At 52.1% G+C, this 107347-nt stretch overlaps 2 protein-coding genes and 1 pseudogene across 2 annotated transcripts; all 3 read right to left on the minus strand.

The window, feature by feature from the left end:
- Positions 1-3668: 3668 nt before the first annotated feature.
- MYO1F (myosin IF) lies at positions 3669-40463 on the minus strand. Its single transcript, XM_068979583.1, has 28 exons — positions 40352-40463; positions 30597-30734; positions 30043-30132; positions 29863-29957; positions 29411-29498; positions 29200-29289; positions 27075-27206; positions 26778-26912; positions 26383-26515; positions 25960-26156; positions 24189-24269; positions 24023-24109; positions 22950-23036; positions 22304-22471; positions 20602-20687; positions 17988-18069; positions 16349-16455; positions 15763-15861; positions 15442-15586; positions 8442-8556; positions 8173-8342; positions 7387-7532; positions 6926-7072; positions 6585-6733; positions 5601-5684; positions 4807-5002; positions 4557-4726; positions 3669-4050 (listed from the first exon to the last, which is right to left on the minus strand). Exons 1-28 carry the CDS (start codon positions 40352-40354, stop codon positions 3974-3976), a joined length of 3297 nt encoding a protein of 1098 aa, XP_068835684.1. The 5' UTR covers positions 40355-40463; the 3' UTR covers positions 3669-3973.
- LOC138086707 (small nucleolar RNA SNORA70) lies at positions 25272-25374 on the minus strand (annotated as a pseudogene).
- Positions 40464-43096: 2633 nt separating the features above from the next.
- ADAMTS10 (ADAM metallopeptidase with thrombospondin type 1 motif 10) lies at positions 43097-62040 on the minus strand. The gene is made up of 25 exons (XM_068979655.1): positions 62016-62040; positions 60430-60615; positions 59871-60217; positions 59102-59258; positions 57599-57816; positions 56086-56169; positions 55830-55975; positions 55377-55420; positions 55120-55225; positions 54884-55030; positions 54573-54714; positions 50213-50320; positions 49731-49876; positions 49574-49637; positions 48783-48885; positions 48433-48566; positions 48213-48336; positions 47179-47259; positions 46929-47092; positions 46691-46817; positions 46464-46593; positions 45949-46153; positions 45529-45705; positions 45275-45434; positions 43097-43287 (listed from the first exon to the last, which is right to left on the minus strand). The coding sequence occupies exons 2-25, from the start codon at positions 60515-60517 to the stop codon at positions 43178-43180; spliced, it is 3312 nt and encodes a 1103-aa protein (XP_068835756.1). The 5' UTR covers positions 60518-60615; positions 62016-62040; the 3' UTR covers positions 43097-43177.
- Between the last annotated feature and the right edge of the window lie 45307 nt (positions 62041-107347).

A 107347-nucleotide genomic window follows, 5' to 3' on the forward strand; every position in this document is an offset into this window, starting at 1 on the left:
AAGGGGGATAAACAGCAGTTCTCAGTTTTGAGAAGGTCATGTTTAGAGGGCTGCCTCTTTGGAGGGAAATTGCCGCGGACGTCAACATTTTCAATGCACTTCGTCCGGAAATTGGAATGGATCTGTTGAGATAGCCAAGGGCGGGAAACAAGTTCACTTTCCGTCCTCAGGACACCCGGAACGTGTGTAGGCTGAAGATGGAGTGGTGTGTGTTTTCAGGATAGGTGGAGAGCCCTGGCGTGAAATGAGTCACCTATCCAACTTACGTTCTTTGAGTGCCTAGTTTGTGCTAGGGTCTGGGGATCCAACAGTGCTGCTCTCAGGGGGCACTCGCTTTTTAAAATGGGGAAACAGATAATGAATCAACAAATGCGGGAAATGATCTTATGGTTATATTAAGTGCCGTAAAGGAAAAAGGGCTTCCCAGGTGGCGCTAGTGGTAAAGAACCCACCTGTCAACGCTGGAGATGTAAGAGACAGTGGTTCGATCCCCGGGCCAGGAAGATCCCCTGGAGGAGGAAATGACAACCCACTCCAGTATTCTTGCTGGGGAGAATCCCATGGACAGGGGAGCCTAGCAGGCTACAGTCCATGGGGTTGCAAAGAGTCAGTGGTGACTGAGTGGCTGAGCACAATAAAGGGGGGAGAAAAGCCCAGAAGGATGTGATGGTCACGGGCCAGGGAAGTTTCTCTGTGAGACGACTTCTGAGCTGTTGCGTGATTGTCAGGAGGCAGTTATTCAGTGGAAGTTCAGGAGGCCACATCGCTGTGGGAAGAATGAATAGCTGGTTCAAGTGGCCTGAGTTGGGGAGGAACAAGCTTATCTTTTACAAGAAACAATGAAGTGATCAGCTTACTGCTGCAGCCAGGTGGAGGCAGGGAGTGAAGATCAGAACGTAGACATGGTTCAAGAAAGGTCATTCAGGGACCTAGTGAACTGTGGAAAGAGAGATGTGTGGTCTCTATTCTAGCTGATGAATTTTTAGCAGGGGGAGGAACACCATCTGATTGCTGGGTGTCCTTTGGAGGATGTATCATTGTTGGGACAGTAAAGTGGATCTTTGACCTAAGATCTCTGGAATACATTATTTAAGCATTTGAGAGTTCTAGCAAGTATCGGGGAAGACAGTGGCACCCCACCCGAGTACTCTTGCCTGGAAAATCCAATGGACGGAGGAGCCTGGTGGGCTGCAGTCCATGGGGTCGCTAAGAGTCGGACACGACTGAGCGACTTCCCTTTCACTTTTCACTTTCATGCATTGGAGAAGGAAATGGCAACCCACTCCAGTATTCTTGCCTGGAGAATCCCAGGGATGGGGGAGCCCGGTGGGCTGCTGTCTCTGGGGTCGCACAGAGTCGGACACGACTGAAGCGACTTAGCAGCAGCAGCAGGCAAGTATTGGCTTTATATACAATGTATTTCCATCTATGTACATAAGATGTGCACGTGAGTGCTTAGTGGCTCAGTCATGTCCAGCTCTTTGCAACCCCATGGACTGTAGCCCGCCAGACGACTCTGACCGTGGAATTTTGCAGGCAAGGATGCTAGAGGGGGTTGCCATTTTCTACTCCGTTAATATGTACCTATCTGCTTTTATATGCCAAGAATATCTTTGGGAGGAGACATCAACAAACTGGGGTGGAGGGGGAACGGGCAGGAATTTTGCAGTGAGAGGGAAGACAGATTTTTCACACTTTGGGGCTGTCTGAATTAAAAAAAATTTTTTTTCTTTTTGATTATCATTAATATGGTTAAAAACTTATTAAAAAATCCTTTTTAGGAAGGGTGGAGGTGTGTGTGCATGTGGGTGTGTGCAGGGGAGGTTGGTGCAATCTGGGGAAGGGTGGAGTGAGGTCTCAGAAAGGACAAAGAACCAAGAAAGGGAGAGGAGGGGCCGATTTAAGACTTCGTAACAGAGTCAACAGGATGTTGCTGAATAGGCGGGGCTAAAATGACTGAAGTTTGCAGTCTGAAGATGCTATAACCTAGATATGAGATTGGAGAAGGAAATGGCAACCCACTCCAGTGTTCTTGCCTGGAGAATCCCAGGGACGGGGGAGCCTGGTGGGCTGCCGTCTATGGGGTCGCACAGAGTCGGACACGACTGAAGTGACTTAGCAGCAGCAGCAGCAGCAGCAGATATGAGATGCTGTCTGCTAGATGTCAAAACTACTCTCCTCTTCATCCCCAGTGAATAGCCCTACTTCCTGCAAAAGTGGTGATGGCTATTGCAGTGGGGCCTCAGGGATATACTCCTTATTGGGAAGAAGGGCAGCCTGCATGGTGAGTTCTAAGGCAGAGAAAGGAGACAGAAGCCTTCATTCCCCTTCAACACCAGGAAACGCCCAGCTGATGGTGTTGTGGCTCACACAGTCCTCCCGCAGTCTGTCCCCCAATCTAAGTGTTGCTGAGAGACATGCACAGTGGTAGCCGGGCAGTGGAGGGGCAAAAATCATAGATGGAGGGAACCAGGGACATTCAAGAGATTGTGAAGTGTGAAAGCAAAAGTCACTCAGTCGTGTCTGACTCTCTGCGACGCCGTGGACTATATAGCCCATCAGCCTCCTCTGTCCATGGGATTTTCTAGGCAATAATACTGGAATGGGTTGCCATTCCCTTCTATAGGGGATCTTCCTGACCCAGGGATCAAACCTGGATCTCCTGCATTGCAAACAGATTCTTTACTGTCTGAGCCACCAGGGAAGCCCCCAATTCAAGAGACAGGTTAAATGTTTGTGTAATGATTGACTAATAACAGGGCTGTTGAGGCATAGTTGCACAACTGGGATTTTTTTTTTTCTCCAGCCACACTCAGTGTTCCAGGTAGGTGTGGATCCTGAAGAAGGCTCTTCTGGCCAGTTTTTCTTCGATACCTATCTCCCATCCTCCAGGTGGGTAGGTGTCTTCCATCTGGATTCCTTCCATCACAGCGTAGATCACTCTATGTAGTATTTGCCATCAAGGTCTGCTGACCCTTTCATCCTTCTTGGCTTCTCCAGCAACGCCTACACTCTCTCTCTGCACCCCTGTCCCCTGCTGTAGCCCCTGTCCCTTCTCTGGCTCAGTCCTGACCTCACTTATCTGGTTCCATCTCTCCCAGACGGACTGCCCTTTGTGGGGCTGAGCACAGAGTGGGTATTCATTTAGAAAGTCAAAATCCTTAGGCTCAGATCCAAGGATTCACCTGCATGTGTGGGGAGGTTTGAAAGGCTCAGACCCAGCACTGGTTTTAGGACAGCTGGAAGGGGTGGACAGGGATGACTCTGAGTGGATTATCGGGGGACATATGGGACCTGCCTCCTTCCTCAGGGTCCCAGCTGGGTTTGGTATTGGGGAGATGTGTAGATTCAAAAGCTGACAGAGCCCACCAGAACATTTTCTGCAGGAGAGCTGGCATGTAGCTTCTGAAAGCCAGCAAGTGAGACAAGCTCAAGCTTTGTGAGGGATGGGAGTGTATCCAAGTTCAAGACTTGGCTCTGGAATCTTGGGTGAGTGACTAAACCTCCCTGGGCCTCCATTTTTCCATCTGTAAAATGGGGTTGTTTGCTGATCCTACCTCACAAGGTTATGAAAAGGCAGTCCTTGTTGGTGCTCAGTAAATTAATTCATATTCTCACTCGGCAAACATTTATTGCCTCGTTTATGAGAGGAGGGAAGTCAAGCTTGTCAAGGTCCTCCCAGATGTGCTTGGCTCTTTGCCCCGGGACACAGCTCATATCCTACTCACAAGGCAGCTGTGAGGTAGGTCGTGTTAGCCCTGTTTTACACAGGAGGGAACAGGTATGACTTGTGGGAGGCCAGGGTCCAGGGTGGGGGGACAGGAGCTCCAGTGGTGACCCCAGGGCCTGGGTTAGGCTGGGCTGGAGGTCACAGAACTGGACCTTCTGGCCAATGCAGCCGAGGGAAACGAGACCCATGTTGCAGGATCCAGGTGGGCAGGTGGGAGGACAGGGTCCCAGGCCCCCGCCCCACTCAGATCTTCTCCACATAGTTTCCAGGAAAGAGGCCCTCCTGGCCATGCAGCCGGCCTTTCCACCAGCCTGACGAATCTGTGGGAGAGGAGAAGATATGATCCCATGCCCAGCTTGCCCCAGAAAAAGCCTTCATGCTGGCTCTGTGTGGGCAGACTGTCTTCTCTAAGACAGAAAGGGATGGAGCTGCGTGTGCGTTTGCCTTGCCCTTGGCTCACACTTTCATTTTCTAGACCATCCACTGGTGCTATTCCCTCATCCTTCTTAGATAGGTCCCTCCCCATGATCCCCATGGGGGGCCCAGAAATAACTCCTAAGATGTTCCCCCACCCACCTGCAGAGGGTGCTGTTGAAGCTCCTCTAGGTGCAACCCAGGGTCAAAGTAGGAGGTGGCCTGGGCCATCCAGACAAGGCCCATTTCCAACTCACAAGGTAGGTCTGTTATTGGCCCTAGTGCTTAACAGGTGGGAAAAATGAGGCTGGGGTATTGGGTGTGATGCAGTGAGGCCAGGTTCCCAGGGTTGCTTAGGAGGTGACCTCCAGACCTTGGAGGTGTCCTTCTGTTTCTGCCCTGGCACACACACCTTCCATAAGGATCTCGATGACCTCGTTCACATTGAAGCTCAGCTCATCCACGTCTTGACCGACATACTGGTACAGTGCCCGGCACCTGGGGCCATGCGTCCGTGGCTGGGGCTTAGGTCGGCCTACACCAGGCACAGGTCGCTGTCCCACACTGCGCTTCCTCTGCATGCTGTGGGCACATGAGGGCACTTGTCACAGCCCCAGACACTCTCCATCCCATTCCTGGGGCTGCCCTCCCACACTACCTACCCAGCCACGCCCTGGTCAGGCACATTGAGGAATTCTGTGTTGTGCTCCGAGGGGGGCCGTGCCCGTGGGCGTCTGCTGGCCCCCAAGGCTGAGGACGGAGGGCCCCGTGGTGGCCTCTGGGATCCCCCTCCAGATGTGATCTCCATGGGCAAGGGGCCCCTTCTGGCAGAGGGAGGCACCCCATTGCGGTCCAGGCCTGCAGCAAGAATAAGGATGGGAGCATTTGTCAGGGTGATGCTAGCAGGATTTGAGAAGGACTTAGCTCCAAGTTCCCTGAGGGAAGAGGCAGCTACTGTCAACCCTGTATGATAAGGACTGGCCTGGAGAAAGAGACCCTGGGGTAAGGAAGGCATACATAGATTGAGACTGCCAGGGGTAAGATTTTCCCCCACCTACTTCTGTAGGAGGGCTTTTATGGGTGGGTCTTAGAGGCTGAATAGGAGTTCATATGGAATAGGAGTTTGAGAGACAGGCAGAGCAAACAGCTCAAGCAAACGCCTGGAGGGAAGACAAAATTTGGTAAATTGGCAAAGTAAGATGCAGCCTGCATGACAGGAGTTTAAGATGGGAGGAGAAAAGAGGTCAGTGGTTAGCTGGGTCAGAATCTGAAGGGTTTTTGAATACCAAACTAAGCTTAGCCTTTATTCTATGGGAGATTGGGAGCTATAGAGAGTTCTGGACAAAAAAGAAGAGAGTGGTCCACTGTTTGTAAGATCTCGTTGACAGGAGGTCTGTCTTAGGCCTTGGAGCCCACAAGAGGCAAGGAAGACATTTAGTAGCAGGTGTCTCTTCACCTCTGGGGGGCCCGGGAGCTGCCCGGGTAGCAGTCTGGCCTGGCCTTCTAGATTTTCCCTGGGCCATCCCCTTCCGTGTAGGCTCTGAAAAGGAAAGGGTAAAAGATATAGGGATTGAGTGTGATTCTTGGCCCCACCCCCAAGTCCGGTTTACTCCGGGCCCCGCCCCCTAACTCACTGGCTCTCTCATCAGGACAGAGCCCGTTAGTTACTGGAATACTGATTGAGTGAGTGAAAGTCGCTCAGTCGTGTCCGACTCTTTGCGGGCCCGAGAAGGCAATGGCACCCCACTCCAGTACTCTTGCCTGGCAAATCCCATGGGCGGAGGAGCCTGGTAGGCTGCAGTCCATGGGGTCGCTAGGAGTCGGACACGACTGACCGACTTCACTTTCACTTTTCACTTTCATGCATTGGAGAGGGAAATGGCAACCCACTCCAGTATTCTTGCCTGGAGAATCCCAGGGACGGGGGAGGCTGGTGGGCTGCCGTCTCTGGGGTCGCACAGAGTCGGACACGACTGAAGAGACTTAGCAGCAGCGGCAGACTATACAGTTCATGGAATTCTCCAGGCCAGAATACTGGAGTGGGTAGCCTTTCTCTTCTCCAGGGGATCTTCCCAACCCAGGGATCGAACTGAGGTCTCCCTCATTGCAGGATTCTTTACCAGCTGAGCCATCAGGGAAGCCCCAGTAATTGGCCCCGCCTCTCCAGGACCCACCCCTCATTGGCTTTTGGGCCCGCCCTCTCCAAAGATCTTCCCATTCAGCAACTGACACACGTGTCTACTCTATGGCCACGCCCCTCCATATTTCACTCACTTATTGGTCACCTCTCTAGCCCTGCCTTCTTCGCGGCCTCTTCTATTACCCACTCTTGACCTCCCTCACTGGCCCCGCCCCACGGTCTTGATTGGTCCGTCTCTGATCCCACCCCATACAGGGCCAGCCTCCTGTGCGCCAATCTCCTGGTTCTGCGCAGACTCACTGGAACTTTTGGGCAGTCCGTCACCCACGCTGACTGTGAGGGCCTTGCCGCTAGCCTTGAGCACCGCCACGTCGCCGGAACCACGCGAGAAAGTGACGCTTCGGGTGCCACCTCCGCCCCAGCCCTCCTTCTTCACCCGGAACTGTAGTCTGTGAGGAGAGGAGGAAGCTGTGGTTGTCCCCACCCGCCAAGCAGGGGTCACCTTCTCATCCCATCCTTGCGGACCCGGGCTGAGATGGGAGGGGGCAAGGCAAGGGCGCGTTTCGGTCAGTCTGTGAGGCGGGGGAGGGGGCGCTGTGCCAAGCCAAGCCCGAGGGTGGTACGGGAGGTGGGGGTCGTACGTGTCGCTGAAGGTGAGAGCCAGGGGCCTCCGCACCGCCTCCTCGAAGCGCTTGCACAGGAGGCTGACGAACTCAGTCTTGAAGATGCTTTCCAGGAAACTGTCGGCCGCGTCTTCTTGGAGGATGAAGAAGTCATCCTGCCGCGTGCTGGGGGAGGGGCGGGAGGAAAAGCAGGTGAGGCTGGCAGAAGGGCTGATATTTGCGATGCAACAGGGGAGGGGCAAATGGGTGGCACAGGTGGGGGCAAACGGGAGAGGTGGCAAGGAGCTGGAAAAGGTGGTAATAGAGAAGTCAGGGGAGGGGACCGGTGCTGTTGGCAAATGACCATGAATGCGAGGGCAAGTGAAGGTGACAGATAGGACCAAGAGAAAGTTGCAGGTATAGAAGGTAACATGTTCAGGGTGACAGATGGGGTGACAGGAGGGCAGCTGATGATGAAGGGTGCTAGTAGGGGGCCTCACCTGAGAGAAACTCCCCGGAGCGCCTGGATCTCCAGCTTCTTCTTCAGGACTTCACGCACCTGGCCCTTCTCAGGCCCCTTCTTCACCTTCTCCCGCCCAATCACATACACGCACTTGGGTGTCAGGATCAAGTCCCTCTTGATGGGCTATGAGGATGCAAGACCAGAGAGGCTGGTGCCAGGAGCCCTGGGCATGGGCAGCCTGGCCTCAGGGCATCAGCCCAGGCAGAGGGGTAGTGCCGGCAGGTCAGGTGAAGGACAGGTCAGGGGAGGGTCCCTCTACATGAAAGTATATGAGTGGCTACTTTTTATAAGAAACAGGAGGTTAAATAAGGTTATGCTGGCTAGAAAGGAGTGTGTGGACAATGAACAGGTACAGGATAGGTGAAGGTATGTTTGCTGGGCATGGGTGTCCAGGCCTGATGAGAGTTTACCTGTATATAGGTATATCTGTGCTAGGTGAAGGTGTGTTTAATTGAGAGGCCTGTCTAGACTGCGTGAGAGGATACTGAATGGATAGGTATGTCTTGGATAAGTGAAGGTGGTCCTGTGGTCAGAGCTTCTGAACAAGGTAAGCTTGCAGTTCTGGACAGATGTGTCTGACTTGGTGAGGATATATGTGATGGACAAGTGTGTCTGGGCTATATACGAGGATATATCTGATGGACAGCCGTACCTACATTAGTTGAGCCTATATCCATGGGCAGATGTGTTTGGGCAAGGTGCAGGAGTACCTCTGGTGGGGCATGGGCAGGGTCCCAGACATGGCCGCCTGCTAGTGCCTCACCTTGAAGCGTCGGTCATACTTGTTGACTGAGTCAGCAAAGTCCACACGCTCTCTCTTGCCTAGGAACTGACGCAGCTCCGGCCGCTCCTCTAGCCCCAGGTAGTCCCCAACAAAGTTCCTATTGATGCTGTTGCGTCTCCGCTCCTTCTTGTTCAGCAGGATGTTGGAAGCTGTGGGGGCACAGGGTCGAGGGTGGGGACAGAGGTCATGGTTTGGCTCCCCCAAGCCAATCCGTCCTCAGCCCCAGCTTCCCACCTGCAGCCTCTCACCTTCCTCCCGCATCTCTTCATACTTCCGGACTGCCACATGACGCCGCCAGGCCTTCTGGATGGTGCGGGCAAAGCCATCGAACTTGCGCTCTCGCATCTCTTCTAGAAGGAAGAGCTGGACAGGAAGGAGGGCTGGTGGGTCCTGGCATCTCCCAGAGGAGCACAGTTTCCAGTTTCCTCTGAGTTTCCACCCCACCCATGTGCTTTTGCTGACAGGCACCTGCACACATGCTTTTACATTATGGACAAAAAATTTTGTCTTCTTCCAAATGATCAGACCCAGGAATCCCTCCCAATATGTAGCATAACTTCTGCATTAAATTACAACTGTAGATTTGTCTTGCTGGGTTTAAATCTCAGCTCTGCCACTTACCACCTATGTGGTCTTGCAAGAAATGTTATAACATCATGACTTTTCACCCTTATTAAACTATGGCCTACCATCTGTGGGAGGTCCATATCCGTTTCAGAGATGTTAGAAATGTGAACCAATGTGCATCTTGGAAAACCAATAAAAGTACTGTAAATATGAAAATTGGACAGACAGGCCTGTTGATGTGACTAGTGACCATGTGGTTGTACAGTATACAACCTGCACACCCATCCATAGCAGCCCCTGAAAAGAAGCTTTGATAGAAAAGCAGAGAAAATTTGAATTTTAAGAGTCTCCACCCAGAAGGGATATAGAGATTAAATTATTAGAGCAAGTCACCTGGAATAATAACCAGTGACTATATCAGGGAAGGAACCTATGGGATAAAATATTACAAATCTACAGTAATATAATTAAAAGATGCTTGCTCCTTGAAGGAAAGCTATGACAAATCTAGACAGCATATTAAAAAGCAGAGACATCACTTTGCTGACAAAGGCCTATATAGTCACAGCTATGGTTTTTCCCATAGTCATGTATGGATGTGAGAATTGGACCATAAAGAAGGCTTAGTGCTGGAGAATTGATGCTTTCAAATTATGGTGCTGGAGAAGATTCTTGAGGATCCCTTGGACAGCAAAGAGATCAAGCCAGTCAATCCTAAAGGAAATGAACCCTGAATATTCACTGGAAGTACTGATGCTGAAGCTCAACCTCCAATACTCTGGCCACCTGCTGCAAAGTGTCATTGGAAAAGACCCTGATGCTGGGAAAGACTGAAGGCAAAAGGAGAAGGTGGCGGCAGAGGATGAGATGGTTAGATAGCATCACTGCCTCAATCCACATGAATTTGAGCAAACTCTGGGAGATAGTGGAGGACAGGGGAGCCTGGCATGCTGTAGTCCATGGGGTTGCAAAGAGTAAGACATTGAACAACAATAACAACAGTAGTTAAAAAAAAAAAGGAGTGTTGATCAAAGAATAGAACCACCTTGGACCACGACAGATGGCTGGAAAACACTGTAGTTCAAATGGAAATTTAGTGACAAAAAGGACAGCACAGTCAACCAGTGACGACGGGAAAATAATTGAAAATTAAGTTGGGCTTTATTTAGAAAAAAATAATTAGCACTTCAGCCAGAGGGTTTTCTCAAATACACAAATATCACATTACTGATGAAAACCTGCCATTTTGATGACAATGATAGCTAATGTCTCCTAGAAACCCCAGACTTTCCTGGCAGGACTAAAAGAATTCTGCCGGTACTTGGTTCAAGCTCACTTTAAAAATACATATCTTGGAGGGCTTGTAGATCTGTGAGTGTGGAGTATTTCCTGCCATGTCAGTAAACAAGGATTTCAGTTATCAGTGATTCTGGCCATCCAAATGTGAATACCTGAGCCCTAAGGGCACTCAGGAAGGCGAATACCTGTGTGACCTGAGAGTCATCAGGTTGTAGCCATTCCCTACAGTGAGCACTGAGGGACTCTGGATATGAAAGCACTGGATATTGATCCCAGATAGCTGAGATGCATATGAAAGGAGTGATTTCGGTGAGCCCAGACTCTGGCATCTTCCCATACATAGAAAAGCGCTAAATTCCTTCACCGGTGTCTGGTTTTCTTTAATTCACAAAATAACTTCTGATGTTCAGACTACCTGCCCTTTGTTGCAAACTTCTATGTAACCTGACCCCTCCCCCTAACTCCTTGGAGCAGTTCTCTCGGGGTCACTTGAGATTCTGTCCCCCAGGCTTAAGTCCTAAAAATTCCCACCAAACAAAACATAACTCTCAACTTTTCGGCTGTGACTATTAAGTCAACAGTGTTTATAACTGATCATAAAAAGTGGGTCTTCTTTCTCACCAAAGAGAAAAAACAACATCATCTCAGGCCGACAGGTTGCAGGCGATTGAGGGGTATTTTGTTGTTCAGTCGCTAAGTCCTGTCTGATGCTTTGTGACCCCATGGACTGCAGCACACCAGGCTCCTCTGTCCTCCACTGTCTCCCAGAAAGTGCTCAAATTCATGCCTATCTAAGCATCTCATCCTCTGTCGTCCCCTCTTCCTCCTGCCCTCAATCTTTTCCAGCATCAGGGTCTTTTCCAAGGAGTGGTATTTACATATTCTTTTGTTTCTCAGACCAGTACTCTGTGGATCCAGGAGTTTGTGTGCAAATCTTGTGTAAGTAATGCCTGTATAGGGTGTCTGGAGGGCACATACATGCATTCTGTGGTTTGCTGAGGGAATGGCAGTCTGAGTGAAGGGAGACCAGCCATGCAGAACTAGGGGCAGACCAGTCAACCAGGACAAGTGTCTTCCAACCTTGTTATTTCTGCCCAGGGGAGAGGGTTTGGTTTCAGCTTGGGAAATCTTTCTTTCTCCACAGTATTAAAGGCATCTCTTTTCATGCTGCTAAGGGCAGGGGTGGGTGTGCTCAAGGTGGATGACACATACACCCCAGATCTGAGCTTGACCTGGTGTAGTGCATTGAATAGCGTTCTCCCCGAACTTATGTGCACTTGGCGGGAACTTGTGAATGTGACTTTATGTGGAAAGAGGGTCTTTGCAGAGGTAATCAAGTTAACATGCAGCAGCAACAGCAGACTGGAGTAGGGTGAATCTAAAATCCAATCTAACTGGTGTTCTTATAAGAAGGAGGGACTTCCCTGGTGGTCCAGTGGTTAAGAATCCACGCTTCCAATGCAAGGGATGTGGGTTTGATCCCTGGCCAGGGATTATGATCCCACATGCTCCATAGTGTGTCAAAAAATAAAAAAGAGAGAAATTTGGACCCAGATACACAGAGAAGAAGGCCATGTGATGCCAGAGGCAGAGACTATACACCAACAATATAAGTATGATATATCTGTATACCAAGGAATGGCGAGGATTGCTGACAACCACCAGAATTTAGGGAGAAGCAAAGAAAGATTCTTCCCTGGCACTTTCACAGGGCTCACAGTCCTTGATTTTGGATTTCTAGCTTCCAGAAATGGGCTTCCCAAGTGGCTCAAAGGTAAAGAATCTGCCTGCAATGCAGAAGACTTGGCTTTGATCCCTGGGTTGGGAAGATCCCCTGGAGGAGGAAATGGCAACCCACTCCGGTATTTTTGCCTGGAGAATCCCATGGACAGAGGAGCCTGGTGGGCTACAGTCCATGGGGTCACAAAGAGTTGGACATGACTGAGCATAAGCACAAGCCTCCAGAAAGGTGAGAAAATAAATTTTTACTAGGTTTAAGCCAGCCAGTTTGTGGTACTCTCTTACAGCATCCCTGGGAAGCTTGGGATAATTTTGAATTCATGATTACAAGAAACAAGACCCAACTCTAAATAAGCTCATCTGTAGTTGGGAAAGCTCCAACTCCATTAATTAACTTAATTCTTTGATCAATTTTTGAAAAACCACAGTTAAACTGTTTCCATTTTACTAAAATTATTTTCATTAGGATTAGTTTTCTTTCTTTTTTTTTTCTGTGCAAATTTTTAGTCTGTTTTTTTTCCTTATGAGACTTTCCCACCAGGGGCCTCCCCAGTGGTCCAGTGGTTAAGAGTCTACCTGCCAGTGCAGGGGGTGTGGGTTTGATCCCTGGTTGGAGAACTAGGATCCGACATGCTGCAGCGTGGGGCCAAAAATTAAATAAACTAAAGTTTAAAAACTTTCCCACCAAGCTTTTACCTTTATGAGCTTCATTATTTCCAGCTAGTTCACCTTTCCCTCCTCAAAATGTGCAGAGCGCAATTTTGGTCAAAATTTGATTTTACCTTCTGTTGTCTTAGCCAGTGCTAGCATTCTTTTCATACTGCAGCCATGAAGTTAAAAGACACTTGCTCCTTGGAAGAAAAGCTATGACAAACCTAGACAGCATATTAAAAATCAGAGATATTACTTTGCTGCAAAAGTCCATATAGTCAAGGCTATGGTTCTTCCAGGAGTCATGTACGGATGTGAGAGTTGGACCATAAAGAAGGCTGAGCACTAAAGAACTTTTGAACTGTGGTGTTGGAGAAGACTCTTGAGAGTCTCTTGGACAGCAAGGAGATCCAACCAGTCAATCCTAAAGGAAATCAGTCCTGGGTGTTCATTGGAAAGACTGATGTTGAAGCTGAAACTCCAATACTTTGGCCATCTGATGGGAAGACCTGACTCATTGGAAACAGCCCTGATGCTGGGAAAGATTGAAGGCAGGAGGAGAAGGGGATGCCAAAGGATGAGATAGTTGGATGGCATCACTGATTCTATGGACATGAGTCTGACCAAACAAACTCTGGGAGTTGGTGATGGACAAGGAGGCCTGGTGTGCTGCAGTTCATGGGGTCACAAAGAATTGGATGCAACTGAACTGAACTGAGCATTCTTTTGTCTTTCTGTGTGTGTGTGTCAATTTTTATCTTTTCCTTTCAGAGTCATGTATTCCAATTTGCCTGTAACCAGCAAGATGGATTCTCTTTCTCTCTCTCACCCTCTCATTTTCCTCTTTTTTTCTAGCCCTCCCTCTCTCTTCCCTTTCTTATGTGTTAACACTTAAATTCTTCCAAGTGCAGTTTTAGCCTCAGACAGTTTTGGTTTGTACTGTTTACTGGAGTGGGTAGCCATTCCCTTCGACCCAGGGATCAAAGCCAGGTCTCACTGCTTTGTAGGCAGATTCCTTACCATCTGAGCCACCAGAGCAGCCCAAGTTTCTATCACTAACAATATCTATTTTGAATGTGATTCTACACTGTTTTTATTCTTTGGAGCAAAGTACATCCATAGTGAAAAGCTCTAGGAGGAAGATGCCAACATATCCGGGGGATGAGGAATCTGGACCTTCCACGAAAGACTGTTTTTGTAGCTATGGAATCTCTAGAGCCTCCACCCCACTGTGTTATATTCTTGCTTTGCTGAGAGAACAGTTACTTGTAAGTTACAGTAACATTAAGGGAATCATGCAGACAATCCCCTGGTTGTATTCATAAAGTCCTTGAGAGGCTATGGAGCAGGTGACATGATTATGCACGTGATGGGCACCCAGCTGGGCCTGGCCCATACCCCCAGCACACCTTGCCCCTGTGCTCCAGCTTCTCTGGAGCCTAAGATTCCTTTGGAAGTCTGGTGAACCAGCCCAGTTCACTGAGATGGGGATCCCTCTGTGTACTTTCCAGTCCTCGCACCAAAGCAGGTGGCCAGACAGGCCCTTAGGGGCTTCTTCACCTTGCTTCTTTTTGTTATTCTTGTCACTGTTGCTTTTTAAAAAACTTGCCCCCTCCCAGCTTTATTGAGCTATAACTGACATACAGCACTGTGTAAGTTTACAGTGTACACATATATGTTGATCTGATATACATATTATGTTGCAAAATGATTACCACTATAGGTTAGCTAACCCTTCTGTCCTGTCACATAATTACCATGTCTTTCCTGTGGCAAGACAATTGAAGATCTACTCCCTAAGCAAATTTCCAGTATTTAATGAGCTGTGCTTAGTCACTCAGTCATGTCCGGCTCTGCAATGCCATGGACTTATAGCCTGCCTGGCTCCTCTGTCGCTGGGGATTCTCCAGGCAAGAATACTGGAGTGGGTTGCTATGACCTCTTCCAGGGGATCTTCCCAATCCAGGGATCAAACCTAGGTCTCACACTGCAGGCAGATTCTTTACCATCTGAGCCATCCGGGAAGCCCCCTGTATATAATACAGCCAGCCTTAATCACCACACTGCCCTGTACGTTAGATCCCTAGAACTTAACTGTCATTGTTGCTTTTGCTCTTGAAAGTAGAGGCAGCATAAAGTTTGGGGTGCTTCCAGCCTTTGATAAAAGGCTAGAAACTGATGACAGTGTGCTAGAAGGATTATTTCTATATTGGAGGGTGTGAAATGAGGTTTGTTTTATAACAAGAAAATTGCCACTTTGGGACTTCCCTGGCAGGCCAGTGGTTAAGAATCTGCACTTCCATTGCAGGGTGCATGGGTTCGATCCCTGATCAGGGCACTAAGATTCTGCATGCTGTGCAGCGTAGCCAAAGAATACATAAAAATAAACTAAGAAAATTGCCACTTCGACCTGAATCTCTGGTCCAGGTACTCATGAATGAAGGAATGAAATAAGAAAAGAGAGAGAAAACAGGACAAGAGGAAGGAAGGCAAAGGAAGGAATGAAGATGATAGAAGGGGATGGAGGAAAGGACAAAGAAAGGAAAGGACAAAAAGACATTCTGGTCCCTTCCAAGGGGCTATCACCGCAGGTGGATATGTGTTTCTCCAGCAGCTTCCTGGCCCCAAGGACCCTCTAGCTAATTTTTTTTCTTTTTCTTTTTTTTTTTGCCATGCCCAATGGCATGAAGGATCCTAGTTACTCCACTAGGGATCAAACCTGCACCCGCTGCATTGGAAACTCAGCGTCTTAACCACTGAACCACCAGGGAAGTCCCACTAATTTAGTTTTCCTGAGCACTGTGCCTCGGACTTCCCACTTTGTTTAATTCTCACGTTGATCCTGCAGGGTGACTAGGACTCTCCGCAATTTCCAAATGGAGAAACCGAGGCTTGAGGGTGGCGGGGAGGAAACGTGCCCACGGCCATCCAGGCGCCTGAAGAACAGGACCATGCAAGTGATGCTGGTGTCTGTCTCCCCCACACACTTACGGACTCAGGGTTCTTAACGAAGACCTTGGTGCTCCCCATCTGGTACTGGTCCGGCTCCATGTTGACTGCCCGCAGCAAGTGCTGGACCCCTTGACGCTCATCCCCGCGCCAATACGGCCACGTCTCGGGGGTCAGAATGGCGTACCTGAAGCCAGGGCGGGGGAGGGTCTGAGCGGCTGGTGGGGCTGCGGGGGGTGGGGGTGGGGGGGTGGGCGGAGCGGCGCGTGGTGGGTGGGGCGACTGGAGAGGGCAGGGGCGGGGCAGTGGTGGGGGCGGGGCGCGGCCGGCGGGAGGTGGGTGAGTGTGGCAGGGATGCCTTACCTCTGCAGGAATTTGGCGAACTGGCGGCGGTAGGCGAAGCCCGCGCGTCGCACCCTGATGTTCTCCTTCAGGCCCAGGTACTCCACCTGGTGCTTGACCCTGGGGAGAGGGCAGCCTGAGTCCCCTGGTGGCGGCCTCACCGCTTCGGGGCTGTCTGGATTCATGCTGGGAGCAGTTTAGGGGGTGAGTTCTGAGGTCTAGGGAGGGGGTTCAGTGCTGGTCCAGGGGTCCACTTTGGAGTTAGTTCTGTCACTGGGGGCCTGGGTTCTAGGGGGAGGGGTCGGTGTTTGCTGCGTGGTCAGTTTTAGGAACAATTCTAGGGGTGGGTCCTGGGGTCTGGGGAATGAGGGGGACTGTATTATTAGTTCCACGGACAGTCTGGGATCCTCCCTGGGGACCTCGGTCAGTGCTAGGTGTAACCCCGGGGCCCTGAGGGGTTTTGCGCTGGTCCTAGGGGTTAGCCTGGATCAGACCTGTGATGGATTCCTTGACCCTGGGTGGCGGGGGAGGTTTGCGAGGGAGGGTCAGTCTCGGGGACAGGGAGTGTGGACTGGCTGAGATGGGGCGGGGCGGGGGGCGGCGTCACCTGTTCTCCTCCCAGTCGCGGGGCCTCTTGGTCTCATTGGGCTTGATGCACCGGATGTAGTGGGGCGTGCATCTCTTCAGCGTGGACACCAAGTCATTCGCTTGTTTCTAAGGTGGGGAGAGAAGATGGGGATGGGGGGCACGGATGGGACCCTCTGACCCCTCTCTCTTCCCATTCTGAATACAGCCCCAAGAGACCCAGACACGCTGCATGGGAACGTGGGCGTGGCACCTGATGGACTCAGGCATCCCTGGTCCCCATGTGGCTCTGTTAGCACGTACCACATGGGGTTCATATCCTGTGTGTGTACCTGATCCTTGAACCCCAAACCAGGAGCTCTCATGTCTGCCGCACCCTCTGCTTAGCCAGGTGCAGAGTAAGTGCTCGGCGAAGGTTTGTTGATGGAATAGCTGAGCACGTGGGAGCACACATTTCCTGGTTATTTCTGCCTGTCCTTTGGGGCACAGATGTTTTAAAAGCAGAGAATCACACGTGTGTGCCTGAGAGGTAGTCCTGCAGAGAAGACTAGAAAGGACATCGTTCCAAGGGGGAAGACTGGAGGATTGGTAGAAGAAACCCTGGCGTGGATCACAGTTCTGGTGTGCGATCCGGGTCAGTGACTGCACCTCTCTGAGCCTTGGCCTCCCATCTGCCAGGTGGGACTAATCTCCTGTCTGTAAAGTGTCTCGTGTTTGCTGCCAGCACTGAGAAGTGCCCAATATACTGTTATTAAAATATTATTATGATGGTACACCCGTGTTCATAAAAGCACTCTTCACAATAGCCAAAAGGCAAAAACAGCCCAAGTGTCCATCAGTGGAGGAATGGATGAGAAAATATCCATTACATCCACGGTATATTATTCAGCCTTAAAAAAGGAGGAAATTCTGACACATGCATGAACCTTGAAGATATTATGCTCAGTGAAACAAACCAGCCACATAAGTGTCCAATTCCACTTATAGGAAGTCCCCAGAAGAGTTACACCCATAGAGACAGAAAGCAGGAATGCAGGTGCCAGGGGCTGGGGAAGAGGATGGGGAGTTAGTGATTAATGGGGACAAAGTTTCAGTTTGGGAAGGGGAGAAAGTTCTGGAGATCGATGGTGGGGATGTTTGCACAACAATGTGAATGTCCTTCATGCCGCTGAGATGTACACTTAAAAATGGTTAAGGCTCAGATGGTAAAGAATCCTCCTGACAATGTAGGAGGTGTGTGTTCAATCCCTGGGTCAGGAAGACCGCCTGGAGAAGGGAATGGTGACCCACTCCAGTATTCTTGCCTGGAGAAGAACCCCATGGACAGGGGAGCCTGGCTGGTGACAGTCCATGGGATCCCAAAGAATTGAACACAACTGAGCGACTAACACTTTCACTTTATGTATATTTTACCATAATGAAGAAGAAAGTGACAAATGACCAAAAGACCAAAAAAAAAAAAAAAATCATTAGGATGATGGCTCATGTCTGGATTTAGGGGGTTAGGAGGACATTAAGGAAGCTGGTCCAAGCTCCCCAACCCCAGGACTGGAAGAAGCCCTTGTTGAATAGAAGATGCCAGAGGGAGGGGCAGAGGCTCTGCGATGGGGAGAGATGGACATAGGAACGACAGAACTGGACCTTTCCCTCCCCGTGCCCACCTTGATCTTGGAACCGGCGGTGCTGGGGCGGCCCTTCTTTTCCACATCCAGCTTCTCGGGAAAAAGCATCCGGAGGAAGGCCCTGGGAGGGGGGAAGAGAAGGAGTTTGGAGGTGCAGGTGAACCTTGGGTGCCCTCCTGGAGGTGGGGCTGTTGAGCTGTCTGGGACCCAGAGATCATGCTGTACCTGTGTGGTTCTCCCTGAAGGTTGGTGGGTGTGATGATGAGAACCAGAGGGTGGGTTTCATCCTCTTGGTTCCTTGATTTATTTGTACTGTTACTTTTTCCTCCTTGACTGTGCATGACTTGGGTAGCAAGTAAAAGGAAACAGTTCGACTAACTGATGTGGCATCTCTGGCACCACAGGTAGGTCCCCTTGGAGGGAGGCTTGCACACGCGTGCAGGGAAATACAGACAAGGACCTTGCTGCTGCAGCCCCGTGGGTGATAGCCACAGATGGGCACAACCTCAGTGTCCATCAACACGGGATTGGTTAAGTTCACTTTGGTGAACCTGAGCAGAACCCTTGAGGGGAACTTCCCAAAGACAGTCAATTTCTCCTCCTTCCCATGTCTCCCGCCTATTTTCTGTTGGAAAGCTTTAGCCTCCTAGGCCTTCTCTGAAATCCGAAGGCAAATTTAAGCAGAAAGGTGAGAAAATACAGAAACAAAGGAACGCAGTCAAGCAGGACAAAATAATGATAGTTTAGCTGTAAAAGAAAGTTAAAGACTTTCAATTCTTCCTCAGTGGGTGTAGAGGGCTTCCTTGGTGGCTCATCGGTAAAGAATCCTCCTGCCAGTGCAGGAGATGAGGGTTCAAGGGTTCAATCTCTGGAATGGGAAGATTCCCTGGAGAGAAAAAAATGACAACCCACTCCAATATTCTTGCCTGGGAAATCCTATGGACAGAGGAGGCTCAGGGGTTACAGTTCCATGGGGCCGCAAAAAGTTGGACACAACTTGGCAACTAACAACAAAGGGCTATAGATAATATCCTGAGCCATATCCTTAAGCTGTTTTGCAGATACTAAAACCCCTGACAGGTAGGAGTTAAATAAATTCTGACCACCAGCGTGTAGACCCCAGACCAGCTGGAACCAGGCTGATGATTAAGATTCCTAAAACATCACCCTGTTACCTCACCATCAACTGATCAGAAAATTGTGAAAGGATCACACCCTGTGACCCTTTCTCTCACACTGTCTGTAAAGATCCTTCCCTGAAAGCCCTCGGGGAGTTTGGGGTCTTTTGAGTAGAGCGACCTGTTCTTGCTTGGACCTACAATTAATGCTGTACTTTCCATCACCGCCTCCTAGCGTTGGGAGGTTGACTTTGCAGTGAGTCAGGTGGGCAGGCCTGAGTTTGGTTTGGCAACATTGTTATGTTCATTGTTACATTCCTCTTTGATGAGATCTCCCATCGCTATAATCTAGAATGAGTGGACTGCTTAGTAGATGCAGACTATGTCTTTGCACACATGCGTGCTCAGTCATGTCCAGCTCTTTGCGACCCTATGGACCAGGCTCCTCTGTCCATGGGATTCTCCAGGCAAGAATACTGGAGCGGGTTGCCATTTCCTCCTTCAGGGGATCTTCTCCCCCCCACCCCCCGACCCAGGGATCGAACCCCTGCATCTCCTGCATTGCAGGCGGGTTCCTTTACTGCTGGAGCCACTAGGGAAGCCCACACAAGTGATAGGAATGGGGATTTGACTGCAGTTTTGCATGAGGGATCTTTGTGGGTAATGCACATGTTTCAAATTGGATTGTGGTGACGGCTGTACAATTCTGTACATTTATTAAAAATCATTTATAAAAATGGATGCATTTAATGGTATGCAATTTATATCTGAATCGGGCCATTTAAAAATAAGTATACGTGTAGATTCAGTTTTATTGCATGTGGAATAATATTGGACAGTGTTGCTCTAAATCAGTGGTTCCTAAACTCGAATGTACACATGGCTCCTGGGATCTTGTTAAAATGCAGACTCTGAGTCATTCAGTTTACTGTGGAGCCTGAGATTCTCTTTGTATCAGAAGATGCTCATGTTACCATTCTAGAAACCACAATATCAGCACTTTACGAACCACTGTCTTAGAACATTCACCCTGTGCTATATTCCATTTGCTTTCAAATTGTGGTGCTGGAGAAGTCTCCTGAGAGTTCCTTGGACTGCAAAGAGATAAACCAGTCAATCCTAAAGAAAATCAACCCTAAGCATTCACTAGAAGGACTGATCCTGAAGCTGAAGCTGTAATACTTCGGCCACTTGATGCAAAGAGCTGACTCATTGGAAGATACCCTGATGCTGGGAAAGATTGAGGGCAGGAGAAGGGGGTGGCAGAGGATGAGATGGGTGGATAGCACCGACTCAATGGACGTGGATTTGAACAAACTCCAGAAGACAGTGAATGACAGCCTGGCATGCTGCAGTTCATGGGGTCATGAAGAATCGGAAGTGACTGAGCCACTGAACAATAAAATTCACAAGAAACAGGTGCCCCCACAAACTCTATGGAGTGATGGGAGCTCTGGGGAAGGTGAGGTGGTCCCTGGGCCTCCCCCATCCCCACGGGGAGTTGCCCAGAGACCTCCACGCCTGAGACCACTCACTGCTCACTGGTCTGCATCAACTCTATGAGGTCAGAGAAGAGGACATCACGATTCCTCTCGCAGAAGCCGCTGACGTCATAGGAGACCTGGAGGAAGGTGGCATGGGGGGTAGTGAGAATCTAAGTGACGGATGGGGGGGTCCCATGGGGGCCCGCTCTGGGGTGAGATAACTGGGCAATATCTATGGTTCATATTAGGCAGTCGGGAGCAGCATGGACCTGATTGGGGGGGGGGGGAGCCTGGAGGTCTCATGCTTAAGGTGAGATTGGAGGGTTAGGACTGCAGTCTGGGTCAGAGGGGAGAGAAGATGGAGGGTTACAGTCCAGACCTGGGGAGGAAGCTGCAGGCTGGATCAGAGGAAGGAGGAGGTGACAGTTATAGCCCAGCTTGGGGAGTGAGGGGCTGTAATCTGGGTAGGGGGGAGCAGTCCCTGGGTGTCTGCTAATTAATTTGGAATCAAAAGGTCACATTGAGCCTCTGTGTTCTGGTTGATTGGGGGCCTGGGGGATTGTGTCAGGAGGGTTATAGCACTGGCTGGAGTTTGGTGGGTGGGTGCGTGGGAGGGGGGTTCAGCCTGGCTTGTAGACTGGGTCTGCCATCCAAGGTGCAGGCTCCCTGTAGTTCTGGTCAGGCTACTCTCAGGATGAGGAGCACGGAGCCCCAGCCCACTTTAGGAATGGTGGGCTGCAGCACAGTCAGGGAACCACTGGGGCTGTTTACTGCCCATGATAAGGTTAAAGAGAGAGTGTGCAGTCTTGTAAACTGGGGAGGGGGACCTTGGCCAGGGTGGGAGGACAGTGGGTTTCTGAAACTTTGGGTGGGGTCTGTCTGTAGGGGGTGTGTCTGAGGTGGTAGGTTGCAGCATGATCCAGGGGTCTCCAAGTTGGGATCAGAAGAAGGGCGGCCATGTTCTGGGTCAGGGGGACACTGGGGCTTATAATTCAGGTTAGGGCTTAGGGGGCTCTGCTGCCTAATTTGGGGTTGATGGGAGGGAGTTTGTGTCCTGTAAGGTGTGTGGGGGGTGCTTAGTCATTTTGGACTGTAGCCCACTAAGCTCCTCTGTCCGTGGGAATCTCCAGGCAATACTAGAGTGGGTTGCCATCCCCTTCTCCAGGGTATCTTCTCGATCCGCGGATGAAACCCACATCTCTCCCAATGATAGGCAGATTCTTTATCACTGAGCCATCCAAGAAGTCTATAAGGGGCAGGTGTCGCTGTCCTGTTAGTTGGGAGCGCTGTGGCCTTGATGGGGGAGTGGACAGTGGGTTTACCAGCCCTGCTGAAAGGCCATGATAGTGGGGGCGCTAGGCCAATTCCTGGGGGTCAGTGGGAGGGGGGATCGGTAGGGGGAAGGCTCGAGAAGGGGATCAGTGTTCTTTAGCACTGGCTGGTGTCTGGGTAGATTCCTTCTGTTGGAAGATTGGGAGGCTGCAGCGGGAAGAAGCCTCTGGAGGTGTGTGTGGGGGTGTCTCAGGGGCGAGGTCTGACGGGCGGGGTCCGAGGGACAGCGTCTGAGGAGTGGGGGCGGAGCCCGAGGGAGTGGGATCTGATGGGCGGGGTTGGGTCTTAGCGGGAGGAGACCGAGGGGAGGAGTCTGAGGGTCGGGGCCAGGTCTGAGGAGGCGTGGCCGAGGGGCGAGGTCTGATGGGTGGGGTCGGGTCTGAGGGGCAGGGGGGTCCGAGGGACGCGGGGCGGGGCGCACCTTGCCCGCGTAGTGGTGGATGACAAAGCCCGCGCTCCAGCTGTTGAAGTGCTCATGGTTGCCCACGGCTGCCTGCAACTTCTGCAGCAGCGTCTGGTCGGCGCCGCCGCCCGTGGCGTGCATGGTGGCGCATACGTCGTCCAGGACGCTCATGATGCCTGGGGGGTTCTGTGGGGTGAGGAGGTGGGGAAGGGCTCAGCACGGACTGGCCCCAAACACTTGCCGCTCCTAGGAGGGAGCGGAAGTGATGGGAAGCTCCGATGTGTGGGGATGCTGTGGAAGCTCTCTGGTACAGGATGGGGTGGGGAACCCCGTAAGGGATCCGGGCCTCTATCCTTTCCCCAGATGGAGATGAAAGGGGCCCTGTCAACTTTGACCCCTCTCTCCCCCGCAGCCTGCCTTGGGGGCGATGTTTGTGGAGTGAATAAGTGACAGGTGAGCAGAGTGAATGGACGTGGTGGCTGATGGGTATGTCCGTGGGCCTCTATCTGCCTAAGGAGGAGCGTGGGTTAGAAGGGTCTATAGGGGCCCAGAACCTCCAGGGTTCTTCCAGCTCTTCCAAGCCCAGCTCAGGGGCACAGTGATTTCCCAAGCCCAGTTCTGACTGGGGCCCAGCGAGAACCCCCAAATCTGGCTCAGCCCTCACCAGCTTGTTTTCGATGAGGTCACAGACGATTTTGTTGTTGAAGTACTGGATGGGGGTCCAGCGGATACCCTCCTGTACGTACTCCTCCTGGGGGTGGCAAAGAGGGCAGGGATGGGACCGGGCATCTGGGCAAAGATGTGAGTGTTTCTAGAATGTTAGCTTCACAAGCATGGGTGGAGGAAGTGTGACAGATGTCCCTCCCATAACTTGTCCTTCCAGTCTCATCACTTAGGACGGTCTCCAATAACAAATCTCATTTCCTGGAGGTCAGACCTTCCCCCTGGGGTCCCAGAATTGAGCCCCAGTTGCCTGAAGTGTGATCTTTTCGTGAATACATCCCATTTGGCTCTTAAAAAAAGAATCCCTTTCAGAGCCTGAAAGCCAGCCAGCGGTTAAGACTCTGCTCTTCCACTGCAGGGCATATGGGTTCAATCCCCAGTGGGAGTCTAAGATCTCAGATGCAGTGTCGGGTAGCCAAAAAAAAAAAAAATAAAAAATTAAAAAAATCCCTTTGTCGCTTCTTCGATCATCTCCTGGTATTTGCCCTGAATCCTAGTCTCAAGCTCTGCCTCTGCAGGATGGGTAGAATGAAAATGGCAGGATTTTGTCCATCCCATTCACGGGGGGCTTCTCAGCACTGCAAACAGTGCCTGCTACACAGCAGGTGCTGCTCAGTTGTGTCCGACTCTTTGCAACCCCATGGACTGTAGCCAGCCAGGCTTCTCTGTCCATGGGATTCTGCAGGCAAGAATCCTGGAGTGGGTAGTCATGCTCTCCTCCAGGGGATCTTCCTGACCCTGGCATCGAACCCATGTCTCCTGTATTGGCAGGCAGATTCTTTACCGTCTGAGCCACCAGGAAGCCCATTGAAGGTTTGAACAAAGAGGCAATGCTCCAGCCCTCATCAGAGCTTTAGAGGTAGAAAACCTCCTGTGAAGAAGGAGCTTGGACATGTCAGTAGAAGGAAGTGCCCATGTGGGGCTGGGGTGTCCCTGGTTGCTTGGCAACCTTCATGGTCCCACACCTCCTCCCCAGTGACCCCTGGCCCTGGCCAGTTGTCTTCCCCTGCCCACCTGTTCAGCCTTCAGAGTGAGTTCAATAAAGATCTGCTGCAGTTTCTCGTTTACAAAGTTGATGCAGAACTGCTCAAAGCCGTTTTTCTGCCAAGGGAGGAAAAGCGTGCCTCACTCAGTGGGCTGATGCTGGAGGCTCCCCTCCCACTGGGCCACAGGGTCATACCTGGAATATCTCAAAGCCGTAGATGTCAAGCACACCGATACTGTACTCCTCCTGGGGCTTCTGCATGGCACGGTTGATGGCCTGTGATGCACAGGGACACTAGGTGAGTGGCTACACAGGCCTGCCACTCTCTTGAAATGCGCTTGTCCCCTCCCACCAGTGTGTCTCCAGCCTTCCCCATCGCTGTGCCTGCCCTCACCCCTGTTCATCATTCCTACAAGAAACCAGGTGTTAGGACATTAGGGTTCCTGCCTTGGGAGCTGGCTCTGCCCCTTAACCACTTTGCACCTCTATTTGCTCATCTTTAAAATGGGTTCACAGTAGCATCTCTCTTAGAGGGCTTTTCTTAAGAATTAAATAAATCAGTGCATGAAGAACAGAACCATAGCTGGCATGCATTAATTGATATGGAGTGTTGGCTACTACAGTCACAATCCTTTTTTCTTTTTTTGACAGGAAAGTGGAATTTATTGGTGTGCATGAGTAAAGAGCGGACTTCCCAGGTGGCGCTAGAATCTGCCTATCAGTGCAAGAGACAGGTTTGATCCCTGTGTTGGGAAGACCTCCTGGAGGAGGAACTGGCAACTCACTCCAGTATTCTTGCCTGGAGAATCCCGTGAACAGAGGAGCCTGGTGGGCTACAGTCCATAGCGTTGCAAAGAGTCAGGCATGACTGAGGTGACTTAGCACGCCCGAGTCAGGAGCGGACAGTGCCCAGGCTCTCATGAGCACAGGGCCCACCATTTGTCCAGGGGGCAGTGATTAGGGCTGTATTTGATCCCGCAGCCATCTGGAATGAGCCGCTTTTCTGCCACCATGTTTCCAAATTCATCCGAATTAAACTTAGTAAATCCTCACTTCTAGGAGATATGGATCTTCTGGCAGCCAGAGAACTTGAACTTGGCCCTGTGGAGGGCCTCAAACATATGCTCCTTATTCTGCAGCTTGGTGTGGATGGACATCATGACTTGGGCAGGGTGGACCCTGGCCACCGGGCCCTGGGGCTGTCCAAAGGCACCTCACACACCTGTCTAGAGCCTAGACTGGGGGGCAGCATGTCCATCATGAATGTCCCCTGGAAAGGACTGTCTCCAAGATCCCTTAGGCAACAGGCCACCTACTCTACCAAGGAGGCTGCTGTTTGCAATTATTGCACGTTTAGTCACCGTTCTTGACCTTGACACATCCTGTTCTCATCTACCATCACCTGGTCCATCACTTTGTCCTTCTGACAGCCGTGCTCATGGCTCTCTCTAAGGCACCCACCCCTCTCCATTCCAGCAGCCCCCATCTTGATCCAGGCCTGGAAATTTCCAGTAGCCCCCTCCTGCTTGGGCTCCATGTAACAGCCAAAGTGAAAGTGAAAGTATTAGCCGCTCAGTCGTGTCCAGCTCTTTGTGGCCCCATAGACTGTAGCCCATCAGGCTCCTCTGTCCATGGGATTCTCTAGGCAAGAATACTGGAGTGCGTTGCCATTCCCTTCTCCAGGGGGTCTTTCCTACCCAGGGATTGAACCCAAATCTCATTCCTTTGCAGGCAGATTCTTTACTGTCTGAGCCACTAGGGAAGCCTATAGATCAGTTTTTAAGGAAGACCTTAAATCTCCCATCAAATCATCTCCTGCCCTGTGTGGTACCTCCCAAAGCTGGGCATTAGCAAGGTCATGACACTCAAGACGCTCCCCCTCCCTCTCTTGGCTGGTCCAAGTCCTGGGCCTGGTGCTGCCTCAGAGCCCCTCTCCCCCTGTCCCTGTCCTCAGAGCCCCACTTGCCTCCACGAGGAAGTCAAAGAGACGGGAGTAGAGCCCCTTGGCCAGAGCATCGCGCGTGTAGGCTGCCTGCTCCACGTTCAGGGTCACGTCGATGGACTCGCTGCGCCCGCCCCAGCGGCTGTCCATCTTGCGGCTGGTCAGTTTCTCCTGCAGCCGCCCGCTGTCAATGCCCAGGAGGTAGGCGGGGAAGGCCAGGACTGCCAGGTGGTGGGGTGGGGAGAAAGGGAGCAGCCGGTCGGGTTCTTGGGCCTCACACGGAGGCTCCCATCTCTCCCCATTTTTGCCTGGTGACATCGATCTTGTCCACTTAGGTCCTCAGCTTCTGGGGGCCACAACTGGGAGGAAGCAGTTCACACACACACACACACACACACACACACACACACATGCCTCCACCACACCCTCCGCAGCACCCACACTCACGGTCTGCGCTCTCCACCCGGGCATAATTCCCGTCTTCACAGAAGCTGATGTTTCCCAAATGCAAGATGCCCGCCACGAGCTGCAGGACCAGCTCTTGGACGTTGGCTGGGATCCCGATGACTTGCATGGCGCTCTGTAGGCACATGGGGCACAGAGCCTGTGGTGCAAAGCTCGACCTCCAGCCATCCCGCGGATTAGGCTTCAGTGACCACAACACACATATTCGGGGCAGGGGGGGTGGGGGCGGGGGGACGGTCAGGACACCTGGACCCCTCTCCTGGCTTTTTTTTTTTTGCTGTGTGACCTTGGGCAAGTCCCTGTCCCTTTCCGGGCCTTGGTTTCCCAATTTGTAACACAAGAAGGTTTCCTGGGGCTGAAGTGGCAACGGTGCTCACCAGAGTCTCACTGAAGTCGCTCCGGTCATCGGTGCCGTCCACCTTGTAGGTGTCTGACTGGTTGAGGTAGCAGTAGTAGTCAGGAGTCATGAGCCCTAGGTTCTGCCGCTGCTCCTGCGAGGCCCCTTCCAGCAGCTGGAGGGCGGGTGAAGCTCATTCACATGGTGGCGGATGGGTGCAGCCCTCGTAATTCCCGGGTCCTTGCCGCCACGGGTTCCCAAACACCGGCCCTCCCGTGGTATCCCCCCTGGGCTCCGGTGAGGCTCCCTCCCAGCCCCATGGCCACCTTCCTTGCACCTGATAGTAGATGTGGAAGTTCCTCTCGCTTTCATTCTGCATGACCACGCGGGATTTCTCCAGCAGGAAGTTGGAGATCTTGCCCCCATCCGGCTCCCCGCCTCGGCTGAACTGGATCTCAAAGTACTTGCCCTGAACCCAAGAAAGCCACATCAGTCCCCGCCCAGGGTCCCAGGGCTGCAGGTGAGGAAGGACGGGGGATGGGTCTTATGAGCCTTCTTCCCCAAGTGACCTCAAGTAGCTCTTCTCTCCCCAACTTCCACTTACTGTTCTTCTCACCAGCTCCTTCCCTCCAGCCTTTGCCTAAAATGGGTCCTGGGCCAGGAATACCTTTTCCTCCTTCCCTGATGATTCAAGCCCTAACCTGGGGCCTCTAGCCCTGTTGCCATTCCCTTCTGCAGGGAATCTTACCAACCCAAGAATCGAACCCGAGTCTCCTGCATTGCAGGTGGATTCTTTACCGTCTGAGCCAAAACTATATAAAATAAGGGGCTTCCCAGGTAGCACCAGTGGTAAAGAATCTGCCTGCCAATGCAGGAGACATAGGTACCTCGGGTTCGACCCCTGGCCCGATCCAGGGGATTGGAAAGATCCGCTGGAGAAGGAAGTGGCAACCCACTCCAGTATTCTTGCCTGGGAAATCCCACGGACAGAGGAGCCTGGCAAGCTACAGTCCATGGGGTTGCAAAAGAGTTGGACACCACTGAGCACAACAGCAGCAACAGAATAAAATAAAATAAAATAGAATTACATGTTCTTGTGGTTCATCCATGTTTTGCTGTATATTAGTAGTCCGAAAACACAGACTGTGTGATTCTATTTATATGAAATTCTAAAACTGCTGAAACTAATCTATGGTGCAAAAAAAAAAAAAATTAGAGTGACTTCTTCTTGGGTAAGGTAGAAGTAGAGGTTAATTAGAAAGAGACAAGAGGAGACTTTCTGCAGAGATGGTGATATTCTGTATACCGATAGGAGTGTTGTTTGCATGGGCGTATGCACTCGTCTAAATTAATGAATAGTCCCCTTTAGATTTACATATTTTGGTGTATGCAAATTTAACTTTAAAAGAAATGGAAGAGCTGCAAATTTATATTGGACTGATTAGTCGTCTGCATGCTTAAGTGTCTGAAGGAAAGGTATGATGTTATAGTTTACAGTGCATAAAAAAAGTGGATCGATGTAATATTATTAAGCAAGAATAGTAAAATATTAATGGTAGAATCTAGGAGATGAGCATACAAGTGTTTACTGTAGTGTTTAGCTTTTCCAGGTATATGAAAAATTTTAAAATAAAATGTTGGAGAAAATACTTCAAATATAATTACATGAAAATATATTAGAAAATAAAATATAATTAATATTATAGATAATAATATCCAGGGGCAAAAAATCTCATTAGTGTCAGAATTCATTAAGCCATTTCCATGTTCAAGCATTTACTGAAATTATTGAAGTCTATGAAAGTGAAAGTGTTAGTCACTCAGTCACGTCCAACTCTTTGCGACCCCACAGACTGTAGCGCACTAGGCTCCTCTGTCCATGGGATTCTCTAGGCAAGAATACTGGAGTGGGTTGCCATTCCCTCCTCCAGGGAATCTTTCCGATGCAGGGATCAAACTTGGATTTCCTGAAGTGCAGGGAGTTTCTTTACCATCTGAGCCACCACACCATCCTATTCCAACAGAGGAGACCCACAAGGTTATATTGTTTTTTTTTTTCTTTTGTCCAAGCCACACATCCAAACAGTGACAGAAAATGATGACAAACCCAAATCCATTTACCTATTCTGTCTTTCAATAGGCTCAGCATAGCCCCTAACACAAAGAAGGACTCCAAGAAGCATTTGATGAAAGAAAGAATGAATGAGGGAATAAATGGGACCTGAAATGAAAATAGGAACAGACATAGCCTAGTTGCAGCCAGGGGAGGAGTATTCAAGAATGGTACATGAACATGTCTTCGTCTCCACAGAGCTGCTGATGGGGGACTTTTTTTCCAGAGGGATCATGAACAGGAAGCCAGTCTCCTATTGAGGAGCAGGTATTTCCTGTACTCTTGAGCATATATGTAAAGGAAAGAGGCAGAGACAGAGACAAACACTGTCGAGGCCACAGAGACTCACAAAGCGACTGGAATTATTGTTGCGCACTGTCTTGGCATTGCCAAAGGCTTCCAGCAGTGGGTTTGATTGAAGGATGATATCTTTCACGTGCTGGGGAAAGACGCAGGTGGGGGCGGGAAGAGGTCAGACTGTGGTGGGGTGTGGGCGTTTGGAGGTGAGCAGATGAAATTCCATGTGGGGACACCCAGCCCCTCTTCCTGTTTTGCCTTACCTGGACCTTCTCGCCTCCACCCGACACCTTGGAGATGTAGCCCATGATATATTTGGCCGCCACTGTCTTCCCAGCTCCACTCTCTCCACTGAGGATGCGTGAGGAAAAGGATGATGAGTGATCAGGGGTGGAGGAAGTGCCCTTTCCAGCTGGGGCTCTGATCGTTCATTCATTGACGCCTATTGGGTGCCAAGCAATAGCCCAGGCTGTTGGGGATACCATGGTGAGCAAGATGGATCTAAATCTCCTGACACTTAGATGGAACAGGTGGGCAATAACAGGATGAATGCACAAAATACCTCACGGATCAGAGGGTGAGAGGCTGAGTGGGGCTGGGGGTGGAGAGGGACAGCGAGGCTCTGTCTGGATCAGGAATTCCAGTTAAAGCTCCCTGGGGTGGTGATGCTGTTTGAGGGGCCCTGGGGAGGAGGGTCTGGGCTCCCACTCTGTACCTGATAATGACACACTGGTTCTCACAATCTATAAGCATGTTCCGGTACATATTGTCGGTGAGGGCATAGATGTGTGGGGGATTCTCATACTGGGCCTGGTGGGAGAGAGCAGGGCTCAGCCTCGGTCTCAGGTCGGGGGGAGGCCTTGGGGCTGTGGCTCCCACCCGGCCCCCGCCTCACCGCGCCCTGGTAGAGGTCGATCTCGCGGTCTGTGAAGTAGGGCATCTGCTTGAAGGGGTTTACGGAGATGAGCACCGAGCCAATGTAGGTCTAGGGTGGAGACGGTTAAGGGCCATGCAGCGTCCTGGCAAGCTGTGTCCCTCAAGGGGCTCTGTCCCCTCCTCCTGCTCCCCTGGGGCCTCCAAGAGCCCTGTGGCTTGGAGGAAGAGATGGAGATACTCCAGGCGTCTTAGGAAAAAACTGAGCTGGATCCAGATTGAGGGGAACAGAGGGTGCTGTGCCTGAGTTACCCCCGAGCAGAGGGAGCCGTGAGAGCCACAGCCACCCCCAACTGGAGCCCCGCTGCTACTCCGCGGTCCCCTTGCGCTAACGCCCTGTGCTCTTGCTGCCCATCCCCACTCTGTTCCTGTGCTCAGGCATGTGTGTCCCTCCCGTGCTACAGCCTCTTTCATCCTCCCCTGCCCTCATCCACCCACCATCCCTCCATCCGCTGGTCAGTCATCCTCCTGTCCCTGAGTCCTGCATCTGCCCACCCCGCCCACGGCCCAGGGTACGAAGATGTAGTCATCCATGAAGCGCTTGCGGAGGTTGCTCACGATGGCGTCCTCGGTGATCTGGGGTAGAAGCACCATGTCGTCCACGCCGCTCTGCTTCACATTGTGGCTCTGCCAGTGGAAGCGCTCCTTGCTGCCCTGGGGGTGGCGGCGGTGGGGTGGCGGTGAGACCCTGCACGGGGCGTGGTGGGGGCTGGTGCCCGAGCACTCCTCCCCTTCCCACCTGGCTCACCTACATCATCAGCTGCTGATGCTGTCCCCTTGCCCACCTGCCACCTCCCTCCCTCCTTCCCTATCTCAGGGACGACAGAAGAGGGAGACAAGGTCTACTCCCAAAAGAGGAGGACAGACAGAATGACAGCTGGGATGTGTCCCTCAGCCCTCTCTCTTTTGGTACCAGCATCCCTCCACTTTGTATCCTGTTGCCATGGAGCAGAGGGTGATGCCTGGTCCAGGGGGGCAGAGTGTGCTTGGGGATCTCGCAACTGTGGGAGGGGAGGAGGGGATCAGGGAAGGCTTGATGGGGGAGCTCACCCACCCTCTCTCTCACATCCCCAGCCCATCTCTCCCTCCGTTGGCCCAGGCTGAGTTCCTGACTTCTCCCTGGCATTTGACCCAAGACGCTTGCTCCTTGGAAGAAAAGCTATGATGAACAGTGTATTGAAAAGCAGAGACATCACTTTGCTGCCAAAGTTCCATATAGCCAAAGCTATGGTTTTTCCAATAGTCATGTATGGATGTGAGAGTTGGACCATAAAGAAGGGTGAGTCCTGAAGAATTGATGCTTTTGAACTGTGGTGCTGGAGAAGACGCTTGAGAATCCTTTGGACAGCAAGGAGATCAAACTAGTCAATCCTAAAAGATATCGACCCTGAATATTCATTGGAAGGACTGATGCTGAAGCTGAAGCTTCAACACTTTGGCCACTTGACGTGAAGAGCTGACTCATTGGAAAAGACTCTGATCTGAGAAAGACTGAAAGCAAAAGGAGAAGGGGGCAGCAGAGGATGAGATGGTTGGATGGCATCATCAACTCAATGGATATGAGTTTGAACAAACTCTGGGGATAGTGAAGGACAGGAAAGCCTGGCGAGCTGCAGTCCATGGGGTCGCAAAGAAATCGGCCACGACTGAGCGACTGAACAACGTTTTCACCTCCAGATGACCTTCTTCCCCCCACTTGCTTCCTCCTAGCTTGGGGTCCTCCTGGCCCATCCCCCTGAGATTCTCTCAGTCACCACGTGTCTGTGATCTCTGCCTCAGTGCCCTGCTACGACCTTGGTCCTCAGCTCCCCCAGCCTTCCCACCACGTCTGCCGTGGTCTCCATCCTTAGAGAGCCAGTTCTGGCACGTTCCAAGCTCCCACTTTCCCTTTTAATTCTCTCCCTCAGCTTTTCATCAGCTGACACCTTCCGTAGGCCCCAAGGAGGAGACTCAGACACAGGTTCCCCATTTAAACTCCTCCTCCAGGAAGCCTGCCAGGAATGCTCTCTCAGCCCAGCTGAGCTCATCCAGCACCTTAAACACTTCAGCACACTGGCTCTCGCAGGCCCTCTCTGCCTCCGTTCAATATACCCTGTCATGGAGGGACTGGCGCACAGAGTGGTGGCGACCTGGAGCTCTCGTGGCTGGTAACTCATGCTCAGACAAGGTATCCCTCCTGCAGGAATCCCCGCACATGCCCCAGACCTGGAGCTCCTGGAGGACAGGGATCTGGACTGAGTCCTTTCTCAGCCCCTGCAGGGAGCGCCTGGCAAGGGACAATGGCAAAGAAAGAAACCCAGCTTCAGAGGAAGCCCCCAAGAGCAAAAATGGATATGTGATAAGACGCTTCAGTCATGTCCTACTTTTTGCAACTCTATGGACTGTAGCTCACCAGGTGCTCTGTCCATGGGACTCTCCAGACAAGAATATTGAAGCGGGTTCCCATGCCCTCCTCCAGGGGATCTTACTGACCCAGGGATCGAACCCACAGTCCTTATGTCCCTTGTATTGACAGGCAGGTTCTTTACCACTAGCACCACTTGGGAAGCTCAAGAGCAAAGATACTGGGAACCAAAGTCAGGTCTTCAAAGATGACCAGGACTTGCCAGGGGAATGGAGATGGTGTGCTGGGCCCATCTGGGAAGGGATTGAGGCAGAGATCAAGCGGGAGGGTCAGCATGGGCAACTCCAGGAGAGAGATAGATGAGAAGCCAGTCTCTCCCCAGTGCCTGGAGCACTGGGGAGCCATAGAAGGTTCCTGAGCAGGGGAGGTGCTAGCTCAGATTTTGGTCATGCTGACAGTCCCTGAGGTTGGGGGGCAGGAGGGATTCATGGAAGAATATCCAGAGACATGAAATGAGCCTAGTTTTGGGTGTGGGTTAGATCTGGGTTCTGATCCTGGCTGTGTGACTTAACATTGCTCTTAGCCTCAGTGACTTCATCTGTAAAATGGGAGAAGCAGCCTTATCAGCCAGGGTTGATAAGAGAGATTAACTGCTTCGGGGGAACAAAGTGGGGTAGGAGGAGGGTTCCTGGAAGAGGGACACTTGACAGAATTAACATTCACCAAGCATCTATGACATGCACGATACTGGAGGCAGGTGTTGCCAATTTTTAAAAAAAACTTATTTTGCATTGGGGTATAGCTAATTAACAAACAATGTTGTGATAGTTTTAGGTGAACAGTGAAGGGACTCAGCCATGCAAAGTGTCACCCATATTATTGGCAATCGTCATAGCTCAGTGTGGTAAAGTCTGGGAAGGAGATTGGGGCCTGAGAGGGATTTGACCCTTGACTAAGGATGCAGCTAACGTGGTTCCAAGGATGTGGGGTTCAAATCTAGGGTCATCTGACAGCAAAGGCCAGGTTTTTGCATCTACTTTCGTGAGTGGCTGGGCTCCAGAGAGCTTTGGGGATGGTATGTGAAAGCTGAGAAGGGTTTTAATCAAGTACAGGGAGAAAAGGTTCATCAGACAGTGAACTGCCAGGGCAAATGCAGAGGTGTGACTGAAGCAGGAAGAGAAAGCAGAGGAGGGATGTTTCGGGGAGGGTAGGGGGAAGGAAGGGGCAGGGCTGGAGCCCCTGAGACTGCTTCTAGCCTGATTACTGAGAGTGAGATTTTCTTTCTTTTTTAAAAAAGAACACTATTTATTATTCTTACTGCTATTTAATTAATTTATTGGCTGTGTCATGCAGATTTGCAACCCTGGTTCCCTGACTAGGGATTTAACCCACGCCCCCTGCACTGAAAGTGCAGTCTTAACCACTGGACCGCCAGGGAAGTCCCAAGTGTGAATTTTTCCGACGGCAATTATGGCCCCATCTCTCTGCCAGTGGCTTCCCATCACCGCCATCCCCATGCAGCCACTCCGCAGAGATTTCTTGAGCACCTAATCTGCACCAGTAACCTAGAGTTCAGGAAGAACTCTTTCAGTTCCTCACTACCTTGCCTCTGAGTCTTTGCAGATGTTGAGCCCTCTGCCCAGAACATCCTTCCTGCCTGGTTAATAATGCCACTCTAGGGACTTTCCTACCAGTCCAGTGGTTAATAACCCACCAACCAATGCGGGGGACACGGATTCAATCCCTGGTCTGGGAAGATCCCACATGCTGCGGAGCAACTCAGCCTATGCGCCACAACTCCTGAGTCTGCTTGCTGCAACTACCGAAGCCTGTGTGCCCAGAGCCTGTGCTTTGCAACAAGAGAAGCCCCCACAATGAGAAGGCCTTCTATCTCAACTAGTGAGTAGCCCCCGCTCGTGGCAACTGGAGGAAGCCCACAAGCAACAACAAACACCCAGCGTAGCCATAAATAGATAAATTAATTAATTTAAGAAAAAGAAAGAAGCATCCAGTGTTTAGAAGCTTACGTTGCTCGTGAGGTTAATGTGTCCTACTTGGGGTGGGGGGGTGGGGCTGTCTCGCTGACTGAGACACACCTGTGTTGAGGTGTGAGCACCTGGCCACTCCAGTGAGAGTCCTTGGGCCAGTGGCCTGAGCACTTCCGTCTTTCCGTGCACAGTTTATTCTAAATGACTCTCTCCCGGCCTTGCAGGGGACCGCATTCAATGTTTCTGAAAGATGGAAGTTAGTGTTTTTTTGCTGCATGTGAATTTCATTTCAGTGTTTCAAGGGGGCCTGCTAAGATGTTTGGTACAAGAAGGGGGAGCTGGGTGTGATGGGCTTCCCAGGTGGCTCAGTGGTAAAGAATCTGCCTGCCGGTACAGGAAACGTGGGTTCTCTCCCTGGGTTGGGAAGATCCCCTGGAGAAGGAGATGGCAACTCACTTCAGTATTCTTGCCTGGAAAACCCCATGAACAGAGGAGCCTGATGGGCTACAGTCCATGAGGTCACAAAGAGATGGACAAAACAGCGACTGAGCAATAACGACAACTGAGTGTGACGCTCTGAGAGCCCTGGGATACAGCAGGAAGGGTAGGTGGGGGAGGACGAGGTTTCGGAAACAGCAGCGTGGAGGGGTTAGCAGCCATGCCCACGGCAGAGGCTGAGTTTGGAGGCAGCCAGGACCTGGGGTGGCCGGTTAGGAGAAGCAGGGAGCTGTCAACTGGACCCCCAGCTGCTAAAGAACTTCACGCTCACTGGAGGCTCAGAGGGTCCCCCATGGAGACACCTCAGGGTCAGGAGTCACCTTGGGAGGTCAGGAGGTATAGACAGGGAGAGAGGACTGCTTCTGGACAGTCTGGCCAAGAAGGGGAAGAGGGAAAGAGGCTTTGTGGAGAAGGAGGGGTCAGGGGAGTGTATTTTCTGTTTTTAAAATAAGGAGACCAGCTGGTGTGTTGGTGAGAAGAGCCGATGAAATTTTAAATACAGGGGATGAAGTGGTGTCATTCAGGGGCCTGCTGGGGCTGCCCTTTCCCTGTGTTGGGGTGGGGAGGTTGGGTGGGCGAACTAGAAGTGGATTCTCTCTCTGAAGACCTCAAAGGGTGGGGCGTGGGTGGTAACTATGGTAACCGGGAACAACAATAGGTAACAAAAGTTCACGCCCCACTGGCACTTATTTTGTGTCAGACTCTGGTCTAAGCTTTTTTCGTGAATTATCTCATCGCATCCTCTGGGCACACATCTGGGTCATTGCTCTGATTAGATCCATTTTGCAAGAGAGAAAACTACGGCCCAAAGAGAGAGGTTAGGTGTCCTCCCTAAGGTCACACAGCAGAAAGGGAAGCCAAGTCTGCGTCGGGAATGGCCAGGGTTGGTGCTCTAGGTCAGATGAGGATGGGGAGGAGACACACATGGTCCTGTCCAGGGTTTCCTCTTTGGGGTCATCCTGATCTCCATGCTCTTGGGACCCCCTCGGGCTCAGCTGAGACTCCAGGCCACTTCCTTTCTCTGAGGTCAGAGGCCCGGAGGCCGGCTGTGTCTGGCTGGCTCTCCTGGCCTCAAGAACTTGGTTCCTCTTCCTGTCCCTCCCTTCTTTCCCTACCCAGTGGAATGGGCCTTTGCCTCTAGCAGCCTCTCCTTCTGTGTCCAGCCCCAGGAAGCCTGGACTCCAGGATCCAGCTGAGTTCTACACGATCACACAAAAAACCCATGAGTTGTTTGTGGCGGAGAGAGAGGTTTTGCTCAAGAGGGTATAGTGTGAGGGAGGAGAGTCAAAATTTTGGCAAGGGATGAACTGGGTGTGAGGCCTGGCTTGACACTTGGCTATGGAACCCCAGGGAGGCCACTTCACATCTCCAAGCCTCAGTTGCCGCATCTATAGAACAGGTGCCATAATAAATCTCCTCTGTGGGCTTGCTGGGGAAAATAAACAAGCCAGTGCTGAGAAAAGATCCACTGGGTTGCCTCAGGAAATGGCAGCCAGTGTCCCCAAGAGCATTTAGTGAAAGCGGTCAGTGTTTGACAATACAGAGGAACTGGTCAACCTACACTTGTTGAATAAATGAATGAAGTATCTTTGTGATAAGACTGCCTCCTATCCTGTGTCATTGGTGTCCATCTCTCTGTGTCCCCCAAGTCTCCGAAGGTCAGGCTGAAGCTGTTTGTTCCTCCCTTGGGGGTGAGGGTGTAACAGAGAGCTTGTGGTCACAGTTGACCACAAGTCAGATATGACTCAACAGGCTGGAGTTCTTGTGAAAGATAGTCAGGGGCGCGAGGTGACTGGGATGGAAGGAGAACATAGTTTCTCACTTCAGCTCTTCAGAGAGGCTTCCCCCCCATCAACTTACAGCAAAGGCATGGGGTTGCAGCTTCCCTGGTGCCAAAGAAGGGAGAACCAAGGGCTGGGGCATTGGAGCCCTGTAGTGAAAACACTTTCTGAACTCTTACTGTGCATGGAGGTCTGTGGGGACCAGGCCTAGACTCTGCTCCTGAGTAGCTCAGAAGCGAGTTGTCCAGGGGAGACTGTGATCCCAATCAGACTGCACAAAGAAGAACTGAAGCAATCAGAGAGGGCTTCCTGTAGGAGGCTGAGGCAATCAGAGCAGGCTTCCTGTAGGAGATAGACCTTGAAACATGAATGTTTCAGATTGTTGTAAGTGGTGGCAGCGGGAGCGATGGGCCAGAAGGCCTTGGGTGTGTGTGGCACACCAGCATTCTAGTTGCTTGAATTAAAAACTAGACTATAGGAGTCAGCCCACACCCCCAGGTGGCCTCTCAGTTGGAAGGAGGAGGAAGAGGTTGTTGATCAAGGTGGCTGTTCACAGTGTGACCTTGGGGATCACTGGTTGAAATCCTCTACTATCTTGGGTGGTCCGGCCGCTAGCCGAACCTTCCTGCCTCTGTTTTCTCATTGGGCAAATCGGAATATTGAGGACTATGGGCCTCGTGGGCAGCCGTGCAGATTCAACGAGGCGAAGCTTGTCAAGAGGAAACACTAGCCTCTCTCCCCATCGCCAGTGGCAGCAGCAGCAGCAGCAGCCTTAAGCTGGCCAGTCCCACAGGCTCGGGACACAGGGCCAGGAGGAAGGTCTGGAGGAGCGGGCTTTTGCAATCTGCACCAACTGCTCTGGCCTCCCTGCTCCTGGGTGGTGATGAGCAGAGCCCCACACTGGAGAGAACAACGAAACAGCCACTTCCTTCCTTGCCGGGGTCCTGCGTGCTGTGGTTGCCAGCCGGTGGTGAGGTGAAGCTGCTGCAGCAGTGGCTGCTGGAGCCGCCCTCAGCCCCTGGCCCCACCCTGGCCCCCTGATGTGCCCTTGGAGCCTGGGTCCTGCTCTATGGGGCTCTGGGGCCACACCCTGTATCTCTACCCCATGCAAACAACATTCTCACCCCCAATGGCTCTCAGGTCTCCCCCTCCCTTGGGAGGGGTGTCTCAGGCTTCTTCGGCCCTAACCAGAGGCCATTCTCCAACATCCGGGGATCCTTGTCCTTCTAGAATCCTTTTCCTTCACCCTCTCTTGGCCTCCAGCCTTTTCTGTCCATCCCCGTGACTGCTGCCCCTGGATCAAGCAGCCACATTACTGGTCTCCCAGCTTCATATCTGTACTTTCAAAACAACCACCATTATCCTCACATCACCACCATTATCAGCTGAGGACAACCAATTGCTGCCTTTACCTGCCCCTGAGCTGAAGTCGAACTGAAACTGCTGATAACCTTAATGCCAGCTAATATCAAACAGAAGAACGAAAGATTCCTCCACCTACTTCCCTACCATCACTCACCACCATCAGCACTCATTACCACTGGCATCAACAACCTATAACAACCAGTCACCATCGACAACCACAATCACAAAAGTAGCTGTCAACAACCACATGTAACCTACCACCGCTGAAGCAGTCGTTGTTGTCTAGTCACTAAATCGTCACTAGTGGTCACAGACTCTTCTGCGACTCTGTCGACTGTAGCCCGCCAGGCTCCTCTGTAAACGGGATTTTCCAGGCAAGAATACTGGAGTGGGTTGCTATTTCCTTCTCCAGGGGATCTCCCTGACCCAGGGATCAAACGCAGTGTTTTGTGTTGGCAGACAGATTCTTTACCTCTGAGCCACCTAGGAAGTTCAGCATTCAATCACACCCCTTTCCAAACCAACATTGCATCACCACCAGTCCCAAGACAGTCACCCAAATCATCAGTCAATGACCAACAGCAAACGAACGTCACTGTCACCACCCAACTTCAAACGCTGGCCAACGGCCATTATTCTAGAGATCAACCCTCCAGGGGAAAACAAGCAGCCACCAGCCATCAATATTCAACACTAGCTGGCACCGAAAGCAGCCATCACAGCCACCACCACACCACCACCATGGGACAATGGACAGCAACGACCGCCGTCATGAACAATGACATCAACAACCCAGTCCTACAGGAACCAAGAGTGAAGCCACATCCATCCATCACCATGGCTAACTCCCACCATGAGTGTATGGAGCACATTATGTGCTCTGTGCAGCACTTGATGAACATCATTTCACTGAATCTTTCAACACGCTTTCTGGCATCCAGCACTCCTCCAGGAAGATGTCAGCACCTCTAGACAGAGGTATTAATCTCATGGATAAATCCCACTTTTTTTTTTTTAAATTCATGATCCTCTTGAGTGAGTTTCTCCCTTCCCAGACCCAGTTGGCCAAGCAAATCATTGACTCAGCATTTCACATGGTTTCCTTGGGAGGGGTTGCTTTTCTCTCAAATAGCAAATTATTTCCTGTGTTTCTTTGATCAAGGAGTCTTCCTGGCCTGGTTCCGTCTTGGAAGGGCTTCCGTCTCAAGCCCAGAGCTCTAGCTGATGGTTTGCTTACAGATTAACCAGAGGGGTCCGTGGCCCGTGATGCCCCATTTATCACTGGCTTTCTGAAATAGGGTGATCTCAAAATCCCTGCCTCCACATTGCGGCAACTGCCAGGAACCCTGCAGTTGTCACTCTTAGCTCTGTGACTGTCCCCAGCCACACGCCCTCATGGACAGGTTGACAAAAAATGAAAGCTGAAGTGGCTTGCAGAGCCATGGAACTTGGGCTGCGGGGGACGGAGGTGTGACATTTATAGCCAGCCAAGTCTCCTCCTTATGCGTGTGACATGATGCTCCTGGATCTAGACCGAGGACCATGACCATCTCTACAACCTTATCACCACCATCATCAGACCTCAGTCTCACCAGGTGGTGATGCTTCTGGGTGCAGTGTTTTTTCCCTGCCACCCTCCAGCAGAAGGGACCCGTGGTGGGGTAGACAGGTTTCATCTCACCTACTCCCGCTTCTGTGATGACTACTGCCAAACCACCCTGTCATCCACATTGGGATGCCAGCATGCCACCATCATGGCAACCCACCACCCTTTTGACCCAGCTTTCTCTCCCAACTGTGGTGGACTCAGAGAGGCTGAATCCCAAGACCCTCTGAAGGTTCCAATGGAGAGGATCGCCCAAACACCTTCCACATCCTGAAAGACTTTCAAATATGACATGCATGGGAACTGAGGCCCACAGAGGGGGAAGTGACTGGCCCAAGGCCACACAGGGAGATGAGGCACCAAACTCGACTAGGAACTGGGTTCCCCACGCCCCAGGAAAGGGGTTTGTCCCTGCACCTGCAGGCACTGTGTGAGCCTTCGAAACCACTTTCTGTCCTCCAGTTACTGCTCCATCCTTGGTGCCCCATCCCCACTCTGGCATCTTGTCCACCATCCAATGGGAGCTTGGTGCCCGGTGTAGGATGCTTGGAACACCTGAGCTGTACTGCAGAATCCCAAAGGGTCTGGTGTGCCCATTCCCATGGTCCCACCTTCTGGTGGTGGCCTCTAGTCACTTCCATCTGACTGGTGACCCCGACTGCTGCACTTCAGGGCCCACCCTGACTTACCATGGTGGGGGCTGGTGTCTGGGTCCCTGGGGAGGTGCCTGGAGGGGTCGTGGGAGGGGTGCAGGCTCAGGAAGCTCCTGGGGGCGGCTCGGGCATGGCCCTGCTCCTGCTCCTCCGGCAGACTCCCGGCCCTAGTTCCTCTTACAACAGCCCCCTTCTCACTTCCTTTGGCGGGAGGGGCCCGCTGCTACCGGGGAGGGAAGCTGAGCCTGGGGGCGGGGAGAGCGCCCAGACGGGCCCGAGGGAGCTGCTGGTCTGGGGCCCAGAGCCCGAGGGGAGAGGTTAAGGATGGAAGGCAGCAGCTGCCAGACCCCAGGAAACCGCGTCTCCAACTCTCTCGCGGCCCCCCGCCCCGTCTCCCCCGGGACGCGGCTGCAGCAGGCGGGACAAGGATCAGCTGGCTGCGGACTGATTGCTCTGTCCTGGGCTGCTCAGGAGTCTTACAGACCTACTTGAGATGCGTATCTGCTCTGGGCATCCCGGGGCAAACTCTCACTTCCGAAGCTGCTTCCGCTGGTCCTTCTTCCAGGAGAGACCTTGGAAATCAGGTGCGTTTCTGCCAGGGAGAGAGCAGGGGAAGTGGAGGGTCCCGAGAGCCAGGGGCATTTGGAAGGTCCCAGACTTTGGATGTTACGTCTAGAATTAATGACTGCTCCCCCCGCCCGCCCCGCCGCCCCAGCTCTCTTCATTTTCTCATCCTAAAACGGCGGCGGTGGGGCTGGGGATCCTGCCGGGGGCGCCTGGCGCGCACATAAGTATTATTTGCTCGGTCGTGTCTGACTCTTTGTGACCCCATGGACTGTAGCCTGCCAGGCTTCTCTGTCCATGGGATTTCCGAGGCAAGAATACTGGAGTGGGTTGCCATGCCCGCCTCCACGGGATCTTCCCAACGCAGGGATCGAACCCGGGCCTCCAGCATTGCCGTCAGGTTCTTGACCGTCTGAGCCACCAGGGAAGCACATGACATCCATCAAATGTTGGCCCATCTCTTGATGTTTGGGAGACCAGTAGGCCATGTGCTGCTTTCCTTCTGACATTTGAGGAAATGGCATTTCCGAGAGGCTGTCGTCTGCCACACAGTGGGGAAGTGGCGGAGGCAGAAACCTACCCTGGGAGAGCCTGGCAGGAAGGCCTGCACACCCGGGTATCCCCGCGCTCCAGGCGACACACCGCATCCTGCGCGGAGACTGGAGTGCCGCGGCGCCTCCTAGTGGCCACATCTGGGAGGCAGCCTGTTTCTCAACCGACGGGCTTGGTGCCTGCAAACCTCAGCAATGTCTCCAGGGCACTAGAAGTGAAGTCAGGACGACACCCTCGCCCCCTACCTTGTTGAGGGCGTCAGAGGAAGCTTCTGGGAGGAGGCGACTGTTTCTGCTGAGACTGCGAAGTGAGCTGGAGTTAACCAGGTGAAGGAGGAAGGGGAGGGTACACCTGGCAGAGGAAAGCAGCTCTAGCAAAGGCCCTAAGATGGAAAGATTGGTGGGGACTCAGGAAATTTCAGGGGTCCAGGGCTGCTGGAGATAGCAGAGTGACAGGGAGTGTGATGGCTGGGGTAACGGGTGCCAGATTGCGTTGCTTTGGGAGTCTCTGTGAGAAGCTGTATTAAAAAAAAAAAAAGATTATTTTAGGTTCTGTTGGGTCTTCCTTGGTGCACCCTGCTTCCTCTAGTTGCGGCGAGTGGGGGCTACTCTTCTTTACTGTGTGTGGGCTTATCATTGCGGTAGCTTCTCTTGCAGAGTATGGGGCTGGTCCGCTTCTGTAGTTGCAGCACGCAGACTCTAGCCCGGGCTCAGGAATTGTGGTGCATGGGGTTAGTTGGCCCATGGGCATATGGAATCTTCCCGGACCAGGCATCTAACCTGTGTCTGCTGCATTGGCAGGCGGATGCTCAACCACTGGACCACCGAGGAAGTACAAGGAGCAACTGTATTTTTGACCTAAAGTTACTGGGCTCTAGTCTGTGTTGGTACAAGTCCCCTTTGAGCTGTTGGGGGCGACCTGTGAGGGGGTGTGGCCGCTTCCAGGGTGGGGGGTTAGCTGAATGGGACCCCCCCACCCCCAGCGCGTGCGCGTGCGCGCGCGCAGACACACACAAACACAGCCAGGCACGGAAATCTACACAAGACAGAACTTTATTGATGGAGGGCTTCCTGGTGAGGGGGTGTGTGGGCCCCAGGGCAGGGCCTGTAGCACCATCATGGGGGTAGCCTGGATGACGGGGTCCCCCTGGGGCAGGCAAGGCAGAGAATGGGGTGGGTCTTCCCAGCTCTGCCTCCCCCCCGCTAGCTGGTCTGGTCGGGGGCAGGGTGTCAGGGAGGTGGTGCTAATCCCCTCCCCCATAGCGGACATAGATTCCCCCCCCCCCCCCCCCCCAGCTCAGAGTGGAGGGGCAGGGCAGTGCTGCAGGGGGCAGGGCACCGGCTGACCCCCTCCCCACCCCCACTCTTCACAGTACGTATTCCGATCAAAGGCGGGTGTTGTGTAGGGGGAGCTCCCTAAAGGTGGGTGGCAAGAGTTCTAGGGAGAGCAACTGTTCCCAACTCAAGCTTACCCTGGAGGTGGGGGTCTCTCTGTGAACTGGGAGGTGCGCAGAGGAGGGGCCGTGGGCGTGGCCAGCCCCTCTCCATTCCCTTACCGCCCCCCCCACCCCCCCGCCCCTAGTCAGGAGCCCTGCAGGAGTTCCCAATAAATAACTTCCAGCTCCATCTCACCATTCACTCCCAGTTCCTGCCCCCTCGGGCTCCTTCAGGCTGGTCAGCTGCAGGCCTGGTTCCCCCCACCCCCAGCCCGCGCACTCCAGGGCTCGCTCCGAAGGCCGAGCGCCCTCTAGCGGCCCTGGCAGGTTTTGCAGCACATCTGGCGGAAGTAGGCTCTGCTGCAGAACTGAAATTTCAGCACCAGGGGGCAGTAGGCGACCTTGTTCACATCCTTGCACTCTGAAAGGGGCGGGAGAAGAGGAAGGGGAGGGGAATCTGGTGTCAGCGCCGCCCCCCTCCCCCGTAGTGGGACCAATGGCTGCACATCGCTTCCTAGCTTCTCTGTGCCTTGGCTTCTCAGCTCTCAAAGTGGGGCTTCTAACAGTAACCATGTCACTACGCTCTTTGTAGAATTTTGAAAGAGGGTGAAGGTCTGGGGCTTGGACACCGTGTTAAAATCACGAGAAAAGTGTTCCTTTTCCAATTACCCGTTTGGCGTATATAACCCTTGGGGACCTTGAACTCCAGTGTGGTCCTTCCTCTCAGGGTATATATGTGTATTCTGTGTTCAAGGATAGCTGACGGTCTGTTCCTGACAATGGACCAGGGTTCCCACTTAGCAGTCACTGATGTATGACAGAGCCTGGGCTAATAAAGGGCTTCACGTGGATTTAGTCTCTCTCCTTAAGGTGGTACGGAGAAGGCACTGGCGACCCACTCCAGTACTCTCGCCTGGAAAATCCCATGGACTGAGGAGCCTGGTAGGCTGCAGTCCATGGGGTCGCTAAGAGTCAGACACGACTGAGCGACTTCACTTTTCACTTTTATGCATTGGGGAAGGAAATGGCAACCCACTCCAGTGTTCTTGCCTGGAGAATCACAGGGATGGAGGAGCCTGGTGGGCTGCCGTCTATGGGGTCGCACAGGGTCGGACACGACTGAGGCGTCTTAGCAGCAGCAGCAGCTTAAGGTAGTATTACCTCCAGTGAATATATTAACACATACCACCACTCCTCCGCCTCTTGACAGATAAGAAAACCAAGACACAGAGACGGAAGATGAATCCAGGCAGTTTGGTCCCAGTGCCTGGAGTAAGTAACCTATAGCTCTCTATGAAATATACACTTACTTAGGTAGAAAGAGATGGGTATATTTAGAGCAGTGGTTTCCAAGGGAGGCGGTTTTGCCTCCCAGGGGATATTTGGAGATGTCTGGAAGCATTTTTCGGTTTTCACCAATGGGAGGAGGGGTACCATTGGCATCTAGCAGGGTCAGGGGTGCTGAACCATTGACAATGCACAGGGCAGCCCCCAAGACAAGGAACCATCTGGCCCCAAACATCAATAGTGCCTGAGGCTGAGAAACTGACTGAAAGAAAACATCAGGCGGATAATGTAGCAGATCCCTTTCATGGATCACAGCCTTGTCATGGTGAAGGGGTTTGCATAACCATGAAGTTATGAGCTATGCTGTGCAGAGCCACCCAAGACAGGTCATAGTGAAGAGTTCTGACAAAACGTGGTCCATTAGAGGAGGAAATGGCAACCCACTCTAGTATTCTTGCTGTGAGAACCCCATGAACAATTTGAAAAGGCAAAAAGAGAGCCCCCACCGCAGATCAGAAAGTATTCAATATGCTACTGGGGAAGTGAAAGGGTTAGTCGCTGTCTTATCCAACTGTTTGTGACCCTGTGGACTGTAGCCTGCCAGGCTCCTCTGTCCATGGAGTTTTCTAGGCAAGAATACTGGAGTAGGTTGCCATTGCCTTCTCCAGGGGATCTTCTCCACCCAGGGATCGAACCTGGGTCTGCTGCATTGCAGGCGGATTCTCTGCTAGTCTGAACCACGAGAAGCTCACACTGGGGAAGAGTGGAGGGCAATTTTTCCATGGGGTCGCAAAGAGTCAGCCACAACTCAGTGAGTGAACAACTGCAAATGTCATAGGTGGAGATGAACAGGGAGGGTTAGACTCAAGGAGGTAGTTGAACGAATGACCTGAGTTTGGGCCCCCAGAAAAATCAGGTTCCTACAACGCCCGGCACACAGTGGTACCCAATACATGTTGGCAGGCAGGAGATGATGAATGATGGTCTGGAGGTGACAGAGAAAGGGATGTCAGTGTTTGGAGACACTCTAGGGACAAGGGTCAGGACCCTCAGCTCTCCTGTCTATGGCATCCTCTGGACAGGGCCCTCCCAGTGCCCCTAGGCCCCTCAGCCCCACAAACCTTCCAAGCCGTCCCCAGGGGGCGTGCTGTCGCACTTGGCCTCGCACTGCTGTGTGGCGGGTGGTCGCAGGGCCTCGGCGCACTCGCGCGAGGGCTGCCCGGTGTGGCTGGAACAGCGCACGGGGCGCTGCTGCTGCCCGAAGCCGCACTGCGCAGAGCACTGTGGGGAGTCGCCGATGAGCGTAAGCCGGGCACCGCCGCCCACCCTGCCGCCCCTGCCCTGGGTCCCCGCTCGGCAGGGTGCACGCGCCTACCTCACCCCACTCGCCCGCCACCCAGCGGGCCGGAGGGCAGCGGCGCAGGTTGCAGCGCATGGTGGCTGGTGGCTTGGCCGCGGGCTGGCAATGCTCGGGGGGCAGCGTGGCGCGGTGATCTGCGCTCTTACAGAGGACCACGCGGTGGCGGAGGCCCGGCCCGCAGCTGGGGGTGCACTGCAGTTGGGAGGGGGCGTTTCATGCTCAGTGGGCGCCCTGCTTCCCACTTGAACAAGGATGCTGATTCAGTGGGAACGGAGGACGGTATAGCCAACTTTGGACCAATCACGGGGGGCCCACTAGGGCCATTGGGAGTGGGGAGGCGCCTGGTGGGGCGGCGCCCGAGGTGGGGCCACCCCGGCCCTTCCGTGTCTCCCTAGGGAGTAGAGGGTGGGCTGCGGGCGGGAAGCGGCGGCTGACCTCCGACCAGTCGAGGGCGGCCCACTCCGGAGGGCAGGCAGGGCCGTGGCAGGCTTCCAGTACTGGGGGGCGCGGCTGCGGGCAAGCGCTGTCGTCCAGCGCCTTCTCCTCGGCCGCCGACACGCGGCGCTGGCACACGACGGAGCGGCTACGCACGCCTGCATCACAACTGCGGCTGCAGCGCGACCAGTTCCCTACCACCCAGCTGTGGGGGGAGGGGCGGTCTGAGACAGTAGGCAGGGCAGCACCCTGACCACCGGGCACTGGCAGGTCCTCCTGGCTGACAACCGGCATCCTATGGAAACTGGCATCTGAATGCCTGCTGCGCCCGCCACCCCACACACCAAACTCAGAACATCTTTACTCTGGGCCCGCACTGGGGGCAGGGAGCACATCAGGGAGCACCACTGCTCTGAGTCTGACTCTGGGACACCGCTGTCTGCACCTTAGGGAGCCTTGACTCCTCTGATCCCAGGAGCTTGTCGCCCCGGCCCTGCAGCCCCGCCGGCACTCACTCAGGTGGGCAGGGCTCCGTGTTGCAGGCACGCTGCCTCTTGGGCAGCTTGCTGTGGGCGCTGCAGTGGTGGGGGGCCACGGCGGAGCTGTCCAGCTGATTTCGGCACTCTACAGCCTGCACCTGGCTGCCTGGGGGCGGGTGACAGGCCCGCTCAGCCCTGCCTGGCCCAGAAGGTCAGCCTGGTGACCAGAACCTGCCCCGTCCCATCCCACTCCTGGGTCTCACCGCCTGCACACTGGGCTGAGCACTTGGTCCAGGGTGCGTAGTGCCAGGAATAGGGAGGCAGTGCATCACGGGCAATGGGTGCATTGAAGCGGTAGCGGAGGGCAGGCAGTTCAGTTTGGGTCAGTACCTGGGGTCGCAGCGGTGGGGGATGGGGGGCAGGGGAGAATCAAATAGAAGCCAAGTTTGTCCCAAAGGATGCTAACGTCCTCCTGCGCCATGCTCCCAGCCCTGCCGTTACCATGACGATGAGAGATGCATTAATGGGTCCCAGGGCTTCTAGGCTCTGGGTCTGATCCGGCCCTTGTCGGAGCTGAAAGGTGGTTCCGGCCAGGGGCAGGCGGTGGGGCTGGGGGGTCCCAGGCAGCCCCTCCAGCAGCAGGGACTCCTGGTCTCCCTTCAGGGCTGGGGGAATAGCAGAGAGGTCAGAACTCCAGCCACACTGATACCCCCGCTAACCCCCAGTCCTCATTCCCCCACCTCTGGCTCACCCAGGTGACTGAGGGAAAGGTTCAAGTCCTGGATGAAAATGTGGACGGAGCCTTTGGGGATCCAGACGACTTCCTCATACCCTGGACAGGGGAGTTCAGGTGTTACCGGCTTGGTCTGTCCCTGTACCTGCCTGCCCACCCCACCCCCACTTCTGCTCCCTGATGACAGCAGTTAACCATTACTGTGCTAAGTGCTGACACAGAGGCCCAATGTGTCTCTGGCTCTGTGAAGTAGACACGTCATCACACTCACTTTACAGATGACAAAACTGAGGCTCAAAGAGATGAAACAGCTTGCCCAGGTTTTATAGCTAGAAAGTGGTTCAGCTGGGATTTGAACTCCAACTTTCTTACCTCTCAAGCCACTAAAATGGTCCAACCCACCCCCACCCTAAGACAAGCAGCAGGACTGAGCTTTGGGCAGAGGGAAGAGGGTACCATGGGGTTCCTGAGCCACATACGGTGACTTGATGGTTTTAGCAGTCAGAGTCAGGTTGCAGTGGGCTCCATCACTTACGACCTGGATGATCTTGGGCCCCTGTGGACCCTCTGTCCTTGCCCACTTGTATCCCCCATGCATACTAGTTTTCCTGCCTGGACCCCCACATTGTCCCCCGGAAGCCACACTTGGCCTTCAGTGCCTGTTTGGGCCCTTAACACTTTCCCACTCTCACTGCCCCCGAAACACTCCCTGGGGTCTCCTTCCTTCAGCCCAAGGCTGGGAAGCCCTCGAGTTCACCACACCCTGCAGCTACCCTTGCCCCTAGTAAGCTTTGTGGTCTAGCACAGACAGCCCCTCAGGCCCCCTGGAGAGTCATGCGCTTGGCTCCTCAGGATGGCATGAGACCCTCCCATGGGGCATGGGAGAGATTTAGGTACCCACCCCTGGGATGCTTTCAGTGCAAAGGTTTAGGCACCAGAGCCCAAGCCAGTTCCTGACTGTGACCTGGGGCACTACTCCTGAATCTTTTGGGGTGAGCTGTGCCCCCAGCTGCCAAATAGGGGAGTGTGGGAGGGAAGCTGGGCTCTCTCACCAGTCCCAAGTAAGGCTGGGCTGAAGACCCCCTCGATGGTCTCACAGGCACTCCCGTCACCCCCGCACACTCGGCACTTGTCCTCTCGTAGGTCGGAGCCCAGGACACGGTCACAACCTACGTGCTGGGGAGGGCAGCGGTGGGGGAGGGGGAGTCAGGGAGCCGCCTCCCACCTCCAGCCACCCACCTCCCCTGCCCTCTGTCTGGGAGTCCCCTCCACCTTGCACTCGCCGCTGACACAAATGTCCACTGTGTCCGGGCGGCAGGGAGTCCCGTCCACCACAGCGGCTGCCCTCTCCGTGTAGAAGTTGAAGCCTTCTGCTAGGCATGTGAGAGAGCAGGCCTTCACGCCCCCTGGGGGGCACAGCCCCATTAGACCAAAGGCCAGACCCCAGACCCAACGAGGATAGGCAGGCTGCACAGAGGAAGTGGGGGTCCCCACTGTTTAGTTCAGGTACTCATGGGCACTCTGGTCCCTTGGGAGAGGGGCTGCTCAAAACAAAACCCATGATCCTGCCTCCACCTGCAGCTGCCCCCTCCACCTCATGACCTTCTCAGTCCCCCGCTCACCTCCCCGGTACGTCTTCCATGTGTAGAATTTTCCACGAAAGGGTACGCTGTCAAATTCAGAGCACTGCATTTCCCTGAAGTCCTGGGAGCCTGGGGGACAGTCCTGGGGGGCACCAGAAGGAAGAAGTCAGGAGGCCAGGTACAGAATGTGGGGGGATGTAGTTAGGGCAGAGGCCCCAGGGCTGGAGAACTCATGCTCTGAGACTGGAGGCAGGGAAGCCAGGGAGAAGGCCCAAGGGACAGGTGCCTCAGCAATGGGAGTAGGTGACTCATTCAAATTTGTGGGCAAGCTAAGAATGACACCTGGGTTTCTGGTTTCAGACCATGGGGTCTTTCTTGAGAGAGCGGGCCTAGAAGGGAGTCAAGCACACTCTTCATAGTGTGTGGGACTTGTGGCTGGGAGTTTTGGACAAGAGATAGTGGTGCCTGGTCAGAAAGAAATGCAATGAAAACTTGGCCACTGAATTGGCAAGGAGCACAGGGTCAACTCTGGGGCAGGGGTGGGGCTTTGGTGGGGAGCAGAATTGGGCAGTAAAGGGGCCCATTGTGGCTGGAGAGGGTTGTCAGGGCCAAGCAGTTATTTCCAAGTGGGAGACGCATCTACTGCAAATGTGTGAGCTGGAAGGAGCTGGGACCCAGGACGGGTGTGGGGAAGGCCCGGAAAGGAGTGGGTGGCCGCTGCAGGTTCCAAAAGAGATGGTGGCCACCCGGTCAGAGCTCATTGGAAACTGACTTATGCCTTTCTTTCCTCATGTCAGAGGGACCCGGCTTGAGGTCCTGGGGGAACTCGCCTCGGTGTTGCAGGAGCGGTGCCTCCGTCTCTCGCCCAGGCAGTACTTGCCCCCGATGGTCGGCCTGGAAGCGGGGGCGGACAGGAGAGAAATGGGGCAGGGGGAATAGGGGGCAGGGGCCGCCAGCCTCTCCTGGTAGAAGGGCCTGAGGGCTGACCTGGGGCTGTCGCAGTGTCGGCTGGAGGAGGACACGCCGCCGCCGCACGTCCGGCTGCAGTCACCCCACGGGGTCCACGGGCCCCAGGCGCCGTCCACGCCCTCCGGCCGCGACCCGAAGGGGACGCAGACCCGCTTGTAGCACCACTGCGGGTGGGATGATGAGGGGGTGAGTCGGATTCTGCAGTCTCGAGGCCTTGGCGATCATTCCCACCCTCTCCCCAGCCCCACAGCCGGAGCTCTAAGCCTTCCGGGGGTGAGGCGAAAGGGGAAGGATGGAGATGGGGTCCGTAGACCGGGATAGTACAGGGTAATGTTGGGGCGTGGCCTAAGCACAGCAGTGGGCGGAGCTAGTGTTGAGCCAAGCATGCAGGGCGTAGCCTGGGGGGTGTGGCCTCAGACAGGGGGCGGGACCTGCAGGCAGTGGGCGTGGCCAAAGCCGATGGAGGGCCCCGGCGGTGGCCCAGGCCGGTCGAGGCTCACCCCCTTGTCGATGGTGTGTGTTTGGCACAACGTGCCCTCGGCGGCCGGGATGCTGTTGGTGATGCACCGGTTGCTCTTGCTCAGACACCACAACTCGCTGCAGACCTCCTGCGGGCCAAGGTGCCCGCTCAGGCTCGGACCCTCCCTCCCACCTTCCTTGGGAGAACCCAGGAGACCCGCTCAGTGGGGCTCCAGCCTTCCTTTCCTGGGTTTCTTTTTGCAACCACTGGCAGGGTATAGGAAGGGACCTCTTCTCGGGCTATAAGCAGCACTTATCAAACACCTAGTGAAAGTGAAAGTCACTCAGTCGGGTCCGACTCTTCACGACCCTATGGACTATACATACAGTCCATGGAATTCTCCAGGCCAGAATATTGGAGTGGGTAGCCTTTCCCTTCTCCAGAGGATCTTCTCAACCCAGGGATCAAACCCAGGTCTCCCTCATTGCAGGCAGATTATTTACCAGCTGAGCTACAAGGGAAGTCCTATCAAACAACTAGGAGACCCTCAAACTCCCTTAGGCACTATATTCCCCATTTTACTGTGGGAAAACCAAGGATCAGAGAGGTAGGGTCACTTGCTAGAGGTCACATAGCTACTAAGGAGGCAATCTGGATTCTATCCCAGAACTTTAATTGATCGCTGGGTCTATGATCTAATCCCTCTGTAGTTCAGCACCTTCTTTAGAAGCTAAGTCCTGTCCCACCCTTGCGACCCCATGGATTGTAGCCCAAGCCCATGGATTGGGCTTCCCAGATGGCACCAGCAGTAAAAACCCTGCCTGCCAATGCAGGTTAGATGTGAGAGACACAGGTTTGATCCCTGGGTTGGGAAGATCCCCTGGAGGAGGGCATGGCAATCCACTCCAGTATTCTTGCCTGGAGAATCCCACGGGCAGAGGAGCCTGGCAGGCTGCAGTCCACGGGTTCACAAATAGTTGGACACAACTGAAGTGACTTAGCACGCAGGCCCTTCTATCCATGGGATTTCTGGACAAGAATACTGGAGTGGGTTGCCATTTCTTTCCCCAGGGGATCTTCTCGATAGTTCAACTCCTGGCACTTCCCAAGTTTCTAGAAGGAAATTTGGGACCAGCTGAGGAATAAGGAGGAAGGATGCTGGATTTCTTTTTAGAGTGGGCAAAGCAGCCCACCTCAAGAGCTGTAGTTCTGAAAAATCCAAGCTTGATGATGGCTCAGGTCAAGGGCCCTGCCTCTAACTTTTTATTCCCCCAGCAGGTGGTTCTTATTGTTTCCCCAACCTAAACTGGGGAAGCTCCGCAAAGTTTTAATCTATGAAAGGTTGAGAGGGGATAAGGCCAGGCTGGGTCTGTGTGGAAAGCTGCTCTAGTTCTCCCAGTGAAAAAATCAGCCCATCTTCCTGAGTCTTACTTGGGCTGGCCCAGACCCCAGCATCCCACTCTGGTACTCTTGCCTGAAAAATCCCACGGACAGAGGAGCCTGGTGGGCTACAGTCCAAAGGGTCACAAAGAGTTGGACACGACTGAGCGACTAAACACACAACACAAAGACTCTGGCAGCAGGTCCTGTCCATGGCAGGAAGCTGGATCAGTCCCAGGGAGCCATTCTGACCCTTTAGGTCCAGGTTAGTTAATATCCCTGGACAAGCCGTACTGGGTTCAGGTGTGGCCAAATCTGACCTTCTAGCCTACATCCTGTTCATTTCCCAGAGTCTTGCCTCTGAGACGTGGAAATCCTTCTTGCCTCATTTTACAGTCACATGTTATCTTCTCTTTGAACCTGATCCTCCCAAGCTTCGAAGATTTGGGATTGGACCCATCAATGGCTGTAGGAAGGGACGTTTCCTGTGTCAGCCTCTGAGAGACAACTGCACACCTATGAGAAGCTTACAAGGTGGTCCTCAAACTTGCTCCCTCAGAGGATACCTCTCATCTAAAGACTCAGCCTGGGGCTTCTCTGGTGGCTCAGTGGTAAAGAATCTGCCTGCCAATGCAGAAGTCATGGGTTCGATCCCTAGTCTGGGAAGATCCAACATGCCTCGGGACAACTAAGCCAGTGCGCCCCAACTATTGTTCCCGGGAGCCGCAACTTCTGAGCCCGTGTGCAGCAATCACTGAAGCCCATTCACCCTAGAGCCTGTGCTCTACAACAAGAGAAGCTCCCTCATTGAGAATCCTGGGCACTGCAACAAAGAATAGCTCCTGCTCGCTGCAACTACAGAAAAGCCCGCACAGCAATGGAGACCCAGCACAGCCAAAAAATAAATAACTAAATAAAATTACTAAAAAAAGCAAACCAAAAACACCTCAGCCTGGTTTTCTGGCTTCACTTGGGTTATATTCTCCTGGCCATTTGTTAGGATATGACAGATCCCACTTCTGACACCTCTTAAGAGAACTGCCTATTCCAGCTCTGTTCATCACCTTTTTGCAAGGAGGTGCCATGGTAAGAAATGAGTCCTGGGTCTCATTTAACTCTGGGAGACTTTAACTCCCCCACCGATTTGCAACACATTCCCCTCCTCTGGGCCTTGCCTGTAAGATGGGCCTTGCCTACATATGGCTGAGAGGCATGGGACGACAGACTCAATACGAAAGGGCTTGCACAAACACCTTGTTACGGAGTAATAAAGGCCACAACTACCTCCGGACCATGCCCCAGGCCCAGCTCTTTACACGTATTAACTGAGTTACATGTAGTCAGTTACTTATCCCTTTGCCAGGAGGGCCCAGAAGATGTTCCTTGGAAAAATAAAAGGAAAAGTCTGTTCAACATACAACCAGCAATGGTCCGTGCTTGATAATTTGGCACTTCCTCCACCTCCCTACCTCATTATAAAATTTGGATTCAGAAAAAAAGCTTGACTCAAATACCAGCTCTGCCATGTTCTCTAACTGTGACACTGGGTAAGGCATTCCTCCTATTCCTCAGTCCCTCCCCCTGCAATGTGTGGCTGTTAGGATTGTCAGGAGTTTAACTGAGATGATAGGTATGGCATGCTGGATCTGTAGTGGGTATTCAGTAAGTGTCTGCCACCGATGTCACAGTTAGGACACCTGGGACATAGCAGAGGCTCAAGTGGCTTCTGAATTCTTTAGGAATTCACTAGAGGCAGCCAAGTTGGGTAGACTTGGGTGGCAAGAGTGGGTTAAATATAAATGGATCAAGGGGCTTCCCTGGTGGTACAGTGGTTGAGAATCTGCCTGCCAGTGCAGGAGACATGGGTTTGATCTCTGGTCCGGGAAGATCCCATGTGGCAGCTAAGCCTGTGTGCAACAACTACTGAGACACCATTCTAGAGACTGGGAACCACAGCTACTGAAGCCCAGGCACCTAGAGCCTGTGCTCGGCAATGAGAGAAGCCACTGGAACCAAAAGCTCACAGACTGCAGTGAAGAGTAGCCCCCGCTTCCTGCAACTAGAGAAAGCTTGCACACAGCAACAAAGATCTGGTACGGCCAACAATAACTAAATAAGTAAACTAAATCTTTAAAAAGATTTAATGGATTGAGGGTTTCTTTCCCTGTCTTGCACTAGAATAAAGTGAGGCCTTTTAACACCTCCCTGCTCCCTGTTTTGAGTTGACATGGTCTCAGCTTGGACATTCAAACTGATCTTTTTGAGTCTTAAAGATGTGAAGGGCTGTGGCTGGGCTATTTGGGGTGAGGCTGTAACGAGTTGGGGAGCATGTTCAGGGAATTGGGGAAGGTGGGCAGGGGAGGGGCAGGCCCTAGATGAGCCGGGGGTCCCTGGTGGCTGAACAGGGAAGCCAGTGGGGCACCAGTTTCTTGGGAGGAGCTGGGAGGGCACCCTCAGCTTGCTTCTCTTTGGGTGGAGGGGGCTTCGGGAGCTGAGCCTAAGCCTCAAGAAAGAGTGGGGCGTGATCAGGAGGCTCAGAGCTTTTCCAGCTAAGGACTGGGGCCAAGAGATCTTGTGAACCAGTCAGCGGGGGATGCAGGGAATGAAGACAGGGCGTCCCTGGAAGCCTCTGTCCCATTTTTTTGCCAAGTGGGGAAGATGGTTCATCCCCTGGGAAACTATTGCCACCAAGTCTGGATGTTTGGTTAAAAATGGCCCCGTTAGGGATCTTGGGAATTTGGTCCTGCTGCAACAGAAGGGGTACCCCCCAGGTTCTCCCTAGCTCAGCCTCCAAAACGGGTCTGGAGAAACAAGGGGATCCCATTCTTGTCTTTGAGCACTGAGACTGCGTGTGACATTGGTATAACCCTCCCATCCATCTCTGTCCCCGAACCCACCACTGAGGCGCACATCCCTTCCCAGCTCTCCCATCCCCACCCCCTGTCCCCATCCCACCCCTGACCCTGGTGGTGGCAGGCCCCCTCCCCTCCCAGGAAGGAAAGCAGGAAGGCTCTCTCTACCCCGTATTTACACTGACGCGATTTGACTCCATGCTGGAAGCGGCACTGCTCATCTGCGTCATAGGCTTGGCCAGGGGCCACAGTTGGGTACACGAAGTCCTGTCTGGGGGGCCGGTTGTTCAGGCAGAGCCCCAGACCCGAGCTGTGGAGAGAAGAGTGCAGCTGTCACACTGGAGGGCTGCAGGCCAAGCGCACAGGGGCCCCTGGGGAGCATCCCTGAGCATATCACCCTCCTCAGAGGCAGCCCCTCTCCCCCCCACATGAGTGTGCGACCCTGGGCGGGACGGGCAGGCGGGCAGGCAGATCCTCACTCCAGAAAGCTGGTGATGTAGTCACGGCTACAGGAAGACCACACGAACGGGTTGGTCTTCATGGTGATGTGAGCCGCCATGAGCTTCGCTGGGTCCTGGCCACGGGCCCCGCAGCTGTTGCCCACGCCGTCGTGGTTCATGCCAAACCTGGGGACAGGGGCAGCGAGCAGCTCCGCCAGGTGTCGGGCGACACTACCCGCTCCTCCTGCCCGCCGCCTCCCGTGAGCCAGCCTCACGTGTGTCCGATCTCGTGGGCGATGGTGAAGGCCGTGGCCAGGCCGATATCTTCGTTAACGCTACAGCTTCTCTCTCGCTCGCACATGCCGCCCACAGGGGCCAGGCCTGGGGAATGGGCGTGGGCATGGGGTGGGGCTGGGGGCTCAGGGCTGTGTCTGTCGGCTCTGTCCCCTCTGCCAGGTCCCCACCCCCACCGGGCCAGTGTCACCCAGCCCACTGCCTTCAGAGGCGCCTGAAACCCAGGGGACCCGGGTACCTAGGGTGCCGCATGGTTTGTTCTTGTAGATGCAGATGTCATAGCTGTGGGAGGAGATGAGGGAGTCAGGAGGCTGGGCTGCCTCCCTAAGGGCCGCCCTCCCCCACACCCGGCCCTTCTCACGGTTGAGTCCTGTCCCTGAACCGAAACCTCATGCTCTTCTCCCAGCCAGCCTTGGAGATGCTGGGGTGCATGAGTGGCCAACTGAACAAAGGACAGAGCGAAGGCTGCGTCACTGCCCAAATAGACCCCCACCTGCCTCCCCACATTCTCAGGCTCGCAGCAGCCCCTCCCCTCCCCTGGCTCCCTGACAGGGCGACTGGACAGTCCTGGCCTCTCTCATCTCGCAGCAGAAGTGAGCTCTGCTTGGACCTGGGCAGTCCCCTGGGCCATTTGCTCCTCCCCCGGTCCCTCCCCCACAGAAGGCCCCCCGGAGCCTTCCTCGCCCCTCACCGCGTGATGAGCACTGCCGTGTCATGGTTGGCCACGCCGTTCTCCGGAATGGCATTGCCATGGCCGCTGCGGTTCACGATGGACTTCTGCCACTTACAAAAGCTGTCCAGGGACTTCCCGGCGTGGTGGGTAATCTCCAGGGTGGGCTGAGGATGGACAGAGTGAGGTACGCGGGTACCAGCCACCCAGGGGGCAACGCAGTCAGTGCTGAGTTCTGTGGTGGTGGAAGGTGGCGGAACCTCCCCCTCCCCCGCACCTGGTCCTCCGTGAGCAGGATGAGGCGTGTGACCAGGATATTAACGATGTTTCCCAGACTCGAGTCCTGGAAAAGTTTGGCAACCTGACCTCCAAGAAACAAGAGAGACCGAGTCTTAAGAGGGGCCCAGAATAGGAGACAAAAAGAGAAACGAGGACAACAGCTTGTATCGATCAAGCGCCTACTGTGTGCTGGGGCTCAGGCTATGCCTGCTGCCCAGGTCTTCACAGGAGCAGGTATTAGCATTCCCATTTTACAGGTAAGCCACCCAATGCTCAGAGAGGTCAGCAGCTGGTGGGTGCTCAAAGTGGAACCCCAGTCTGGCTAAGCCTGCCTGCTAGCGTTCGCCTTTCCGACTCGAGCCCCCAGCTCAGCCTGTCTGCTTGTCCTCCATCCTCGATGCCCACCCAACAGCTGCCTCTGCCCAGAGGCGGCCTGAAAGATGTGCAGATCTGGCCTCATTCCATACTGTCTGAAGGCACCAATTTGAGCATCACCACTGGAAAGTGGATGTGCGGAGGCTGGAAGCTCTGGAGACAGTGGTCAGAGAGAAGGAGGGAGTGGTCAGAGGGGAGGGGGATGACGGAGGCCCCTCTGTGCAATGACTGGAAGCCCTGAGCTATCACCATCCCGTGTGGAAACTCCCCAGAAACCCTGGCAGATTTGAGGAAACTTGGAAGCCCAAGGAAGGGAGGCAGAGCCTGGGCAGAAAACAGTGGGGTTAGGCATGATATTATGTCTACATAATAGGTCATCTGTCTGTGCTAAACTTTCTCTCTTCCTTTTTTGCTTCAGTGGAACAACAGCATCACTCATCAAACCCTGACTACGTGCCAAGTTGTCTAGCTGTCTTCCCTCCCACCACAGTTTTGTGACAGGTACTATTATAATCCCATTTTACAGAGGCAGGAACTGAGGCTCAGAAAGGTCCAGAGTCTGGATCAAGATCCAAGATGGGTGCCGACTCTGAGTGTGAGTCAGCCAGCTCACCTTGTATGAATTTACAGGAAGGCGCTCGCGTGAGCCTTGCATGCAGAGAGATGCACGCCCATAAGTGTACTGCTAACCTCAACAAGTACCTGCAAGCTGCCTGTTTAATTTTATACAACAAACAATTATAGGGTAAGTACTATGAGTTAGGTGCATCTGTGAGCACTTTAGCAATTCACTGCATCCATGAAGCCTTATGAAGTTGGTACTATTATTAAACCCATTTTACAGGTGGGTAAACCAAGGCAGAGGGGCAAAGTAGCTTGCCCAAGGGCACACAGTCCAAGATTGGCAACGCTGAGATTTAAGGCCAGGTTGGCTAGCTCCTGAGTTCATGCTCCCAACCACCGTGCTAGGCTACTTGTCATTAACAGGCTTTCTTTCTGACTCACCCTGTCCCCTTCCCATTCTGTTTCACTGGCATTTGATCAGTGATGGGGGGATGGTGACAGCCCTTTTCCTGACTCTGGAGGTGGGCTCCACATTTTTGGGGGTCCATGTCCAGGGAGGGGGAGGCACTTACAATGTTCATGATGGCCAGCACGTACTGTTCCACGTCCCGGCGCCCGTGGTAGGCCACCATCATCTTGTCAGCCACCACCAAGGTCTCCACGTAGCGCTCTCGGCTGACGGAGCGCTTCAGGCCTGGTTGGCCACGCTCTGTTTCATTCCCGAGGGGCCGGGCAGGTGGCGGTTTCAGGGTGCGCAGCCACCATGGCCGCCCCTTCCACGGTTTCTCATCTGGATGGGCAATTTCTGGTCATTCTGCTGCTTGTTCTAGCTGTCCAAGGCCCTGTCTGACGGTTCATCTGGCTGCCAAACACCTCATTCTTTTGCTCTTGGTTCTACAATGGTGAGGCTGCCCCACTGCCTAACTCATTGGTCGAACAGCCACCCCAGCATCCCACAACAGTCAACGTGACCACGCAGCTTCCCGACAATTCTACTGCCCAAATAGAGGTTCTACTGCCAGAACTGTGTGCTGGTATGGCTCCCTGGCCTTCTGACTGGGCAACTTTTTACTCACCCTGCAGCCCAACTGTCTGGCTGTAGAATAATTCCCCTGCCTGACAGTCTTTTCTGACCAGCTGTCTCACTGATCATCCAACTGTGACACCACTTTTCTGTTAGTACAACCCACTGTGGTTGTGTGTCTGCCACGATATGCTACTTTGAGACTCATATATGCAACTAAAAACATTCCAGTGGTTCTGCATTTTCACTGGACAGAGATGATTTTTTTTAGCTCTATGACTATCCTGGTGAATCCTTGTTGTCCAGCTGGCTCCCCCAGTGGTTCAAGACAGTAAAGAATCTGCCCACAATGTGGGAGACTTGGGTTCAGTCTCTGGTTCCGGAAGATCCCCTGGAGAAGGGAATGGCTACATACTCCAGTATTCTTGGGGCTTCCCTGGTAACACAGATGGTAAAGAATCTGCCCGCAATGTAGAAGACCTGGGTTCGATCCCTGGGCCAGGAAGATTCCCCTGGAGATGGGAAAGGCTACCCACTCCAGTATTCTTGCCTGGAGAATTCCACGGACTGAGCAGCTTGGCAGGCTATAGTCCATGGGGTTGCAATGAGCTGGACACGACTGAGCAACTAACACTTTACTTTCTTTCCCATCCCCTAAATATCTGATGTTATAACTGTCCCCCTGCACATCTGGTTGTAAATCTGATCTTCCAAACGGTGGTTAAGTTCTCCTGACATTTTCCAATGTGCAACTGCTCCAGTATCTGCTACGACTATCCCGCTGCTTCACTGTCTGATCAGATGATAATCCCACAGACGGATGGTTTTACCGCACCTGGCTGGCTATCTGGCTGCCTTTCTCACTCACTGTTGGGCCACTCGACTCTGGAAGTGACAGATGGGCTGTCCCACCGCCTACTGCCCTGCTGACCATCTGCATTGCTCCCTGCGTGCAGCTGACCCTCCAGGTGGAGGGGTGCCGGCATGCACCTCTATCTTGAGGCACAGTATTGTGCAGGACCTCTGCCCAGCCCCAGACAGACAGCTGTACCTCTCACTCCACAGGCTGTGTCCAGGTGAGGGTGACGCAGAGAGGAACGCTTATATACCACGTGGGGGCCACTCTCTTCCGGTCCCCGGTGCCCCTTGGGCCCCCCTTGCAGGGGCTCGATTAAGTATTCTTCTTCATCTGCCACAATCAGGCCGTGCTGGGGGTTGGGAAAATGGGACAGAAGGTTCGGTCAGGTTCTGGTTTCCAGGACCCCTGGGACCCTATCTCTGTCATTATGATTTCATTCCTTCTATTTTACTTGGTTTACATTGCTACTGCCTTTTCAGTTTCTTCAGATGGGTGTTCAGCTCATTAATTTTCAGCCTGACCTAAGGCTACACATTTTCTTCTAAGTACTGCTTTAGCTGCATCTTAAAATAGCTAATCCTCTTGGTTAGCTCAAAATGTTTCAACAACTCCCCCTGAGGGGGACTTCCTGGTGGTCCAGTAGCTAAAACTCTGGATTTCCAAGGCAGGGGACCCGGGTTCGATCCCTGATCAGGAAACTAGATCCCACGTGGAACAACTAAGAGTTTGCATGCTGCCACGAGAGACCCAGCATGCATGATGAAGACTGAAGATCCTGTGTGCTGCAACTAAGACCTGGCACAGCTGAATAAAGAGAGAAAGGAAGAAAGAGAGGGGAAAAAAAAATTGGAATTAAAAAAAAAACCCTGTCACTGTGATTCCTTCTGTGACTTATATAAGTGTTTTCTTAACTCCCAAGCTTGCAGGCATTCCGCCCTATCTCCCAGAACCCTCCACTCACCAGGCCCCCGCAGGTGCTGATGGCCACGTGGGAGCTGCTGGCCTGGCCCTGCAGGTGGCCTGCGTAGAGGCAGTGGGGCCGGGCGGCCCTCTGCCAGGCCAGGCCTTCTCGAGTCCAGTACTCCACGGACACGTGCCCCGCCAGGAGGCGAGGGCTGCGGGTCAGGTTTAGCAGGAAGTGGGTGCTGGGTGCGGCCACCTTGTAGAAGAGACGGGACTCTGCTTGAGGTCCCGTGCCCCGACGCTGCCTCCGGGGGGCCGGGGGCGAGAAGGCCAGCAGTGCCCCGTTGTGGTCCACTCGGGTGGGGAAGGCGATCTCATAGCTGTCTAGACTGGACAGGAACTCATCTATGGGTGAGGGTCAGAGGCCTGGGGTGGGCCCCGGGAAGGAGCCCTGTGTCCTGCCTGCTCGGCTGCAGGGTGCGTGAGGCTAGCTTCAGTGGCCCCTGAATCTGGGTCACTGGCCGCAAGACTCTGGCCTCACCGACCCCAGGGCCTCCCCACCCCCCATGATCCCCGTTCAGTTCCTACCGCCACCCCCCACCCTGGGTTGGGCCTACCTTGAGACCGGAAGGCGTGTGTGACCTCGAATGCGAGGCCCAGCCCCAGGGCGAGGGCCCAGTGGAGGATCTGGCAGGCGGGAGCCATAGAGGCCACGTGTCCACATGTCTCTCCCCAGCCCCGGCTGCCGGCAGCCCACGCAGCGCTGCCTTCCCTGTTCACAGCCTGGGCAGCATCACCGGCTCCTGGGAGGCGAAAGGGTGGGGAGCTGGGTCGGGGGGGGGCGGGCCCTACTGCCGGCTGGAGCAGTGCCAAGGTCCCTTGCCAGGTGGACAAGGGCGCCTGTAGCCAACCCTCTCCCCACTCCAGGTTTGAAGACTGAACGCATCTCTAGCTCAGTAAACTCCCTCCCTTTCCCCCCCACGCCCCCAGCATCCCCCTTATCCTCTTAGGACAGCCGAGGATCTTGACTCCACGAGCACCTACTATGTGCTGGCTACTGGCCAAGCACATTCAGCTCCACGATAACCCTTAGGATTCATTCATCAGGTGGTGACTGTATAATATAGGCTTCCCTGGTGGCTCAGGCGATAACGAATCTGCCTTCAATGCAGGAGACAGGTTCAATCCTGGGGTGGGAAGATCCCCTGGAGAAGGGCATGGCAGCCCACTCCAGTATTCTTGCCTGGGGAATCTCATGGACAGCGGAGCCGGGTGGGGTACAGTCCATGGATAATATGAATACAGTCCCTGCCCCACTCCCCCCTCAACCCATGGGACTCAGTCTCCCAGGAACAAGATGACAGACCAGTAAATGAAGAGACACATGATTCAGATCAGGGCATGTTCTTTATGAGAAATAACCGAGAGGCTTGGAAGTGGAAGTGGGAGGATGAAGAGACAGGAGAGGGTGTGCCAGGTGGAGGAGCAGCAGGGGCAAAGGTCCCAGGGGCAGGGAGGAGCTTGGTGCGGACCCACGACCCCGAGGGCCAGCGCAGGAGGACCACAAGGGGAGAGGGGGACTGGCCTGGGACACGTGAAGGTTGGTCAGCGTGCATTTTCAACCCAGAGATGACCCAAGGCCAGTGCCTGGTGCCCCTCCCACCTTGGGTGAGGGGTCCTGCCTTGGGAGTCTCTGCCACGGGTAGCACCACTCACCCCACCCTGCATCCTGGTCTCTGTTCCCGTGACCTCTCCTCCACCCTACCCTAGCCTGGCCCTTAGTGCCGCTTCCTCTCATTCCCGATTCTTCCTCGAAGCTCCAGGCCTGCGGGGCAGGTCTGTTTCTCCAGCATCTACCCTGGGCCAGCCTGCCACAGACACCGCTCGGGGCCACCGCCCGTGCCAAGCCCTCCACCCCCTCCTGTCTCCGCCCTCCTCCTCTGTGCAATTTCCCCCTTAATCACACACTGTCTTGTTTTCTTTGCAGCCTGGCCAAGTCTGAGAGTTGATCCCCAAACAGGGCAGTTCAGCTCCTGAGGGATGAAGCCAGATAGATGCTGACTTAGAAGCTGACCTCTCCCCCTCTTCTGATTGGAGCACCCCCCCAACCCAGTGATGGGGAGCTCACTCTCAGCCTTTGTGTTGCTCTTTTCAGACAGGCTGATGTTTACCCCAGGGGTTTCTTTTTCCCCCTCTTGTTTACCTTATGGGGGCTTCAGTTGGTGGCGCGGTGTCGAACCCTTGTGTGCGGGTCCCTCTGGGCCTCAGCGCCTCTTCTGGGAGCCTGGACAGGGTGGGAAGGGGCAGTGAGGAGAGCGGAGCTGGGGCTGCAGTTCAGGGGTCACTGAGGACACCTTCTCCCCAGCCCTGGTCACCCTCCTTTGGGCTTTCATCCTCCCTTGGTTCCTAGCCCTCGTTCCCCCCAAGTTCCCTCCTCCCCCACTTCGGTCCCCCTCTCCCACCCCACCCCCATCTCCTCCATCCCTGACTCGCTCTGGGATTCAAGCCCTCCCTGTGTGTGGGTCCCCTAAGCCCCTGCCTGCCTGAACCACCTTGCCATGTCCAGGTGGCAGCATTCTCACTGCAAATGAGGCTGGAGCCGCTTGGCCTTCCCCCAGTCCTGTCTCTCTCCTCCTCCTAGCACTGCCTGGCCTGGTACAGTCCTCATCTCGTTCCTCTGAAGCTGGGCCCCTCTCCCCAGCAACCTCACCGGCCTCCGGTGCCTCCAGCTCAAGGGGGTGTAGTGGAGAGGGTAGAGGACCCAGCACTGGTGATGGGTGGGGTGGGGTGTGGGTCGGGAGGAACCTGGAGGCGGGCACAGGTACGAGGTGTCTACCGGGGGAGGCCAGCCTCTGCAATGGGGGGACAGCCTGTGGGGGCATGAACAATTGGCTGCTCTGGAGCAGGGAAAAGAGGAGGCCTGGGGACAGGTAGAGGATTCCTGAGCCTGATCCTCTAGGGGTGGGGGCAACAGGGGGTCAGCAGGGGGTCTCCCCCAGGCTGCATGTGGGGGGTGATCACTCGTCTGCTCTGCGACTGGGTGACTTTGTGTGTGGTGTCTGGCCATGTGACCCTGCGTGCGGCTGCAGGAGTGTGTTTGTGTGTATGTGTGTGTGTGTGTGTGTGTGTGTGTACCCAGGCCTGGCCTTCCCCCCAGCTCCTCCTCCTGGAAGGCAGGAGGGAGGTGGCCGGCGTGGGGGAGGGTGCCAGCTCGCTGGAGGCTGGGGGAGGAAATGCCGAACGGAAACCGCCTCTACGGAGACTCCATCCCATCCTGGGGATCCTGGGGGGAACCCCGCTGCTCTACGCCCAGACTCCAGGGCCGAGCTGGGGGCCAGGGCCACAGAGCCTCCCAGTGGAGGCCAAGGCCGAGATGGAGGCTGCCCGGGGGCAGAGGCCAGGCAAGAGTCCCTGCCTGGAGAGGAGAGCAGACAAAGGCCCAGCCCAGGAGGAGGCCGGCACCCAGGCACCCGGTGGGTACACAGCCAGCCGCTAATTAAAGGCCCTGAGCCCCTGGCTGGAGACACCAGAGACAGACCTCCGAGGCCCCAGTCACCAACTCAGGGGAAGTGGGCAGCGCCCCTCCCACACCCAGACACACACACACACACACACTGGCAATGACACACACACACATATACAGAGACTTGAGGGTGATCATACCTGTGCAGCATGGGGACCAACAACCAGACACCCCAGACCCACAAGACACCCCCCTACTCAGTACACACTCACACAGCCCAACACCCGAGACACAACCATACACTCCCCAGATCTATGTGCATACACACTCATTCACACACACACCCCACAGACAGACACACACCCGGGCCTACGTGCACAGACACGTACACACTCAGAACAGACCAGGAACACACTCACACAGTCCTGCTAACCTTGAGACCCACCAGATGTATGTACCCACAGGCGTTTACACACTCCTTACACCCTGACACACACAGGGAGACACGCCGGCAGATGTGTGCAAATACACACTCATCGGGACACTTACCCAGGAGACACTGAACTCTGTGCACACATTGGCTTACACTCACACTTCCGCAGACACACAACACCCACATCACACATCACACACAAGTTCAAACACAGCCAGACATTCAGATTTTCACGTAGGTACACAGGCGCGGACACACGGCATTTATACAGACGTGGATATTCACATCCACACACACACACACACACACACACGCACACAAGGAGCAAACAAACCCAGACAGGAGCTCCCAGGACCTCAGAGGCGCGCTGCGTGTCGCACAAGCTCAGGGACATCACACACCGCTGCAGCCCCCACGGCCCGACGTCCCCCGTCCCGCGGCCCAGGGCCACCCCCGGGCTGCGACGCGGACGCACAGGGTCGCCCGCAGCCCCCCGGCCCGCCGCGCCCCGCCCGCTCCGTTACCCGCGGCCGGCCGCCCGCCCGGGCCTCCGCCTGCTGTCCCGCCGCGGTCTCGCCGGCCCGCGCGCAGGAAGGGAGGGAGCGAGCGCGGCGGCGTGGCCGGGGGAGGGGGCGCGGGGACGGCACTTCCTGAGCCGCCTGCCAGGGTTATAAAAAACCCCCAAACCGCGCGCCGCCAGGACCCCGCCCGCCGCCGCCCGGCCTGGGCCGCGGGCTGGACCCGAGCCAGGGCCCCGGGAGCTCGGGCGGCCCCGCCCGGACCGGCGCCCCGCCGGGGGGTGGGGCGGGGGAGGGGTGGGGGGAGGGGTGACACGGTGGGGGCGGGGACAGTGGGCGGGGGCTGCGAGCGGAGTGGGGTGGAGGAGTGGGGGAGGGGAGGAGGACTGGGGTCCGGGTGCCGGGAGGGAGGGAGAATTGGGTAGGGGTAAGGGAAACGGGGAAAGGGGAGCCACGGGCTGGTCGGGGGAGGGGGAGATGGGAGGGAAAGAGGCGGGGCAAGGGGGAGGAGGCAAAATCGGGTGGGGGGATCAGAGGCGGGGAAGGGGGAACAGGGAGGGCGAGGGGAGGGCCCACTCCCTCGCTAGCATCCGCAGCGTCCGCAACAGCTGTTATTTATTGAAGGCTCCTCCTCGCTCAAGCAAGCATTTATTGGGCGCCTCCCGTGTGCCAGGCACAGTGCCCAGGGAGGCTGGATCCATCTCAACCTGCTCCCGCCCTCCCAGCTCTCCCCTCTGGGAGTTTGACCAGCCCTAAGCCTGGGCGTGGCCTGACTGGGCCCATTTCACAGAAGAGGAAACTGAGGGCAGACAGTGGGGGGAGAGTGAACGCTCTCTGAGAGGAGGGGCCCTGTGGGTTTTGGATACCCCTGGGTCAGTGTGCCATAGATGAGCTAATGCATGAACAGGGGTGACCTGGAAGGTCAGAGCAAGGTTGGGATTCAAACCCTACGTGGTGGGCTCCCCCTCAGGCCTCTGGGCGCCTGTCCAGGAGGCTGAAGCTCCCGGACAGGATGAGGCGGTGACCCCTAGACCTCACCATTCCAGGTATTTTCCAGGCCTGGCCCCCAGGGAGCTATGCAGAGGCTGGGCTGGCCTTGCCTTTGGCCTCCTCAGCTTCCTCATCCCTGGGTGGCTGAGGGGGCCGGTAGTAGCCTTTACAGGGCCGCTGGGGGCGGGTTTCTCTTCATAGTAAACTTGACTTTGCCTTGAACTTGGAATGACATATCAGGGCTCCTGCATACAGTAGGTGCTCTGTAAATACCACAGTCTTCCTGGAGCTCCCACCAAGTTGACCTTCCACCTCCATCCCATCCTGTCCACCCCCCCACCCTGCCAGAGGGGAGGGGCAGCCCATCCTCCTGTTTGCTACCCACTCGCGGCAGGGAGGAGCAAGTCTAAATGAGCCCTCTCTGCCTCTGCCAGCCTGACCCTCTGTTCCCCTGGTGGGCCTGCTGGGAGCGCGCCCTGAGCTGCCTTCTGTCTACCTCTTTCTCCATCCGAGGTGGGGGTGGCTGCCTTTGTCTTCTCTGTTTGCCCTGGAGCTTCTAGCTCCTCCTTTCAGCCCAGTCTGGCCCAGCCACAGGCCCTTAGTCTGCTGATGGGTGGCCACCAGACAGCACTGAGAATTTCTGAGCTGCTTTCAGCCGGGAGAGCTCCCAGGCTCAGCCACTTACTAGCTGTAAAACCTCATAATTATCTGGGAAACTGGCTCTTTGCTTACATGCCACAGGCCCACATGTCCTCTGGGTGCTCCTTCTCCCCACTAGGTGTGGTCTGGGTAGGGTGTGCAACTTGGCTGTAAGCCACACCCACATCCCATCTCCTGGGTTCCTGGACTGATGGGAGGATGGGCACGCAAACCACCCTTAATAAGCTATGTCAGGGCTTTTGCGTGGAATCCTGGGAAACAGACTTTTGTAGCATTTGAAACTGAGTCCGCATCTTAGGGAACATGAACTCAATGGACATGAACTTGGGCAAACTCCGAGAGACCGTGAGGGACAGGGAGGCCTGGCGTATTGTAGTCCATGGGGTTGCAGAGAATCGGACATGACTTGGCGACTGAACAACAGCCCCATCTTAGACAATGGGAGAGACGTCTTGGAAGACTGAAGCCAACAGGCTTGTGGCTGCCAAGGGAGAAGGGGGTGGAGGAGGGAAGGATTGGGGTTTGGGATTCCTAGATTCAAACTGTTATGTATAGGATTGATAAACAACAAGGTCCTACTGTACAGCACAGGAAACTATATTCAACATCCTGTGTTAAACCATAATGGAAAAGAATATGAAAAAGAATGTATGTATGTATAGCTGAATTGCTTTGCTGAATAGCAGAAATTAACACAATACTGTAAATCGACTATGTTGTTGTTACTGAGTCACTGAGTCATGTCTGACTCTTTGCAACCCCATGGACTGTAGCCCACCCATCTCCTCTGACCATGGGATTTCCCAGGCAAGAATACTGGAGTGGGTTGCCATTTCCTTCTCCAGGGGATCTTCCAGACCCTGGAATTGAACCCACATCTCCTGCATTGGCAGGCAGATTCGTTACCCCTGAGCCACCCGGGAAGCCTAAATCAACTATGCTTCAACTAAAAACAAACAAACAAACAATGACTGGGGCCACCAGGTAGAGGAGGGTAATAGCCTCAGGGCCCTCATTTCAGCCCTGAACCAGCTGTTCCTGAAACCCCTAGCTGGGCTTCCATTCATGGAATCTTTATGAAGCACTATTTTGTGCTGGGTGCTGTTCTAGGTACTGCGGACACAGCCAGCAGCAATGACAATCTCCATCCCCCAAAGGTAACTGACCTGCCTCAGGGCCTTTGCACCTATTGTTCTCTTTGTTCTCCATGCTTGGAACAAACTGGAAGATAGTGAAGGACAGAGAAGCCTTGGCATGCTGCAGTTCATGGAGCTGCAGAGTCAGACAGGACTTTGTGACTGGACAACCACCGCATGCTTGGAATGCCCACTGCATCTTATTCTTCAAGTCTCATCTCAGGGGTAGCCCCCTCAGTGAGACCTGCACTGTGCCCCCTCTCACGTCAAGATTACAGCCTCCCTCCGCTCCTCCTCTCCCATTTCCTGACATTTTACTCTCAGCGTGAGTCACCGCCTGACATACTCTATGGAATACTTGTATTTGTTGATTCTCAATCTTTCTCATCAGAATGTCAGCTCTGAGGACGGAATCTTCATCTGTGTGGTCCACAGCAGTATCCGTCGTGCCTGGAACAGGATCTGGCCCAGAGTTGGTGCTTAGTACTGACTAAACAGGGAGCTGGCAAACGGCTCCCTGTGGAGGTGGCATTGACATTGTGGTTTGAATGTTAAAGAGGAGGAAGTGGGGGCGGGGAGCGAGGGCATTCTTGGAAGAGGGCACAGCAAGTGCAGAGGTTGTTATGGGCGGTACATCATCTTTTGATTTAAACCAGCTTGGACTGATTTAAAAGATTTTTTTTTGATAACTTGCAACCTTTAGAATCTGGAGTGATGTAATGAGTTGGGCCTGGAGGGATGCAGTACTCCAGTGCTGCCACAGGAGGGCGCAGTGGATCCTCGTTGTTGCCGTTGGACTGTAGGAACCAGGAAGATGAGAGGAAAATGATGATGCCTGCGATGCTGAAGCATCGTTTTAACTCCATATCAGCCCAGGGGAGTGGGCACTATTATCCTAGCCATTTCCCAACTGAGAAAACTGAGCTACGGAGAGGCTGAGTATCTTGCTCAAGGTTGCTCATTGAGGAGTGGCAGAACCAGAATAGAACCAAGGTACAAATCACCAGTTACCTGACAACCTAGAGAGAAGACAGAGAAGGCAATGGCACCCCACTCCAGTGTTCTTGCCTGGAGAATCCCATGGACGGAAGAGCCTGGTAGGCTGCAGTCCATGGGGTCGCTAGGAGTCGGACACGACTGAGTGACTTCACTTTCACTTTTCACTTTCATGCACTGGAGAAGGAAATGGCAACCCACTCCAGTGTTCTTGCCTGGAGAATCCCAGGGACGGAGGAGCCTGGTGGGCTGCTGTCTATGGGGTCGCACAGAGTCGGACACGACTGAAGCGACTTAGCAGCAGCAGCATCTAGAGGGAAGGCAAGTGAGCTTCAAGATTGAAGAGAGGGATTGTTGCAGGAAGGGGGACCCCTTCCAGGGCCCGAAACTGGGCTCTTGTCTAACACTCAGAAATGAATTGTCTGAGGAGACACATATGCTGACAAAGCAAGAGATTTTGTTGGGAAAGGGCATCGGGTGGAGAGAAGCAGGATAAGGGAACCCAGGAGAACAGCTCTGCCACGTGGCTTGAAGTCTCGGGTTTTATGGTGATGGGATTAGTTTCTGGGTTGTCTTTAGCCAATCATTGTGACTCAGAGTCCTTCCTGGTGGTGCACACCTTGTTCAGCCAAGATGGATACCAGAGAGGATTCTGGGAGGTGGTTGGACATGTGGTGTCTCTTTTTGACCTTTCCCGAACTCTTCCGGTTGGTGGAGGCTTATTAGTTCCGTGTTTCTTACCGGGACCTCCTGTGAACTTATGCAAATGGTTACTATGGTGCCTGGCCAGGGTGGATGGTTTTAATCAGTGTGCTTCCCCTAAGAGGATCATGGTGTCTGGAACCCCCGTCTGTAGCTCGCCTGCCAGATATTTTTCCCAGCCACATGGTTGGTATCCCCTTAAATGGTGAGACAAATCGCACCTGCTCAAGGTCAGCTGACACTGACAAAAGGACCATCTGCTCCTAAGTTCAGAGAAGGCGATGGCACCCCACTCTAGTACTCTTGCCTGGAAAATTCCATGGACGGAGGAGCCTGGTAGGCTGCAGTCCATGGGGTCGCTAGGAGTTGGACACGACTGAGCAACTTCACTTTCACTTTTCACTCTCATGCATTGGAGAAGGAAATGGCAACCCACTCCAGTGTTCTTGCCTGGAGAATCCCAAGGATGGGGGAGCCTGGTGGGCTGCCGTCTATGGGGTTGCACAGAGTCAGACACAACTAAAGCGACTTAGCAGCAGCAGCAGCAGGTCCTAAGTTGGAGGGTCAGGAAAGGCTTTCCAGAGGAAACTACAATTTTTTAAAAATACTGATTTACTTTTTTAACCTTTTTATTTTGTATTGAGGTATAGCCAATTAACAAACAATGTTGTGATAGTTTCAAGTGAACAGCAAACGGACTCAGCCATACATATTCATATATATTTTAAATTGAAAGTTGATTTTTTTTTCTTCTTTTTTAAAGTATCTTTTTGGCTGTGTCAGGTCTTAATTATGGCATGCAGGATCTTCTCTGCAGCATGCGGGCTTCTTTCTAATTGCACCATGGCATGTGGGATCTTAGTTCCCTGACTGGGGATTGAACCCATGTCCCCTGCATTGGAAGGCCGATTCTTTACCACTGGGAAGTTCTGGAGACCACATTCAATAAGAGATCTGTGTAAGAGAGTTCAGGCTGAGGACACGGCAAGCGCAGAGCTTGGGGTGGGAGAGGGAAGGGAATGTTGGATCCCTCCTGTGTCTGGAGTGAATATTTACTCAAACTCCTCCCCGAAAGTCAGATAGAGAAAGACAGATACTGTACAGTCTCACTTCTGTGTGGATTTGAAGTAAAATAGTGGTTGCCAGGGGCTGGGGCTTGGGGAAAGGGGGAGATGTGGGTCAGAGGGGGCAACTTCTGATTAGAAGATGAATAAGCCCTGGGGATGCAATGGACAGCATGATGACTGCAGGTAACTCTGCACTGAGTACTTGAAAGTTGCGAAGAGAGTAGACCATCAGTGTTCTCACTGCAAGAAAGGAATGGTAATCATGTGTTGTGGTGGAAGTGTTAGCTAATGTCCCAGAATTGTATCACATTATTGCAGTTGTAGACCTTAAACTTACATAATGTTACATGTCAGTTCTATCTCAATAAAGCTGGGGGAGGGATTCCCTGGGGGCTCAGTGGTACAGAATCTGCCTGCCAATGCAGGGGACATAGGTTCAGTCCCTGGTGGGAAGATCCCACATGCCACACAGCAACTAAGCCTGTGTGGCCTCACTGTTGACCCTGTGCTCTAGATCCCCAGAGTCACAACTACTGAAGTCTGTGCACCCCAGAGCCTGTGCTCTGAAACAAGAGACGCCACCTCAGTGAGAAGCCTGAGGACCACAACTAGCACAGCTGGAGAGTAGCCCCTGCTCTCTACAGCTAGAGAAAAGCTGGCACAGCCACGAAGACCCAGCACAGCCAAAAGTAAATAGATAAATAAATAAAATTATTTTTTAAAAAGCACTGTCATACTTTTAAAAAGCTTCAGGAAAAAAACCAACTCCAAACCCCCAAAGTCTGCCCTGTAAAGGCGACACACCCCTCCCACCTTCCCCCTCAGCTTCCGATGAGCCCTGGAGGTTTTCCCCCCCACTGCCTCCCCTGCACGCCCTCCTCCCCAGTCACCCCCAACACAGGTCCTTTGCCCCTCTGCTAGTAGCAAAGAATCACCTGCCAATGCAGGAGATCTAAGAATTGCCAGTCCAGTCCCTGGATTGGGAAGATGCCCTGGAGAAGGAAATGGCAACCCACTGCAGTATTCTTGCCTGGAAAATCTCATGGACAGAGGAGCCTGGAGGGCTACAGGCCATGGGGTCACAAAGAGTTGGACACAACAGAAGCAACTTAGTGTGCAATGCATGTGAGGGACATCACTCTTGATCCTAGAGTGTTGATTTGAGGGCTGGCCTCAGTTTCCCCTCTGCTCCTGGGACACAGAAGTCTCAGCTGTCCTCCTCTGCCACCCTCAGAGCTGGTGGGGAGTGATCCTACTCAAGCACTTTGTCACTTTGATGTAAACTTCAAATGCAGCCTCCTTTCTTGTCCTGGACTTCCATCCTGCCCCCTGGCTTATCCAGGTGAGTCGCCATCCTCTTACCACTTAGAACAGGACCCAGTAGCGATGGTGGTGATTTAATCACTCAGTCGTGTCTGACTCTGCGACCCCACAGACTGTAGCCCACCAGGCTCCTCTGTCCATGGAATTTCCCAGGAAAGAATACTAGAGTGGGTTGCCATTTCCTTCTCCAAGGTATCTTCCTAGCTGTTACTGAAATGAAGGAAGAGCCTTGATAACTGGAAAACCCCTATCATCAGACAGTCATTAGTGAACATTTAAAATCCTGCCCCACTGGCACTTCCATCAACAACCATTATCAGAGAGGGACCCGGAGGCTCAGAAAGGCTAGTGTGTGACAGTGTGAGTGTCTTGAATGGCTGGGATGGCCTTCCTGCTCATCTAGGAGTCTGTCTAGACTCCTAGAACCACATGCCTGACCACCCTCTGGCCTGTCTGTCCCACATCCAGCCAGTCTGGCCATCTACTACCTCTTTCTCTTGGCAAAACCTCCTGTCTTGGCCCTCAGTGGGAGTCTGGCCTCCTCCAGGCCTGAAATGGAAGCTACATGTTTAAGAGGAGAAGGGAGCGACAGAGGATAAGATGGTTGGATGGCATCACTGACTCAATGGACATGAATTTGAGCAAACTCCCAGAGATAGTGAAGGACAGGGAAGCCTGGTGTGCTGCAGTCCATGGGGTAGCAAAGAGTCAGACACAACTGAGCAATTAAATAACACCACCAACAACTATCCAACCTAGTCCAGGGGCTATTTCAGTGTGGGACATCATGGATGGCTTCCTGGAGGAGGTGACATTTGAACAGGACCTGATGGAAGTGCGGGAGATCTGGGGCAAGAGTGTTCTAAGCAGAGGTAACAGCTGGTGCAAATGCCGTGAGGCTGGACTATGTGCCTGACTTGTTCTGGGTTCATTAAGGGGCCAATGTGTGGCTCAGATGGTAAAGAATCTGCCTGCAATGCAGGAGACTGGGGCTCGATTTCTGGGTCAGGAAGATCCCCTGGAAAAGGGAATGGCCACCCACTCCAGTATTCTTGCCTGGGAAATCTATGGGCAGAAGAGCCTGGTGGGCTAGAGTCCATGGGTCACAAGAGTTGGACACGACTGAACAGCTAACACAGTTGTCTGGAGCACGAGCGAGTGAGGTGGAGAGAGGAACGAGGGAAAAGACTCGGGCTTTTACCCCAAGGGAGGTGGGAGCCCTGGAGGGCTGTGGGTAGAGAAGGGACAGGAGACTCCACAGAAGGGTGGAATAGCACAAGAGCAGATTCCGTATCTCACAGAGCCCTCGTCCTCATCCCGTGATGGACTCATTTGCTGGCCCCATTTTCCAGATGAGGTCTGACAACTGACTTAATTTGTGGCCCCAGGATCACACAGCTGCTAACTCTTCCCTGATCGATCATGTTCCATTCACAACTCGAATCCATACCTGTCTGTCCTGGGGTCAGGAATAAGAGATGAGGGTGTTCGTTAAAGTCTAACTGCTGTCATAGGTCTTTATAATGTGCCCTCATGGCATCTGGGTCACTGACAACGCCTGGCTCGCCTTGGATAGCAGCGTGGCCCCCGCCTTGGCCACGTGGGTGTAGGGACAGCAGGAGGCACTGGGGGAATCTGAGATCTCAGGGGCAGGACTGAGGGCTTGATCAGAGAGCCAGGGGCTGGAGCGAGGACCAAGGTGGGGGCAGGAGGGCTGAGCCCCCTCTCCCGCGCTCTGGGGTCGTTTCTGGTCTCTCACTGAGGATAGCTCTCGGGGCTTTTGTTCCCCACATTCCCTCCCTCCAGGTCCAGTCAAACTGACCTCCTCTCTCTGCAGTTTGATGGCTCTCCGCCCCTCTGGCCTGTCACAATGGGCATTTAATTGGGGCTGTGGACGTCCAGGGCATGTTTTGTGGAACTGGAGCCAAGTGTGGTGATTAGCAGAGCTAAATGGGGCCATTCCACACAGGTTTTCTCAGAGCCTTTCATTCACTCACAGCTTTCCACAACCTATGTGCCTCTTTGGCATTTTTTCCCCCTCGGAAGCATTTTGGGGAGGGACTGGAGGGTTTTTTTCTGAAATAGGTAAAGGAAACAGCTGCTTTAACCCAAAGGGGAAACTTGAATGGTGGAATTTCAGGCACAGGCTCTGGCCGAGCATCAAAGTTTTCCTCCCCCCCTCTTCTTCCCAGGACCTGAGAACAAGGCTGGGCATCCCGCGGCTCTCTCTGGGGTGGCCCGGCGGGGTTGCAAACTCTGGGCAGCCAAATTAGGAGCTCAGGACGAGGCTGGACGGGGTCAGCCCAGGCAGGACTGAGGGCTGGACTTGCGGGGCGGAACGGGCCCCTGGGGGGCGGGGCGGAGAAGCAAGATTGCGAACCGGATTGCGGCTCTGGGTGTCGGAGGGTTCTCCAGGTGGGCGTGTCTTCTGGGAAACCGGCAGAGTCCCCTGGGATGAAGCCCAGAGATTAGCTCAGGAGAGAAACATCTGGTCCCCTGAGGGGCCCCAATCCCGGGTGGCAGTGGGAGGCCACAGAAAGTAAACACGCCCTGCTGGCCTGGTTCCCCGCTCGGTCCAGCCTCTAGACCTGTGCCCGGCCCCCTTCTGCAGCCCTTCTGGCAGGTCAGCCCCCCGCACACCCCCTTTCACCTTCCACCTTCTGCTGCCCACCCACTCTGGCGTCTCCCACCATCTCTGGCTGTGGGGACCCCGGGGACTCAGCCACTCCAGGTCTCGCCCCTGGGTGGCCCCGAGGAGCGCCATCCAGGAAGGCACAGGGAAGTGGAGGCAGATGCAGGGCTGGCTGCCCCGGGGCTGTTGTTATGATTACTGTCGTCGCTGTTATTGCCAGTGAGACAGATGCTGGGACACAGTTCAGGATGCAGAGAGAATGCTTGGTTTCCGGGATGCCTTGACCTGGGGGCCCTTGCTAGGGCTCGGAGGATCCGCCCCTGCCCCTGCCTCTGCCTTCTCCACCTCTGGCTTCTCAAGTTGCACGTGCGGCCGTCCTGGGGAGCAGCCTAACTATACACCAAGGATGGTTTCCTGCTTCAACTTGCTGCCCCGACACCAGTGTCGCTACTACCCCCTCTCAGATCCTGGGACAAGCCCCCACTTCGCTGCCTTGCCCTCATTTCCCAGGAGGGAGCAGGTCTGTGAGTTTGCAAGGCAGGGCTGGTTGATCTGGGAAGACAGAGAGGGGGTGGGGGGCACCGCGTGGGCAAAGGTGTGGGGAGCGGGTGTTAGAGGGAAGACAAGGAGCTGGCTGGAGCAGAGGGTTGAGGTGTTTAAGAGTCAATGAAGTGATAAGAAGGAGTCACGGCAGGCTCTTAAAAAAGGTTTTTCTTTTGGCTGCACACTGAGGCAGGTGGGACCTTAGTTTCTCAACCAGGGGTTGAACCAGTGCCCCTTGCCTTAGAAGGCAGAGTCTCAATCACTGGACCTCCAGGGAATCAAAAAAATTTTAAATTGTGGTAAAATTGCATTTAACAACTTTAACTTAACATTTACCATCGTAACTATTTTAAGTGTGCAATTCACTGGTGTTATGCACATTTTCAGTGCCAAGCAACCATCCCCATCATACGGTCCCAGGACTTTCTGATCTTCCCAAACTCAAACTGTCTCCATTAAACACTGATTCCTCATCCCCTCCCCCACCTCCTGGTCCCCTCATCCTACTTTCTATCTTCATGAACCTGACACTTCTAGGGGCCTCATGTGTAAGTGGTGTGTGTGTTAGCCACTCAGTTGTGTCTGCCTCTTTGCAACCCCATGGACTGTAGCCTGCCAGGCTCCTCTGTCCATGGGATTTCTCAGGCAAGAATACTGGAGAGGGTTGCCATTTCCTTCTTCAGGGGATCTTCCCGACCCAGGGATGGAACACGGGTCTCCTGCATTGCAGGCAGATTCTTTACCATCTGAGCCACTAGGAAAGCCCAGAATACTCCAAGGAATGGTCCTGACCCAGGGATCAATGTTCATCTCTTCCATCTCCTGCACTGGCAGATTCTTTACCACTAGCACCAGGAATCATATAATATTTGTTCTTTATGTCTGGCTTCTTCCACTTTACATGTTTACAGTGTTTAACCATGATGTAGTATGTGTCAGAATTTCATTCTTTCTGGAAGCTGAATACTATTCCATTGTATGGATGAACCACACTTTATTTACTCAGTCATCTGTTGAAGGACACTTGGGTTGTTTCACCTTTAGATTACTGTGAGTTATGCTTATATGCACGGTCATGTACAGCATGAGGGACCTTAGTTCCCTGACCAGGGATCAAACCCGTACCCACTGCGGTGATAACATCTTAACCACTGGAACACCAGGCAAGTCCCCAGTTTTTTTTGTTTTTTTTTGAGCTCCTGCTTTCTGTTCCTTTAGGTGTATACTTAAGAGTAGAATTACTGGGTCATAGGGTAACTCTCGGAGAAGGCAATGGCACCCCTCTCCAGTGCTCTTGCCTGGAAAATTCCATGGACGGAGGAGCCTGGTGGGCTGCAGTCCATGGGGTTGTGAAGAGTTGGACACGACTGAGCAACTTCCCTTTCACTTTTCACTCTCATGCACTGGAGAAGGAAATGGCAACCCACTCCGGTGTTCTTGCCTGGAGAATCCCAGGGACGGGGGAGCCTGGTGGGCTTCAGTCTATGGGGTCGCTCAGAGTCGGACATGACTGACACGACTTAGCAGCAGCAGCAGGGTAACTCTCAGTTTAGTTCTTTGAAGAACCACCAAACTGTTTTCCATAGTTTCCCGTTTTCCATTCTCTGCAGCAATGTGTGAGGGTTTTAGTTTCTCCACATTCACATCAGTCAGTCAGTTCAGTCTCTCAGTTGTGTCTGACTCTTTGTGACCCCATGGACTGCAGCACAGCAGGCTTCCCTGTCCATCACCAACTCCCAGAACTTGCTCAAACTCATGTCCATAGTGTTGGTGATGGCATCCAACCATCTCATCCTCTGTCATCCCCTTGTCCTGCATTCAATCTTTCCCAGCATCATGGTCTTTTCTAAGAAGTCAGTTCTTTGCATCAGGTGGCCAAAGTATTGGAGCTTCAGCTACAGCATCAGTCCTCCCAATGAATATTCAGGACTGATTTCCTTTTGGATTGACTAGTTTGATCTCCTTGCAGTCCAAGGGACTCTCAAGAGTCTTCTCTAACACCATAGTTCAAAAGCATCAATTCTTTGGCACTCAGCTTTCTTTATGGTACAACTCTCACATCCATACATGACTACTGGTAAAACCATAGTTTTAACTAGACAGACCTTTGTTGCCAGAGTAATGTCTCTGTTTTTTAATATGCTGTCTAGGTTGGTCATAGTTTTTCTTCCAAGGAGCAAGCGTCTTTTGATTTCATGGCTACAGTCACCATCTGCAGTGGTTTTGGAGCCCCCCCAAATAAAGTCTGACACTGTTTCCATTGTTTCCCCATCTATTTGCCATGAAGTGATGGGACTGGATGCCATGATCTTAGGTGAGTTTTAAGGTAGCTTTTTCACTCTCCTCTTTCACATTATCATCAATACTTGCTTTCTCTCTCTCTCTTTTTTAATTGCCATCTTAGTAGATGTGAGGTTGTATCCTGTTGTGGTTTTGATTTGCATTTTCCTAATGACTAACGCCGGAAGAGGCAATGGCACCCCGCTCCAGTACTCTTGCCTGGAAAATCCCATGGACAGAGGAGCCTGGTAGGCTGCAGTCCACGGGGTTCATAGAGTTGGACACGACTGAAGCGACTTAGCAGCAGCAGCAGCAAGGACTAATGCTGTTACACATCTCTTCATGTGCTTATTGACCATCTTTGGAGAAATGTCTCTTCAAGTTCTTTGACCAGTTTTGAATTTTGGTTATTGTTGTCAAGTTGGAAGAGTTCATTATATATCCTGGATGTTAATTCCTTATCAGGTATATGATTTGGAAATATTTTCTCACATTTTGTAGGTTGTCTTTTTGCTTTCTTGTGTTTTTTGATGCACAAAAGTTCTCAGTTTTGATGAAGTTCAAGTTATCTACTTTTGCCTTTTGTTATCTGTGCTTTTAATGTCATATTTTGACACACTGGGGTTCCCAGGTGGCTCAGTGGTGTAGAATTCACCTGCCAGTGCAGGAGGTGCAGGAGACCAGGGTTTGATCCCTGCGTTGGGAATATCCTCTGGAGAAGGGCATGGCAACCCACTCCAATATTCTTGCCTGGAGAATCACATAGGCAGAGGAACCTGATGGGAATCACAAAGGGTTGGACAGGACTCAGCAACTGAGCAGGCACATTGATAGGTGAAACAGTTGCCAAATTCAACATCAAGATTTCTCACAATGTTACTAAGAATCCCCCCAATATTTTCTTCTAGGAGTTTTATCGTTTTAACTCTTAACTGTAGGTCTTTAATCCCATGAGAGGTTTTTTGAGCAAGGAAAGTTCAGGGAAGAGTTGGCAAACATTATCTTGAAACTTCAAAGCACAGATTAGGTGGGAAACAGGCTTGGAGTTTGGCCAACCACAAGGCACAATGTGAGTCAAATCTGGATCCCAGGTCGTATTAATAGAAACATGTCGTGGACAACTAAGGAGGTGATGTCAGTACAAATTAAACTCAAGAGACACCAGGATGGGGTGTGGAGGACCTGGGTATGGTTGGTATGTTGGTACTTTGTGAAGCCACAAACAGGACGGCCCAGGTTTGGGGTGGTGTGTATGTTGAGGAGTTGGGGGAGGAGACACAACAGGAGCTGTCAGTGATGGAGGCAAGCTGGAGAAGTTGCATAAGGACCCTAGAGAGCTTTGAGTCTCAAGCAGGAGAGAGTATTCACCAGCATCCATGGGACTTAGCAACAAGAAGGCCAAGGAGAATGAGCAGGGAGAGGGGATGGCCCTAGCCATTTCACTGGAGGGCTTTCCCGATGGCTCAGCGGGTAAAGAATCCACCTGCAGTGCAGGAAACACAGGTTCGATCTCTGGGTCGGGAAGATCCCCTGGAGGAGGAAAATGGCAACCCACTCCTGTATTCCTCCTTGAAAAATCCCATGGACAGAGGCTCTTGGTGGGTTACAGTCCATGGTGTCGCAAAGAGTCAGACACGACTGAGCGACTAAGCGTAAGCACAACCAGTCCAGGTAACAGGGTCTGATCAGGAATAGACTGTGAGCCTGGACAAGGGGATGGGGGAGAGAAAGTGGGTCTGTGGAGTACAGATAGCCTTTCCTTTCCTATGCAGCCATTATTTTCACTGGATAGTGTGTCTTGCCTATTGGCTCTTCCCCCCACCCCCCTTTCATGAAGAAAAAGTAAAGAATAACTTACGCACAGTAAAATCCATCCATTTTAGTATATAGTTCTGATATTTGGCAAATACATATAGTTGCACCATGGCAAATAGATGGGGAAAAAGTGGAAACAGTGGCAGATTCTATATTCTTGGTCTCCAAAATCACTGTGGACGGTGACTGCAGCCATGAAATTAAAAGGCACTTGCTCCTTGGAAGAAAAGCTATGACAAACCTAGATAGTGTATTAAAAAGCAGAGACATCACTTTGCTGACAAAGGTCCATATAGTCAAAGCTATGATTTTCCCTGTAGTCATGTACGGATGTGAGAGTTGGACCATAAAAGAAGGCTGAGCGCTGAAGAATTTATGCTTTCAAATTGTGGTGCTGGGAAAAACTCTTGAGAGTCCCTTAGACATCAAGGAAATCAAATCGGTCAATCCCAAAAGAAATTAACCCCAAATATTCATTGGAAGGACTGTTGCTGAAGCTGAAGCTCCAATACTTTGGCCACCTGATGCGAAGAGCCGACTCATTGGAAAAGACTCTGATGCTGGGAAAGATTGAGGGCAGGAGGAGAAGGGGGTGGCAGAGGATGAGATGGTTGGATAGCAGCCTTGACTCAATGGACATGAGTTTGAGCAAACTCTGGGAGAGAGTGAAGGACAGGGGAGCCTGGCGTGCTGAAGTCCATGACGTAGCAAAGAGTTGGACGTGACTTAGAAGCAGAACAACAAGAGTTGCAAAAACACCACCTCAGTCAAGATACAGAATATGGCCCCATACACAGCCTCTGGCAACCACTGGCCTGAGCTCTGTTACTACAGTTTGCCTTTTCCAGAATACTGTACACACAGAATCATACAATACATAGCCTTTTGAGTCTGGCTTGGTTTCCTTGGCAGAACGCATTGGAGATTCACTGCTGGTCTTGGTGTATCATCATTTCATTCCTTCTTATTTTATTTTAAAGGAAGCTCCTTTAGCTGTTTATTTTTCTCGTCTTTGGTTGCACTGGGTCCTCGGTGCTGCACGCTGGCTTTCTCTAGTCGCGGTGGTCTGGCTTCTCACCGTGGTGGCTTCTCTTGTTGTGGAGTACAAGCTCTAGGGTGTGTGCTCAGTAATTGTGGGGCGTGGTCCTAGTTGCCCCCACCCTCCCACTCCCCCTAGACCCCTCTCAACCTCCTGCCCCCTTCCTGTGGCATCTTAGTTCCCCCACCAGGGATTGAACCTGTGTCCTCTGCATTGACAGGCGGATTCTTAGCCACTGGACCACTAGGGAAGCCCCACCTCTGGCTTTTTAAACCGTGAGCTCTACCATCCTCAGAGAAGATGACTCTGGGCTATAGCCACCTGTCTTCCCTTGCACTGATCCTTGTTTCTCTCTTTGGTGGTACCTACCTCAATCTGTCATTAGGAATTTTGTCTCTTCCATGTTCATTGCACTCCCGTCCCTCCCCTGGAGTGTTATCTTCAAGAGGGCAGAGACTATGATTGCTTCTTCATCCCCTATCCTTGACACCTGGTCTAAAACACAGTAAGAACTCAACAGTTTGATGTATGACCAGGGCACCCAAAGCTGGTGCTCTGTGACACCTGGAGGGAGGGGGCGGGGAATGGGGGTGGAAGGGGAGTTCAGAGGGGAGGGGACACTTGTATGTCTATTGCCAATTCATGTTGATGTATGCAAAAAGCATCACAATATTGTAAAGTAATTACCCACCAATTAAGATTTTTTTTAAAAAAGGGAAAATCAAAAAAGAATTCAACATGCATTCATCCAAGGAATGAATGGCTCCAGGGACTGGGGTGTGGGGACCAGTGGAGGCATCTAGGCCCTCCTCTCTCCTCCAGGGGATCTTTCCGGCCAGGGATCAAGTTCAAGTCTCTTGCATTGGCTGATGAATTTTTTACCCACTGGGAAGCCCCCCAGCAGAGGGGGAAGCATGTGTAAAGGCCCTGAGGCAGGAGTTAGCTCCGTGAGTCACGTGGGTGAAACAGAATGAGCGAGGAGGGAAGTGCGAGGAGGTGAGGGCAGGGAGGGGACATGGCAGGTCATGCAGGTCTCTATGGGTAAGGAAGAGGGGCCTGGGCTTTCACCCTGGGAGGGTTGAAGCAAGTCCCCTGCCTGCTATGGGGATGATGACAGCATTGACTCTAGGGAGTTGTTATAAAAATTATATGAATTAGAATCTTCCCTGGTGTTCGGTGGTTCAGAATCTCCTGCCATTGCGACATGGGTTCGAACCCTGGTCTGGGAGAGTTCCACATGCCGTGAGCAACTAAGCCAGCAAGCCATGGGTCTGTGTGCTGCAGCCACTGAAGCCCGCACACCTGAGCCCATATGTGTAGGGTCAGTCATGTCTGACTCTTTTGCAACCACATGGACCGTAGCCCACCAGGCTCCTCTGTCTGTGGGATTCTCCAGGCAAGAATACTGAAGTGGGTTGCCGTGCCCTTCTCCAGGGGATCTTCCCAACCCAGGGACTGAACCTGTGTCTTCTGCATTGCAGGCGGATTCTTTACCCACTGAGCCACCTGGGAAGCCCAGAGCCCATGCTCTGCAGCAAGAAAATCCACTGCAATGTGAAGCCTGCACACTGCAAAGAAGAGTAGCCCCTCACCCCTCATCACAACTAGAGAAAGTCCGTGTCCAGCACTGAAGATCCAGCACAGCCCAAAGCAATAAAATTTAGAAAAAACTAAAATATTAAAAAAAAGAATTGTATGATTGAAGGACTTCCCTGATGAGCCAGTGGCGACTAAGACTCCTTGCTCCCAATGTAGGGGACTCTGAGTCTGATTGCTGGTCAGGGAACTGAATCCCACTTGCTGTAACTAAGACTTTGCATGCCCCAGTGAAGACTGAAGACCCCATGTGCTGCAATGAAGACCCGGCTCAGTCAAATAAAGAAACACATATTTTAAAAAATGGTTCCTTAAAAAAAAAAGAATTGCATAAATTACTACTTGTAAAGAGATAATGCAGAATCTGATGCATGTGGCCCACATGTGAAACATTAGGTTATCATTATACGTGGTGGACATGTGTGTCTCGGGGTGTGTCTATCCTGCAGCTGAACCGAGTGGCTCCTAGTGAGTTTGTTGTTGTGAAAGAATCTCTCTAAACCTATAAAAAACAAACAAAAAACAAACCAAAAAAAAAAAAAAAAAAACCGCACACCATACTGGGTGTTTGAAAGGCCTGCTGGGGTTATTGCTCTCTGGCTGGGACCGGCTCTTTTGTATAACAGCTGTTACCCAGATGTCAGCCAGGGTTACTCAGGCCTCAGAGATTTGGTGCCTGCCTCAGTCCCACAACCTGCGGGGAGTCCAAGCCCGCCCCGTAGATTTCTGCAAATTCCCAGGACCTGTGTTCTCTTGCTTGCTTCTTGGCCCGAGTTTCTGCCCCACGAAACCCACCTTCCCCGGGGCCAACACTTTAGGGGAACGAGTTCTGTTTTCATGATTTCTCACAGACCACCCACGTGGGATCTCTGCATACTTACCTGATTGCCTGTGGGTGCCCCACCCCTTCCCCTGCAAGATGGGATGCTCTCCCTGGGATCCTGCCATCCCAAAGCCTTTTGCAGGGTTTGAGTTTCCGGTAAGACACTGCTTGGCAAAAATTCCACCGCCCGGAGGAAAAGTCTGCACGCTTCTCGCACCACACAGCAGAGTTTGTGAGGAACTTACAGTGAACTGGGCTGTCACAGCAGAGGGGGAATCTCGCGGGGACACCTAAGGCCAGTGGCTGTGAACAGCTGTAGGTGCTTCTGATGTCAGGTGGGTGTGAGGATCCTGAGGCAGGTAGGAAGACCAAAGTGGGCTGTTGGAAGTCAAGGCAGGGGCAGATGGGAGCAGGCACAAAACAGAGAGGAGGCTGGCGGAGGTGGGGGTGAGGGTGGGCGGTGAGCAGCTGTGAGAGATAGCAGCTTATTCCGGGGAAACATCAAGCCACCAGAAACATTTACAATGAGTCAGACTCCAGGACTGCTAGCTCAGTTGGTAGAGAATCCACCTGCAATGCAGGAGATCCTGGTTTGATTCCTGGGTTGGGAAGATCTGCTGGAGAAGGGATAGGCTACCCACTCCAGTATTCTTGTGGCTCAGCTGGTAAAGAATCTGCCTGTGAGGCGGGAGACCTGGGTTTGATCCCTGGGTTGGGAAGATCCCCTGGAAGAGGAAAAGGCTATCCACTCCAGTATTCTGAACTGGAGAATTCCATGGATAGTCCCTGGGGGAGAAGGCAATGGCAACCCACTCCAGTACTCTTGCCTGGAAAATCCCATGGACAGAGAAGCCTGGCAGGTTGCAGTCCGTGGGGTCACGAAGAGTTGGACACAACTGAGCGACTTCACTTCCACCTTTCACTTCATGCATTGGAGAAGAAAATGGCAAGCCTGGTGGCCTACAGCGACTCCGCCTGCAGCACGGATCATCACTAACTGCTTGTTCTGGGTGTGGATACGGACGTAGGGCTCAGAGGTTAAAGCTGTAGCAACAGAACCTTGCATGGGGCAGGGTGAGAACAACCCCCCTCGCTGAACCCCTGCCCCCACCATGACACAGGGGACAAGCCCAGAACCGGTTAAGGTCCAAGGTAAGAATAGAGGGTGTGTTAGAAAGAAGCGTTCTACTCAAGGCTGAGATTAAGACCAGGGTCATGCTTGGCCTTGCCCACCGTTCAGTGCTGCTGTGTCGTGGGCCAGACCACATTGTCCCTGAGACTGCTCTCTGTAAGGTTTGCTTGGTTTCTGCACAGCTGTAATTGTAGCATTTGGTATCAACTTGAATAGGAAGCTGACACCTGGAATAAGAATTGAAGAGGATATCATGCATTGTTTCTGAACCTTCTCTGGATCACAGACATATATGGAAATCTAATTGAATTGAAAGACCACCTCCAATCCATTGACCCCCCAACTCCCCCCACCTCCAAATATATTTACTCCAAAATTAAAAAAAAATTTTAATTGGAGTATAGTTGCTTTATTTTTTAGTTTTTAAAATATTTTGTTTAAACACCAAACACAGTTTGTATTGGGGTACAACCGATTAACAATATTGTGATAATTTCAGGTGAATAATGAAGAGACTTGGCCATACATATATGGAGTATAGTTGCTTTTCAGTGTTGTGTTAGTTTCTGTGTGTGCGCCCTCAGTCGCGTCAGTCATGTCCAACTCTTTGCGACGCTATGGACTGTAGCCCTCCAGGATCCTTTGTCCGTGGGATTTTCCAGGCAAGAATATTGGAGTGGGTCGCCATGCTACTCCCAGAGAGGGAACCCACGTCTCTTACGTCTCCTGCACTGGCAGGCAGGTACATTGCCTCTAGAGCCACCTGTGAAGCTCATGTTAGTTCCCACTGTACAGCAAAGTGAATCAACTCTACGCATACATAAATCCCCTTGTTTTTGGATTCTCTTCCCATTTTGGTTACTGCAGAGCACTGGGTAGAGCTGCCTGAGCGATGCAGTAGGTTCTCATTAGTTATCTATTTTATACGTAGTATCAGTAATGCACGTATGTCAAGCCCAGTCTCCCAATCCATCTCACCCCCATCTTTCCCCCTTGGCATCCACATCTGTGTCCCTTGGACAGTTATATGTTATCATGATTATTCATTCCAGGTTGGGAACTTTTGATTTTAGTTTGGTTCTCTCATTTTATATGAAATGAAACAAAGGCACAAGAGCATAGCAACCTTACTCAGGGTTACACAGAAAACTTGATAGAGCTTGGTGTGTCAGTCCAGTGTAATTATTAATTGCAGAGTCTGCCTGGATGCAAGCCCTGGCTCCATCCCTTATCATCAAGAGATGTAATCTCCTTATGCCTTGGTTTCCGCATCTGCAAAATTGAGATAATGATTTGCAAGATAAAGATAATAGTATTTTTTATTTTGAAGTAAATGTACAAATTGATTCCTTAGCCTGTACTTCCAGTTTAAGTGAAGTTTGGGTCAGATAAAGGAATTCCTGCCACCTAGTGGTTAAATTGAAGTAAGTAGGGAAAACCACTAAACCATTCAGGTATGACCTAAATCAAATCCCTTAAGATTCTAGAGTGAAAGTGAGAAATAGATTCAAGGGATTAGATCTGATAGACAGAGTGCCTGATGAACTATGGACGGAGGTTCGTGATATTGTACAGGAAACAGGGATCAAGACCATCGCCAATAAAAAAATGCAAAAAGGCAAAATGGTTGTCTGAGGAGGACTTTCAAATAGCTGTGAACAGAACAGAAGCAAAAGGCAAAGGAGAAAAGGAAAGATATATGCATTTGAATGCAGAGTTCCAAAGAATAGCAAGCCTTCCTCAGTGATCAGTGCAAAGAAACAGAGGAAAACAGAAGAATAGGATCTAGCGATCTCTTCAAGAAAATGAGAGCTACCAAGGGAACAGTTCATGCAAAAGTGGGCACAATAAAGGACGGAAGTTGTATAGACCTAATAGAAGCAGAAAATATTAAGAAGAGGTGGCAAGAATACACAGAAGAACTGTACGAAAAGATCTTCATGACCCAGATAATCACGATGGTGTGATCACTCACCTAGAGCCAGACATCCTGGAATGTGAAGTCAAGTGGGTCTTAGGAAGCACCACTATGAACAATGCTAGTGGAGGTGATGGAATTCCAGCTGAGCTATTTCAAATCCTGAAAGATGATGCTGTGAAAGTGCTGCACTCAATATGCCAGCAAATTTGGAAAACTCAACAGTGGCCACAGGACTGGAAAAGGTCAGTTTTCACTCCAATCCCAAAGAAAGGCAATGCCAAAGAATGCTCAAACTACCACACAATTTCACTCATCTCACATGCTAGTAAAGTAATGCTCAAAATTCTCCAAGCCAGGCTTCAATAGTATATGAATCGTGAACTTCCAGATGTTTAAGCTGGTTTTAGAAAAGGCAGAGGATCCAGAGAGATCAAACTGCCAACATCTGCTGGGTTATTGAAAAAACAAGAGAGTTCCAGAAAAACATCTATTTCTGCGTTATTGACTATGCCAAAGCCTTTGACTGAGTGGATCACAATAAACTGTGGAAAATTCTTAAAGAAATGGGAATACCAGACCACTCGACCTGCCTCTTGAGAAATCTGTATCCAGGTCAGGAAGCAACAGTTAGAACTGGACATGGAACAACAAACTGTTTCCAAATAGGGAAAGGAGTACATCAAGGTTGTATATTGTCACCCTGCTTATTTAACTTATATGCAGAGTACATCATGAGAAACGCTGGGCTGGAAGAAGCACAAACTGGAATTAAGATTGTTGGGAGAAATATCAATAACCTCAGATATGCAGATGATGCCACCCTTATGGCAGAAAGTGAAGAGGAACTAAAAAGCCTCTTGATAAAAGTGAAAGAGGAGAGTTGGCTTAAACCTCAACATTCAGAGAACTAAGATCATGGCATCTGGTCCCATCACTTCATGGCAAATAGATGGGGAAACAATGGAAACAGTGACAGAATTTATTTTTGAGGGAGTCCAAAATCATAGCAGATGGTGGCTGTAGCCATGAAATTAAACGACACTTACTCCTTGGAAGAAAAGTTATGACTAACCTAGACAGCATATTAAAAAGCAGAGACATTACTTTGGCAACAAAGGTCTGTCTAGTCAAAGTTATGGTTTTTCCAGTAGTCATGTATGGATGTGAGAGTTGGACTATAAAGAAAGCTGAGCACTGAAGAATTGATGCTTTTGAACTGTGGTGTTGGAGAAGACTCTTGAGAGTCCCTTGGACTGCAAGGAGATCAAACCAGTCCATCCTAAAGGAAATCAGTCCTGAATATTCACTGGAAGGACTGATGTTGAAGCTGAAACTCTAATACTTTGGCCACTTGATGCGAAGAATTGATTCATTTGAAAAGACCCTGGTGCTGGGAAAGATTGAAGGTGGGAGGAGAAGGGGATGACAGAGGATGAGATGGTTGGATGGTATCACTGACTCAATGGACATGAGTCTGAGTAAGCTCCAGGATTTGGTGATGGACAGGGAGGCCTGGCATGCTGCAGTCCATGGGGTCACAGAGAGTTAGACACGACTGAGCGACTGAACTGAACAGAACTGAATGGTTATATGATGAAAGAAGTAGATTTTCTGGCACTGAAACCTAACCTGTTGACACCACTGATGTCTTTGTGTGGTCATTATAAGACAGTTAGCGGCTGCACTTTCAAGAGCTTGTGTGTTTCCTTCCAAAGAGAGTCTGTTCGAACATTATATCATTTAGCCTTCACTTACTGAACAACAATATTTATAACAATTCATAACTTTGAAGAAAAATTTAATACACAAGGAAGACTGCTGATGTTCAGTTGCTAAGTTGTGTCTGACCCTTTTTGACCCCAAGGACTGCAACACGTCAGACTTGCCTGTCCTTCTCTATCTCCCTGCTGCTGCTGATGCTAAGTCACTTCAGTCGTGTCCGACTCTGCGACCCCAGAGATGGCAGCCCACCAGGCTTCCCCGCCCCTGGGATTCTCCAGGCAAGAACACTGGAGTGGGTTGCCATTTTCTTCTCCAATGCATGAAAGTGAAAAGTAAAAGTGAAGTCGCTCAGTTGTGTCCAACCCTCAGCGACCCCATGGACTGCAACCTTCCAGGCTCCTCCGTCCATGGGATTTTCCAGGCAAGAGTACTGGAGTGGGGTGCCATCACCTTCTCCGCTATCTCCCTGAGTTTGCTCAAACCCATGTCCATCGAGTCAATGATGCTATCCAACCATCTCATCCTCTGTTGCCCCCTTCTCCTCCTGTCTTCAGTCTTTCCCAGCATCAGGGTCTTTTCTGATGAGTCAGTTCTTCACATCAGGTGGCCAAAGTATTGGAGCCTCAGCTTCAGCAACAGTCATTCCAATGAATATTCAGGGTTGATTTCCTTTGGGATTGACTGGTTTGATCTCCTTGCTGCTCAAGGGACTCTCAAGAGTCTTCTCTAGCACCACAGTTTGAAAGCATCAATTCTTTGACGCTCAGCCTCCTTTATGGTTGAATTCTCACATCTGTACATGACTACTGGAAAAAACCATAGCTTGACTATACAGACCTTTGTAGGCAAAGTGATGTCCCTACTTTTTATTATGCTATCTAGGTTTGTCACAGTTTTTCTTCCAAGGATCAAGCAGCTTTTAATTTCATGGTTGCAGTCACTATCCACAGTAATTTTAGAGCCCAAGAAAATAATATCTGTCACTGTTTCCCCCAATCTATTTGCCATGAAGTGATGGGACCAGGTGCCATGATCTTTATTTTTTGAATGTTGAGTTTTAAGCCAGCTTTTTCACTCTCCTTTTTCACCCTTATGAGGAGGCTCTTTAATTTTTTACTTTTTGCCATTAAAGTGGTATCATCTGCATATCTGAGGGATTCCCTGTTGGCTCAGATGGTAAAGTGTCTGTCCACAATGTGGGAGACCTGAGTTTGATCCCTGGGTTGGGAAGATCCCCTGTAGAAGGAAACGGCAATCCATTCCAGTATTCTTGGCTGGAAAATCCCATGGATGGAGGAGCCTGGCGGGCTATAGTCACTACGGTAGCAGAATTGACACGATTGAGCAACTTCACTTTCACTTTCACTTCATCTGCATATCTGAGGTTGCTGACATTTCTCCCGGGCAACCTTGATTCCAGCTTGGGCTTCATCCAGCCTGGTATTTCGCATGATGTACTCTGCATAGAAGTTAAATAAACAAGGTGACAATATACACCCTTGATATGCTCCTTTCCCAGTTTTGAACCAGTCTTGTTTCATCTCCAGTTCTAAATGGTGCTTCTTGTTCTGTATATAGGTTTCTCAGGAGACAGGTAATGTGGTCTGGTATTTCCATCTCTTTTCAGTATGAAAAGGCAAAAAGATATGACACTGAAAGATGAGCCCCCTAGGTTGGTAGGTGTCCAATATACTACTGGGGAAGAGCAAAGAAACAGCTCCTGGAGGAGTGAAGAGCCTGAGCCAAAGTGGAAATGATGCCCAGCCGTGGATATGTCTGGTGGTGAAAGTAAATTCCGATGCTGTAAATAGGAACCTGGAATGTTAGGTCCATGAATCAACGTAAATTGGATGTGGTCAAGCAAGAGATGGCAAGAGTGAACATCAACATTTTAGGAATCAGTGAACTAAAATGGATGGGAGCAGGCAAATTTAGTACAGATAACCATTATATCTACTAGTGGGCAAGAATCCCTTAGAAGAAATGGAACAGCCCTCATAGTCAACAAAAGAGTCTGAAATGCAGTACTTGGGTGCAGTCTCAAAAACAACAGGATAATCTCTGTTTGTTTCCAAGGCAAACCATTCAACATCACAGTAATCCTAGTCTATGCCCCAACCTCTAATGCTGAAGAAGCTAAAGTTAAACAATTCTGTGAAGACCTACAAGACCTCCTAGAACTAATACCCCAAATAAAAGATATCCTTTTCATCAAAGGAAATGACAACCCACTCCAGTATTCTTGCCTGGAAAATCCCATAGATGGAGGAGCCTGGTAGGCTACAGTCCATGGGGTTGCAAAGAGTCAGACATGGCTAAGCGACTTCACTTTCTTTCTTTTGCTCGCTTTCATCATAGGGGACTGGAATTCAAAAGCAGGAAGTCAAGAGCTACCTGGAGTAACAGGCAAGTTTGGCCTTGGAGTACAGAATGAAGCAGGGCAAAGGCTAACAGAGAACACAGTGGTCATAGCAAACACCCTCTTCCAACAACACAATAAATGACTCTATGCATGGACACCGCCAGATGGTCAATACTGAAATAAGACTGATTATATTCTTTGAAGCCAAAGATGGAAAAGCTCTATACAGTCAGCAAGAACAAGACCTGAAGCTGACTGTTGCTCAGATCATCAGCTCGTTTTTGCAAAATTCAGGCTTAAATTGAAGAAAGTAGGGAAAATTACTAGGCCATTCAGGTATGATCTAAATCAAGTCCCTTATAATTATACGCTGAAAGTGACTAATAGATTCAAGGGACTAGATCTGGTAGATGGTGTGCCTGAAGAACTATGGATGGAGGTTCATAACATTTACAGAAGGTGGTGACCAAAACTATCCGTAAGAAGAAGAAATGCAAGAAGGCAAAGGGGTTGTCTGAGGAGGCCTTACAAATAGCTGAGAAAAGAAGAGAAGTGAAAGGCAGAGGAGAAAGGAAAAGATATATCCATTTGAATGCAGATTTCCAAAGAATAGCAAGGAGACATAAAAAAAGCCTTCCTAAGTGACCAGTGCAAAGAAAAAGAGGAAAACAATAGAATGGGAAAGACTACAGACCTCTTCTATAAAACTGGAGGTACCAAGGGCAAAGATGGGCACAATAAAGGACAGAAAGGACCTAACAGAAGCAGAAGAGACTAAGAAGAGGTGGCAAGAATACACAGAAGAACTGTACGGAAAATATCTTAATGACTTGGAAAATTACAAAGGTATGGACACTCACCTAGAGCCAGACATCCTGGAGTGCAAAGCCAAGTGGGTCTTAGGAAGCATTACTATGAACAAAGCTAGTGGAATTTCAGCTGAGCTTCCTCAAATCCTAAAAGATGCTGCTGCTAAAGTGCTACACTCAATATGCCAGCAAATTTGGGAAAATCAGCAGTGGCCACAGGACTGGAAAATGTCAGTTTTCATTCCAAGGCCGCTAGGCTTGCAATAAAGGTCTGTGAAGGAACCCATGAATAAGGGTGCAGTTTCACACTTCTCCCACCAGGCGTCGCTGTTTCCAAATCGAGGCTTGCTTAATTCCACCGCGGAATGATTCTGCCTTATCAAGCCAGGTTTTGGGCTCCTACAGAGGGTGGAGAGGGGCTTCACTGGTAGCTCAGACAGTAAATAATCCGTCTGCAATATAAGAGACCCGGGATCGATCCCTCGGTAGGGAAGATGCCCTGGAGTAGGGCATGGCAACCCACTCCAGTATTCTTGCCTGGAGAATCCCAAGGATGGAGAAACCTGGCGGGCTACAGTCCTTGGGGGGTCAGAGTTGGGCGTGACTGAGCGACTAACATACACACACACGCAGAATGCAGAGGGAGCCTCAGATTGGTCGCCCCCTCCAGGTTCCCATCCTGCCTCTTCAGTCTGTTCATTCCCCTCCAGAGGCCACGTAGGAGATCTTTCCCACGAGCAATTCTGCCCACCTCCCTTCACCTTGCAGGACTCTCTGAATGTATAGTTGCTGATCCGTACCTCTGAGCCTTTGCTCAGCTATTTCCCCTTCCTGGAATGTTTTTTATTCTTGTTTATTGATGCTCACTCAGAAAACTCATACTGAAAAGATTTAGACCTACTTTCTTTTAAAAAATTAATTAATTAATTAATTAATTAATTGGGGCTTCCTGGGTGGTTGAGATGGTAAAGAATCTGTCTGCAATGCAGGAGACCCAGGTTCCATCCTTGAGTCAGGAAGATCCCCTGGAGAAAGGAATGGGAACCCATTCTAGTATTTTTGTCTGGAGAATTCCATAGAGAGAGGAGTCTGGTGGGCTACAGTCCATGGGGTCGCAAAGAGCTGGGCATGACTGAGCGACTAAGCACACAATTAATGGATTAGGCTACATCGGGTCCTAGTTGTGGCACCCGGGCTCAGTTGCTCTGTGGCACGTGGGGTCTTAGTTCCCCGACCACGGATTGAACCTGCATCCCCTGCATTGCAAGGTGGATTCTTAATCACTGGACTACCACCTGGGAAGGCCCCCTCCCACTCCCTTAATAAAAATTTTTTTTTTAATGTGGACCATTTTCAATGCAGAACAATACTGCTTCCGTTGTTTATGTTCTCTCTCTTTTTTGGGGGCTGTGAGTCATGTGGGATCTTAGCTCCCCAACCAGGCATTGAACCTGCATCCCCTTCATTTGAAGCAATGTGTTACCAACTGGACTGCCAGGAAAGTCTCTAGACCCACTTTCTCCTGGTGTTCTGTGCCTCAGTTTCTTCTGATGGGAAGCCTGGATAGATAAATTACGTCCAAAGGGCGGAATCAGGAGATCCGCAGGCACTGGGGAGCCACAGAAGGTGCTTGAGCAGGAGAGTGTCCCCACGGGTAGATCAAGTGCCCCTTGATCTAACTTAGAAGAGTCTTCAGGGGCTGAAAGTGAGAGGCCATAACTTTGCTTAGCGCGATACTCTCCCCAACCTTGGCGCCCAGTGGCTAGATCAGCGGGTGCCCCTTCCCCATGTGCCCTTCTGGTGGGGCTGTTGCTCCCTGGTGATACCCCTGCCCCCAACCCCAGCCTGAGCCAGCCCACAGCACCTGCTCTCTGGGCAAACACCAGGTGTGTGGGGGAGCACAGCCCTGCAGGGAAAGCCACGAACTACAGGCGGGGGCCGAGTGTCGCCTCTACGGAAGCCCTGGTTGACTCCTCCGCGGAGGAGTCTGAGGCCCCAAGCGGCCGATGTGGCTCACAGGGGACTCGCCGCGGATGCTGCGACCCGGAGGTGATCCTCGCAGGCAGGTAGCGGCCCAGCCAGGCTGGTGAACGTCCTGGGACCGGGTTGCTGGCGGGGGCCGGGGGTGGGGGCTCGGGAACCCACACCGGGACCACCTCCCCCTGGCATCCCAGCCTCTCTCTCGACAAGGTCCTTTCTTGCTGAGATTTCTCCCTCTGACAGCTTTCCTACCTGAAGCCGGCACTTCATGTGTCTCTCTCCCCGTCTTAGCACGCTCTCTCTTTCTGGGTCTCTGGATCTGAGGGTCTGTGGCCCTTCGCGTTTCCTTCTGCGTGACCCTGCCCTGCTTGTCTCTCTCTGCCTCTGACCCTTCTGTCCCATCCAACCCCCACGCTCCAGCGGTGGGGGCGGGGAAGAACAGGCTTCCCCCCATCCTAGGGCCCCCTTCCTCTCCCTTCTTAGTTTCTGCTCCCTCTGCCCACGTTGCCCATGAGGGGGAGCAAAGGACGAGGGTGCTGTCCTGGTGAAGGGGCCAGGGCGGCTGCCTGGTGCAGGTGGCGCCAGCACCAGGCCCCTTGGAGCTGGGTGTGGGTGCATCAGGCTTCAGACCCTGAATGAGGCTGACATTCGTTTTGGGGGCCACTTTGCAGCCGTCTTTCCCCGAAGCCCACCTTTCTCCTCGCTTCTTGCCGCTTCTCCCATCACAGGGCTCCTGACCTCCTGTCGTGTGTCTCTGCTCCTTCGATGGGTGTTGCCGACCCCCCCAAAACCCAGTCTCTGTCCCCCACATGGTGCAACTGCTGATGGCTGACGTCTGGCTAGCTGTAGCCTGGTCAGCTCTAATGGGATGAAAAAACACAGGCTCGGTGCATATCCATACAGGACCCAAGAACGTGGGTCCTTAAGGGAGGCTGCAGCCCCCTGGGGATGGGGTGGGTGGCCGGGAGACTGGGTGGGGGGTTGAGGTCTCGGAAGAGGCTGCTTCAGGGACCAGGGAGGGTCTGCTGTTGGGTGGTCTTGTGAGGGGTCGAGCTGTAGAGGAGCATCAGGTCTGTTTCTGGGACCTGGTGGTGAATCGGCTCCAGCTTCAGTGCAGACCTGTGCGTATTTGTGCTCAGGGTTGGTGTGCTGTGGGGTCTGACTAGGTAATAACCGTGGGGAGCCAGTTATTGTAAGGATTTGAGGGTCTCTGGGCTCTGGCCTGTTGGCGATGAGGTTCAGGCGGCCGTGGAGGATGGATACGGGCGGCTTGCAGATATGGGTGGCTGTTTGCTGGGGTCTGCGGAGTGTGGGTGTGTGGAGTGTGGTTGGTGGCCATCAGCTCTCGGACTTGCCCTGTCTCTCCTTCCGTCTCTGTCCATCTCTTTCTCCTCCTCTTGCTGTGTCCCACTGCAGTCCACACTGATCCACACACTTGATGATGCGGCTACCATCTGGCCACAGTGGGCGCCTGGGGGCTAATGGTGGGCACAGAGTGCGGAGTCACGTGTTCATCTGGAGCAAATGGGCTGGAGGTTTGTGGCTGAGAGACCTTCTCCCGCCCCGGGGCAAGCTTGGTCCCATAAACTTCATTCATCTTCAGAACTCTTTTCGCCGTATGAAAGGTCTCCTCCCTCAGCCCCTGTCTCCAGCCTACTTTCCATCTCCATGACTCTGACTCTTTCGGCACCTCCTGTAAATGGAATCAGACCATCTGTCCTGTGTCTGTCTTCTTTCACTGAGCATCATGCCTCAAGCTTTGTCCACGTTTTGCGAGTGTCAGAATCTTCTTCCCTTTTCAAGGCTGAATAGGATTCCATTGCATGTATGGATCCCATCTCACGCTTTCATTCATCTATCAATAGACACTTGGGTAGTTCCTACCTTTTAGATATTGTGAATAATGGTGCTATGGGCATGGTGCACAACTCTCTCTTCCAGACTCTGCTTTCAATTCTCTTTGATATATACCTGGAGGTGGAATGGCTGGATCATATGGTAATTCTACATTTAATTTTTTGAGGAACTGCCAGACTGTTTTCCACAATGGCTGCACCATTTTGCATTCCCACCAACAGGGTACAAGGGTTCCAGTTTCTCCACACCCTAGCCAACTTATTATTTTCTGTCTTTCGATAGAAGTCTAATGGGTATGAAGTGGTATCTCATTGTGGTTTATCCCGTTTTAAATTTTATTGGCGTATAGTTGATTTCCAAAGTTCTGTTAGTTTCAGACTTCATTGTGGTTTTACTGTGCATTTGCCTAACAATGATTGATGCTGAGCATCTTTTCCTGTGCTTATTGATCACTCATGTATCTTCTTGGGGGAAATGTCTTTTCAAGCTCTTTGTTCATTTTTTAAATCGAGTGTGGTTGAATCATAGCTCTCTCTATATTCTGGATATTAATCCTTCATCAGATATATGATTTGCACATGTTATTTCCCATCTGTGAGTCGCCTTTTTACTCTGTGGATAGTGTCTTTTGATACACAAAAGCTGGGTGCATGTGCGTGCTGTTGTGTGCTCACGCTAAGCCACTTTAGTTGTGTTTGACTCTGTGCGACGCTAGGGACTGCAGCCTGCCAGGCTCCTCTGTCCATGGGATTCTCCAGGCAAGAATACTGGAGTGGGCTGCCATTTCCTCCTCTAGGGGATCTTCCCGACCCACGGATCGAACCTCTGTCTTTTACGTCTAACCTGCCTTAGCAGGTGGGTTCTTTATCACTAGCTCCACTGTTATGTGCTCGGTTGTAGCCAACTGTTTGCAACCCCCATGGACTGTAGCCTGCAAGGATTATCTGTTCATGGGATTTTTCAGGCAAGAATACTGGAGTGGGTTGCCACTTCCTCCTCCAGGGGATCTTCTTGACCCAGGGATTGAACCTGTGTCTCTTGCATTGGCAGGTAGATTCTTTATCACTTGAGCCACCTGGGAAGTTGGGGCCAGGTGAGGTCTAGCTTGGGGACCTAGGCTTCCCAGGTGGCGCTAGTGGAAAAGAACCCATTGGAGAAGGAAATGGCAACCCGCTCCAGTGTTCTTGCCTGGAGAACCCCAGGGACGGGGGAGCCTGGTGGGCTGCCGTCTATGGGGTCGCACAGAGTCAGACATGACTGAAGTGACTTAGCAGCAGCAGCAGCTAATGCAGAAGACAGTAAGAACCATGGGTTCGATCCCTGGGTTGGGAAGATCCCCCGGAGGAGGGTGCAGCAACCCACTCCAGTATTCTTGCTCGGAGAATCCCATGGACAGAGGAGCCTGGTGGGCTACAGTCCATAGGGTCGCAGAGTCGGATACAACTGAAGCGACTTGGCACAGCACAGGGTTCCAACCAGACCAGTGCCACTTCTGACCCAATAAAATAGCCCCTGGGACCAGACCTGGTCTTTTTAAAAAATTAATTGATTAACTTTTGGTTGCCTTGGGCCCTCGTTGCTGTGTGCGGGCTTTCTCCAGTTGTGGTGAGCAAGGGCTGCTCCTCACTGTGGTGCACAGACTTCTCATTGTGGTGGCTTCTCTTGTTGTAGAGCACGGGCTCCAGATGCCTGGGCTTCAGTAGTTGTGGCTTCTAACGCACGTGGGATCTTCTCACACCAGGAATTGAACCTGTGTCCCCTGAGTTGGCAGGTGGATTCTCAACCACTGGACCACCAGGGAAGTCCCAGACCTACCTGGTCTTAATAAATCAGGCTTGGATGTGGGCACCTCCCTTAAAGCAGGGTTTCTCCACACACACTATTGACACTGGTGCTGGAGAGTCTTCTGTCCTGCGTATTACAGTACGTTCAGCATCTCCGGCTTCTACCGTTAGATGCCAGAGACACCCTCCCCTTGTGATGACAACCACAAATGTCTCCAGACATTGACAAACATCCCCTGGGTTTAGAACCACTGTCCTAAAGCAGGAGTGGGAGGCGAGAGGATGCTGTGGGGTTGGGGGTGGGGCAGGCTCTGCAGAAGAGAAGTCAGGACTCCTGGTACCGCCTCAGGTGATCAAGCCTTGGTCTCACCTGTAGAATGGGAGCCTGGGAGAGATGCCAGGATTCAGTACATGCACTCATTCATTCGCCAAGTTTTTTATCAAGCGCCTACTACGTGCCTGGCCCAGGGGTGGGAAAACACTGGGGAGAAGAAACCCAGGCCCTGGTCTCGAAGGGGAAAGAGAGATGTGAGTCAATGAATTATACAAGTGAACGTAATGAATGCTAAGGGGCAGAAACACCTTGTTTTAGTAGGTGCAGAGCAGGGGTGCATGAACTATCCTGGGAGGTCAGCAAGGGCTTCTCAGAGAGGCTGCGATCCTAGGATGAGAACAGGGCAACCAGGGGAACCGAGGAGGAGTAGTCCGGGCAGAAGGGCCGCATGTGCAAAGACCCTGTGGTGAGTTGGAGAGGTCAGAAGGCCAGTGTGGTGGGAGCTTAGAGGGGACCAGCTCCATCTGGACTGCGCAGGGTCTCTTGGGTGGGGCGTGGGAGCTTTGGTCTTGATCCGTTGAGGGTTTTTCACTGGAAAGTGGCATAATCTGATTTGCGTGGTGAAAGAGATTGCTCCAACAGATAGTGACTGTAAAGTGCTTAGCACAGGCAGGGTTGGGCACCCAAATAGGGCCCCTGTTGATGCCAGTGAGGGTTTGGGGAACCCAGAGAAGTCACAGGGTCCAGTCACTGCTTGTGTCAAGGTCCCTAGGGACAGCTCCAGCCTGTCCCAGGCAACCACAGAGTGTCCAGCTCTGGGTGGGGGCTGGGAAAGTGGGGTGTCTCTGCTTTGAGGGCAGCTGCAGAGATGGCGGAGGAGCGGTGCCTTTGGCCTGGAGGGCAGGTCTCCCAGGGCTGGAAGCCGCTACTCTCATTACGCTCCCAGGCTTGGCTCAGCGGGGAGACCGAGGTCCTGGGGCTCCACAGACACTGAATCCTGAGCCAGGAGCTGGGTAACAGCCTCAAGGTGTCTTGAGACCTCCCATGCCCCACCTCCAGCTGTATGTTAGGCTCCAGAGAGTGGACTCCAGGGTCCAGATCACCCATGACCTGCTGTGTGACTCTGGGCAAGACGCTGTACCTCTCTGAGCCTCTGTGGGAAAAAAGGGAGAACCTGACTTCCAGGGAAGCTATGAGAATGAAACACGATTGTTCACGTTGGTTCATTTGCTCAATAAATAGCTATATGAATCGTTATTTGGCACGTGCTGCATGCCAGGTGCTGTTGTGGGGACAGAGAAGGGTGCCCAGGGGCTGGCATTCTAGAAACTGAGAGACACTAAGCAAATAAGTCAGTAATGAAAAAGTAAGGGAGATACTTCCTGGGTGGTCCAGCGGCTGAGACCCCATGCTTCCAAGGCAAGATGCAGGGGGCACAGGTTTGATCCCTGGTTGGGGAACTAAGATCCCACATGCTGCATGGCAGGCCAAAAAAAAAAAAAAGTAATAATAAGGGAGTGATAAAAGACCTTGATGCTGGGAAAGATTGAAGGCGGTAGAAGGGGATGACAGAGGATGAGATGGTTGGAAGGCATCACCGACTCAGTGGACATGAGTCTGAGCAAGCTCTGGGAGATGAAGGACAGGGAAGCCTGGTGTGGTGCAGTCCATGGGGTCGCAAAGAGTTGCACACAACTGAGCGACTGAACAACAAAGAGTTCATCCAATAAATGCAAAGCAAGAGGGAAGATGAATGGGGGTGTGGGGGGCAGTTTAGCCTGGGGGGGTCAGGGCAGATCTTGCTGAGGAACGGAGACCTATTAGGAGGTGAGGGAGGGGCCACGTGTGTATCTGGAGGAACAGCATTTCAGGCAGAGGGAACAGCCTGTGCAAAGGCCCTGAGGCAGAACCGGGCCTGCTGTGTTGGGGGAACAAGTGAGGAGGCCTGCGCGGCTAGAGCAGGGTGAGCCAGGGGAGCCAGAGCTACTAGGCTCAGTGTAGGTGTGTGTAGGCCCCGGTGGGCCTGGATGGGGTCTGGCCACCTGCAGAGTCATTTGCAGACTTGGCTGCCTGGAAGAGAGACTTGAGTCTCCTCCTGGCAGGAGACTTGAGTGGGACCAGGGGCTGGCTGGGTCCTGGCGTTGGCTGGACATGGTGTGAGTGGTGACTGAGGCCAGGTGCCCTCAGCCCCTCCCAGTGACACCACCTCCGGGCTGGGGAGGGCCCCTCGAGCTTCTGCCTGGCAGCCAGACCCCAGCCTGCCAGGCACTGAGAAGCTGGGGTTCCTCTTGTTTTGGGGATTGTTCTGGTTTGGGCTAGAGAGATGGGGAGGCAGAGCCTGAGGGAATTGTCTGGCCAGGGGCGGAAGGCTTTAGGTACCGCAGGTGGATTTTTTTCCATGTGACTTGCAGGAGGTGAATTTCCATTGGGCTGTGACTCACAGGCAGCCAACATGCCCTTGGATCAGACCACCCCTCCCCGTGGGCCCTGGGTGCCTCCCTGAAGCTCTTGGCATTGACAAGCAACACCCACTACCTTTTGGGACTAAGTGTGTACCTGGGTTACTTACCAACCCAGGCACCAACCTTGTACCCGTTTGACAGGTGAAAAGACAGGCTTGGCGAAGACCAGGAATTTGTGTCAAGTCAGGATATGTGCCTTGCCACCTCAAGGATCGAACCCATGGCCTGGCTCCTGACACCCCTCCCCCATCCCCCCCCCCCCCCGCCCCTTTCCTGTCAGTTCCTGGCTCCGGGGACTCCAGCTGGGCTTGTGGGCTGGGCACAGAGGTACCAACGGCTTCCGGCCACTCCCTGCGCCCCGGGAGGGCAGAGGGGAGGGCTGGCCGCAGACCAGAGTGCCTAGCATTTTTCACCTTGAAATCTGAGTTCCCGCACAGGGTTCTCGGTTTTAGAGGTAGGTTTCGCTGGAGCTTCTGTGAAGTAGGGTTCTCTCAGAGCGAGAGTGCGCAGCCCGCTATTCGGCGCCTTGAACCCTGTGAGGATGTAGCCTCTTGCGACTCTTCGACTCTTCAGTAGAATGGGTTGGGTTGAGCTAGGGCCGTGGGAACAGCCCCTGTGAGTCCTCTCTCTTCCCTGGGTCACCTTCTGAGTCAGAGAGTCACATGAACATACTGGGGAGGAAGGCACCCCCCGGCCCTGAATCTGGGCAGGGAAGGGTGGAGACGTCAGAGAGAGGGACTGAGAGAAGCAGCTTCTGACCCCCTCAATTGCGTAGCTCTTGTGACAGGCAGCTCATTATCACTCGAGATAGCCTCTGCTGGAATTTCTAGAAAAACTTCTCCCTCTCTGTGGTCCTTTCTCTGCCTTCTGGGACTACACATAGCACACCTCTTCTTCAAATATTTCACTCCTCCTGCATTTACTGAACATCTGTTCTGGAGATTGAATTTTTCCTGGTGGCTCAGTTTTAAAGAATCCGCCTGCCAGTGCCGGAGATACAGGTTCAATCCCTGGGTAGGGAAGCTCCCTGGAGAAAGAAATGGCAACCCACTCCAGTATTCTTGCCTGGGAAAATCCATGAACAGAGGAGCCTTGTGGGCTACAGTCCATGGGTTCACAAAAGAGTCAGACACAACTTGGCAACTGAAGGACGACAAATTCTGGAGATCGGTGGACATGGGGAGGTAGACTCAAGAGTGATCCCTGTGGAGGTGATGGTGAAAGCCCCGGGTACAGGGAGCCAGAAGATGCTTCTGGTCTAGATAAGAGGGATCAGTCTGGTGGGCTTCCTGTATGAGGCAACATCGAGGCTCAGTTCCGAAGGATGAGTAAGATTTGGCCAGGGAATTGGTGAGGGAAGAGAAAGAGTGTTTCAGGCAGAAGGAACAGCATGTAGAGATGAGAGAGCATCTTTTCAATAAATGAAAGAGGTTCTAACTGGCTGGAATGGTGTATTTGAGGGGGGATATTGGGGCTACTGAGGGCAAAATATGGAGACGCTTGAAGCAGTGATCCAGGTGGGAAGAAAGGGGCACTTTTATTCCTCAGACAGGGTTTGAGCCTAACTGTGTTTCATATTGCCTAATTGTTTTGCCAGGAAGCAATTGACACCTCCGCCTTCTAGATCTAGAAGAGCCCATCTCACCGCATCCTTGCTAGCATTGGGTTTTATCGTTTTTTAACATCTTTGCCAATTTCAGTTGGAAAAAAAACAGTATCTCATTGTGTAAATGAAAAAAAAAGAGTATTCCTGTTATAAAGGATGGGGGCAAACCATTTTTCTAGAGGTGCATCACCCACATGAATGCCACCGCTTGCTGTTAAGTGTTAAGAAGTCTTACACCCACTGGAGAGTCTGTGGTCATTTGTAGCTGCCCACTTAGCACAGAACAAGGGGAAAGCTTGTGGGCTCCTTTTGGCCACATGGGTGGGGAGTTTATGGGATTACTCTCTCTTCTTTGATTCATCTTTTTTTCCCCTCATCTTTAAAATTTTCCTTTCAGACTTTTTTCTCTCTCCTGTCTTGGTGGTTGAGACCCCAAATGACTGTAGTTTGTTCTTACCTGGGATGTCTTTGGGCTCAAGGAAGGAGTTTGCTCAGCTCCAGGATGGTGTTCTGTGTGAGACCATCTGGACAGGCCAGGTGTCTTGTACACACAACTTACTATTTAATTCTCAAAACCTCTGCATGTGATAGGGTCCCTTGAACCCATTTTTATTGTTGTTGTTCAGTTGCTAAGTCCTGTTCAACTCTTTGAGACCCCAAGGACTGCAGGATACCAGCCTTCCCTGTCCTACACCGTCTCCCAGAGTTTCCTCAAATTCATGTCCGTTGAGTTGATGATGCCATCCAACCATCTCATCCTCTGTCGCCCTCTTCTCCTGTGCTCAATTTTCCCCAGCATCAGGGTCTTTTCCAATGAGTCAGCTCGTCAAATCAGGTAGCCAAAGTACTGGAGCTTCAGCTTCAACATCAGTCCTTCCAGTGAATGTTCAGAGTTGATTTCCTTTAGGATTGACTGGTTTGATCTCCTTGCAGTCCACGGGACTCTCAAGAGTCTTCTTCATCACCACAATTTGAAAAAATCAATGCTTTGATGATCAGCCTTCTTTATGGTCCAACTTGCACATCTGTACGTGACTACTGGAAAAATCATAGCTTTGACTAGATGGATCTTTGTTGGCGAAGTGAACCCATTTTATAGATGAGGAATCAGAGGCTCAGAGACCAGCATCCCATGGCCAATACTGACTATTCCTCTTCTGACATTAAGATTCTGTTTAATTAAATTCTAATTTGGGAGGAGAGGGCTATGCTTTGCTCCATACCCCTCGTTCCCACCCTGCCTAGTCAGAGAATGGAAGCCCTGCTTCTCATCAGGAAGGAACTTTGAAGTTCAGCTCAGCAGCAACCTTATAATACAGGGAAAGGAAAGAAAAACAGACGAGAGAGGGGGAGCCATAGAACACTCTTGGAGGGTCATAGATGGCCTCAGGGCTCAGGTTCTGAGCTAGAATTCAGTTCTGGGCTTTTCAAAGCTGAGCTCTGAGTACTAGTTACATTTTGGCCACTAAAATTCCATCTGACCTTGGTAAGTCTGTTCCCAAATCTGGATCTTGGTTTCTGCTTCTACTAGGCAACTCATGTCTTGAGGTTTTTATTTTCTTAGTAACTATATTTTTCATAGCTGAGCAATTCATTCTTTTAAAAAATCTACTTCCTTTTGTTTATAACCTCCTGTTCTGGTCTTATGGTTAGTATTCCCTCCTTTATCTTTTTGAATCACTTTATCTATTCATGCAAAACTCTTTGAAGATTGCACTGATTATCTCTATTTCTGCAGATGTAAATTCTTCCAGTTGGGGAGTTTGTGGCAACTTCATGAAGTGGTTGTGAATTCCTCATATCTTCAGGATCTCTTCCCCCGTCCTCTGAGCCTTCTGAGAATGTGGGTCTTTGACATCATATATTAGGGGGCCCTACATTTCTGTGGGTGGGGGCACCCTTGTCACTGAGCATCTCTGCTTTGATTTCTGGTTCACGTTGGCGCTTCTCTGTCCAAGTGTTTGGAGGAGGAACAAGGGAGGTCTCTGCGGGTACTTGGTCTGCCATCTTGAATGGAAGTCCAATGTCATCATCTATAAACTGATACCATTGTGTTGGATGGACTGTAAGTTTATCCATTCCATATATAATAGTTTGCGTCTGCTAATCCCAAACTCTCAATCCTTCCTTCCCCCACCTCCTCCTCCTTGGCAACCACAGAGTCTGTCCTCTAGGTCGCTGAGTCTGTTTCCATTTTGTGTGGGTGTTTTCAACACAGATAACCATTAGGGTCTGGCTGCAGAAGCTTAGTGGGAGAGAATTCTAACCCTACCACCACCATCAAATAAAAAATAGCCCTGTGGCTCATTGTGTACTGTTCTGTACTGGCTCATCTCATTCTTTATAGAACCAATGAAGTAGGTGCCACTATTACCTTCATTTTAAATGAGGCATTGGAAGCTCAGACGGGTGACAGGACTTGCCCCCACGCACTCAGCTGGGAGGGAAAATCTGAACCCAGGCAGAACTGGCTGAAGCTCTTTACTCTGTCCATCCGTGCATCATTCTGACAGCCTGGATGTTCATCTCAGCCCTGCCCACTGCCAGCTGTTCAGTACCTGGACCCCTTTTTCTTCTGTGGACACCGACCTCTATTATTCAGAGGTGCTAACCAAACTCAAAACTCTGTCCTCAGTGGAAGAAGTAGGGGAAAAGCCAGGAGGATTCAGCTGATCTGTTAAAGTGTGGGCTCTAGTGTCTGTTGACTGACTCAGGTAAGTCACTGGGTCTCTCAGCGGTTTTTCATCTGTCAAACGGGGATAATAACTGAGCGTTTCTCTTTGAGTGCTGGTGAGTGCAGAGTAAGACACTGCATATGCCTGGCATGCATAGGCCAGTAGGTGCTCAGTGAACAGTACCACTTTCCTTGGAGACTGGAATAGGAATAGAGGAATGTGAATGTCAATTCATCAGATCCTTAGGGGCCAGAGAGAGGAGTTTCTCGATCACTCACGCAGAGAACACATTCTAATGGGAAAAAAGTCTAGTGAAGGTGGATTTTCCTCTGTACCAGGAAGACCTCCCCCTCCTCCTCATTCTCCCCTTCCTCCTTCCCCTCCCCTTCTTCCTCTTTCTTCTGCCCCTTCTCCTTCTTTATCTTCTTTTTTTTTAAACAAAATTTATTGTTGATTTACCATGTTGTGTTTAATTTATGGTGCTGGTTTACTCACTCAGTCATGTCCAACTCTTGCGAACCCATGTACTATAGCCTGCCAGGCTCTTTTGTCCATGGGATTCTCCAGGCAAGAATACTGGAGTGTGTTGCCATTTCCTTCTCCAGTGTTTAATTTATGCCCTACAGCAAAATGACTCAGTTATACACATATATTTTTTTCATATTCTTTTCCATTATGATTTTTTTGTACAGGCTATTGAATATAGTTCCCTGTGGTATACAGTGAAAAGTGAAAGTGATAGTCACTCAGTCATGTCTGACTCTATGCAACCCCCATGGACTATAGCACACCAGGCTTTTCTGTCCATGGAATTCTCCAGGCAAGAATACTGGAGTGGATTGCCTTGCCTTCCTCCAGGGGACCTTCCTGACTCCGGAATTAAACCCAGGTTTCCTGCATTGCAGGCAGACTCTTTACCATCTGAGCCACCAGGCAAGCACAGTAGGATCTTTAAAATTTTTTTTTAAAAATTTATCTATTTTTATTTTTGGCTGTGCTGAGTCTTTGTTGCTGCATGGGTTTTTTTCTAGTTGAGGCAAGCAGGGGTTACTTTCTGCTGGTGCTGCTGCTGCTGCTAAGCCGCTTCAGTCGTGTCCAACTCTGTGCAACCCCAGAGGTGGCAGCCTACCAGGCTCCCCCGTCCCTGGGATTCTCCAGGCAAGAACACGGGAGTGGGTTGCAAATTTCCTTCTCCAATGCATGAAAATGAAAAGTGAAAGTGAAGTCACTCAGTCGTGTCCGACTCTTAGTGACCCCATGGACTGCAGCCTACTGGGCTCCTCCGTCCATGGGATTTTCCAGGCAAGAGTACTGGAGTGGGGTGCCCTCGCCCTCTCCAGGGGCTACTCTCTAGTTCTGGCGTAAAGGCTTGCCATTCGCCGTGGCTTCTCTCGTTGCAGCGCACAGGCTGTATGGCGCACGGGCTCAGTAGCTGCGGCTCCCAGAGTCTGGAGCACAGGCTCAGTAGTTGTGGAGCATGGGTGCTTTGCAGCACGTGGCATCTTCCCGTACCTGGGATTGAACCCATGTTTACCACTGAACCACCAGGGAAGCCCCCAGAGCAGGATCTGTTTATCCATCCCATATATAATAATTTGCAACTGATAATCCCAAATTCTCAATCCTTCCCTCCCCCACCCCCTCTGCCTTGGCAACCACAAGTCTGCTCTCTGTGTCTGTGAGTCTGTTTCCATTTTGTAGAGAAGTTCATTTGGGTCCTATCTTAGATTCCACATAGAAGTGACACCATATGGTATTTGTCAGAAAGACCTTCTTGACTATGAGAAGTCACCCAGCCTCACAGCAGCTGACTTTAGTGAATGGGTTCCCCGTCACTTGGGGGAACTGAGAAGAGCCTTGACTGCCACCAGTCAGACAGTCAGTGGAGGGTGGTGGGGCTGGGGTGGAGATGTGCTGGGCCATCTCTGAGGGAGATTTTCCGGTTTCCTCTTCCCCTCACTGGCCAATTCATGGGAAGTGTCCCCTGACTTGCCCGCCCCCACCAGCGCCTCCTCCACGACCACAGGAAGGCCCAGCCCAGAGCTCGCTGTGTATTCTCTAAATAAACTCAGGCAGCTGAGCTATCTGCTGCCCCATCTCCCTCTGGGTTCCTGTGGAGGTGTCGGGGTGGTGGTTAGGGGGCCTCTGGCCAAGCCACAGAGAGGAGGGGACTCAGGCAGGGAGCCGTACAGTGAGGCTGAACCCTGTCGGCCTCGTGGGCTTAGCGTGAGAGCCTCCGGATCCTCCTCTAACTGACCACCAGCCCACGCACTGCCTCCTTCCCTGGGCATCCGCTGGCCTTGACTTGGGCTTAGATGACCCTTAGGCTGTTCCCCTCTCTTTCCAGCCCAGCTGGCCCCCATCCTCTCTCCCAGAGCCAGAATAGTGCTCTCCGGACGCTGGTCCCAGGGAGACACCCGTCATCTCCTGGCTTTGTGAGGGCAGGGAGACTGTTCAGTTTTCCTCTGCCGGCCCAGTAACCACCTTAGAACCTGGCACAGTGTTGTATGAGTGTATGAATAAATATATATCCCAAGGTGTTTTGTGAAGTTAATATTTCATGGCCAAATACATTTGAGAACTTCCAAGTCAAACACAAGTTAAACCTTTTTGCAGGACTCATCAGAGCCTTTAATGATTCCCATGTGTTTGTGATTTTCATATAAGAACAAGGAATGCAATATTTTTCAAATATATTTGTATCTCTTGTTTTTGGCAGAACACTGTTGCCACTGGGATTCTTTTTTAAAAAAATAATTTTACTTATTTTTGGCTGTGCCGGACCTTGGTTGCTGCCCGGGGTTTGCTCTAGTTGTGGTGAGTGGAGTCTACTGTCTAGTTGCTGTGCTTGGTCTTCTCATTTCAGTGGCTTCTCTTGTTGCTGAGTACGGGCTCTAGGACGAGTGGGCTTAGTAGCTACGTCTCAGCTCCCAGACTCTATAGCACAGGCTCAATAATTGTGGTGCATGGGCTCAGTTGCTCTGGGACATGTGGGATCTTCTTGGACCAGGGATTGAACCCGTTGTCTCCTGCACTGGCAGGCTGATTCTTTACCACTGAGCCATCAGGGAGGCCGGGCCACTGGGATTCTTGAGAATAAACTTTTGCAAAATGTGGGTCTAGGATTATGGTCAGGATTCCTAGGAGTGTTGTTATTTGACTGTTTATGCCTCCGTGCTTTTTCAAACACGGCCAAGAGCACAGAATAAAGGACTAACTTCAAACAATAACATTAGAGGAGAAAAACTGCATTCCCAACTCAAGAAAGCCGCTAGAGTTCATCTCAAAACCCAGTGCTGAGTTTCCTGGTGGCCAAAGCAAGGAGGCTGATGAAGTGGGTTTCACAGTTTTAGACTGGCGGTTCAGCAGGAGGGCCAAACATTCTTTATGTGTGAACAATATTCTGTTTTTATTCATTTGTGTGTCTATTCACTCATTCAACAAATGTTTATTTACCCACTACTATCTATGAGCCCAGTGTCAGGCACAGGAATACAATGGTAGACCAAAAAAAAAAAAAAAGAAAGAAAGAACAAGGCACATGCTGTCCTCATGGAGGTTATTCAGTGGTTTTTTGGAACAAAATTGTCAGCCCTCAATGTCCACTTTTCCCTTGAGCCCATCCTGAGTCAGAACTCTCATACCTTGCTCTGGTTTTCCTCTCATCCTGTTTTGCATCAGAGTCACAGAAGGTGATGACATCCTAGGTGCAGGGAACCCAGGGGTTCAGTAGAGACCAGATCTTTGTATCAGAATGTTCAGGAAAACCAACACGGGAGAATGACCTATGGTAAAAGAGGTGGTTCCCCATCCATGGGGGTGTCCCGGGGCGTTTTTTCTGAGCTCCACTCTAGGGGTTGGGAATCCAATGACTCTGCTTCTTCTGTCTGCTCCTTGTGCCCAGTTCCGTAGCTGTGTCTGACACTCCATGAACTGTGGCCCGCCAGGCTCCTCAGTCCATGGGAGTCTCCAGGCAAGAATACTGGAGAGGGTTGCCATTTCCTCCTCCAGGGGATCTTCCTGGCCCAGGAATCGAACTCGTGTCTCCTGCACTGCAGGTGGATTCTTTACTGCTGAGCTACCAGGGAAGTCCCCATCTGCTCCTCTTCTTTAATATTTTTTTGCATTTGATTGCATCTGGTGTCTATGGTGACATGTAGGACCTTTGTTGAGTCATGAGGGATCTCCAGTTGTGGCACCTGGGCTCCAGAGCGTGTGGCCTCAGTAGTTGCTCCAGGGGATGTGGGGATCTTAGTTCCCTGACCGAGGATCCAACCCACATCCCCTGCATTGCAAGGTAGATTCTAAACCACTGGACCACTAGGGAAGTCCCCTGCTCCTATTCTTAACATCCTGATTCTTCAACACTAGTCATGTGGGAAGTTCTTATCAATTGCTTTCTTATTAGTTGGATGGATGGGTGGACTCATGGAGGGATATAGGGATGAATGAATGGATTTGTGGAAGGATGACTGGCACATAGGAAGGATGTGTTAGATGGATGCGAGAATGGAGGAACAGAAGGCGGGTGAGTGGGACCAGTAGATGAATATATGGATGGAAAGACACCTAGCCCTTAGTCAAGGCACAAAATTATTATTATTACAATATTCTTAGTGTGGTAAAATACACATATCATAAATTTATCACCTTAACCATTTTTAAGCACACAGTTCAGTGGTATTAAATATGTTCACATGACATGGATTGTGCAGCCGTCACCACCATCCATCTTCATAACTTCTCATCTTCTAAAACTGAAATTCAATATCAGTTAAACACTAACTCACGTCTTTCCCTCAGCCCCAGCAAGGACCACATTTTATCAATACTTTCTGTCTTTGTGGCTTCGACTACTCAGGGCTTCCCTGGTGGCTCAGATGGTAAAGAATCTGCCTGCTTGAGAGAGACCTAAGTTCAATCCCTAGGTTGGGA

Source organism: Capricornis sumatraensis, chromosome 9 (assembly GCF_032405125.1).
Source record: "Capricornis sumatraensis isolate serow.1 chromosome 9, serow.2, whole genome shotgun sequence".
Lineage (NCBI taxonomy): Eukaryota > Metazoa > Chordata > Mammalia > Artiodactyla > Bovidae > Capricornis > Capricornis sumatraensis.

Excerpts from the sequence above, each read along its gene's own strand:
- MYO1F (XM_068979583.1), bottom strand. Across the intron at positions 22,472-22,949 it reads ACCTCATCGAAAACAAGCTG|AACCCCCCAGGCATCATGAG; the intron begins GTGAGGGCTGAG and ends CTCACCCCACAG. Across the intron at positions 18,070-20,601 it reads TTGATGCAGACCAGTGAGCA|GGCCTTCCTCCGGATGCTTT; the intron begins GTGAGTGGTCTC and ends CCCCCCTCCCAG.
- ADAMTS10 (XM_068979655.1), bottom strand. The coding sequence starts at position 60,517 with ATGGCTCCCGCCTGCCAGATCCTCCACTGGGCCCTCGCCCTGGGGCTG. Across the intron at positions 57,817-59,101 it reads CACAGCCTGTGGAGTGAGAG|ATGAGAAACCGTGGAAGGGG; the intron begins GTACAGCTGTCT and ends TTGCCCATCCAG. Across the intron at positions 55,976-56,085 it reads TCCTGCTCACGGAGGACCAG|CCCACCCTGGAGATTACCCA; the intron begins GTGCGGGGGAGG and ends GTCCATCCTCAG.